Below are 144,179 nucleotides of genomic sequence, written 5' to 3' on the forward strand. Positions count from 1 at the left end.
GCTCCGTTTTCCTTCTGAGATGTGTTGTGTTTTCCTTCTGAGATGTGTTGTGTTTTCCTTCTGAGATGTGCTCTGTTTTCCTTCTGAGATGTGCTCTGTTTTCCTTCTGAGATGTGTTGTGTTTTCCTTCTGAGATGTGCTGTGTTTTCCTTCTGAGATGTGTTGTGTTTTCCTTCTGAGATGTGTTGTGTTTTCCTTCTGAGATGTGTTGTGTTTTCCTTCTGAGATGTGTTGTGTTTTCCTTCTGAGATGTGTTGTGTTTTCCTTCTTAGATGTGTTGTGTTTTCCTTCTGAGATGTGTTGTGTTTTCCTTCTGAGATGTGTTGTGTTTTCCTTCTGAGATGTGCTCTGTTTTCCTTCTGAGATGTGTTGTGTTTTCCTTCTGAGATGTGCTCTGTTTTCCTTCTGAGATGTGTTGTGTTTTCCTTCTGAGATGTGTTGTGTTTTCCTTCTGAGATGTGCTCTGTTTTCCTTCTGAGATGTGCTCTGTTTTCCTTCTGAGATGTGCTCTGTTTTCCTTCTGAGATGTGCTCTGTTTTCCTTCTGAGATGTGTTGTGTTTTCCTTCTGAGATGTGCTCCGTTTTCCTTCTGAGATGTGTTGTGTTTTCCTTCTGAGATGTGTTGTGTTTTCCTTCTGAGATGTGTTGTGTTTTCCTTCTGAGATGTGTTGTGTTTTCCTTCTGAGATGTGTTGTGTTTTCCTTCTGAGATGTGCTCTGTTTTCCTTCTGAGATGTGCTCTGTTTTCCTTCTGAGATGTGTTGTGTTTTCCTTCTGAGATGTGCTCTGTTTTCCTTCTGAGATGTGCTCTGTTTTCCTTCTGAGATGTGTTGTGTTTTCCTTCTGAGATGTGTTGTGTTTTCCTTCTGAGATGTGCTCTGTTTTCCTTCTGAGATGTGCTCTGTTTTCCTTCTGAGATGTGCTCTGTTTTCCTTCTGAGATGTGTTGTGTTTTCCTTCTGAGATGTGCTCTGTTTTCCTTCTGAGATGTGCTGTGTTTTCCTTCTTAGATGTGTTGTGTTTTCCTTCTGAGATGTGTTGTGTTTTCCTTCTGAGATGTGCTCTGTTTTCCTTCTGAGATGTGTTGTGTTTTCCTTCTGAGATGTGTTGTGTTTTCCTTCTGAGATGTGTTGTGTTTTCCTTCTGAGATGTGTTGTGTTTTCCTTCTGAGATGTGTTGTGTTTTCCTTCTGAGATGTGCTCTGTTTTCCTTCTGAGATGTGTTGTGTTTTCCTTCTGAGATGTGCTCTGTTTTCCTTCTGAGATGTGTTGTGTTTTCCTTCTGAGATGTGTTGTGTTTTCCTTCTGAGATGTGCTCTGTTTTCCTTCTGAGATGTGTTGTGTTTTCCTTCTGAGATGTGCTCTGTTTTCCTCCTTAGATGTGTTGTGTTTTCCTTCTGAGATGTGCTCTGTTTTCCTTCTGAGATGTGTTGTGTTTTCCTTCTGAGATGTGCTGTGTTTTCCTTCTGAGATGTGCTCTGTTTTCCTTCTGAGATGTGTTCTGTTTTCCTTCTGAGATGTGTTGTGTTTTCCTTCTGAGATGTGTTGTGTTTTCCTTCTGAGATGTGCTCTGTTTTCCTTCTGAGATGTGTTGTGTTTTCCTTCTGAGATGTGTTGTGTTTTCCTTCTGAGATGTGTTGTGTTTTCCTTCTGAGATGTGCTCTGTTTTCCTTCTGAGATGTGCTCTGTTTTCCTTCTGAGATGTGCTCTGTTTTCCTTCTGAGATGTGCTCTGTTTTCCTTCTGAGATGTGTTGTGCTTTCCTTCTGAGATGTGTTGTGTTTTCCTTCTGAGATGTGTTGTGTTTTCCTTCTGAGATGTGTTGTGTTTTCCTTCTGAGATGTGCTCTGTTTTCCTTCTGAGATGTGTTGTGTTTTCCTTCTGAGATGTGCTCTGTTTTCCTCCTTAGATGTGTTGTGTTTTCCTTCTGAGATGTGCTCTGTTTTCCTTCTGAGATGTGTTGTGTTTTCCTTCTGAGATGTGTTGTGTTTTCCTTCTGAGATGTGCTCTGTTTTCCTTCTGAGATGTGTTCTGTTTTCCTTCTGAGATGTGCTCTGTTTTCCTTCTGAGATGTGTTGTGTTTTCCTTCTGAGATGTGCTCTGTTTTCCTTCTGAGATGTGCTCTGTTTTCCTTCTGAGATGTGTTCTGTTTTCCTTCTGAGATGTGTTCTGTTTTCCTTCTGAGATGTGCTCTGTTTTCCTTCTGAGATGTGCTCTGTTTTCCTTCTGAGATGTGTTCTGTTTTCCTTCTGAGATGTGCTCTGTTTTCCTTCTGAGATGTGTTGTGTTTTCCTTCTGAGATGTGCTCTGTTTTCCTTCTGAGATGTGTTGTGTTTTCCTTCTGAGATGTGTTGTGTTTTCCTTCTGAGATGTGCTCTGTTTTCCTTCTGAGATGTGCTCTGTTTTCCTTCTGAGATGTGTTGTGTTTTTCTTTTGTCTGTTGAGGTTTTCCTGTTTTCCCTGATTAAGCCAGAGGGTTTGAAAGGACCTGGCAGTGGGAACATTATACGGAAGGAATGGGACTAAAGGCTGGTGGGCGGAACGGTTTCATTGCCCAGCTGGCACGTGTCTTTCCTGTTTGTTGGCTCGTCTGTGTTGCGTTGATGTGACGCCCCTTGTGGGCGCGCGCCGTCCAGCGTGACGCAGTATCTGTGCGACCTGGCGCGACGCAGATGAAAGGCGGCTTAAGTGTGGTTTCAAACACGCTTGCGGTCAACCAGTAACAGGTGCGGAGCTTGGCGCAGAGGAGCTGCTGCTGCTGGTCGTCGCTGCTGCTGGTCGTCGCTGCTGCTGCTGGTCGTCGCTGCTGCTGCTGGTCGTCGCTGCTGCTGGTCGCCGCTGCTGGTCGCTGCTGCTGCTGCTGGTCGTCGCTGCTGCTGGTCGCCGCTGGTCGCTGCTGCTGGTCGTCGCTGCTGGTCGCTTGGCTCTAAACATAAAGCCCCTGGGTCAGACGGCCGCACGGCTGACTGCTACACACATCTCTGGCAAGATGTTAGGGAAATACGACATCACGTTTTCATGGAAATATTTGAAACCTGCACATTTCCACCTACAATGAACCAAGGCATTATCATGTCAACTCCAAAACCTGGAAAAGACCCCAGATTTGTAGACGACAGAAGGGCCGTCACTCTTAGGAACTCAGACTACAAACTGCTGACCTACGTTTTCACTGCTTGTCTTCAAACAGGGGGTTTCTAATCTTATTGCAGAAACACAATCAGGTTTTCTAAAAGGAAGATCAATCCACAACAGTATAAGGCTGGTAATGGACATTATTGAAGATGATGGGTTTCTCCTCTTTTTAGATTTTTATAAAGCGTTTGACTCTGTGGAGCATCCATTTATCATCTTGGTACTTGAACATTTTGGATTTGGAGTTAATTTTAGGAATTTTGTCAGTGGACTGTATCAGAATATTACCAGCTGTGTCACATACTACCTGCTGGCACCACCCCCAGTTTTAAGGTTAATGTAGGGATTCCTCAGGGTTGTCCGGTTTCTCCATATTTATTCATACTAGTTACAGAAATGTTAGCAATTTACCTCAAAAATTGTGATGACATTAACCAACTAAATGTATTAGGTACAGATATTATCATCAGCCAACTGGCAGATGACACGACTATTTTCTTAAAAGAAAGACACCAAATTCCAACAACTATTGAAAAAGTTGAAAAATTCTCTAAAGCTTCAGGATTAACACTAAATTTAAAAAAAATGTGAACTATTGGCTGTACATGACACCCCACTAAAAGAAATCTGTAATATTCCTATTAAATCAGAAATCAAATACCTGGGAATTTTCCTCTCAAAAGACCAAAAACGAAGTCAGTCTTTGAATGTAGAAAATAAGTTAAAGGAATGTAAATCAAAGCTAAACATCTGGCTCCAAAGAGACCTGTCAGTTCTTGGCAGAATGTATTTAACTAAGATGGAATGCTTATCAAGGTGTATTTACCCAGCCTATTCTCACGCCATTCCAAAAAAATCAATCAAATCAATCAATCAGATTAATCTAAATTTCATTTGGCGAAACAGACCACACTATATAAAGAAAAGCCATATGGTTAAAGAAGTAAAGGATGGAGGACTAAAAGTTATTGATTTTGATTGCATTCATGGAACTTTAAAAATAAATTGGCTAAAATCTTGGATCAAACATAGTAACTCCCTCTGGTACTTTATTCCAAATCACTTATTCAGTAAAACTGGAGGATTGAAATGTCTACTCAGAACTGACTATAATATTGATAAACTTCCTGTTTCATTATCAGAGTTCCATAAACAGATACTGTTGTATTGGAGAATGTTATATGTACATAACTTTTCACCCCACACCACTGGACTTTGGAATAATAGATATATATTATATCGGAACAAGTCTTTATTCTTTAAGGATTGGTATGAGGAAAATATATGGTCGATAGTTGATCTAATGGATCCTAGTGGTAATTTATTAAATTATGAACAATTCCAGACTAAACATACTTTCAGGCCTTCCAAATCAGACTTTACTAAATTACATAAAGCACTCCCCAAAGAATTTGTATCTCTGATAACAAATATAATGACTCACCAACCTATACAGCCACGATTGGCCCCACTGTCAATTCAAGGGTTTTTAATCTTGGACAAAAAATGTGATAATCATTTTATTAGAAACTGTCCCACTGAAAACTTATTCCCTGAAAGACAAAACAAAAATGACATTTTACACAAATTTGATAAAAATTCAGTTATTAAATTGAGAACAATGTATCTAACATTTCCAACCCCCCCCCCCAAAGCGAAGGAAACACCCTTCAAACTGATGAATAACATCTATCCCTCCAAAGAACTGCTTAGATCATGGTTTGGTTTAGACGATAATATATAAGTTCATTTTGTGAGAGTGACATAGAAACTAGGGACCATGTATTTCTCCCATGTGGTGTGGTGCTTGTGTTCTGGCTTGACGTTCACACATGGATCAAGCAAAGGATGTTGGCCTTCCCAACTTGGCTTGCTAGACACAATATAACATCTGGTAGGATTTTGCAAAACAAAAACGATGAACTGTGTTGTAATGTAATCCTCTGCTCAGCGAAATTCCTTATTCATAAAGAGAGATACTTTAAGTCGTCCCCCAAATGTGTTGTTTTTTAGATGAATGTAGATCATACTTGAAATCTTTAGAACTAATGAGCGATACAACAGCTCTGCAGGTTTATGAGGTGTTAAGACATTTCCCCCTGAATCAGAAGACTGGTATCCTTATTACTTCCCCCGTGTATGATGGACTATGTTGTATTATTTCCACTTAGTGTGTGTGTGTGTCATTTGTTTAATGTGTTATTGTGTGCACACCCTTGTTTTCACAATACATTACCGTGTGTTGGTCACGTGACGTCCACCCTCCACGCACTTCCTGGTGTGCTGCGTAGAGATGTTTACATACTGTCCCCTTTGGCACTCTGCATATATCTACGTGTTTTGGGTTGGAATGTATATTTGCCATGTTTGCTTTGTAATGAACTTTTCTTAAGAATCTGTACATGAATATGAACAATGTTCAATAAAAATATTAAAAACAAAATGAAAAAAAGAAAGGCGGCTTAACTGAACACCAGCAACATAAACCCTAACACGCATTCCGGCGCTCATCCCGCGCAGCGCCTTTTGGAGTTGCGGCGTCATCAGCCTGCGACGGGGGCGGAGCCGCGGCTCCGGCAGCGGATTGGCGGACGGTCGGTGGAGGACCGCTGAGGAACAAGCTGTCGGTGGTTCCCGGGAAGTGACCCTTCCGAGGACAGGTCTTTTGGAGATCTGCGGAAAGGCGTCGCACGGAGGCGGTGGGAGCGTCCCCTCGCCGCCACATTGACTTTCCCGGAGGAAGAAGACGGACGAGGTGGTCCTGCTTCTTCGGTAATGTCGACTGGTCTGTCTCCTCACCTACAAACCGATTTATTTCATATGTGATTGATTTCTGTCCGTCCGTAACACACGTGTGTTATTTCCAGTCAGACTTAACCAGACTGTCCGTAATAAAGCTCCCAGACCTGGTCTAGATTCAACTGGTGTCTGTTAAACTGAACCAGTCGTGCTGAACTTGACATTCCCAGCAGACGCATTTACACACAGTGACGTACCAAGCGGCCACGTCACGTGGGGGTAGCGAACACAGCGCTATCACAGACGTCACGTGGGTGTAGCCAACACAGAGCTATCACAGACGTCACGTATGTGTCGGTGCTGCAGCAGGGAGCTCTGCAGCAGCAGCAGGGAGCTCTGTAGCAGGGAGCTCTGCAGCAGGGAGCTCTGTAGCAGGGAGCTCTGCAGCAGGGAGCTCTGTAGCAGGGAGCTCTGTAGCAGGGAGCTCTGCAGCAGCAGCAGGGAGCTCTGTAGCAGCAGCAGGGAGCTCTGTAGCAGGGAGCTCTGTAGCAGGGAGCTCTGCAGCAGGGAGCTCTGTAGCAGGGAGCTCTGCAGCAGCAGCAGGGAGCTCTGTAGCAGGGAGCTCTGCAGCAGGGAGCTCTGTAGCAGGGAGCTCTGCAGCAGGGAGCTCTGTAGCAGGGAGCTCTGCAGCAGCAGCAGGGAGCTCTGTAGCAGGGAGCTCTGCAGCAGGGAGCTCTGTAGCAGGGAGCTCTGCAGCAGGGAGCTCTGTAGCAGGGAGCTCTGTAGCAGGGAGCTCTGCAGCAGCAGCAGGGAGCTCTGTAGCAGCAGCAGGGAGCTCTGTAGCAGGGAGCTCTGTAGCAGGGAGCTCTGCAGCAGGGAGCTCTGTAGCAGGGAGCTCTGCAGCAGGGAGCTCTGTAGCAGGGAGCTCTGCAGCAGCAGCAGGGAGCTCTGTAGCAGGGAGCTCTGTAGCAGGGAGCTCTGCAGCAGGGAGCTCTGTAGCAGGGAGCTCTGCAGCAGCAGCAGGGAGCTCTGTAGCAGGGAGCTCTGCAGCAGGGAGCTCTGTAGCAGGGAGCTCTGCAGCAGCAGCAGGGAGCTCTGTAGCAGGGAGCTCTGTAGCAGGGAGCTCTGCAGCAGGGAGCTCTGTAGCAGGGAGCTCTGTAGCAGGGAGCTCTGCAGCAGCAGCAGGGAGCTCTGTAGCAGGGAGTTCTGCAGCAGGGAGCTCTGCAGCAGGGAGCTCTGTAGCAGCAGCAGGGAGCTCTGCAGCAGCAGCAGGGAGCTCTGTAGCAGGGAGCTCTGCAGCAGGGAGCTCTGTAGCAGGGAGCTCTGTAGCAGGAAGCTCTGTAGCAGGAAGCTCTGTAGCAGGGAGCTCTGCAGCAGGGAGCTCTGTAGCAGGGAGCTCTGTAGCAGGAAGCTCTGCAGCAGCAGCAGGGAGCTCTGTAGCAGGGAGCTCTGCAGCAGGGAGCTCTGTAGCAGGGAGTTCTGCAGCAGGGAGCTCTGCAGCAGGGAGCTCTGCAGCAGCAGCAGCAGGGAGCTCTGTAGCAGGGAGCTCTGTAGCAGCAGCAGGGAGCTCTGTAGCAGGGAGCTCTGCAGCAGCAGCAGGGAACTCTGCAGCAGGGAGCTCTGTAGCAGCAGCAGGGAGCTCTGCAGCAGCAGCAGGGAGCTCTGTAGCAGGGAGCTCTGTAGCAGGGAGTTCTGCAGCAGGGAGCTCTGCAGCAGGGAGCTATGTAGCAGCAGCAGGGAGCTCTGCAGCAGGGAGCTCTGTAGCAGGGAGCTCTGCAGCAGCAGCAGGGAGCTCTGTAGCAGGGAGCTCTGCAGCAGCAGCAGGGAGCTCTGCAGCAGCAGCAGGGAGCTCTGTAGCAGCAGCAGGGAGCTCTGCAGCAGGGAGCTCTGTAGCAGCAGCAGGGAGCTCTGTAGCAGGGAGCTCTGTAGCAGGGAGCTCTGCAGCAGGGAGCTCTGCAGCAGCAGCAGGGAGCTCTGTAGCAGCAGCAGGGAGCTCTGCAGCAGCAGCAGGGAGCTCTGCAGCAGCAGGGAGCTCTGTAGCAGCAGCAGGGAGCTCTGCAGCAGGGAGCTCTGCAGCAGCAGCAGGGAGCTCTGCAGCAGGAAGCTCTGCAGCAGCAGCAGGGAGCTCTGCAGCAGCAGCAGGGAGCTCTGTAGCAGGGAGCTCTGTAGCAGGGAGCTCTGCAGCAGGGAGCTCTTTAGCAGCAGCAGGGAGCTCTGCAGCAGGAAGCTCTGCAGCAGCAGCAGGGAGCTCTGCAGCAGGGAGCTCTGTAGCAGGGAGCTCTGCAGCAGGGAGCTCTGCAGCAGGGAGCTCTGTAGCAGCAGCAGGGAGCTCTGTAGCAGGGAGTTCTGCAGCAGGGAGCTCTGCAGCAGCAGCAGGGAGCTCTGTAGCAGCAGCAGGGAGCTCTGTAGCAGGGAGCTCTGCAGCAGGGAGCTCTGCAGCAGCAGCAGGGAGCTCTGCAGCAGGGAGCTCTGTAGCAGGGAGCTCTGCAGCAGCAGCAGGGAGCTCTGCAGCAGGGAGCTCTGCAGCAGCAGCAGGGAGCTCTGCAGCAGCAGGGAGCTCTGCAGCAGCAGCAAGTAGCTCTGCAGCAGGGAGCTCTGCAGCAGGGAGCTCTGCAGCAGCAGCAGGGAGCTCTGTAGCAGGGAGCTCTGCAGCAGGGAGCTCTGCAGCAGCAGCAGGGAGCTCTGTAGCAGGGAGCTCTGCAGCAGCAGGGAGCTCTGCAGCAGCAGCAAGTAGCTCTGCAGCAGGGAGCTCTGTAGCAGGGAGCTCTGCAGCAGCAGCAGGGAGCTCTGCAGCAGCAGCGGCATTAATACACATGAACTAGCCGGGGACACAAACCAGTCTAACGGTCGTTGTGACACTGGCAGACAGAGGAGACCACCATGTGTTGTCCTGATGGAGTGACAGGAGTGTGCAGGTGCTCCTCCCCACCAGCCATTAATCCAGCTGTTTTGCCGATTTAGCGCCTCCAGCGAAACACAATAGACTAACAGAAGCAGCCGGCTCAGTAAATAGTACACCCTGCCTGTCTGGTCCATGGACTCAGATACACCTGGAAGAGGAAGGCTTTTAGGTTTTTCCTGAATGAAGTGAGTGTGTCTGATGGAAGACAAGTGTTCATTCTTTCATTTTCTGGGTTTTTTTTGGGTGGGGGGGTCCAGGTGAGGGAAAGTTTGGGCCTTTAAACACACATTAACAGCAGAATCATGCAAGCTGTCCTCTGTGCAGCACCTGTTTTCTGTGCAGCTCCCTCTCTCAGCAAATAGAAACCCGTCACATGACCCCCCCCCCCCCGTCCATCACTCATCGACTGTGTGGGTGAATATTGTGTATGGGCCATGTGTTGCTAACAGACTGGATTACTGTTTTATCTCCAGCAGGGAGGTAAAATCATGTTCAGACTTCTAACTCAGCAGACCAGGAGAACACGGCGCTGCGTTGCCGACCAGAGGCGCTATGAGCACCACAGGAGCATCTTGGCGATCCGTCGTGAGGATGTCAACCCATGGGAGAGACGGGCGCCGCTGGCCCCACGACACGTCAAGGAGCTGACCAACGTCGGACACAAGGTCCTCATCCAGCCATCCAACAGGAGAGCCATCCATGAGAAGGTTAGGCAGAACCCAACAGAAATCCTGTTGGTGGTCTGGAGAATAAGATATAAGTATATACAGAGGAGTAAAGACCAGGTCCAGAGAGTCAAAGTCCTAGCTGTGTATTTTCTCAAGCCATGTACTAAACCAGCAGGCTTCATTAACAAGTTTCCTGCACCAAGCTGAGCAGCAGTCTGGATAAGAATCAGATGGTTTAGTCTGGTGGTTTTCAAACTGGGGTTTGCAGCAGGGGACCAGGTGGCTCATGGGACGTCTGTAATACAAACTCTTTGGCTGGAGGTGGAATTTAATTCAAAAAGAAAGAAAAGACATTACTTATTTTCATTCTCTTTTAGTCACTGCAGACGATGCAGTGATTTACCTGTATTCCGAAATATAACTTGGGTGTTTAGTGTTGACATGGCTTGTCTGTTTCATTCGGTCATTAGCAGGACATGACGGAAGATGGGAAATGGTAAGACTGCATGAGAGAACAATATGGAGCGGATTGTTGATTATCTCAGTTGATGATGGATGATGACAATTTGTTGCTTAATTTACTGCAACAAATATTTTGTGGGTCCCGTCACTGAAGGTTTCTCCATAGATGTGGCTCATGACATCAAAAGGTTTGGTAAGCACTGGTTTATAGAATGAGTGGAGCAAATATACAGTCAGTACTTTTACTTTCTGGACTTGGTTTTTACACCTCTGCATATTAAACGTATATACAGTAGACAGTGATGATAATGAAGATACTTTCCCCAATGCTGATGATCTTCATCAGCATTAGTTTGTCTCTGGCCTTCTCTCATAAAACATTTCAGCAGTAAGCCCAAAACTTTCTGAAGCGGGCGGTATAAGTTTCTAGAAGATCCACTCAGGTCACTCTTCATACAGGAAGAATGATTATGACAAATAATAGGGATTATTATTATTATTATTATTACTACTAATTGGGATTGGGTTGGGTAGCACGGTGGCGCAGTGGTTAGCGCAGTCGCCTCACAGCAAGAAGGTCCTGGGTTCGAGCCCTGGGGTAGTCCAACCTTGGGGGTGGTCCCGAGTTGTCCTCTGTGTGTAGTTTGCATGTTCTCCTCGTGTCAGCGTGGGTTTCCTCCAGGGGCTCCGGTTTCCTCCCACAGTCCAAACACATGTAGGTCAGGTGACTCAGCTGTACTACATTGTCCCTAGGTGTGAATATGTGTGTGTGTGTGTGGGGGGGGGGGGGGGGGGACGTGATGGACTGGCAGCCTGTCCAGGGTGTCTCCCCACCTGCTGCCCAATGATTGCTGGGATAGGCTCCAGTGTCCTGCAACCCTATGTAGGGTAGAGACTGTCCACCAAAAAAGAGCCCATAGGTGGTTTGCACAAGCAGCTTATCACCTGTAGTGAGGTTTTAAGCTGCTTCCTCACGGTCCTCCGTAATTATAACACGTTACTTCCCCTGTAACAGTAAGCATCTCCTTCCATAAGTTGTCGTGAGAAGGAATATTAATAAAAGCAAAGTGTAATGTCACATAGCGGTTATAATGTCCACGCTAGCTGACTTGCTAACTGCTGGCTAACGTTAAGTTAGCTCTTATAACGTTATTCATTGTAAACATGCTGCCAATAGCAGTCTTACTGACTATACTAGACGGAGAAACTACACAGAAACACACCGCCTACATATTCTATTGTTCTCACACTGTTTTAATAACCCACAATGCACAGAGGCGAGAAGTATCTGGGGCATATCTCCTGCCGCCGCTAGGGGCGCTAATGTAGGAAACGCTCCTGTGGGTCGTATTAGAGGACACACGACCTGTGGGTCGTATGGGTTGGAGGACTTGTTGGTAGGATAAGCGGTTTGGATGGGTGGATGGATGGGATTGGGTTGTAAACTTCCAGTCCTAGTCTAGAACAATGGTTCTCAGTCAGGTCCTCAGATAGTAGCAGTACTGCTTGCAGTTCATTACACTTACCTGCTCCAGTTATTCAGTCCTCAATCAGGGAGGGTTCACACCTGAACAGCAGGTGAATGTAATGAACTATCTGCTAGACAGAAAACCAGCAGTACTGCTGGAATCTTAGGACCTGATTGAGAACCACTGGTCCAAGTCCACCCTGGGGTTCTGTAACCGATTCACTGATGTATGACATATGCTTTGTTTTCAGTACTATGAGAAAGCAGGGGCCATCGTTCAGGAAGATATTTCCGAGGCCTCACTTATCATCGGTGTTAAAAGACCGCCGGAGGAAAAGATCTATCCAGGGAAGACGTATGCGTTCTTCTCCCACACCATCAAGGCTCAGGAGGCCAACATGGGCCTTCTGGATGACCTGCTGAAGAAGGTAAACTCTCTTCAACCACTTTAGTCAAAGCAGTTGGAGAAAAAGTCAAGTAGCCCAATATCACAAGTTACAAATTTGCCTCAAGGGGCTTTACAGCAACACAACATCCTGTCCTTAGAAAAGAGGTGCAGCTGTTTTCAACAAGACTGGAGCAAGTAGATGATGGAGGTGAAGGAGAGATGAGCTTTCACTTCTTCCCCAGCAGGATTTGTATTGTTTTAAGATGGAAATAATCCCAAAGCAGAGACTTCAGACCATTTTGGCAGCACATACAGAGAAGAAGAGGTCACTTTGGTGATGATGAAATGTATCTGTCAATAAACGTTGTGTCCAGATGAACTGATTCAACCTTCTATGATTTAAACCAGAAGGTCCCAAGAAGTGCACAGCTAGACATGCATGTGAAATCTGAAAGGGAAAGTAGGTAAGAAACATTCTCCCCCAACTACTGCTGAGATCCTCTTCAGCAAGGCACTCAAGTGAGCAACTGTTAAACACTGGTTATACTGGTCAGCTCCCAGTAACCTACACAAGAAGAATGTGGTTGTACTGGTCATCTCCCAGTAACCTACTGCTACTACTACTTTCAGCTGCTCCCGTTAGGGGGCGCCACAACAGATCATCCGTTTCCATCTCTTCCTGTCCTCAGCATCTTCCTCTGTCACACCAGCCACCTGCATGTCCTCCCCCACAACATCCATAAACCTCCTCTTTGGCCTTCCTCCTTTCCTCTTCCCTGGCAGCTCCATATTCAGCATCCTTCTCCCAGTATACCCAGCATCTCTCCTCCACACATGTCCAAACCATCTCAATCTTGTCTCTCTTGCTTTGTCTCCAAACCGTCCAACCTGAGCGGTCCCTCTAATATACTCCTTCCTAATCCTGTCCTTCTTCATCACTCCCAATGAAAATCTTATCATCTTCATCTCTGCCACCTCCAGCTCCTCCTCCTGTCTTTTCATCAGTGCCACTGTCTCCAAACCATACGACATAGCTGGTCTCACAACCATCTTGTAAACCTTCCCTTTAACTCTTGCTGGTACCCTTCTGTCACACATCACTCCTGACACTCTTCTCCACCCACTCCACCCAGCCTGCACTCTCTTCTTCACCTCTCTCCTGCACTCCCCGTTACTTTGAACGGTTGAACCCAAGTATTTAAACTCATACACCTTCATCACCTCCACTCCCTGCATCCTGACCATTCCACTGTCCTCCCTCTCATTCATGCATAGGTATTCCGTCTTGCTCCTACTGACTTTCATTCCTCTTCTCTCCAGTGCATACCTCCACCTCTCCAGGCTCTCCTCCACCTGCACCCTACTCTCACTACACATCACAATGTCATCAGCAAACATCATCGTCCATGGAGACTCCTGCTTGATCTCGTCCGTCAACCTGTCCATCACCATTGTAAACAAGAAAGGGCTCAGAGCCGATCCTTGATGTAATCCCACCTCCACCTTGAACCCATCTGTCATTCCAACCACACACCTCACCACTGTCACACCTCCCTCATACATATCCTGCACCACTCCTACATACTTCTCTGTCACTCCCGACTTCCTCATACAATACCACACCTCCTCTCTCAGCACCCTGTCGTATGCTTTCTCTAAATCTACAAAGACACAATGTAACTCCTTCTGGCCTTCTCTATACTTCTCCATCAACATTCTCAAAGCAAACATCACATCTGTGGTGCTCTTTCCAGGCATGAAACCATACTGCTGCTGCTGATCATCACCTCTCCTCTTAACCTAGCTTCTATTACTCTTTCCCATATCTCCATGCTGTGTCTGATCACCACCTCTCCTCTTAACCTAGCTTCTATTACTCTTTCCCATATCTTCATGCTGCTGCTGATCATCACCTCTCCTCTTAACCTAGCTTCTATTACTCTTTCCCATATCTCCATGCTGTGTCTGATCATCACCTCTCCTCTTAACCTAGCTTCTATTACTCTTTCCCATATCTTCATGCTGTGGCTGATCATCACCTCTCCTCTTAACCTAGCTTCTATTACTCTTTCCCATATCTTCATGCTGTGGCTGATCAACTTTATACCTCTGTAGTTGTTACAGTTCTGCACATCACCCTTGTTCTTGAAAATCGGTACCAGTATGCTTCTTCTCCACTCCTCAGGCATCCTCTCACTTTCCAAGATTGTGTTAAACAATCTAGTAAAAACTCCACTGCCATCTCTCCTAAATATCTCCATACCTCCACAGGTATGTCATCAGGACCAACTGCCTTTCCACTCTTCATCCTCTTCATAGCTGCCCTCACTTCCTCCTTGCTAATTCACTGCACTTCCTGATTCACTATCCCTACATCATCCAACCTTCTCTCTCTCTCTCAGCTCCCAGTAACCTACAGAAGAAGAATGTGGTTGTACTGGTCAGCTCCCAGTAACCTACAGAAGAAGAATGTGGTTGTACTGGTCAGCTCCCAGTATCCTACAGAAGAAGAATGTGGTTGTACTGGTCAGCTGTCAGGCTGGAATGTGAACTGGATGTTTGTAGGAGAACATAGGAACTAAACAGGAAATGTAAACCAGCACAGATGAATTTTATTTCTGTTCATTTGCTTCATGTGAAGTTTTGTGTTGCTGTGTGTTGAATCTTCCTTATCTGACCAGGTGATGATGAGATGAAGGTCTTCTGTAAGCTAACAGTCTTACTTCTGTAGCCCTTTATTTGCCTAATGTGTGTGTGTGTGTGTGTGTATGTGTGTATGTGTGTGTTTGTGTGTATATGTGTGTGTGTGTGTATGTATGTATGTATGTATGTATGTATGTGTGTATGTATGTATGTGTGTATATGTGTGTATGTATGTATGTGTGTGTGTGTGTGTATGTATCTGTATGTATGTATGTATGTATGTGTGTATGTATGTATGTGTGTATGTATGTATGTGTGTATATGTGTGTATGTATGTATGTGTGTGTGTGTGTGTATGTATGGGTGTGTGTGTGTGTGTGTGTGTGTGTGTGTGTACATGTGTTATGTGTGGGTTAGTACTGATCATCTAGGTGTCCTGTTGAAATCACAGTGGTTCTGGTATCTGGTTTTGTCTTCATAGGAAGTCCGTCTGATAGATTACGAGAAGATGGTTGATGCTAACGGCTACCGGATTGTGGCTTTTGGCCAATGGGCTGGTGTTGCAGGTATCATGTGACTCTTGAAATAAGAGAATAAGAAAAAATGTCTGTAATGTAATTGTGTTGTAGCTGGTTAGTTGAAACCCATATTAAACCATGTTGCAGCAGCTGTTTAATGTAGAAAACTGAAACTGACTTAGTCACTTATTTGTACATCCATGAAAACAACCCAGAAGAACCCATTTAAAATATAAATGGCCAAAAAGATCATTCATTCATTCATTCATTCATTCATTCATTCATTCATTCATTCATTCATCAGCCACTTGTCCGGGGTCGGGTCGTAGTGGCAGCAAGCTAAGTAAGGCACTCCAGACGTCCCTCTCCCCAACAATGCCCTCCAGCTCCTCCTGGGGGATCCTAAGGCCAGATTGGACATGTAGTCCCTCCAGTGAGTTCTGGGTCTACCCTGGGGTCTCCTCCCATTTGGTAAACCTCCAAAGGAAGGTGCCGAGGAGGCATCCTAATCAGATCCCCGAACCATCTCAACTGGCTCCTTTTGATGCGAAGGAGCAGCAGCTCTACTCTGAGCTCCCTGTGGATGTGTGAGCTCCTCACCCTATCTCTAAGGCTGAGCCCAGACACCCGACGGAGGAAACTCATTTCAGCCGCTTATATTCGCGATCTCACCCTTTCGGTCACTACCCAAAGCTCATGACCATAGGTGAGGGTTAGAACGAAGATTGACTGGTAATTTGAGAGCTTTGCCTTCTGGCTCAGCTCCCTCTTTACCACAACGGTCCGGTACAACATCCCCATTACTGCTGATGCTGCACCAATCCACCTGTCAATCTCCCGCTCCGTCCTACCCTCACTCGTGAACAAGACCTCTGAGATACTTGAACTCCTTCACTTGAGGCAACAACTCATCCCCAACCTGGAGGGAGCTATCCACCATTTTCCAGTAGAGAACCATGGCCTCAGACATGGAGGTGCTGACTCTCATCCCGGCCATTTCACACTCAGCTAGAAACTGCCCCAGTGCAGAGCTGGAGGTCTGACGAAACCAACAAAACCACATCATCTGCGAAGAGCAGAGATGCAATTCTGAGGTTCCCAAAATGGACACACTCCTCACCTTGGCTGCACCTTGAGATCCTGTCCATGAATATCACAAACAGAATCGGAGACAAGGGACAACCTTGGCGGAGTCCGACACCCACTGAAAACATGAAAACCAAAAAGATTATGGCATTGTCTTGTCTCTACACAGTCAGCTTGACCCAAAGCTTTTGTCATAGAAGGTCAAAATTGTGTCATGGCAGTAGAATGGGAATGGCTTATTAACTCACTCTTATTTCATGTAGTATTTTACATTTCTGCTAAATCTCAATTAATCATGATGCTGTTGTGTTTTGTGTTGTGTAGGAATGATTAATATTCTACATGGGTTAGGACTGCGCTTCCTGGCTCTTGGTCACCACACGCCCTTCATGGTAAGAAGCTATTTTCCTTCAGGCTGTGATGCCAGAACTCAACATTTATTTTCCATTTCACAAAGTACTTGTTTTTAATAAATGTGAGTGCTCATCTGGAAACATGAGCCACACATCCTCAGCAGCAACATGGGTCCTTTGATAACTTCCTGAATAACACCTGATCAGGTGGGATGATCAGAGGTGGTTTTAAATCTCACTCCTAAATGAACAAACCTGACTCACAGGAAACCTTCTGTCTAGTCTTATAGATGTTGAGACAAGCACATATTTATTTAAATAGAAAAGAGCTGGTTTCACATGATGTTGCCTCAGTTCATCTCACTGTAAAACCAATCCCTCCTCCTCATCTGAGTGGATCCCGTCATTTTCCGTCCCTGTCATCTCCAGCATATTGGCATGGCTCACAACTACAGAAATGTCAGCCAAGCCATCCAGGCAGTAAGGGATTGTGGGTATGAGATTTCCATGGGACTAATGCCCAAATCCATCGGCCCTGTGACGTTTTGCTTCACGGGAACTGGCAACGTCTCAAAGGTAGGATGACCTCTGAACCCAAGAATGTCCACATCCATAGAAAACCCTCTGACATCATGAGTAATGGAAGAATAAAACCACTGAGGTAGACTTCTTCACCTTCCTCTCTTTTTCCTGAATACAGGGAGCTCAGGACATCATCAATGAACTTCCTGTCGAATATGTTGAACCTCATGAGCTGAAAGATGTCTCAGAAACTGGAGGTAGCCATCTTTTTTTTTCTTTTTTTTTTTTTAGTTCATGTGGGTGCATCATGTAGAATATATTAAAAATATAAATATAACTGTGTTTAGATTTGTAGTATCTGTGGTGTTGAGTTGCTGTCTGATGGCTGATTGTAAGGATCTGATTCAGGAATCAGGAACAATTTATTGTCATGTCAACTGACTGACACTGATTCCCTGTTCCGTTCACATCACCACTAACGTTAGCACTGACTGATGATGTTAATGGTGATGCGAGTGGCTGATTTGTATAGCCATAAATCAGTTCAAGTCTCAAGTCAAGTCAATTTTATTTGTATAGCCCAACACCACAAATTACAAATTTGCCTCAGGGGGCTTTACAGCAACACAACATCCTGTCCTCCAACCCTTGGACCGGATAAGGAACAACTCCCTTGAAAAAAAACCTTTAACAGAGAAAAACTAGGAAGAAACCTAGGGGGGAAACGGCATTTCATTTCATTTCATGTACACAAGTGCATGAAGTGAAATGACAAAGTGCTCCTGTTCCTGTTCCTGTTATATGGTGGGATATGAGCTGCAGAATAGCAAGGCTGGTACAGTCCGACCCGTCTGTCAGAGCTTCAATGATTAGCCAGTCTAAGGCTGGTATTGAGCTATTGAATATACTATATCAAACCATTGAATGCTATAAACATTTAGATGTGATACTTCAGTATCAAATCAGTATTCAGTATAATGACCATTGTTACATGAAGTGGTACAAAGAGAATCTTTGGTCTTTAACCTGGGCTTTGGTCCAGCTGAAGACACGAGGCTGTACTCAGGCCAATAACTATGGAATGTTCCTCCGTCCTACCAGACCTAACCAAAGTTTACGCCACGGTGCTGAGTCGACATCACCACCTGATGAGGAAGAGCGACGGCATCTACGACCCCATGGAATATGAGAACCACCCTGAACTTTACACCTCCAATTTCAGGACCAGCGTAAGTCTGACTTCTTCTGCCCGCCTCAAGCCCCGCCTTCGTCAATCCCTGCTTTCTCAAGCCCCACCTTCCATAACCAAATACACGTGTTCCTGCTTCCCTTTGGTTTATACAAATAAAAGCTGAGAAAGTAAAAAAAACTTATTGAACTCAGTTTTAGGGTTTGTTTCACACACATCAGACGCATTTACATCAACTAACCGGAGGAAGTCTCCTCCTGATAACAGGTATTTGTACAGCGCAGTAAACTACTTAGTGAAGAATTCAAGCTAAGTTTGTTGCTGATTTGCAATGATAATAAGGGATAATAAGATAAATGATAATAAGACCCTGATCATAAGGGAATTTGTTCATTTTTTAACACAGGATAGTTGTTAAATTTAACTGATTTTGACAGAGGGAGTTTAAATGCAGCTGCTCAGCTCCAGGCCGTAGCCACACCCACCAGTAAAGGTCTTCTACCATCTTGTTCTGTCATATCTGCTTGCTAGGCACAGTAACTTCACTACTTCTTCTAACTCAACACTACCTGCCTTCTTCTCCCTCATTTGGCTGCTATGGTGAAGATGGAAAACACTAAGTACCCTGTAATTTTTCCTGGCAAAGTCCCACCAGACACCAACCATTCACATAAAATACAGCTAAAGTCTCTGGATATTCATGGATTAGCTACTGTCATATCCAGTATCAGAATATCAGAAAGACTTGTCTGCATGCAAATCTTCAGGATTGTAGCTTTAAAGGATCAGTGTTATGTAGTGAGGACAGTACATCAATAATTGACCATACTGATGTGACAGCTCGAAGCTGAAATGACCCGATTTCTCTACAACCACATCAGTTGTATAACCAGAAGTAACCTTTTGTTCCAGTTGTGGGACAAACTGCATTCCTAGACCAGCTCTTCAGTGTGACAGGCTGTGAACAAAGGCCTCAAAGTTACCAATGTTTAAAAAGTGCCGTTATGCAATTTTACCTACAGGTGGCACCTTACACGACGTGTCTGGTCAATGGCATATACTGGGACCCCCACACCCCCCGCCTCCTCCGGCGTCTTGATGCCCAGAAGCTGATGAGGCCCACCAAACCCTCGTCTTCAACCACTGAAGGATCACCACATCTTCCACACAAGTAAGAGCAGACATCAGTGTGGCTAAACAGCAGTCTCATGTGACTACTTCCTCAATTCATGGTTTTAAAGGTAGAGTTAAAGAAAGTTGTGTTTTTTAAAGTGGTTTATAACGTCCAAAACTTTTAACTAATCCTTCATACTTAGTTTGAAATTCAAACTTTAAATCTAGCTTCCTTAGGAGATGTGCAGGTACACTTTAAGTTCTTTATATTTTTATAATATTTGACCTGTACTTCTCTATTTTCTGCCACAGAAATAAACGATGCATTCTTACATCTTGTAAGGCCATTGTTGCATTGTAGGCTGCTTAAAATTGGCAGCTTTCTGGTTGCCATCTCGTGTTTCAGTTTCAGCACAGTTTTCTTCAGGCAAAAAGATTTGGCTAAATCAGAATCAGAATCAGAATACTTTATTCATCCCCGAGGGGAAATTAAAATGAGCCAATAAACTTTTAACAAAACACGACCAAACACAAAACTGGCCACAACTCATCAATCATTTATCTGATCAAACCAAATCCTGAAACCATGTTGATTCTTCCCAGAAAGTTTAATCAGTTCATGTGGACACAGCATTTATTGACAGATATGTTTCATCATCAGGCTCAACCTACTGCAGGGATCCCCAAACCTTATAAACAGCACAGCTGCATAATGACTGAAGCCAACGATTGGTTTCATATGCAATTGCTGTGACTTTCAAATACAGTTACAATGTCCATGTGTACTGTTCACAGAGGATCGTAAAATTCCCATTTTGCTGTGATTACAACTATTCCCCAATCCTCTGTGAAAAGCAGCTGATGAGCTGAGGATCCACAGTGTGGGCTTTGCCATCAAAAACAGCTGCATTTGCCACATTGCTGAACTTCTGGGCATCAATGAAAGAAAAGAGAAGAAAAGAAGAAGAAAGGCACTTTATCTTTGTCATGGTATTGTTACAAGAAATTGTTTTCTTACAATGAATGTGTTCTCTGCATTTAACCCATCCTATTGTATAAGAGCAGTGGGCAGCTGCAGCACCAGGACCAGCTCCAGTTCTTCTTTCCACTGCCTTGCTCAGGGGCACAGACAGGAGTATTAAGTCTAACATGCATGTCTTTTGATGGTTGGAGGAAACCGGAGCACCCGGAGGAAACCCACGCAGACACGGGGAGAACATGCAAACTCCACACAGAAAGAACCTGAGACGGCCTGGGGATCGAACCCAGGACCTTCTTCTGTGAGGCAACAGTGCCAACCACTGGGCCATCGGGCTACCACCCCATGCCAATGAATGCCTGATGACAATATGAGTAACGCTTGTAAATAACCAAAGCATACGCTCCAACACTTGACTCACAAGATGAAGTAAAGGAGACTTTCTATGCCGACTAGGGCAATTTCTCATCAAAGTCCACAAGGAGGATAAGATAATCCTACTTGGAGATTTCACTGCCAGAGTGGGATGAAATTACATCTTGTGGAGAGGCATAATTGGCAAGGAAGGAGTTGGAAACGCAAACTCCAGTGGCATCCTGCTGTTAACATGCTCAGAACACAGCCTAACCATCACCAACACGCTCTTCCGCCAGAAGAAAAAATTTAAAACAATGCTGAGGCACCCTCGTTCTAACATTTGGCACCTCGTTGACTACATTATCGTCCATCAAAGAGACTGAAGAGAGGTACTTAACACCAGAGTGGTGATCAGTGCAGATGACTGCTGGACTGACCACCGCCTTATCAGCTCCACCCTGTTCATCCATCTTCACCTGAAAAGAAGGGTGCAGAAAAAGCAGAGCCAAGATACCACCTCTTATCAACAGTTCCAGGCCATGCTCAGTACATCAATCCCCAAGAAGTATCCAGATGATATTGAAAGCCACTGGGATATGCTCAGGACTGCAATCACTGGCACCTGTAAAACCACTCTGGGACATATGATAAGGAAACACCAAGATTGGTTTGATCAGAAGGAACTGGAAATCCAATGGTTAATCAACATCAAAAGGCAAACCTTTACCATCTGGCAGAATGACATCAGCTGCCAAAACAGACAAGCTCCCTATGCAAGAGCAAAGTCAGCCATCCAAAGCCAGGTCAGGGAATTGAAGAACCAGTGGTGGACAAAGAAGGCCTTTGAGTTCCAACACCTTGCAGAGTCTGGGGATACCAGAGACTTCTTCAACGCTACTAAAGCAATATAAGGTCCCAGCCGACCCCGTCTAACCCCCCTTTGTTCCAAAGATGGGCACACACTGCTAACAGACAATGAGTCAATCAAAGAGAGGTGGAAAGAGCACTGCCAGGACCTTTTAAACTGAAACTCTAGCCCTGAGATGGATGCCCTCCAACAACTCCCTCAACAACCCAAAGAGGACGACATGGCAGCACCACCTAGTCTAAGAGAAGTCCAGGATGCCATCAGAAAGATGAAAATCAACAAGGCTGTTGGTCCTGATGGAATACCGGCAGAAGTACTGAGGGCAGGTGGACCTACATTCCTCAGACATATCCATGCCCTGCTACTTAAAATATAGAAAAAAGAAGAAATCCCTGCACAACTTGGGGACACACTCATTGTCTCAAGAGGGGACAAAGCTGAGTGCGCAAACTACTGTGGCATTTCCCTGGTTTCAACCACAGGGAAAGCTCTTGCTAGGGTCTTGGCCAACAGACTCCTCCCAATATCAGAGGAAATTCTGCCAGGATCCCAGAGCGGTTTTTGTCCTAATAGAGGCACCGTGGACATGATTTTTACTGCTCGCAACTCCAAGAAAAGCCCAGGAGAAGAATCAACCATTGTACATGGCCTTTATAGACTTTTTTTTTACCCCCCCCCTTTTCTCCCCAATTGTATCCGGCCAATTACCCCACTCTTTTGAGCCGCCCTGGTTGCTGGTCCACCTCCTCTGCTGATCTGGGGAGGGCTGCAGACTACCACATGCCTCCTCCTATAAATGTGGAGTCACCACCCACTTATTTTCACCTGACAGTGAGGAGTTTCGCGAGGGGGATTAAGTGCGTGGGAGGATCACGCTATTCCCCCCAGTTCCCCCTCCCTCCTGAACAGGCACCCCAACCGACCCAAGGAAGCGCTAGTGCAGCGACCAGGGCACATACCCACATCCAGCTGCCCACCCGCAGACATGGCCAATTGTGTTTCTAGGGACGCCTGACCAAGCCAGAGGTAACACTGGGATTCAAACTGCTGATCCCCATGTTGGTAGGTAATGGAATACACCGCTACGCTGCCCAGACACCCGCCTTCATAGATTTAACCAAAGCTTTTGATTTCATAAACAGCCAGGCCCTCTGGCTAGTTCTTTCAAAAATAGGCTGTCCTGACAAATATATCAGAGTACTACGACTACTACATGACATTATGTCAGCTAGAGTACTCAGCAGTTATGGAGACAAGACAGTTCTTCAAGGTCCACACAAGAATTAAACAAGGCTTTGTCATTGCCTCAACTCAGTTCTCTGTCTTCATTGCCACCATCCTCAACCTAACGGGTCCCATTCTGCCTCAGGGAGTCAAAATCCTGTACAGGACTGATGGGAATCTTCTGAACATTAACAGATTCAGGGCTAAAGGTAAAACCACCACCACATCCATCATAGAGCTGCAGTACACTGATGACAACGCTTGAGTTTCCATCGTAGAAGAGGAACTACAGAGCATACTGGATGCCTTGGCAAAGGTATACAAATAGCTTGGCCTGGCCATTAACATAAAAATATCCATATCCTCTACCGACCCCCACCTAACAAATATGCCCGCTCTCCCCCCATCCATCTCTGTAGACAACACTACCAGACTTGAAAACGTGGAACAGTTCCCATGTCTTGGCAGCCTTCTCTCCTCCAAAGCCAACATTGACATTGAAATACACCATTGTCTCAATTGTGCCAGCCGCGCCTTCTCAAGATTGAGTTAAAGGGTTTTTGAAAACCATGACCTTCAGGCCAGAACAAAAATTTGGGTGTACAAAGTGGCAGTGCTGCCCACCCTACTGTATGGGTCAGAAACCTGGACAGCACATATAGCAGGCACCTGAAGGCACTCGAAGCATACCAACAGTGATGCCTCAGGGAGATGCTTAAGATCAGCTGGGGGAATAAGCACACCAACTTCAGCGTCCTTTAGGAGGCCAACATACTTAAGATAACTGACACCATCGCAAAACTTCAGCTGAGATGGACTGGTCATATCCTCCACATGTCTGACTCTTGCCTCCCGAAACAAGTCCTTTAACTGTCAGCTCGTGACAGGACGCTGTGCTGCAGGAGGACAAAAGAAGTGATATAAAGATAACATCAAGGCCCACATCAAAAGCTTTGGCTTCGACCTTAACACCTGAGAACAAGCCTCAAAACACAGAGGAGCCTGGAGACTGGCTGTCTGTGAGGGTGCTGGGCGCTACAACCATGACTGTGCTGCTGAAAACAAGCACAGACTCAGAAAGGAGCGAGTTACGAGAAAGCAGTGTTATAATCAACTCACTTAACCTCGAGTCCGAGTCGAGTCTCGAGTCCCCAGTGTTCGAGTCCAAGTCAGAGTCCCCAAAGAAGAGTCCGAGTTGAGTCCAAGTCAAGTCCCCATTACCTGAGTCCGAGTTCGAGTCATCAAGGTTGAGTCTGAGTCGAACAAGATGGGCTCATACCCTCCAACATGAGGGTATGCACGTGAATCCGCATGTAGGTGGAACACACGTGCCTGCTCTTGCACGAAATTAAATAATGTTACGGTATTAATATAGCTATCAATATCTTATGCCAAATTGTTAGGGCCTATTACAAAAAAAACTAACAAAAAACAAAAAAACAGTCTTTATCAATTAACAAGTCCGAGTCCTCATCTCAAACTTCTGAGTCCGAATGCAGTCGGTGCTTGAGTCCAAGTCCGAGTCATCAGTGCTCAAGTTCAAGTCGGGTCACGAATCCTGAAAATCAGAACTCAAGTTGGACTCGAGTACTACAACACTGCCAGAAAGGCCCAAACCACATCCTCAACCACTTCTGTACACCCATGTCCACATTACCCCAAAATATGCAGCTCCAGTATTGTCCTCTACGTCCACCTGAAGACCCAAAAGGACCTAGAAGGACAGTCATACTTAACCCCAAGTGACCGATGATGATGATGTATGTATGTATGTGTAGGATAGGCGGTTTGGATAATGGATATATATATATATATATATATATATATATATATATATATATATATATATATATATATAGCCAAGTTGGCTTTGGATAATGGATGGATGGATGGATATATTTATATATATATACACACATCATATGTATGTGTGTGTGTGTGTGTGTGTGTGTGTGTGTGTGTGTGTGTGTGTGTGTGTGTGTGTGTGTGTGTGTATACAGTGCATCCGGAAAGTATTCACATCCCTTCACTTTCCCCACATTTTGAGCGTTTTTTTTTTTGAAACCATCAATGGTGTTGATAAAAGTGCTCAACAAATGAGGAGTGGAATATTAACATAGATGTAGGAAAAAAAACTTTTAATACATAGCAGTACAAGCCTGTTTAGTGCATCACACACTCATCAGCTGCCAACTGGGCTATATATATATATATATATATATATATACACACACACACACACACACACACACACACACACACACACACACACACACACACACACACACACACAGTGCATCCGGAAAGTATTCACACCCCTTCACTTTCCCCACATTTTGTTATGTTCCAGCCTTATTCCAAAATGGATTAAATTCCCTTTTTTTCTCATCAATCTACACACAATACCCCATAATGACAAAGTGAAAAAGGTTTTGTAGAGATTTTTTGCAAATTTACTAAAAATAAAAAACTAAAATATCGCATGTACTTAAGTATTCACACCCTTTACTTAGTACTTGGCTGAGGTACCCTTGGCAGCGATTACAGCCTCAAGTCTTCTTCAATTCAATTCAATTCAATTTATTGTCATTAAAAATAATGTGCAGGCACATGTTAAAAATGAAATGAGGGCTGTGGCTTCACCAAACAGTGCAAGACAGACACAGACAAACACAGCAAACACAATATAAGATACACACATGAAGACCAAAAGCTAAAAATAAGTTAAAAAAGAGCTGGACTACAAAATATTTAAAATATCTACAGACATTCAGTGGGTGGCCAGGTTCAGGTGGGCAACAGCTTGGGGAAAGAAGCTGTTTTTGAGCCTGGTAGTGCGGGCTCTGAGGCTCCTGTAGCGCCTCCCAGAGCACAGGGGGGAGAACAGTCCATGGTTGGGGTGGGGGGATCTCTGCTGATGCTCAGACCCCTTCCAAGGCAGCGTTTGTGATAAATGTCTTTTATGGCTGGGAGCTGGGTACCGGTGATATGCTGGGCCGCCTTGACGACCCGCTTGGGTATGAAGCTACAAGCTTGGCACACCTATATTTGGGGTATTTCTCCCATTCTTCTCTGCAGATCCTCTCCAGCTCTGTAAGGTTAGATGGGGAGCGTCGCTGCACAGCTATTTTCAGGTCTTTCCAGAGATGTTCAATGGGGTTCAAGTCTGGGCTCTGGCTGGGCCACTCAAGGACATTCACAGACTTGTCCTGAAGCCACTCCTTCGTTGTCTTGGCTGTGTGTTTAGGGTCGTTGTCGTGTTGAAAGGTAAACCTTCGCCCCAGTCTGAGGTCCTGAGCGCTCTGGAGAAGGTTTTCATCAAGGATCTCTCTGTACTTTGCTCCATTCATCTTTCCCTCGATCCTGACTAGTCTCCCAGTTCCTGCCGCTGAAGAACATCCCCACAGCATGATGCTGCCACCACCATGCTTCACTGTAGGGATGGTATTAGCCAGGTGATGAGAGGTGCCTGGTTTCCTCCAGACGTGACGTTTGGCATTCAGGCCAAAGAGTTCAATCTTGGTTTCATCAGACCAGAGAATCTTGTTTCTCATGGTCTGAGAGTCCTTTAGGTGCTTTCTGGCAAACCCCAAGCGGGCTGTCATGTGCCTTTTACTGAGCAGAGGCTTCCGTCTGGCCACTCAACCATAAAGGCCTGATTGGTGGAGTGCTGCAGAGATGGTTGTCCTTCTGGAAGGTTCTCCCATCTCCACAGAGGAACGCTGGAGCTCTGTCAGAGTGACCATCGGGTTCTTGGTCACCTCCCTGACCAAGGCCCTTCTCCCCCGATTGCTCAGTTTGGCTGGGCGGCCAGCTCTAGGAAGAGTTCTGGTGGATCCAAACTTCTTCCATTTAAGAATGACGGAGACCACTGTGCTCTTCGGGACCTTCAAAGCTGTAGAAATGTTTTTGTACCCTTCCCCAGATCTGTGCCTCGATACAATCCTGTCTTGGAGGTCCACAGACAATTCCTTTGACTTCATGGCTTGGTTTCTTCTCTGACATGCACTGTCAACAGTGGGACCTTATATAGACAGGGGTGTGCCTTTCCAAATCATGTCCGATCAATTGAATTTACCACAGGTGGACTCCAATCAAGATGTAGAAACATCTCAAGGATGATCAGTGGAAACAGGATGAACCTGAGCTCAATTTTGAGTGTCATAGCAAAGGGTGTGAATACTTATGTACATGCAATATTTCAGTTTTTTATTTTTAATAAATATGCAAAAATTTCTTCAAAACCTTTTTCACTTTGTCATTATGGGGTATTGTGTGTAGATTGATGAGAAAAAAAGGAAATTTAATCCATTTTGGAATAAGGGCTGTAACAACAAAATGTGGGGAAATTGAAGGGGTGTGAATACTTTCTGGATGCACTGTGTGTGTGTGTGTGTGTGTGTGTGTGTGTGTGTGTGTGTGTGTGTGTGTGTCTGTATATATATATATATATATATATAGTCAAGTTGGCAGCTGATGAGTGTGTGATGCACTAAACAGGCTTGTACTGCTATGTATTAAAAGTTTTTTTCCCTACATCTATCTTAATATTCCGCTCCTCATTTGTTGAGCACTTTTATCAACACCATTGATGGTTTCAAAAAAACAAAAAACACTCAAAATGTGTGTGTGTGTGTGTGTGTGTGTGTGTATGTATGTATGTATGTATGTATATATATATATATATATATATATATATCCAGTCAGTCAAGTAAATTCTTTATGATACAGTACAGGCCTGTTTCATGCCATAATATAAGCAATCATCAGCTGTCAATAAAGCTACTCGGGAAAGAACATCTTTTGTTCTTTCCCGAGTAGCTTTATTTTCTGACATTCATTTTATGTCTGTCTGTCTGTCTGTCTGTCTGTCTGTCTGTGTGTGTGTGTGTGTGTCTCTCTCTCCGTCTGTCTGTCTGTGTATGTCTCTGTTTGTCTGTCTGTCTCTCTCTCTGTCTGTGTCTCTCTCAGGCTGTGTTCCTGCTGCTTTCAAACATGCTGCCCCTCATCAAAAAGAGCAATCTTGATCCCTCTGTTCTTTCTAATTTTAGGCCAATTTCTAAGCTGCCTTTTCTTTCAAAAGTCTTAGAGAAAGCAGTTTATGTACAATTACAAACACACCTAGAAATTAATGGCATTTGTGAAAAGTTCCAGTCAGGTTTTGAATCACGTCACAGCACTGAAACAGCCCTTTTAAGAGTTTTTAATGATCTCCTTTTAACTATGGACTCTGGGAACTCTGCTGTTCTGGTGCTTTTGGACCTGACTGCTGCCTTCAACACGGTAGACCATAATATTCTTTTATCACGTCTTGAGCTATGTGTAGGCATTAAAGGTACTGTCCTAGAATGGTTCAAGTCTTACCTGTCAAATAGAAGCTTTTCTGTCCATATAGACCAATTCTCTTCAGCTGCAGCTCCACTTAACTGTGGGGTCCCCCAAGGCTCCATTTTGGGCCCCATTCTCTTCTCAGTGTATATGCTGCCCTTGGGGTCCATTTTTAAAAACACAATATGTCTTTTCATTGTTTTGCTGATGATTTGCAAATCTATCTGCCTATAAAAACAAAGAGCAGAGATTCTATACAGGCTTTGCTGAGTTGTTTAAAGGATGTCAAAACATGGATGGAGTTAAACTTCCTGAAATTAAATCAAAATAAGACTGAAATTATGGTATATGGACAGCCTGATCTGCTGGATGGTTATGATAGTGCTGTTGGCCCTTTAGCTTCCTACAGTCACTCTTCTGTTAGGAATCTTGGTGTGATGTTTGACAGCTCTTTTAATTTTGACAAACAAATAAGCTCAGTAGTCAAAACAAGTTTTTTTCAGTTACGACTTCTGGGAAAAGTAAAGGCCTGTCTCCCTCCAAACGATCTTGAAAGGGTAATTCATGCATTTATTACCTCTCGTTTGGATTATTGTAACTTGCTGTATGTTGGTGTAGCTCAGTCGTCGCTTCGTCGCCTGCGGCTTGTACAAAATGCAGCTGCTCGCCTGCTGACAGGAAAGAAGCGACGTGATCACATAACGCCTGTACTGGCCTCCCTTCATTGGTTTCCTGTCTGTTTTAGGAGCCAGTTTAAGATTTTATGACTTGTTTTCAAGTCTTTAAATGGGCTGGCACCATCTTATTTATTTGAGCTAATACATCATCATACACCAGTCAGAGCACTCAGGTCAACAAGCCAGATGCTCCCACATGTTCCCAGATCCAGGCTTAAGAATAGGGGTGAGAGAGCCTCTGCAGTGGAACAACTTACCAGTACACATCAGATCTGCTCAGACCCCAGAGACATTTACATCTTGGTTAAAGACCTACCTCTTCTCACTGGCATTCAATTCAAGTTGAGCTTGACACCGTAATTTTATTGTGCAAATATACTTTTACTCTTATTTTGTTGTTTATATTTTATATTCTTTATTTTATTATGTTTTCTTTACATATATTTTTTATTCATATGTGTCACTTATTTTATATTGTATTTTAAGCTTGTGCAGCACTTTGGTTCAACTGTTGTTTTAAATGTGTTATATGAAAAAACTTGATGACTTGACTCTGTCGCTGTCTGTCTGCCTGCCTGTCTGTCTGTCTGGCTATCTGTCTCTATCTGTCTGTCTGTCTGTCTCTCTCTCTTTGTCTCTGTCTGTGTCTGTCTGTCTGTCTGTCTGTCTGTCTGTCTGTCTGTCTGTCTGTCTGTCTGTCTGTCTGTCTCTCTCTAGACTGTTAGCCATTTGTGACATCTCTGCAGACACTGGGGGCTCTATTGAGTTTATGAATGAGTGCACCACCATCGATAAGCCTTTCTGTATGTACGATGCAGACCAGCACATCGACCACGACAGGTACAACCAAGTGACACACAGCTTCAGGTCTGTCTGCCTGTCTTACACACAGCTTCAGTTGTTTGTTTTTGTCCCCAGTTAGGCTTGGAGCTATTATTTCTGTCTGCCAACTTTTAGATATTCATCCTTTGTGCGAGCATTGGGTTTGTGTTATATGAAGAAAAACTCCTTGTTATGAGTATTTCTTCTTTTTGGTACGAAACCAGATGTTTTATTGCAACCACTTTAAATACTTACGTGACTGGTTTAAATCAAGTTACATGTACACTCTGTAAATGAATGTAGGGAGCAGTTCATTAATCGTTCTCTTGACCTTCACTGTCCTTTACCGAGGCTGCTTCACCATCAGTTGCAGATGCTGCTCCCCACACCTCCTCTGTTTGACTTGTCTTTCTGTACCGTTGCCTCATGGTCTCCTCTGCTCCCGGCAGTGTGGAAGGGAACGGCATCCTCATGTGCTCCATTGATAACTTACCTGCCCAGCTTCCCATCGAGGCCACCGAGTACTTTGGCGACCGCCTCTACCCGTACATCTGGGAGATGGTAAGACCAGGGGCCTCATCGCCGGCCCTGCTCTCTGCTGCAAAACACTGGTGAAAGTGACGGAATGCCCCACCTGGAGTTAATTTCTGTTTCCAGAGGGCAGGCATGACAGACATGTAACAGACATTTCAGATGAATTTCATGAGCATGTTGGCAGATGAGGACTCTGTTTGTTCAGTAAGGGGAACTGTTTGTGTGTCGTCTTCCTGACTCGTGGTTTTAGTTTGCTGAGAGAGCACTGCAGCAGCTTGGCGTGACTGTCTAAAGAAGTGGAAGTAATGAAAAGCTGAGCAGGAGAGACGGGCTGGGCTTCTAACCATTCAGATGTTGTGGTTGATGTGTGGCCACTTTTTTTTCTTATTTCTCAGCTTCCCTCTGACGCCACCAGGCTGCTGGAGGAGGAGGACTTCAGCCCACAAGTCAGAGACGTATGTAGAGAACTCAAAGATTCTGCCGTTGTCCATAAATTCCTTTTTAAAGTCCTGTTCAGAGTCTTCATGTATGTAGACTATTCAGCCCCGTGTTGAACATTTTCATATTTTGATTGTGTTACACCTCCATTTTTTAAGGTATTGAAGTTTCTCTCCCTCCACTGCCTCAGTAGACCCAACACGTGCATGAAGTAATGGTATAGTTTATTCAAGAAAAGAGTTTTTCACAAATGAAAGACTCACATTTGTCATGTCTGGAAGTGTAAATGATGACGTCTATAAAAGTGGGCTGAGTTACATAGTGGATATTTGTGTGTTTAACTTGAAGTTGTGCATATCTCATCCAGAACCATCTGTTTGACTTTAATGTTTTTGTTTGTTTCTGCTTCCCTAAAAGGCCGTCATCACTTCCAACGGGAAACTCACCCCCAAGTTTGAATACATTGAGAAGCTTCGGGAAAGAAGGTAGGGGTTTATCCAGGATGCGGCATGTACCCAGAGACTAGGACCCTGTTCCTAAGTAACTTTCCTTTTACTTGTTAAACATTTAACACACATATGTGTGTGTTTACTGTGATGCTGTTAGGTATGTAGTGTTTTCTTTGTTACGCTGAACGTGCCGTGACATATTATAACCATTATTTAAGAGTTGTGAGACAAAATGTTTGACGGTAAAATAAATTAATATACGTGTCATAAAATTACTTTGGTGCACATGGCTCTCCCATCAACGAGGTAAAAGCCACCAATCTAAGGATGAACTCTCTAAAGATTACTTACCAGGTAACAGTACTCTCTCGCAGCATACCGTAGGCTAGTGGGCACTGTGTTTTTGTAGGATAGTACTGTTTAATGCGCAGGCTCAGCTAACGCTGTTAGCAGCACCTGTACTTCTGTAGTTTCCTTGTTTGGCTTGTGTCTTCTCCCCCCTCCCCCCGTCCCGTTACTGGGATAATCTGGTTTCCCGGGTTTTTCCATGAGTCCAGCTGACATGGAGTAAGACAAACTAGTGGATTCCTTTTTTTAGGTCTGTGTGCGGTTTGAAGTCATGTTGAATGTGGACTTAGCGTAGCTTAGGTCAACGGTGCTGGATGTCTCCCAGCATCATCAGCAGCTCCTCACACAAGAAGGAAACTAACACTTCTGACTCCACCAGACATGGATGGTCGGTCCAACAAAACTAAGTGTTGTAATTTATGTGATTATAAAGTTGCTAGTGTCACTATGAGTAAAGAAACGAGATATCAGACTTTAAGTCATTCCCTCATGCTGGGTGAGATACTTGACATTCAGCTTCTAGAGCCTCCTACACACTGTGAGATGTCAGCAGCCCTCTAAATTCACTGCGAGCCACACTGTGTGATACGGGTCAAATAAACCGGGGTACGACATCAAGTGTGATGTGTGTAGACTGTACAATGACAACACTACTGAATCACAGGCTACGACACAAGTCCATAAAAACAACATCAGCGTGCATTCCGCATCGGCGCGTCATCAACCTACACCACTGGTAAAGCAACATGACACCAAGCAGGAATCAAGTCCTTTCAGTAGTCGCCGCAGCTCGTTTTGTTGAATCCGTCCCATTTGGGTCACAGATGCTACCAGTGCGTTTGTTTGTGTTTAGCAGCAGCAAAGATTGTGCGTGGCGTTGATCAGTGCATCATTTCGTGCTGCATTTCTGTTGGTGGGTTAGTAGACGTAGGTCGTAGCAGCAGTCACATTGTGAGTGGTCATCCTACATTTCTGCACCCTGTCATACTGTTGTCCCAGGTTATCTTCTGTCGCGAGACCATAATAACAGCCGTCTTGGAACCTGTCTCACAGTGTGATGTAGGACCACCGTTTTGGAGCCACAACCAAAGATATCGCCACGTTTAGTCATCTTTCATCTGAGACGGCCCACATCACACAGTGTTATTCCCATGTCTCAGTCTCATTCCCGTGAGTCTCCAGGCCAGTATACCGGCCTGGAGAGTCATGGGAATGAGACTGAGAGCAAACCATCATTTCTAGGATTTTTCATGTTCTTGTGAAAATGTTGGTGTAATAAAGTTCGTTTTGGGGCACCACTGTCATGCGCGCACACACACACACACACACACACACACACACACACACACACACACAGGGTTGAGGGTTTATGAAGTAACAGTAAAGGCATGTTCTATCAAACTGAAAGGCCACCAGTGTAAACGTTGTCCAACATCAGCGTAGGGAACCGGTGCATGCATGGCTCAGGGGGTTTACGGTTCCCGCCTCACTGCAGCTGCGACCCACTACCACCAGAGCCACTGCTTGCCCTCCCTCCCTGGACAGACACAAAACATCCCCCAAACCCCACAGTTGGTTAAGAAAACGTTTAATACTAGGCTAACGATCAGCTTTGGAGAAGATGTATTTCCCTTCTTTTGAGAGGAGCTGCTAAAGATCCGAGGACCAGGAGACATCCAGCAGTTTAGCTAAGCTAGGCTAAACACACCGTTCAGTTTACCTTCAAACTGCACACACTGACATAAAAAAGATATCCACAAGTTTGTCTGACTCTGTGCAAGTAGGACACAGTAAAAACCCTGCAAACCAAACTATTCCTTTAAGGGGTGTAATGTTTAGTGTCCTCCAACCACCAGGGGGAGCACCTTTTTGCTCCAGACTAGAGACAGTTTGAAGGAGCTTCCCGGATACCAGATGCTGGAGTGTGAACTAACGCTGGCTTGTCGTTCGTCCTGCTTGGTGTGCTGCTGTGTCGACTCTCCTCTGCCTTAACAGCTTGCATGGCTCGCGTGGCGCCGCCTATGCCAGCCCACCAGACTGGAGTTAACCCTTAGTACCACTGGGTAGAAACACTTGTTCCTCTCATGTTGTAATGCAGCTCATCACCTTTCTGTCATCTTCTGTCTGTTGGCCTCCATCACTTCAGCATGCATGTTTAAATTAACATCCATCCTAATAACTTCATCACAGTCCTGAACTTTTCTGTCCAGCTTCCTTCCCCCAATTATTATCTAGCCACTGTCCATATTTCCTGGTGATTGGTAAAAACAGGTTGGATGACATCATTTTTTTTTTTTTACAGTTTTCTTCATTTAAACAGACTTTGTCTCAGTCAGTCTTGTATGAAAGCTCAGGCTGTGTCTCCTGGTCTACCCACCCAGAGCCTCCATAAGTTCCACATAAACAAAGCTGAGAGCCTGTCCGGAGAATCTCCTTTATCGTCAGTTAATCCTCACTTGTCTGACTCTAGCACTCCCACCGGCCACTCTCTTAAGGATGTGTTTTAAATGGAGTCTACAGCCGAGCTGGTTGTACACTTGACGGTAGGAGACGCGGCAGGCGCGCTCCTTCATATTTAGGACACTTTTCGTTCTACACTGATCTGAAGTATCGTTTTTCCAGACAAGCTATGTGTCTGAATCTTAATCCCTTGGATTGAGTTTGGCTCCTTAAAATGTGTAAATTCCCAGCCCCCTTTCTGTTTTTTTCTTTTTTCTTTTTTTAATTAAGGAAGTGCGACGCCACGGTGGCTGACTGTCAGCCGGACCTCAGGCGGGTCTTGCTGCAGCTTCTGCACATGTGCAGTGTCTCATCCAATTAGGCCAACGACTGCACTCCTCTGACTCCTTGGGGATTTGTAGAGGGGTAAAAGATGGGGAAAGGGGGGTGTATTAAATATCACTGAGCAAACTGCTCGATATTTGGGGTCAGAGGGATGGGAGGCCTCTATTGTCTGTGGTGTTGGGATAATCTAAAGGGAACTCCTCAGCTGCATCAGCAGGCTTCTGTCAGAACCATTTGAAACGTTGTATCTCATCTCAACTCATATGCACGGTGTTCTTCACCGAGTAGATTGTGTAAGATACTTTGATTTTCTAATCCATCACTTGAGCAGTTTAATGTTCCAGATGATAAAGCATGTTTTATACCTTTGATTTCCCTTCTGCCTGCTGCTTCTGCTGTGAAAGAGAAGCTGTCTTGTTTAGTCTTTGTTTAAACCTCCTTGACCTTTGCACATCTTATTGAGCTACGGAATGGATGGATGATAGACGAGTAGATGTATGACATGTTGTCATCTAATTTAATATTTCCAGCCTCTTGACTTTTGATACTGACAGTAGCTGATGTTTGGTATTGATGTTTATGTGGGTTATTTTTGCCACCTTACCTAATATTAATTTTGATATTCAGAAAAAAAAAAACTGAAAATGAAACTGATATCCAAAACCATTGCTTACTGTTACACTCCTGAAGATTTATGCCCAAATGTCCCATTTATTACTTTCTATCACTGGTGTACTTAAGGCAATAACTTAACAAACTAAACAAAAAAAACAAAACTTTTTATTTCTTCAACTGTCAGTCGTCCACATCCTCCTATGCACTACCTTTGTTTGCTTGTGATGTTGAAAATGTAGGACTTTAAAGTTATAATCATAATGATTTACTTGCAAACAAATGTTCTTTTTCATACTTTCTATCCCTGATGTATTTAAGATGTTATTTAATCAATTTATGTCCACACCCTGCAGACCGCAGCGGTGTGTGATAAGGATGGTTGTTGTCTGCTAGGACTTTACAAGGAAAAATGACAGGGTGCATAGTGTTTCCATCTTCTTCATAGCAGCCAGATGAGGAAGAAGAAGGTAGGTAGTGTTGAGTTAGAAGAAGAAGAAGAAGTGAAGATGTTGCATCTAACCAGCAGATATGACAGAACAAGCTGGCAGAAGACCTTTACCAACACATAGCACTACATCAATAAGTACAACTCAGGTTCTACCAGGTTTTATGTTTGTTTCTGACACAACAGCCCTGCTGACTCTCATTCATTTGGAATGGAGCTAAGACACCCACCTCACCACCACCTACATAGAGACTAACAGAGACAGTATTTCCCCTCTTACAGGCAGCAGGCTCAGATCCTGGAGAAAGGCGGAATGAAGCGAGTCCTCCTGCTGGGCTCTGGTTATGTGTCAGGACCTGTCATTGAATACCTGACCCGTGATGAGGGGACACAAGTGACCGTCGGTGAGTTCTGGAATCTAAAAACCTCTTTTCTAGGCTTTGCGAAGTCCTGGAAGATGCTGATTCTCCAGAGAGTTTGTGATGAGAGGTCATGGAAGTGTTGTGGTAAACTGGCATGGGGCTTGCTGTAGGGATCTTGAAATGGTGGTGGATTTTGGTTCTACCTTCACCATTTTATATTTTTCAGCCTCGGTGTTGCTGACCCAGGCGGAGGAGTTAGCAGCCAAATATCCGAACACCATTCCCATCATGTTGGATGTCAGCAGCCAGGAAAACCACCTGGATTCTCTGCTGAAAGAACACCAGCTTGTCATCAGGTAGCAAACGAATTCATCAATGACCAAAATGAGACAAGAACCACATGGGTGAATGAGGACATGTTATGATGTCCACATTTTATCTAAGGTTTTGTCCCTGAAGGTGAATTTAGATTAGGCTATCGTCTGGTTTTCATCATAGCTAATGCAGCGCCTTCAGGAAATTATGACAAACATTACCAGTATATTAGCTGGGGAAAGGTGAATCAATCCATTGAAACTCTCAGATGTTTTTAAGGCATTTATTCTTTTTCTCAGGACTTTGTTTTGTGGTTTATGTCTTAATGCATGCTCAATAACCCAGGTAAGGAAATCCCAGAAGGTTAAATCAATTTATATGGGCACAAAGTTTAGTGGGAGAAACATACATGGAATGTGACCCGGTTTCGTGGCTCTCTCAGTGTACTTAACATAGAATAACAACACTACAACACAACAACCTTCACATATATACACAAGGACAACCTTATACAGGTGAAATAAGAAGGGATAAAGTGCAGTGGTGCAGAGAATATATCAGAGATGCTGAAATACATGTTAGCAGCTTACTGACATACATGCCTGAGGTAGATGTACATGACAGAGAGTACCAGCATACGTACAATGTACAGTACAGTATATACAACATGTACAGTACAGTATATACATGTACAGTAAAGTATGTACAACATGGTGAATTTATTGACAGTGTTAAGTGTTCATTTGAATGACAGCCTGCAGAAAGAAACTGTTTATATATCTGGTTATTTTGGGGGAAATTGCTCTGTAGCGCCTATCAGAGGGGAGGAGTGGGAACAGGTTGTGACCAGGTGTGATGGGTCTGCAGTGATGCTGCCTGCCCGTTTCCTGAGTCTGGAGGTGTGTAAGTCCTGAATGGAGGGCAGGTTGGCACCAGTGATTTTCTCTGCAGACTTAACTGTCCGTTGTAGTCTGTCCCTGTCCTGTTTGGTGGCCGATCCAAACCAGACAGTGATGGATGTGCAGAGGAAAGACTGGATTATTGTAGTGTAGAACTGAATCAACAGTTCCTGAGGCAGGTTGAACCTCCTGAGCTGGTGGAGAAAGTACATCCTCTGCTGGGCCTTTTTAATGATTGTGTCTATGTTAGGTCCCAGGAGATTGTGGAACCCAGAAATCTGTAGGTTTTCACCGTAGACACCATGCTATTGAGTATGGTGGGGGGGGGGGTGAGCTGGGTGAGTTTGAGGTGGAGGATATCTGGGACAATGGTGTTGAACACTGAGCTGAAGTCCACAAATAGGACCCTTGCATGTGTCCCAGGGGAGTCGAGGTGTTGGAAGATGTAGTGCAATCTCGTGTTGACTGCATCCTCCACTGACCTGTTTGCTCAGTAGGCAAACTGCAGGGGGTCGAGCAGGGGGGCTGTGATTTCCTTCAGGTGGGTCAACACCAGTCTCTTGAAGGATTTCATGACCACAGACATTAGGGCAACAGGCCTGTAGTCATTTAATCCTGTGATACGGGGTTTCTAGGGGACTGGGATGATAGTGGAGCTCTTGAAGCAGGAGGGGTCTTCACACAGCTCCAGTGATCTGTTGAAAATCAGTGTGAAAATGGGGGCCAGCTGGTCAGCATAGACTTTAAGACAGGAGGGTGACACGCCATCCGGGCCTGGTGTCTTTCTGGTCTTCTGTCTCTGGGAGAGCTGGCGCACATCCTCAACGCAGATCCTGAGTGCAGGTGGGGGTTCGGTTGGGTGGGGGGAGTGACTGGCAGGGAGTGCAGTTGGTTGTGTATTGTGGCCAGAGAGGGTGAGGGGTGTGAAAGTTTGCTTTTCAAACCTGCAGTAAAACCCAATTAGGTTGTCAGCCAGATGTCAGTCATCACTCACCTAAGTGACTTTGTCAGTCTCAACTGACTGCACGTATTCCCAACCTTATAAACAGCACAGTTTCATAATGACCGAAACCAGCACAGCTGCATAGCAACCGAATCTGGGGATCGGTTTCATATGCAAATTGCTGTGACCATTAATTAGAGCCACAAAGGCCATGTGTACTAGTCACAGAGGATTGGGGAATAGCTGCAATCACAGTATTGTAAGGTTGCAAAAGATGTACTCTTAGCCCCCCTCCTTAGTTCAGGGATGGTCGTTTCCTCTTTACATAGATGGCCTCTTTGACTCCCCGTTCAAACCAGCGTTCCTCCCTATCAAGGATGTGCACATCCTCATCCCTGAAAGAGTGGCCAGTGGTCTGTAGATGGTGTAGACTGTGGAGTCCTGGTCTATAGATGGTGTAGACTGTGGAGCCCTGGTCTGTAGATGGTGTAGACTGTGGAGTCCTGGTCTGTAGATGGTGTAGACTGTGGAGTCCTGGTCTGTAGATGGTGTAGACTGTGGAGTCCTGGTCTGTAGATGGTGTAGACTGTGGAGTCCTGGTCTGTAGATGGTGTAGACTGTGGAGTCCTGGGCTGTAGATGGTGTAGACTGTGGAGTCCTGGTCTGTAGATGGTGTAGACTGTGGAGTCCTGGTCTGTAGATGGTGTAGACTGTGGAGTCCCGGTCTGACGTGTTAGCTCTCCTGTGTTGTGTCATCCTCTTGGCCAGCGTCTGTTTGGTTTCCCCAATGTACAAGTCACGGCGATCCTCCTGGCACTTAACAGCTACACTATATTACTCTGATTGTGCTGGGGGACCTGATCCTTGTGATGGATTAATTTCTTGTGCAGTGTGTTTTTGGTTTTGAAAGCAACCAAGACACGGTGTTTGAAAAATATGCATCTCAGCTGTTCCGACACTCCTGCCACATACGGAATCACTACCGGTTTACGCTTAGACAGCTGTTGTCCTTCTCCTCTCTTTGATTGCATGGTACACTGTTTGGGCATCTTCCCATCTTTGACAAACACCCAGTTAGGATAGCCACACTTACCCAGGGCCTGCTTAATTTGGGATTTCATCCCTTCCTCGGCTGATGTGCCGTAATGTCTCGGCAAGTGGATCAACAGTTGTCGGTTCCTCCTCTGGTGACATGACCAAACCTCCTTTCCTCCAGCAATTTCTTATTGTGGAGGCTCCAACATCAACCCAGGCATCCCGCAGCATGATAATAGCATCCAGGAGGCTGATCTTTTTTAGCAATTTCCACAAAAGTTGCTCTGCTCCCCTCATCAATTTGGTGCAATACAGTGCGGGCCATCTCCTTGAGAAAGTAAACTTCAGCTGATCCGACGATCCCCTGGTCACAGGGCTGGAGAATGGAGGTTGTGTTTTTTGACAGGAACTCAACTCAGATATTTCTCAGTGTTGTGTTTTTCACATCATGGGCTGTACAGTTGTCCACAAGCAGCAGACTATTCTTTCTCTTTTGGCCCAATTTGCGATCCCACTTCTTCAACCACTCCACACAGAGATTCCCAGTTATCCATGTAGAAGCATTGGCTGTGTAACGGACAGTGTGCAGCGGGGGGTTCTGACTTTTGCCAGTGACAAAAAGTTATTTCATTGATCGGTGATCCTTTCCTTAGATTTCTCTCCCTCCACCCTTTCATTGCCAGATTTAAAGATTGGGGTGCCACTAGGTAGTGCTCGAAGATAAATTCCGCTGTCATCAGCATTCCAAATGTTTTCCTCCATGTATTCTTGTCTCATCTGTTCCCACTGCTCCTCAAACCATTCATGACATGACACCTTGTCAGCCTCAGCAGCCTCCCCATGCAGTTTCTTAAACACAATGTTCTATTTTATTTTATTTTTTTTAAATCGCTCAAACCAGTCTATGGAAACTTTGAAATTGTCCTCTCCCTGGCTCACTGCCAATTTTTCTGCCTCTTCCCTCACCAAGGGCCTGCTCAAGGAGGCATTAATGGGCATTGTCAATCCACTTGAGGAGGGCCACTTCAGCCACAGGTGCTTTCCATGTGGGCAGTGGGTTTTTTGTCTCCGTCACTAGCAGCCATGACTGTTTCTCGTTGTTTGAGTAGACTACACAAGGTAGCCTGAGGAACACCAGGTTTGCCTGCTGCATCTTGTTGGCTCGTTTTTGGCAGTTTGTCATAAGCTTCAAGGGGACTAAATTTTTCAACGAGCGAAAATGTCTTTCTTTATTCCGTCATGTTGTCAACGTGCATGCAGCACCCGTCTCAGGTAGCCAGCTGGAAGCAGATGGGTTACCGCAAGGTAATAATTGTGCCGCAGTCGACAAGTATCATGGGAGTCAAGTGAAAAAAAAAAATAGAATTACCATAGTTTTACATTTTTTCATGTATTAAAAGACGCAAAATGAACACTGTAAGTGGACTAAAATTCCTTCCCTTAGCAAGATGTCTTTCTCTGCTTGGCAGAGCTGTCTGTTGGACAGATTTTTCACCCACTTGTCCACATCGCTGGCATGTGTCTGGTGTCTGTCTCTCCCTGCCGTTGAGGGCAGGGAGAGACGAGCCTTCTCCATGAACTCAGTCACTTGTTGGAAAGTGGTCTCATCTAGACACGACATGAGTCTCTGGCGAATCTGCCCCTCTTTGACTTGCAAAGCGTGCACTCCAGCATTGCATTCACACGCTGATTAGCAGCTCGATTTCCAAAAGCTCTTGATCCAGCAGAGTATGAAGAGAAGGTTTATCCTTTTTTCACCATGTTGGTGTTGAGTCGTGGTGCGTGAGACATTAGCGGCAGAGGTGGAGGAGGGTATTACATCACCACCGACATCATCTGCTGCGGGAGAACCAACATGACTTATAGTCCTCAGATGATTAAATAGTTTTATTTCTGTAGGTGCCTCTGATAGGGTTCCCAGTCTTTTTAGGGAAATAATTTTCAATCAATTTTTTATGATCTCAATAATATTTCTTGGACCTCAGATCAATTTAATAATTTTCCAGTTGTTTTCCGTGACTGGAAAACTAGTCTATGAATTTCCAGATTTTCCAGGATGCGTGGGAACCCTGTTTCCAGTTTTTCCTACACACACACAAACACACCCACACAGTGGAAGCAGGCGTGTTTCCTCTGCATGGGAGCATGAAAGGCTATCCTCCAGGCTCTTCTCCATGTTGTTCTCTTGCCTGGTGGTGTTGTGAGCACTGTGGTGGAGACAGCTGGGATCTGACCTGAATGGTCAAACTGAGCCGCGTCGTCAGAAATGTGATGGAGTCAGAAATCAAATCACGGAGCTCCTCTTTGACCTGGAGTCATGCAGGTCCTGGAGAGTGGGTTTCTTCTCTGGATGCATCATTTTAGCTCAAATTCTTCACTGAATGCACATCCAAGGCTGCCGGATCGAGTTTTTGACATACTGAAGTCGGCCACATTGTCCGCCATTAAGAGAATTAGCCTTCATAAATTCTAACAACCACGATGGAGAAATAGCTCAGTCTTTAACATAGGACATGGATTCTATTCAGAAGCAGGCTAAACGGGTCAGCAAGTAGGGACTTCATAAATACGGCCATTATTAAACCTTAGATTATTTTAACGTGAACAGTGTGTTTCAGTAACACCCCGCTCTTACCACTGGATGTCCACAGTCCTCTGCTCAGCAGCCAGGGGTGAAGTGCCTTGCTGAAGGACACTCCAGCAGTAATCGGTGGGAGAGCTGTGAGAGTGTTTCTCTGCCTTTAGTCCTGACTTCCCTCTGTTGATTTTGACACCAGCATGCTGCCGTACAGCTTCCATCCAATGGTTGCCAAACACTGCATCAAGAACAAGGTGAACCTGGTGACCGCCAGCTACCAGAGTCCAGCCATGAAAGAACTTCAGCAGAGGTACTTTTAACACCGAGACCCTGTACAACCCGCCATCAAATACAAGATCTCAAAAAGTACTGCAATAACCTTTATTAGACTAACATAGTACCATAGTACATTAATGCACATGGTACACAGACCACAGTACCTCTGACAGACTAACATAGTACAGTGTCGACTGTAGGTCATCACAGATGTGACTTGCAGTTTCGTTTAAACACCTCTTGGAATGTGATTGTTAATAAGGAGGTTTAGGTTCTCTCTGTAGGTAAATGTTTTATATTCTTCTACAATGCTGCATTCCAGTGCAGAGGAAGCGGGTATAACCATTGTGAACGAGATGGGTTTGGATCCCGGCATCGACCACATGTTGGCCATGGAGTGTATCGACCAGGCCAAGACTGATGGGTGCACCGTAAGTTTGATCTGATGAGATGTGGTGTGTGTGAATATGAATGGAAAAACACCTTTAAACACGTGTGTGGAGGTACCTGCTGTTGTTCATGCATTTGTTTGTGTATGTGCGTGACTCCCTGTTTTGTGTGTGTGTGTGTGTGTGTGTGTGTATTTCAGGTCGAGTCCTACAGTTCATTCTGCGGTGGACTTCCTGCTCCTGAGTGTTCAGACAATCCTCTGCGCTACAAGTTCAGTTGGAGTCCATATGGAGTTCTGCTCAACACCATCAGCCCTGCTGTGTTCCTCAAAGACAACCAGGTATGATGGCCTGCAAGGACTAACAAGTTCTGAGGGCTTTCTTTAGATTTAGTAACCGCCCCAAAGGAATTGTGTTTATCTGTGTGTTGTTTTTATATATAATACATTCGATTAGATTATTGTCACTGCAGAGCCCAAGTACTAAGACAAAGAAATGCAGTTTGGCATCTAACCGGAAAGTTCAAAATAGTACAGTAAAGGGCCAGGGATAATGAATACCAGTATACAAAGGTCAGTAGATATGAATATACAGTATGTAATGAGTAATGTACAGTATGTCTACAGTATTTAAATCTATACAGCATAGTGTTTCCTGTGGAACAAGAGGTTTGCCTTGGGGGGCAATGTGAACGGGGGGGAGGGGTACTCTGAAAAAAAAAATGCAGACATCGTTGTTTCACATGTTTTTTATATTATTGTTTAGTGACAAAGCAGGATTTGTTGGAGCATTTTATTCTTCGGGGCTTCTCGTAGCACACTTCCATGGCTCTTTGATATGGGAAGTCCTTGAGAGGAGGCCCATTAACAGATAGCTGCATGCAGGCTGCTAGGTGCTCTACTCGCCGTCTGTTCCTTAGGTCTGTCTTCACCTGCAAGCAGAGAAAGAATAATGAGAGAAGGTGGAGGGACAAAGAGTATTATAAATTACATATTCAATTGCTCTTGCTCTATTCATGGTGGAAAAGTACCTCTCACAGGTTTGTTGTGGGAAGTCAGTCTCTCCCGGTGTGTGAGAGAAGTACCAGTACATTGTTGCAGCCACAGAAAAGTGTATGCCATTAGTCACGTCGCTTTAGTCAGCCATAAAGTGTGTAGAAAAGCTCAGGTTGCAGTGTAATAGTTACTGAAAGGCTGTGATTTCAGTAACTTTTACTATAACCAGCTACGACACAGGTTAAAAGTCAATTGAAATAGCCTAAAACCAGAGGTCTCCCAACGACAGTTTGGAGCCCCTGATCTGGAAAGATAACATACGCAAACACTTTAATTTAGGCTAAAAAGGAAGTGCAGATATTGGATTAAGTACAGAGGACCCGGAGACGATCACTGCCCACAGCATCTTGCAACCACCCAACCAGACCAGTCAGACCAAACACCACCACAAGTGGTGTGACTGCCCCAGGAAGAGAGGCAAAAGAGCCAGGATAAGAGCTAAACTAACCCAGCTTGGATTTAAGAGCGTGAGCGAGAGATGCGTCGTCACACCTCCCACCCTAACAAAGTGCCTGCTGTGTTTACCTACCTCGTCTGTTTTTCTTTTCCTTGGAAAATAGCTAAGTAAGTTAATTTTCTTAGGTTAGTGCCAACAGCCAACTGAACTCTGTGATGTGTGCACAGAGGGCTTCCTGGGCGAGGCACCAAGGTGTCACATTAGATGATTGATTGCGGAATGCTTTGTTTTCTGTTGTGTTTTTTTTTAACCAGTGAATGAATACACTGCAGTAGTATATAAAAATAAGATAAAGCTATGCGAGTGGGAATGAGTGGGAGGGGGTGTTGGTCGGTGTGGTCCTTGTTGGAGTGGGGGTGGGGGGTAACACAGTGGACCAGAGTTCAGCAGGGTAACAGCAATGGAAAAAGCTGCTTCGGAGCCTGCTGGTGCGGGAGTGGAGGCTGCTGTAGTGCCTTCCGGATGGGAGGAGGGTAAACAGACTGGGGTTTGGATGAGAGCTGTCCTTGATGATGTCTCGTGCCCTCCACCAACAACATGTGTGTTGGAGGTCCTCAACAGAGGGGAGCTGGGTGCCGATGATGTGCTGGGCAGTTTTCACTAATGCTAATGGCAGCATGTAGTTCTTTCAATGCTACTTTAGAATTAGCATCCAGGGGTATGTAGGCTGTGGCTATAATCATAGATGTGAATTCCCTCGCCAGGCAAAAAGGTCTACACTTGACTATCAGGTACTCAAGATCAGCAGAGCAGGAACTCTCAGTAACAGAGGAGTTTGCACACCCAGATTTGTTGACATAGAGGCATAGTCCTCAACTTCTGGTTTTACCAGAGTCCTCGGCTGTTCTGTTGGCCCTGAAGGTGTAGCATCCCCCTAGCTCGGTCTCGCTGTTGGGGATGCTGTTGTTAAGCCATGTTTCTGTAAAGATCATGACGTTTTACTGTAAAAGTCTTCTCCGTCAGGTGAGTTGAAGCCTTAGCTCGTCCATTTTGTTCCCCAAACATTGGTGAGGAAGATGCTGGGTAGTGATAGCCGATGGGGATTTAGCTTTAGCTTGGTCCATAGACCTCCCCACATCCCTTGCCTTTGTGTACGATCCCTGCACCAGCGCTGAACACCTCCTGCCGGGGTAGCTGATTCACTCGGCTGTGGGGATTTAGTGATCTTCGGAGGTGAAGGTTCTGGTCAGAACTGACGTTCAAAGCAATGTTATTGTAAAGTAATCCTATGTCCGGGAGTGCTGTACGCTACAGTTGCCCGACTGTACGGAGTAACAAGAGTCAGCAGTAGTAGCAAAATAGTGACTAAATTACAGAATAGTCAGATGCTGATCCTCGTGTTGTGCACACGCTGCCATCTTGGTCAAATATGTGTGTGTGTTTCATGTTTGTATTTGTATATATCTGTGTGTGTGTGTGTGTGTGCGTGCGTGCGTGTGTGTGTTTGTGTGTGTGTGGGGGGGCAGGTGGTGAGTATCCCACCCGGAGGTTCTCTCATGGACTCTACGGTGCCGATGGACTTCCTGCCAGGTTTCAGTCTGGAGGGTTTCCCAAACCGAGATAGCACCAAGTACGCTGAACCCTATGGCATCCAGTCCACACACACTCTGGTCAGAGGGACGCTCCGATTCAGGGTACAAACGCACCCTGCAGCCGTTCTGATCCAATCCATCTTTTGTGTTTTTACTGGAGGAAAATGAGTGAAAACTGATAGAATTGTGAATTGAACCTGTGGTCTGTGCTCTTGCAGGGCTTCACCAATGCCATGAGTGGATTTGTTAAGTTGGGTCTGATCAACTCTGAGCCCGCCCCCATTCTACAGCACACCTCAGCACCAGTCTCCTGGGTAAGCTTCACAAATCGATCAATTGATTGATCGATCAGTTTTTATTGCATATTTTACACATAGAAATGTGATCTGCTTTTACCTGAAGGCCACATCCAATAAGAAAAACTCCTTGGCATCATATGTGACATCACACAGATCTGTGAAGGCATGAAACCCTCAATATTCTATTTCATTGAGAAGTTTAAACGAATATTTTGTAAATAATCTTATAATGTTTATCAGGAAGAAAACAGTAGGTGATTGTTTTAAACTCCACAGTATCTCCTAAAAAGACAGAAAAGGAGACAGTCGAGCAGAAAGAGAGAGAGACAGTACGAGACAGAAGGAGACAGTAGGGGAAAGGAGGAGACAGAAGGAAACAGTATGAGACAGTATGCGACAGGAGACAGAAGGCAACAGAAAGAGACATAAGGGGACAGATGGAGACAGTACGAGACAGAAGGATACAGGAGGAGACAGAAGGAGACAGTGCGAGACAGAAGGAGACAGAATGAGGCAGAAGGAGACAGTAGGAGACAGAAGGATACAGGAGGAGACAGGAGGAGACAGTGCGAGACAGGAGGAGACGAGGAGGCAGAAGGAGACAGTAGGAGACAGTGTAGGAGGCAGAAGGAGACAGTGTAGGAGACAGTAGCAGACAGTAGGAGGCAGAAGGAGACAGTAGGAGACAGAAGGATACAGGAGGAGACAGTGCGAGACAGGAGGAGACAGAAGGAGACAGAAAGAGACAGTAGGAGACAGTGTAGGAGGCAGAAGGAGACAGTAGGAGACAGTGTAGGAGACAGGAGGAGGCAGAAGGAGACAGTAGGAGACAGAAGGATACAGGAGGAGACAGTGCGAGACAGGAGGAGACAGAAGGAGACAGAAAGACAGTGCGAGACAGGAGGAGACAGAAGGAGGCAGAAGGAGACAGTAGGAGACAGTGTAGGAGGCAGAAGGAGACAGTAGGAGACAGAAGGAGGCAGAAGGAGACAGTAGGAGACAGTGTAGGAGACAGAAGTAGACAGTAGGGGACAGTGTAGGAGACAGTAGCCGACAGTGGGAGACAGTAGGAGACAGAAGGAGACAGTAGGAGACAGTGTAGGAGACAGAAGGAGACAGTAGGGGACAGTGTGGGAGACAGTAGCCGACAGTGGGAGACAGTAGGAGACAGTAGGAGGCAGAAGGAGACAGTAGGAGACAGAAGGAGACAGTAGGAGACAGTAGGAGACAGAAGGAGACAGTAGGAGACAGTGTAGGAGACAGTAGGGGACAGTGTAGGAGACAGTAGCCGACAGTGGGAGACAGTAGGAGACAGTAGGAGACAGAAGGAGACAGTAGGAGGTGGGCTGTGGTAAATAAAGACCACTGTTGCAGCAGCTGTTGCATGTTGTTGTCCAATACACTCTCAGTGTGTATTGGACAGTCAGTGGTATGGTATCTGTACTCTGTCCAAGTAGCACTTGTACAAGTAGAACTGTGTATTTATACTGACATGTAGTGTATCTGCTGCAGAAAGAGCTGCTGTGTAAACAGATGGATGTGTCTCCGTCCATCTCCCATGAGGCCTTTGAGGCAGCAGTGTATGACCGCGTTGGACAGGATGATTTCAGGATGGACACGCTGAGATGGTGAGACTGCTGCACATGCGCGTGTTGTTTGATATAACACTGTAAGACATGTGAGACATGTAAGACATGTGAGACATCTAAGACGTGAGACATGTGAGCCATGTGAGAGATGTAAGATGTGAGACATGGAAGACGTGAGACATGGAAGACATGTGAGCCACGTAAGACATGTAAGATGTGAGACGTGTAAGACATGTGAGACATGTAAGACGTGAGACATCTAAGACGTGAGACATGTGAGCCATGTGAGACATGTATGATGTGAGACATGGAAGACGTGAGACATGGAAGACATGTGAGCCATGTAAGACATGTAAGATGTGAGACGTGTAAGACATGTGAGACATGTGAGACACGGAAGACGTGAGACATCTAAGACGTGAGACATGTGAGCCATGTGAGACATGGAAGATGTGAGACATGGAAGATGTGAGACATGTGAGCCATGTAAGACATGTAAGATGTGAGACGTGTAAGACATGTGAGACATATAAGACGTGAGACATGTGAGACATGGAAGACGTGAGACATGGAAGACGTGTAAGACATGTGAGACATGTAAGACGTAAGACATGTGAGACATGTAAGACATGAGACATGTGAGACATGTAAGATGTGAGATGTGTAAGACGTGAGACATGCAAGACATGAGACATGTGAGACATGTTGAGACGTGTTCCACAATCAGCCAATAAGAGCACTTTTAGTTTATCAGCAGGAAGTTGTGACTCAGAAAATGGAAACTGTATTATTCCTGACCTTCATCACTGTCCCACTGGGCCGGTGGGAAGTAGGAAGCTGGTAACCATGGTAACCAGCTCAGCAGTCCATGCCAACACAATGCACTCAGTGGAGCTCCGCCCTAAACCACTGCACATGGAGCAAGGAATGTGTATTTGTGGAAAGGCAAATAGAAAAACGTTTTTTTTTATTTTCCCTCTTTTTCTCCCCAATTGTATCCGTCCAATTACCCAATTACCCCGCTCCTCTGAGCCGTCCCGGTCTCTGCCCCACCCCCTCTGCTGATGCGGGGAGGGCTGCAGACTACCACATGTCTCCTCCCATACATGTGGAGTCACCAGCTGCTTCTTTTCACCTGACAGTGGGGAGTTTCACCAGGGGGACGTAGTGTGTGGGATGATAGCGCTACTCCCCCCAAAAAGGCACCCTGACTGACCAGAGGAGGCGCTAGTGCAGCAACCAGGACACATACCCACATCGGGCTTCCCACCCGCAGACACGGCCAATTTTGTCTGTAGGGACGCCCGACCAAGCCGGAGGTAACACGGGGATTCGAACCACCGATCCCCGTGTTGGGTAGGCAACAGAATACACCGCTACACCACCCGGACGCCCACTAGTGAAGTGTTTGTGTGTGATTGTAAGTGTGTCTTAATGATATGGTAATGAAGCATGTGGTAACAGAACTCTAACCTATTCTGTAATGAGTCCTCTGTACCGCCTGGTCACATGACAGTTCTGGACACACACGCTGCAGCTTCACGCTGGTCACATGACAGTTCTGGACACACGCTGCAGCTTCACGCTGGTCACATGACAGTTCTGGACACACACGCTGCAGCTTCATGCTGGTCACATGACAGTTCTGGACACACACGCTGCAGCTTCACGCTGGTCACATGACTCCTGGACACACACGCTGCAGCTTCACGCTGGTCACATGACAGTTCTGGACACACACGCTGCAGCTTCACGCTGGTCACATGACTCCTGGACACACACGCTGCAGCTTCACGCTGATCACATGACTCCTGGACACACACACTGCAGCTTCACGCTGGTCACATGACTCCTGGACACACACACTGCAGCTTCACGCTGGTCACATGACAGTTCTGGACACACACACTGCAGCTTCACGCTGGTCACATGACTCCTGGACACACACACTGCAGCTTCACGCTGGTCACATGACTCCTGGACACACACGCTGCAGCTTCACGCTGGTCACATGACTCCTGGACACACACACTGCAGCTTCACGCTGGTCACATGACTCCTGGACACACACACTGCAGCTTCACGCTGGTCACATGACTCCTGGACACACACGCTGCAGCTTCACGCTGGTCACATGACAGTTCTGGACACACGCTGCAGCTTCACGCTGGTCACATGACTCCTGGACACACACACTGCAGCTTCACGCTGGTCACATGACTCCTGGACACACACGCTGCAGCTTCACGCTGGTCACATGACAGTTCTGGACACACACACTGCAGCTTCACGCTGGTCACATGACTCCTGGACACACACGCTGCAGCTTCACGCTGGTCACATGACAGTTCTGGACACACACGCTGCAGCTTCACGCTGGTCACATGACAGTTCTGGACACACACGCTGCAGCTTCACGCTGGTCACATGACTCCTGGACACACACGCTGCAGCTTCACGCTGGTCACATGACAGTTCTGGACACACACACTGCAGCTTCACGCTGGTCACATGACAGTTCTGGACACACGCTGCAGCTTCACGCTGGTCACATGACAGTTCTGGACACACACACTGCAGCTTCACGCTGGTCACATGACAGTTCTGGACACACACGCTGCAGCTTCACGCTGGTCACATGACAGTTCTGGACACACACACTGCAGCTTCACGCTGGTCACATGACAGTTCTGGACACACACGCTGCAGCTTCACGCTGGTCACATGACAGTTCTGGACACACACTGCAGCTTCACGCTGGTCACATGACAGTTCTGGACACACGCTGCAGCTTCACGCTGGTCACATGACTCCTGGACACACACACTGCAGCTTCACGCTGGTCACATGACTCCTGGACACACACACTGCAGCTTCACGCTGGTCACATGACAGTTCTGGACACACACGCTGCAGCTTCACGCTGGTCACATGACTCCTGGACACACACGCTGCAGCTTCACGCTGGTCACATGACAGTTCTGGACACACACGCTGCAGCTTCACGCTGGTCACATGACTCCTGGACACACACGCTGCAGCTTCACGCTGGTCACATGACTCCTGGACACGCTGCAGCTTCACGCTGGTCACATGACAGTTCTGGACACACACGCTGCAGCTTCACGCTGGTCACATGACAGTTCTGGACACACACGCTGCAGCTTCACGCTGGTCACATGACAGTTCTGGACACACACGCTGCAGCTTCACGCTGGTCACATGACAGTCCTGGACACACACACTGCAGCTTCACGCTGGTCACATGACAGTTCTGGACACACACGCTGCAGCTTCACGCTGGTCACATGACAGTTCTGGACACACACGCTGCAGCTTCACGCTGGTCACATGACTTCTGGACACACACACTGCAGCTTCACGCTGGTCACATGACAGTTCTGGACACACACGCTGCAGCTTCACGCTGGTCACATGACTTCTGGACACACACGCTGCAGCTTCACGCTGGTCACATGACAGTTCTGGACACACACGCTGCAGCTTCACGCTGGTCACATGACTCCTGGACACACACTGCAGCTTCACGCTGGTCACATGACTCCTGGACACACACACTGCAGCTTCACGCTGGTCACATGACAGTTCTGGACACACACGCTGCAGCTTCACGCTGGTCACATGACTCCTGGACACACACACTGCAGCTTCACGCTGGTCACATGACTTCTGGACACACACACTGCAGCTTCACGCTGGTCACATGACAGTTCTGGACACACACACTGCAGCTTCACGCTGGTCACATGACTCCTGGACACACACGCTGCAGCTTCACGCTGGTCACATGACAGTTCTGGACACACACACTGCAGCTTCACGCTGGTCACATGACAGTTCTGGACACACACACTGCAGCTTCACGCTGGTCACGTGACAGTTTTGGACACACACACTGCAGCTTCACGCTGGTCACATGACAGTTCTGGACACACGCTGCAGCTTCACGCTGGTCACATGACAGTTCTGGACACACACGCTGCAGCTTCACGCTGGTCACATGACAGTTCTGGACACACACGCTGCAGCTTCACGCTGGTCACATGACAGTTCTGGACACACACGCTGCAGCTTCACGCTGGTCACATGACAGTTCTGGACACACGCTGCAGCTTCACGCTGGTCACATGACAGTTCTGGACACACACGCTGCAGCTTCACGCTGGTCACATGACTCCTGGACACACACGCTGCAGCTTCACGCTGGTCACATGACAGTTCTGGACACACACGCTGCAGCTTCACGCTGGTCACATGACTTCTGGACACACACACTGCAGCTTCACGCTGGTCACATGACAGTTCTGGACACACACACTGCAGCTTCACGCTGGTCACATGACTCCTGGACACACACACTGCAGCTTCACGCTGGTCACATGACTCCTGGACACACACGCTGCAGCTTCACGCTGGTCACATGACTCCTGGACACACACGCTGCAGCTTCACGCTGGTCACATGACAGTTCTGGACACACACGCTGCAGCTTCACGCTGGTCACATGACTCCTGGACACACACGCTGCAGCTTCACGCTGGTCACATGACTCCTGGACACACACTGCAGCTTCACGCTGGTCACATGACTCCTGGACACACACACTGCAGCTTCACGCTGGTCACATGACAGTTCTGGACACACACGCTGCAGCTTCACGCTGGTCACATGACAGTTCTGGACACACACGCTGCAGCTTCACGCTGGTCACATGACAGTTCTGGACACACACGCTGCAGCTTCACGCTGGTCACATGACTCCTGGACACACACACTGCAGCTTCACGCTGGTCACATGACAGTTCTGGACACACACGCTGCAGCTTCACGCTGGTCACATGACTCCTGGACACACACGCTGCAGCTTCACGCTGGTCACATGACAGTTCTGGACACACACACTGCAGCTTCACGCTGGTCACATGACAGTTCTGGACACACGCTGCAGCTTCACGCTGGTCACATGACAGTTCTGGACACACACGCTGCAGCTTCACGCTGGTCACATGACAGTTCTGGACACACACGCTGCAGCTTCACGCTGGTCACATGACTTCTGGACACACACACTGCAGCTTCACGCTGGTCACATGACAGTTCTGGACACACACACTGCAGCTTCACGCTGGTCACATGACTCCTGGACACACACGCTGCAGCTTCACGCTGGTCACATGACAGTTCTGGACACACGCTGCAGCTTCACGCTGGTCACATGACTCCTGGACACACACGCTGCAGCTTCACGCTGGTCACATGACAGTTCTGGACACACACACTGCAGCTTCACGCTGGTCACATGACTCCTGGACACACACACTGCAGCTTTACGCTGGTCACATGACAGTTCTGGACACACACACTGCAGCTTCACGCTGGTCACATGACAGTTCTGGACACACACGCTGCAGCTTCACGCTGGTCACATGACTCCTGGACACACACGCTGCAGCTTCACGCTGGTCACATGACAGTTCTGGACACACACACTGCAGCTTCACGCTGGTCACATGACAGTTCTGGACACACACGCTGCAGCTTCACGCTGGTCACATGACTCCTGGACACACACGCTGCAGCTTCACGCTGGTCACATGACAGTTCTGGACACACACACTGCAGCTTCACGCTGGTCACATGACAGTTCTGGACACACACACTGCAGCTTCACGCTGGTCACAGGACAGTTCTGGACACACACGCTGCAGCTTCACGCTGGTCACATGACAGTTCTGGACACACGCTGCAGCTTCACGCTGGTCACATGACTCCTGGACACACACGCTGCAGCTTCACGCTGGTCACATGACTCCTGGACACACACGCTGCAGCTTCACGCTGGTCACATGACAGTTCTGGACACACACGCTGCAGCTTCACGCTGGTCACATGACTCCTGGACACACACACTGCAGCTTCACGCTGGTCACATGACAGTTCTGGACACACACGCTGCAGCTTCACGCTGGTCACATGACTCCTGGACACACACACTGCAGCTTCACGCTGGTCACATGACAGTTCTGGACACACACGCTGCAGCTTCACGCTGGTCACATGACTCCTGGACACACACACTGCAGCTTCACGCTGGTCACATGACAGTTCTGGACACACGCTGCAGCTTCACGCTGGTCACATGACAGTTCTGGACACACGCTGCAGCTTCACGCTGGTCACATGACAGTTCTGGACACACGCTGCAGCTTCACGCTGGTCACATGACAGTTCTGGACACACGCTGCAGCTTCACGCTGGTCACATGACTCCTGGACACACACGCTGCAGCTTCACGCTGGTCACATGACAGTTCTGGACACACACACTGCAGCTTCACACTGGTCACATGACTCCTGGACACACACACTGCAGCTTCACGCTGGTCACATGACAGTTCTGGACACACACGCTGCAGCTTCACGCTGGTCACATGACAGTTCTGGACACACGCTGCAGCTTCACGCTGGTCACATGACAGTTCTGGACACACGCTGCAGCTTCACGCTGGTCACATGACTCCTGGACACACACGCTGCAGCTTCACGCTGGTCACATGACAGTTCTGGACACACACGCTGCAGCTTCACGCTGGTCACATGACAGTTCTGGACACACACACTGCAGCTTCACACTGGTCACATGACTCCTGGACACACACGCTGCAGCTTCACGCTGGTCACATGACAGTTCTGGACACACGCTGCAGCTTCACGCTGGTCACATGACAGTTCTGGACACACACGCTGCAGCTTCACGCTGGTCACATGACAGTTCTGGACACACACGCTGCAGCTTCACGCTGGTCACATGACTCCTGGACACACACACTGCAGCTTCACGCTGGTCACATGACAGTTCTGGACACACACACTGCAGCTTCACGCTGGTCACATGACAGTTCTGGACACACACGCTGCAGCTTCACGCTGGTCACATGACAGTTCTGGACACACGCTGCAGCTTCACGCTGGTCACATGACAGTTCTGGACACACACACTGCAGCTTCACGCTGGTCACATGACTCCTGGACACACACACTGCAGCTTCACGCTGGTCACATGACAGTTCTGGACACACACACTGCAGCTTCACGCTGGTCACATGACTTCTGGACACACACACTGCAGCTTCACGCTGGTCACATGACAGTTCTGGACACACACGCTGCAGCTTCACGCTGGTCACATGACAGTTCTGGACACACACGCTGCAGCTTCACGCTGGTCACATGACTTCTGGACACACACACTGCAGCTTCACGCTGGTCACATGACAGTTCTGGACACACACGCTGCAGCTTCACGCTGGTCACATGACAGTTCTGGACACACACGCTGCAGCTTCACGCTGGTCACATGACTTCTGGACACACACGCTGCAGCTTCACGCTGGTCACATGACTTCTGGACACACACACTGCAGCTTCACGCTGGTCACATGACAGTTCTGGACACACACACTGCAGCTTCACGCTGGTCACATGACTTCTGGACACACACACTGCAGCTTCACGCTGGTCACATGACAGTTCTGGACACACACACTGCAGCTTCACGCTGGTCACATGACTCCTGGACACACACGCTGCAGCTTCACGCTGGTCACATGACAGTTCTGGACACACACACTGCAGCTTCACGCTGGTCACATGACTCCTGGACACACACACTGCAGCTTCACGCTGGTCACATGACTTCTGGACACACACACTGCAGCTTCACGCTGGTCACATGACAGTTCTGGACACACACGCTGCAGCTTCACGCTGGTCACATGACTCCTGGACACACACACTGCAGCTTCACGCTGGTCACATGACTTCTGGACACACACACTGCAGCTTCACGCTGGTCACATGACAGTTCTGGACACACACACTGCAGCTTCACGCTGGTCACATGACTCCTGGACACACACGCTGCAGCTTCACGCTGGTCACATGACAGTTCTGGACACACACACTGCAGCTTCACGCTGGTCACATGACAGTTTTGGACACACACACTGCAGCTTCACGCTGGTCACATGACAGTTCTGGACACACACTGCAGCTTCACGCTGGTCACATGACAGTTCTGGACACACACGCTGCAGCTTCACGCTGGTCACATGACAGTTCTGGACACACACGCTGCAGCTTCACGCTGGTCACATGACAGTTCTGGACACACACGCTGCAGCTTCACGCTGGTCACATGACTTCTGGACACACACACTGCAGCTTCACGCTGGTCACATGACAGTTCTGGACACACACGCTGCAGCTTCACGCTGGTCACATGACAGTTCTGGACACACACGCTGCAGCTTCACGCTGGTCACATGACTTCTGGACACACACGCTGCAGCTTCACGCTGGTCACATGACTTCTGGACACACACACTGCAGCTTCACGCTGGTCACATGACAGTTCTGGACACACACACTGCAGCTTCACGCTGGTCACATGACTTCTGGACACACACACTGCAGCTTCACGCTGGTCACATGACAGTTCTGGACACACGCTGCAGCTTCACGCTGGTCACATGACAGTTCTGGACACACACGCTGCAGCTTCACGCTGGTCACATGACAGTTCTGGACACACACACTGCAGCTTCACGCTGGTCACATGACTCCTGGACACACACGCTGCAGCTTCACGCTGGTCACATGACAGTTACACATCAGTGTTTCCATGAAATTTTGTGTGCCCTTTGTTCACGCACCACACCACACCACACCACACCACAGCACACCACAGCACACCACACCACACCACACCACACCACACCACACCACAGCACACCACACCACACCACAGCACACCACACCACACCACACCACACCAAAGCACACCACACCACACCACACCAAAGCACACCACACCACACCACACCAAAGCACACCACACCACACCACACCAAAGCACACCACACCACACCACACCACACCACACCACAGCACACCACACCACACCACAGCACACCACACCACACCACACCAAAGCACACCACACCACACCACACCACAGCACACCACACCACACCACACCAAAGCACACCACACCACACCACACCACAGCACACCAAAGCACACCACACCACACCAAAGCACACCACACCACACCACAGCACACCACAGCACACCACACCACAGCACACCACACCACAGCACACCACAGCACACCAAAGCACACCACACCACACCACACCACACCACACCACAGCACACCACAGCACACCAAAGCACACCACACCACACCACACCACACCACACCACACCAAAGCACACCAAACCACACCACACCACACCACACCACACCACAGCACACCAAAGCACACCACACCACACCACACCACAGCACACCACACCACAGCACACCACAGCACACCACACCACACCACACCACACCACAGCACACCAAAGCACACCACACCACACCACACCACAGCACACCACACCACAGCACACCAAAGCACACCACACCACACCACACCACACCACACCACACCACAGCACAGCACACCACAGCACACCAAAGCACACCACACCACACCACACCACACCACACCACACCACACCACACCACACCACACCACAGCACACCACACCACACCACACCACAGCACAGCACACCACAGCACACCAAAGCACAGCACACCACACCACACCACACCACACCACAGCACAGCACACCACACCACACCACACCACAGCACAGCACACCACACCACACCACACCACACCACAGCACACCACACCACACCACACCACACCACAGCACACCACACCACAGCACACCAAAGCACACCACACCACACCACACCACACCACACCACAGCACACCACACCACACCACACCACAGCACACCACACCACACCACACCACACCACACCACACCACAGCACACCACACCACAGCACACCACACCACACCACACCATAGCACACCACACCACACCACACCACAGCACACCACACCACAGCACACCACACCACACCACACCACAGCACACCACACCACACCACACCACAGCACAGCACACCACAGCACACCAAAGCACACCACACCACACCACACCACAGCACACCACACCACACCACACCACACCACACCACAGCACACCACACCACAGCACAGCACACCACACCACAGCACACCACACCATAGCACACCACACCACACCACACCACAGCACACCACACCATAGCACACCACACCACACCACAGCACACCACACCATAGCACACCACACCACACCACACCACACCACACCACACCATAGCACACCACACCACACTACACCACACCACAGCACACCACACCACACCACACCACAGCACACCACAGCACACCACACCACACCACACCACAGCACACCAAAGCACACCACACCACACCACAGCACACCACACCACAGCACACCACACCACACCACACCACAGCACACCACACCACACCACACCACACCACAGCACACCACACCACAGCACACCACACCACACCACACCATAGCACACCACACCACACCACACCACAGCACACCACACCACAGCACACCACACCACACCACAGCACACCACACCACAGCACACCACAGCACACCACACCACAGCACACCACACCATAGCACACCACACCACACCACACCACACCACAGCACACCACACCATAGCACACCACACCACACCACACCACACCACACCACACCACAGCACACCACACCACACCACAGCACACCACACCACACCACACCACACCACAGCACACCACACCATAGCACACCACACCACACCACACCACACCACACCACACCACACCACAACACACCACACCACACCACAGCACACCACACCACACCACACCACACCAAAGCACACCACACCACACCACAGCACACCACAGCACACCACACCACAGCACACCACACCACACCACACCACACCACACCACACCACACCACAGCACACCACACCACAGCACACCACAGCACACCACACCACAGCACACCACACCACACCACACCACACCAAAGCACACCACACCACACCACAGCACACCAAAGCACACCACACCACAGCACAGCACACCACACCACACCACACCACAGCACACCACAGCACACCACACCACAGCACACCACACCACACCACAGCACAGCACAGCACAGCATGGCAGCATGTCCACCTCCCTCCACCCTTAACGACGTGTTTGAAAAGCTGTTTTCCGTGTTTGAAACTCCAGGTCGGTGTGATGGAATCCCAACGCTGCTGCGAGAAAAAGACATGTTTGTGACTGTCGACGGTAGTGTGGACGCACTCGTAGTTGTTTAAAAAAGCCTTTTAACCTTCAGAAAGGTGTGAAATCAGTTTGCAGCGGCATTTCTTTGGGTGTAGGCTTCCCACACGAGGCACGCGGAGACACGTGCGGCTGTAAAACAATGCTGCCGCCGCCGCTCTGAATGTCGGTGCTGAGAGCAAGGACAGAGCTGCTGTCAATAGCAACACTTTTCTGTTCCTGCCGGTTACGAGGTGTGAAGTGGTGTAGCGTGCCCGTCTCTTCATTTTAAATCAGCTTTCTAAGGGTCTCTCCACACCAAGGCTCCGCTGGCTCATTGTTTCCGCCGGCAGCGCTGCAGGGTGCAGACCCACGCCGGCATTGAAACATGAATTCCTGCAGCGGGAAAAGTGAACCGCTGGAAACATTCCATTTAAAAACTCGGCGCTCCCGGCTGCCATTCACTGACTTGTTGGTCATTTATTCAATTCACCTGCAAAGCCTCTACAAAAGATGGCTGCTCATCTCTTCAGGCTTGGCCAAGGATACGTGGGCCGCTGCCACCACTGAGGTGTAAAAGCCCCGTTGTTTCTTTTGAAGCGTTTTGTGCTGCTTACTGAAGGTTATCGATTGTTTGGCCGAGTTTTGATGTGTGCATTGCTTCGTTGGGGTCTTCAGGTTTGGTATGCTGAGTGAGGAGACAGTCCCCCATGCTCCCAGCATCCTCGCTGCTCTGGCCAAGCACCTGGAGGCCCGGCTCTCCTTCGGTAAGACGCCGCCGGCCCACCTCTGACCCACTCCCACCACGCTGACATCAAACGTGTTGTGTTGTACATCCGTCATGAACTGCAGACCCATCCTTCCACCCAGTCATGTGGCTGGTCCTGCCGCAGTACCCATCTGTGTGTGTGTGTCTGTGTTGTGTGTCTGTGATGTGTGTGTGCGTGCTGCTGTAATGTACATCAGTGATTGTTGAAGTATGAATTACTGTCGTTCATACCTAATTACAAATTACTCTCATATGACCCGGCTTCACCTCATCACCCTTCACATTAAACCAAGCCTTAATTAGTTCTCAATCAGATCCTCAGATGCCAGCAGTACTGCTGGTTTTCTGTTCTACCAGGTGGTTGTAATGAACTACCTGGCTGAACAAAAAACCAGTAGTACTGAAGGGACCTGAGGACCTGATTGAGAACCACTGATTTCAGCACCATATGCCTGTCTGTCTCTCTGTTTAAACCCGTCTGTCAGATAAGGGTGAGCGAGACATGATCATCATGCGGAATGACGTTGGTCTGCGTCATCCCACTGGAGAGCTGGAGACCAAACACATCAGCCTGGTGGTCTACGGAGAGCCGCAGGGTTTCTCTGCCATGGCAAAGACTGTTGGTTACCCAGCAGCCATCGCTGCACGCATGCTGCTCCACGGTCAGTTCATTTTCTCACTTTAAGCTGGTTTTCATATCACCTCATGTCCTCCACTGTAACTTTACTACTGTAACTTTACTACCACCGTACAGACACAGACACCAACACAGCACCTAATGTAGGAAAACCATCCTATCCACAACATCCAGCACAGTCACACTGTGCAGATATTACACGTGCAGCTGATAGCTAGCCTCCTAATCAAAAATGAGTGAAATAGGGGCGTCCGGGTAGTGTAGCGGTTTATTCCGTTGCCTACCAGCACAGGGATCGTTAGTTCGAATCCCTGTGTTACCTCCGGCTTGGTCGGGCGTCCCTACAGGCACAGTTGGCTGTGTCTGCGGGTGGGAAGCCAGATGTGGGTATGTGTCCTTGCCACTGCACTAGCACCTCCTCTGGTTGGTTGGGGTGCCTGTTCGGGAGGGAGGGGGAACAGCATGATCTCCCACACGCTACATCCCCCTGGTGAAACTCCTCACTGTCAGGTGAAAACAAGCGGCTGGTGACTCCACATGTATCAGAAGAGATGTGGTAGTCTGCAGCCCTCCCCGGATCAGCAGAGGGGGTGGAGCAGAGACCGGGACAGCTCGGAAGAGTGGGGTATTGGCCAGATACAATTGGGAAGAAAAAGGGAGAAAAAAATGAGTGAAATGGTTAAATAGTAGGACTCTCCAGTGTTCACATGTTTGATGTTGTGCTTTAGGACACACATGGCTTCTATAAGAAAATATGAACACTCATTGGATGACTGATCAACCAGCTAGCCAACCAACCAACCAACCAACCAACCAACCAACCAACCAACCAATCTATCAATCAATCTATCAATCAATCAATCAATCAATCAATCAAATTACTGAATCACATAAGCGATAAAAACAAACAAACAAACTCATCGGCAACACATAAGCAACAAATAAGCAACTCAAATAACAGTGATCATTTTCAGAAGGGGCAAGAAGAAGCTGAGAACTTTGCTGGTCCTACCCCCCCTCATACTGTTCTTGCATGGATCATAGAACATGAAAGTTCACTTTACAGCCACCAGTGTGCGTGATATGTTGCTCAGTCCACTTAAACTAATCAGTCCATGTGGACAAAAAACAAAACTGGTCAATTGTCCATCTCATAACTGTCCAATGTGTTGTTTCTGAAGAGACTTCTAGATCAGATGACGTACCACAGGTTTTCAGATGAAGTACCACATGTTTTCAGATGAAGTACCACATGTTTTCAGATTAAGTACCACGTGTTTTCAGATGAAGTACCGCATGTTTTCAGATGAAGTACCACATGTTTTCAGATGAAGTACCACATGTTTTCAGATGAAGTACCGCATGTTTTCAGATGAAGTACCACATGTTTTCAGATGAGGTACCACATGTTTTCAGATGAAGTACCACATGTTTTCAGGTGAAGTACTACGTGTTTTCAGATGAAGTACCGCATGTTTTCAGATGAAGTACCACATGTTTTCAGATGAAGTACCGCATGTTTTCAGATGAAGTACCACATGTTTTCAGGTGAAGTACCACAGGTTTTCAGCTCATCACTGCAGTTATTCCACAAACACACTGCCTTGCTTGCACCACAGGGATGTTGTGCATCTGTCCTTACTGGTGATGTTGTGAATATACAAGTTCCTCTCATTGTGTTGACTTTCCCTCAGTTGGAACAACCCCTGAATACTAATAATTAATTGTTGATTTATTACTCTGTACTCAATTTGAATAGTTTGAAAATCAACCAGATCTTTAGATTTTAGTGCTTTTAGTTTGATACAAAGTAGATGTGTTGGTTCTCTGTAAGTGGTTTTCTTTACAGTTTGTATAGCTCTTTTTTGGAGGTTAAAGATTGGGTCTGTGTTTGTTTTGTATGTGTTGCCCCACACTTGCACACAGCAGGTGATGTATGGGAGAATGAAGGAACAGTACTATGTATGTAGACAAGCTTGATTTAGTAGATCTTTGACTTTGTTCAGTATTGCAATAGAATTGGCTGTTTTAGCTTTAATGTAATTTATGTGCGGCTTCCAACTTACATTGCTGTCTATTAAGAAATTTATTTTCAGATACTTTTTCAATTTCTACGTCATCTATCATGAGTTTCTTGTCTGAGTTGGTAAATCGAGTCCCAAAGATTAAACATTTTGTTTTGCTTAAACTGAGTGTTAGTTTATTTATATCAAGCCAACTCTTCATCCTGCTCAGTTCCTTTTCCACGTGTCCAAATTGCCTCCCCAGCAGAGTACGTTTGTGTCGTCTGTGAATAGAATGGTGTTCAGGGTTTTTGACACTTCACATATATTGTTTATGTACAATATGAACAACAATGGTCCCAACACTGAGCCCTGGGGCACCCCACTCCTAAATTTAAGTAATTTTGATCTGAAGTTTTGTATTTTGACGTATTGGTACCTATTCTGTAGATAACCGGATAACCAGGATAGTACTGTCCCTTTGATACCATATCTTTGTAATATTTTTATTAATAACTCATGATCTACAGTGTCAAATCCTTTTTTTAAGTCCAGAAATACCCCTACTGCATATTCTTTGTTTTCTCATAGCTTTGTAATTCTTCTACAAATTCTGTCAGTGCAAATGAGGTTGAGCCGTTAGTTGATCTTCCTGTTTTCATACTGTGACCTTGTTGTGATTGCTGTCCCAGCTTTCGTACATCAAACGTGTCCCGTTCATTTATGTCCCGTATGATAAGCACTTTAGCTGCCTCTGGTCTCGAGCCCTTCAGCTTAATGAATGTTTTGAAGCCTGCTGTTCATGTTGCCTGAATCTTGCTATGTCTCTTTAGTATGCTTGCTCTCCTTGCAGTGTCCACATTTTTTCTTGGTGAGGTGTTCATTTATGTACATGTCAGACCCCTTTAATTTCCGTCCTTGTTTGAGAAGCTTCTGCTTTTTCTTCCTGTTGTTGAAGCGGATAATTATACCTGGCGTTGCACTTTTGCTTTAGCTTGGCAGGGTGTGACAGGCCTCGATGTCCCTGCTGTCGACAGAAAAGCCCTTGCTATCCAGGAAACCAACTATCTGATATTCCAGCGATTCTCTCTCGGCCTGGGAAGCATCAGCCCCGTTCTGAGTGCCATTGTCCTCAGAGGCCGCCGTTGCGTAGGTCCAGTGTCTGGTCTTTAGGCTGGTGATAATCAGATCATTTATCCGAGAGTACTGTTTGAGGTTGGCCACTCGGTTCACCAGAGGTGTGATCTTTCTATCTTTTTCCGCGTTTTGGTTTCTTGAGTGACTGGACTTCATCCATCAGCTCCAATATCCCATTTTGTTGAGCGCGACTGTTGCCATCTCGGTCGACAAGAAGTTGAGAAATGTCTTATTCTCCTCAAGCTCATCTGTAAGGCTAGTGCTTTTCTTTTGGCCCATTTTGCTCTGAAAATTGACTCGGAAATAAACTCTCTTTTTTTTTAATTCTTTATTTTTCACAGCAGTGTATATTACAAAATGTATATCAAAACAATAACAGTTTAATTTTCTTCTGCCATTCAGGTTTTTTTTTTAAACTTACAAGAGAAAGTAAAAAAACAAACAAAAAACTATATATATATATATATATATATATCTACACACACACACATACATATATATCATACATATATACATACACACATACATACACATACACATAAAAAAAGGCAAACTTTAAGAACTTTATATAATTTGGGAGAGGTAACGTGTGTACATAAGACTATACAGGAGAGAGGTGATCTGAGGATTCCCAGTTTGTGGTAGGGAGAGTGTGAAGGTTCCCAATGTGTGGTAGGGAAAAGGAGTGTGAGGGTAGAGAGAGAGGGTGTATTAAAATCTAATTAATTCAATATCTCCACAAAATTTGGCCTTAAGGGCCTCACATATTTGACCCACTTGGTCCAGAATTTAACAAACTTCTTTTTCTGAAGAAGGAGGGAAAAAGTAATCTTTTCCATAACATAAATGTCCTTTACTATATCTATCCACTCCTGTATTGTGGGGGGTTTGGGAAGTAACCAATGTCTTGTGAGTGCTTTTTACCAGCACATGTCAAAATACCAAATAAATATTCATCCGGCTGTCCTGCCTGGAAATCGGCATTTCCTAAGAATATTGTGGAAAATTGCAAGGGCAGATCATTATTAAGTATGCTTTTCAATGCTTTTTGAAGCTCTGTCTAGAAAGCTCTTATCATTGGGCACTCCCAGAATATGTGCCAGTGGTTGGCTTCCTGAAGTCCACACTGTCTCCAACATGTGTTGTCCCCCCCCCCCATCAATATGTGCTTTCTGTTTTGGTGTAATAAAAAATCGACTAAAACACTTCCACCCAAACTCCCGCCATATGTGGGAGTTGGTGCATTTCCAATGGAATTTACATACATCAAGCCAACTGTCATTTGATATTGTAAAGTTACCTTCTTTTTCCCATTTTTCTTTGATGTATTCTGTAGAGTGAGATTTTTTTGTCATAAGGCCTTTATAAAATCTCGAGACAACACCCCTATTTGAGTCTTTTTGATAGGCACCAATAAATATCCTCAGTACAGGATCATTAAAGTCTGTTTTACCTTTAATGTTATGTTCAAAATGATTACGTATCTGGAGATACCTATAAAAATCAGATTTTTCAAGATCATATTCTTTCCTCAACTTTTCAAAGTGTTTTAATTGTCCCTTTTCTGTTAGGGAATAGAATCTTGTTATTCCTTTTGAAATCCAGGACTTAAATCTATAATCAATTTTATTAGGCTTGAACTCAGGATCATAGGCACACCATTGAATTATTTGTAATGTATGGCCCAGTTTATATTCTTCTCTCATCATATTCCAGATTTTTAGTTGGGCGTTAGCCCATGGATTTTGCACCTTATCTATAAACCTTCCTAAATTTTTGTGAGCCAATACTGCATGAATTGGAGAATCATTCATAATGGAGAGTTCAATGTCTTTCCACCTGGCATGAAATGTTGGGTTACATATGTTGATTAAGGGTTTAGTCTGAGCTGCATAAAAATAATCCTTGAAACAGGGTAATGACATTCCTCCTTTCTCCCATGGTAGTTGTAGAGTTTTGAGTTTAACCCTGGGTTTCTTTCCCTGCCAAATAAATCTGGACATGATCTTATTCAATTCGGAGAATTCTTTTGAAGAAATTTCTACAGGGAGTGCTTGAAATAAATAGAGATATTGTGGAAGGATGTTCATCTTTACACAATCAATTCGATGACTGAGACCAAGGAAAGACAGCATTCCATCTATGTATGTCGTCTTTATTTTTTGTTAAGAGGGGACCGTAATTTATCTCTGCCAGTGTTGAGATTTTTTTCGGTAAGTATATTCCTAAATATTTCAATGAGTTCTGATTCCAATTAGTTTGCATCCTGCATATCTACCAAATGTTTCTTGGAGTTTCATTAATTCAGAAAATTAGTTCGGGGGTTTACTTAAATAAATCAAAATATCATCAGCGTACAATGCCAGTTTGTGGTCTTCTCCATTTATGCAGATACCTTTGATGCTTTCAGTGTGCCTTATCCACTGTGCAAGAGGCTCAATATAAAGCGCTAAGAGTAACGGTGAGATTGGGCACCCTTGTCTCGAACCACGCTCTAATATAATAGTGTCTGAAAGGTACCCATTTATTTTAATTCGGGCTAATGGTTTATTATATAATGTACGGATGCCCTTTACAAAGTTTTTGTGTTGGCCAAATTTTTCAAGAATGTTGTATAAGAACGGCCAACTCACTGAATCAAAAGCCTTCTCAGCATCAAGACTAACTAAGAGGGCTTCTACTTTATAATGTTGGATATGGTTTAATATGTGCAATGACCGTCTAATATTATCATGAGCTTGTCTTTGTGGGATAAACCAAGTCTGGTCATTATGTATAAGCTGGGGAAGGATCTTTTCCAGACTTTTGGTAAGGATGGCTGTATATAATTTGTAATCAATATTCAGCACTGAAATTGGTCTGTATGATCCACATTCTAATCTGTCCTTTCCCTCCTTTGGGATAACCGAGATAACTGCCTCACTCCATGATGGAGGCATTTTAGCATCCATTAAACATGTATTGCAAGCCCGAAGAAGGTTTGGTATTAACTCGAGTCGAAAAGCCTTATACCAATCTGACGGGAAGCCATCCGGACCAGGTGACTTATTCGCTTTGAGCATGGAGATTGCACTGTTTAGCTGTCTCAGTTACTGCAGCTGTTAATGTTTGATTTTGTTCCTCTGATAGAACAGCTAAATTGAGAGAATCAAGGAACTTCCCAATTTGTTGCTCGTCCTCTAAGCGGGGTTGTGTGTACAAGGACTTGTAGTATTTTTTAAACGTTTTTTGTATTTCATCTTGTTTATATTGTATGGTCTTAGAGACCGGGTCCCTTATTTTGTATACTGTGTTATCCGCTTGTTGTTTTTGTAGCTTCCTTGCTAAAAGTTTACTTGATTTTGGGCCTGACTCATAGTATTTCTGTTCCGTAAATATCATCTTTTTTTCAGTTTCCTGTGAACAATTTTTTTTATTTCATTTCTGATTTTCTTTATTTTTGTCATCAGATTCGGTTTTTGTTCCCTTTTATGTTGTGTCTCAAGATCTTTTAATTCTTTATTAAGGTTTATTAGTCTTAATTGTTTTTCTTTCTTTCCATGGGCACAGAAAGATATAATTTCCCCCCTAACAACTGCTTTTAAGGTATCCCATACTATAGCCGAACCAACCTCTCGCTTATCATTCTCTTCTAGAAACATTTTTATTTCCTCTCTCATTTGAGTCTTAAATTGTGGGTTGTTTAGGACACTTGTATTTAGCCTCCACAATGTTCCCCCCGGGTTATCCCTGATATGTATAGTACAAGAGAGAGGTGCATGATCAGATAAGTCAATACTTCCAATATCGCAACTATGCATTCTATGGCGGTCTCTCTTTAACACAAAAAAATAATCTATCCTTGAGTATACATCATGGGGGCATGAATAAAAAGTATAATCACGGCCTGATGGATAAAAATCTCTCCAAACATCTAATATGCCCAGTTCTGCCATTAGAACATTAATTTTCCTATGTAATAATGTAGCGGATGAGTTTTTTGATGAATCTAGTTTTGGGTTGAGACGTATGTTCCAGTCTCCACCGCATATGACAATTCCTGTGGCCCCTATCATCAAATCAAATATTTTTCTGTAAAAAGCAAAATCACTTCCAAGGGGGACATAAATGCTACCCAGTGTTATGATAGTGTCATCTATTTTTCCTGAGACTAATATATACCTCCCTTCCTTGTCCGAAACCTCTGAAAGTTGTTCAAATGGTACTTTTTGTGATATTAAAATTACTACACCTCTTCTATGACCTGATTTATAGGATGAATAATACACCCTTGAAAACCCCATTCTTTTTAGTTTTTCATGTTCTGATGAAGTGAGATGCGTCTCTTGCAGGAGCACTATCTGTGCATTTTCCCTTTTCATTTTTGACAGTATTTGACTTCTCTTAGCTGGGTTTAAAACCCCATTCACATTAAATGAAATAACTTTAAGGACTTGCTTATTCATAGTCTCCTACATTGGTTACCACAAATAAACCTCTCCTGATGTCTCTACTGGCATTAGATTTGTACAACAAAAATATCTCTCCCAGGGAACAAACATAAAACAAGAACCAAGTCAAAACAATTTTTAACAAAACGCCACCGAAACGGTTATGAACAGTTGTTTCCGATGTTGAGGCTCGTTTCAAAAGAGCCTTTCGGGGCTTTGTAAAGTCAAAGCCCCCATCAGGGAATGTCCCACGTTGCAACAGAGGTGGGGCCCTAAGGTGTGGCCGCATGCTAGCCAATGTCCAAATAGAGTTGTAAATAATAGTGAGATTATAGAGAGAAGAAGCAACAAAACAAAATAAATTGTGAACAGTTCGCCAATTAACAAGTCCCGACTCTTTTAATTAGTTAGACAGTAGAACTGTAGGATTTATATGTAGCTATGTAAATAACCATGGTGAGGCACAGCACTCAGAAATCAGATCAGACTTATCTGCATTTGGAACAAAACTAGACCATCAGTCTCCTGTTGCGGGGGATCGCCTTCTGAATTTCTGGAGGTTTTCTTTATATTGAGAGCGGAGGTTTTTCTTGGGCTGTGTGCTGCCTTCCGCTGAGCTGAGTTCTTGATCTACACCCCGGTCACGCCGTCTCCCCGCCGCCTGCCAGGTAGACAGGAGCCCCATCTTGATGCGGAGAGGCGGAGGACTTCACCACAGACACTGGGAATCCTCGTGAAGCCATAGCCCTCGTTGCCTCCGTAGCATCCTTGTATAGCTGGGTGCCGTCATCATAGAAGACCCGCATCTTTGCAGTATCTGAAACTTTGTTTTTTTCTCCAAAACTTTCTTGGCTTCGGCATATTCACTATGGTTCCTAAGCACTTCCGGGGGGAAGTCACTGTCGACGTAAAAGCGGGCATTGTTGCAGAACACCTCTTTTTCCTGCCAGGCTCTCCGGAGCGCCTCCTCTTTCGTCCGATAACTCCCGAACTTGACCACTACAGACCGGGGCTTGGCCTGCGGGCTGCTGGGCTTCGGTGCTAATGCCCGGTGTGCCCGCTCAGTTCCCAGGTCTCTGTCATGGGGAAGGTCCAGCGCACTTGTAAATAAGTTGTCAGTAAAGCCTAGCATATCGGTGCCCTCTTCATCTTCTAGTACTCCGTAAACCCTTAAATGATCCCTCCACGCTCGGCTCGGCCCTCCTGGTCTACCAGCCTGGCTTCCAGGCTAGCCTGCCGCTGTATTAGCCGCTTGAAGCACGGACTCCATTTGGTTAATTCTGCCCTCTGCCTCGTCCAGTCTGTCGTGTGTCCTCTTTAGTGCTTGTTTACTGTCGGAGAGCTGTGCCTTACTGTCTCTTGTGAACTCCCGGAGTTGGCTGAGAACACATCGCAGGCTAACTTCGGGGCCGTCTTCGCCATGTGGCGGAGATGAGTTTGGGGAGCTTCTTCGGCTGCCTCGTCTCACTTCGGGATCGTTTTCCATCACGTTCATCATTGTCCTACGTCTAGTATTACCCCTTTTCTTGATTGTTCTGTGTGAGTTGCAGGAGCACATATTTTCAGCAGCCATCTTGATCTGCCTCCTGGTTATGGGGCCTCCTCATGGAAAGAAAGTGAAAGACTGGTTTAAAATCGCTTCATATTTTTTTGTAGATATAGACACCAGTTTACCTCCAGAGTCACTTTAGCTAGTTGCTTTTCATCAGCTGTCCTGTCTGTCTGTCTTTCAATCTGTCTATGTTTCTCTCTCTTTCTGTCTCAATGTCTCTCTCTGTCTGTCTGTCTCTATCTGTCTCTCTCTCTCTGACTCTCTCTGACTCTCTCTCTATCTGACTCTATCTGTCTCTCTCTCTCTGACTCTCTATCTGTCTCTATCTGACTCTATCTGTCTCTCTCTCTCTCTGACTCTCTCTCTCTGACTCTCTATCTGTCTCTATCTGACTCTCTCTCTATCTGACTCAATTCAATTCAATTCACTATGTGCTTTATTGGCATGACACGTTTGTGTACATATTGCCAAAGCATGTAAAACAACAACACACCAATGATTATAATATCAGCAACAACAACGATTATGATATTAAACAACAATAGTAGCAACAGGTGCCGTCCCCCACCGTCTCTCGGGTTGTGACAGGAAAATATGAATCTTGCTGCAATGCTTGCCACTGGCCCCCCTCCCAGGACCCCCCGCAGCTTACCTGCGTCCTCCATGTCCTGCTACTCTGGAGTCACATGTTCCAGCTCCTGGACAAAAGCCCGTCGCTGTTTTTCAAATGTGTCACATTTAAGGAGGAAGTGCCCCTCTGTCTCCACCTCATCTGTCATGCACTGACCACATGTTCGATGCTCTTTTGGCAACCACGTCTTTTTGTGTCTCCCCTTTTCAATGGCTAGACTGTGGTCACTGAGCCTGTATTTGGTGAGGGTCTGTCGCTGCTTCCTGTCTCTGACAGTGAAGAGGTGTTCTTCCAGATCATAGTTTGTTTTTAGGGCCCGATAGACTTCTAGTTTGTTTTTGAGTTTTGATTTCAGCGTTCCAATGTTTCAGATAATTGTTCTTGCTTTGTTTTACAGACTGATTTATACTCATGTTTGTTTTTTTTATAGTCTGATTTATCCTCATGTTGTTTTGTTTTATAGTCTGATTTAGCCTAATCTTTGTTTGGAATGCAGTGCTGGCCTGAGGTTGGTTGGTCGTAGTATTTGTTAAAGGGTTAGTGAGTCTCAGAACCAGCTGCTTCAGGGGACTCTTTTCGGGGTTCAGTTCTTGGGTTTTCAGAGCTTTAAAGTGCAATGTATTTGTTGGGCTTGTATTTAAGTGCATCCAGAAATTTCGAGATCTTTTTTGTACATTTATCAACAATGGAAACCGGCCTAATTCTGCCCTACATGCGTTGTTTGGTGTTTTCCTTTGTGTTTTCAGAATCATTCTACAGAATTCAGCATGGATGCTTGTCCCATCTAGTGTAGCTGGAAAGACTGAGTGGACCCCATACCTCACTTTCATATAGCGCAATGGGCAGAATTACACTATCAAACAGTTTGCACCAGATGGAGATTGGTATATCAATGTTAAAGAATTTATTTTTAATTGCATATAGAGCTCTGCCAGCTTTTTGTTTTAGGTTATTCACTGCCCTACTGAAACTCCCTGATGCTGTAATAATTAGACCCAGGTAAGTATACTGCATCGTATGCTCTAAGGTGATGCTACCTAGAGTCAACTGGTTTCTATTTTCCTGACATCTGGGCTTCTTCTGGAAGATCATTCTTTTTGTCTTTTTTGGATGTATTGCCAGGGCCCAGTGCTGGCAATAGTCCTCAAGCAGGACTAGTAGTTGTTGCAGCCCATCTGCGGTTGGTGACAACAAAACTAGATCATCTGCATAAAGCAAAAAGTTTACTTCCATGTCATACAGGGGGAGACCTGGGGCTGCAGACTGTTCCAGCTGCACCGCCAGTTCATTAATATATATATATTAAACAGTGTTGGGCTAAGTCTACAGCCCTGTCTCCCCCCTCTATTCTGAGTGAAGAACTCAGTGTGTTTGTCTCCAATCTTAACTGCACATTTGTTGTCCGAATACATTGACTTTATTATGTCATACACTTTACCCCCTACACCACTTTGTAAAAGTTTATAGTATAGTCCTTCTTGCCAAATAGAGTTGAAAGCTTTTTTGAAGTCAATAAAACAAGCAAATATTTTTCCATTTTTGCATTGATTCACATTTTCATTTATGAGGGTGTGTAGGGTGTAAATATGGTCCGTAGTCCGGTGATTTGGAAGGAAGCCAGTTTGACCTTTGCTCAGGACATTGTGTTCGTTAAGGAGGGTTAGAATTCGATTGTTCAAAATGCTATTGAACACCTTCCCCAGACTACTGCTCACACAAATGCCTCTGAAATTATTAGGATCCAATTTGTCTCCATTTTTATGAATAGGAGTTATAAGCCCTTTGCTCCAGATGTCAGGAAAATATCCCGAACTTAGAAGGATGGTGAATAATTTGAGTACTGCCCTTTGCAGCTCAGGTGTGCTGTTTTTAAACATCTCGCTTCTGATGCTGTCAAGGCCACAAGCTTTATTGGGTTTTAAGGATTTGAGCTTCTGTGCCAATTCTTCTTGTGTTATTGGGAAATCCAGTGGGTTTTGGTTGTCTTTTATAGTGCATTCGAGCAGCTGTAATTTTTGTTTGATCGGATTGTAATTGGAATTTGAGTGTTCTTGTTGGATTTCCGAATAGATATGTTCAAAAGGATTTTTCCAAATCCTCCATTTTGGATAGGCAGGTCTTGTGGTTTCGTAGCGCTCAAATTATTCCACATTTCCCAGAATTGGTTTTGATTCAGGGAATTTTCTATTTCCTGTAGGGTTCTACCTACATGGCTTTGTTTGTTCATTCTTAATGTGTGTTTATATAGTTTTAATTTTTCGCTATATTTCTTTCTTATATCCATATCTGGAGGTTGGTAGTGTTTCAGGTTTGACAGTTTACGCAGTTCTTTTCTTATATTTTTACAATCGTTGTCAAACCATTTTTCATTTTCAGATTGTTTCTTTTTTATGTTGTGGGTCCTTGGTAGGACCATGTTTGCTGCCGTCTGAAAGATACAATTGATGTCACTGACAGCTTGGTTGGTATTGTCCCTTATTAGTTTCAAACGGTTTGTTAATGAAGTTAGTAATCATATTAAGTAATTTGGATGAATTCAGGATATTGATAAATTTTTCTGCACTGTCTGGAGCCCATCTGTAGGTCTTATTAATTTTGAACAGCTTGCTGGGCTCCTCTATAGGCATTTGAGTCAGGTTAATAGTTTTGAAGAAAATCATAATTTGGTTATGGTCAGAAAGAGGAGTGTGTTGTCTGACAGTGAATGCGTTGAAGGAGGTGGGGTCCATGTCAGTTATTGCATAGTCAACTACACTAGCTCCAAGACCTGAACAACATGTGAACCTTCCCAAAGAGTCTCCTCTGATCCTCCCGTTAAGCGTGTACAGGCCAGAGGTGCGACAGAGGTGCACTAGCTCCTTACCAGCCTTGTTCACAGTACAGTCGAGGGAGCTCCTTTTAATGAGGGTTGGTGAGAGGTACAGGGAATGTTGACCAAGCACATGTCTGTTACCCTGAGGGTCGATGGTATCACTCATTGAACCTGTTCTTGCGTTAAAATCTCCGCACAGCAGCACATTTCCCTGGGCCTGGAAAAGGCTTACCTCTTCATGGAGGTTACTCAGGAGATCCTCATCACAATATGGAGATTCAGTTGGGGGAGAATATAGAGCACAGAGATAGATATCTTTGTTTGATATGCCAATTTTATTGCTGAGTTTTAGCCAGCAGTGGGATGTTCCAATTTTAATTTTTGAAATGTGGTTGGTTAAACATCCTCTGCACCAAATCAAAATACCTCCAGAGTCTCGTCCACGATGTACTGAGTTAAGTTTATTTGATGGAATAATTATTTCTTTGTAACCTGAGGGACAGTGGGTGGTTATGTCTTCATGACACCAGGTTTCAGTTAATATGACTATGTCGACATTATCGATGTTTTTTAAGAAGTCAGGGTCTCTACTCTTCATCCCAGAGGAAGATGAGAAGAGACCCTGGATGTTCCAACAAGAGACAGAAAAAGAACACATGAAATGAAAACATACAATGAGGTCTCTTTTGTGAGACAGAGAATTATCAAGTTACCGTTACAAGTTACAGTGGAAGAAGACATATCTATCTGTCTCTCTACCAGTTATTTGAATAACAGAGATTGTTTGTCTGAGGCTTTCTGCACTGCCTTTTCAAGGTAGGATTGTTGCACCGTTAAGCCGCCTCGCTGTTCTGTGTAAAAGGTACAGAGACAATAGGTACAATGTAAATAGGTAAAATACATAAATAGATAAACAAACAAATGAATAATAACAGGATAATAATAGGTAATGGAGGCTCAATGTTCCGGCATGAAGCTGGCAGCGGAGGTTGTCACAAAGCCGAATCAACGTCTGTGTAAAAGGGACAGCCGGCAGGACGGGACAGCGGACGCGGTTGTGTTACACCTTGTGACCTCTCTGCTGTCGGAACGCCGGCGTGCTTTGTCAAATCACACACCGGGGCGCAATTATGCTGCCTTTGTTTGGTGTGAAAAAACAAAGCTGGCATAAAGACGAGTCTTCATCACGCCGTTGTTGTGGCATCTGTGTGTAAAAAGGCCTCTGATGTGCTGCTGCTGCTCTGCAGACAGCCATGTTGGTGAGAGACAGTTTGTGGTTTCTTCTTCTGTCTGCCTGTCAGTCTGTCTGTCTGTCTGTCTGTCGCTCAGACTAGCTCTCTCCCCGTCTGTCTATCTCACTCTGTCCATCTCTGGGGGTTACGTGAGACCCTTCTTCTGTCAGGGTTGAGGTTTCCATCCCCACGGAGGTCTCTCGTGTCTGTTCGCAGTTTGGATTGTGTTGAACTTTAACAGACGGACAGTAGTGAAGTTGTGTATTGGGTTGTTTGTTTGGTTGCCTTTGATTTTGTGTTTGATTGTGGGTTTGGTTGTGTATTGGGTTTTGTGTTTGGTTGTCTTTCATTTTGTGTTTGGTTGTGTGTTTGTTTGTGTATTGGGTTGTGTGTTTGGTTGTGTGTTTGTTTGTGTATTGGGTTGTGTGTTTGTTTGTGTATTGGGTTGTGTGTTTGGTTGTGTGATTGGCAGCCAAAAATCTTGGTGTTACGTTTGATCCCAGCTTTTCCTGTGATAAACACATTAAAGAAATCACCAAGACTGCCTTTTTTAACTTACGTAACATAGCTAACATTGGGTCTTTTCTCTCCATGGCTGACACAGAGACTCTAATACATGCATTTGTTTCATCCAGACTTGATTACTGTAATGTTCTGTTGTCAGCTCTGCCACATTCTGGTACTAACAGTCCTCAGATGATTCAGAATGCTGCTGCTAGAATCCTGACTAAAACTAGGAAATTTGACCATATTACACCAATTCTTGCCTCCCTTCATTGGCTTCCTATCCATGTTAGGTCAGAATACAAGGTGCTTCTGCCGACTTATAAAATCCTAAATGGTCTTGCTCCATCCTACCTGTCTGATCTCCTTAAACCTCACATGCCATCTCGAGCTCTTCACTCCCAAAACCCAGGGCTCCTGTGTGTACCCAAAGTTAAGAAGAAGTCAGCTGGTGGCAGCAGGGCCTTTTCCTATCAGGCCCCGTTCTTGTGGGATAACCTGCCTGCTGCCATCAGACCATCAGAGTCTGTTGAGCCTTTAAATCTAAACTTAAAACTCATCTTTCTACCTTAACCTACAATGAGTTGTCTTTAAGTTGAGTGCTTCACAACCTGTACTGCATGGTGGGTCGGTTTCTGTCTCAATGAATTTACCAACCACTCTTCTGCTGACCAGATAATAGTGTATATAGAGTATAGATTATAGTGTATATCGTCACCTTCTTAAAATGATGGCCTAGGTTATATTTTCAAGTTTTTCAAGAAACAGAATAAACTGACAAATTTTGTTTCAGTTTCAGTTTCTTCTGTTTTTTGAAAAACTTGAAAATATGATTTAGGCCATTATTTTAAGAAAGTGATGATATAGAGTATAGATTATAGAGTTTTATTTTAGTGTATATAGAGTATAGATTATAGAATATAGTTTATAGAGCATAGCGCATAGATTATAGTGTATATACAGTATAGATTATAGAGTATAGAGCATAGATTATGGTGTATATACAGTATAGATTATAGAGTATAGTTTATAGAGTATGTAGCATAGATTATGGTGTATATACAGTATAGATTATAGAGTATAGTTTATAGAGTATGGAGCATAGATTATGGTGTATATACAGTATAGTTTGTAGAGTATAGATTATAGAGTATAGTTTATAGAGTATGGCGCATAGATTATGGTGTATAGACAGTATAGTTTATAGAGTATAGTTTATAGAGTATGGAGCATAGATTATGGTGTATATACAGTATAGTTTATAGAGTATAGATTATAGAGTATAGTTTATAGAGTATGGAGCATAGATTATGGTGTATATACAGTATAGATTATAGAGTATAGTTTATAGAGTATGGAGCATAGATTATGGTGTATATACAGTATAGTTTATAGAGTATAGAGTATAGGGTATAGTTCACAGAGTATAGAGCATAGTTTATAGTGTATATACAGTATAGATTATAGAGTATAGTTTATAGAGTATGGTGCATAGATTATGGTGTATATACAGTATAATTTATTGAGTATAGTTTATAGAGTATGGAGCATAGATTATGGTGTATATACAGTATAGTTTATAGAGTATAGATTATAGAGTATAGTTTATAGAGTATGGAGCATAGATTATGGTGTATATACAGTATAGTTTATAGATAGAGTATAGTGTATATAGAGTATATAGATTATAGTGTATATAGAGCATAGATTACAGAGTAGAGATGATAGAGTATAGAATATAGTGTATAGATTATGGTGTATAGATTATAGAGTATAGATAATTGGCTATTGCAAGCTGTTCTCTTCTCTCACGTCTTCTCCTTTTTCTTCTTCTGTGTGTGTGAATGGTGTGCTGTGAGTCTCCCTTGTGGACATGTGCATTTTGTCCTCCTCCCAGGTCTCCATGGTGATGATGGTAGCCACTTAGACATTGATTGGCATCCTCCTCATCACATTTTCTTTGTATATATCTAATAAATCCATGCAATTTTGTTTTCTTCTTTCAGTGGTATATCTTTCTCTCACTAAGATGTGACAAATTTTTGTTTTTTTGTTTGTTTTTATTTTATCTTTTACATGGTGATGCTGGTCATGTGACTCGGGTCCTGGGCTGTTTCGGTGACGTCTGGACACTGCTTGGCATCCTCCTCATCACATTCTTTATATATTTTATAATGCCATTATAATTGTGTTATCCTCTTTCAATGGTGTATTGTGTAAATTGTGTAAACACAACATCATTGTACGTTGTATGTCTTGGGGGAGAGATCCTCCTCTGCTGCTCTCCCTGAGGTTTCTCTTTTTCTCCCTGTTAAAGGTTTTAGGGAGTTGTTCCCTATCCGATGTGAGGGTCTAAGGACAGGATGTTGTGTTGCTGTAAAGCCCCTGAGGCAGATTTGTGATATTGGGCTGTACAAATAAAATTGACTTGACTTGTGTGTTGGGTTGTGGATTTGGTTGTGTGTTTGGTTGTGGGTTTGGTGTGTAATTGGTTGTGTGTTGAGTTGTGGATTTGGTTGTGTGTTGGGTTGTGGGTTTGGTTGTGTAACTGGTTGTGTGTTTGGTTGTGCAGGAGAAATCACCACGAAGGGTTTGGTTGTCCCCATGACGAAGGAAGTGTACGGTCCGGTTCTCCAGCGGCTGAAGGAAGAAGGGCTTCACTTCACCGCAAAGAGCAGCCTGCAGGAGTAGAAAAGGTCCTGCCGACAACAACACAACAAAACAACACATAACAACACATAGCACTACACAACATCATGATGCCACACAACACAGTATAACAGCAGCTAACAAGCTGACACGATGCCACACAACACTACACGGAGCTGGTGTGTTGTGGACGTGAGGAAGAGACCTTCACGCGGTAGATTAGTGAATCTGCTGCAGGTTCTTCTTCTTCTAAACGTGTCATGTTGAAGGAAGTGCTCAGCTGAACACACATGTAAATAACAGTGGTAACACTGCTGCTCATATTTCACAGATATCAACCAGACTGTTTATTGGCACACGTCAGAACGAGAACAGCCGGCGTGTTTTCTGAGCGGACGATAACGTTCTTTCTGAAGAGAGGAAATACATCACCCACAAGAACGAGTTTCCTTCCTGTGTCCATGAAGAGTCTCAGAGTACAGCTGCTCTCTGTTTAAGAAACAACTTGAACAAGTTCTACACAACTCTGTTAAGAATTCCACTACAAATATATTAGAAACGGGGTTTCAAACACCCGTATGAATAACCGGGGCGTGCCTGAGACGTTAGACAGCAACAAGCCCACCAGTCACTACACCTTTCCCCAGATGATACTGTGTTTGACTGTTACGACATACAAAAGAATAAGTGAGAGTTGAGCATCCAGACGGGAACAGACCATAAACGACTGACAGTTCTCAGAACATGTAAGGTGGGATGATGAAGAAAGTTGTGCTGTGATCTTTTATGAAGAGGCCAGAATAATTAATTAGTATTTATTGTCGTTTGAGTGATCTTTATCCTTCTAGCCAGGCATGCAGGGTGGTGTTCTCAAGTTTTTAACAGGTTTTAAATCAGGGTTGACCGTGGAAAAACCTGCAGACGTGTTGTTTCACACAGAAAACTAGTTTTTGTGTTCTACTGAATCATCACACTTGTCCACTGTGCACTTTTAGTTGTTTTGGCTTCACAGTGTGTGAACTTTGGACGTCAAAAACACAATGACTCATACAAATGAATAGTTGTTGGAAAACGGGACTGTAATGACTGTAATGCGTGTGTGATGCGTGGTTCACACGCCGCTGCACGCTTCACGGGCTCGTCGCAGATTACGGCACATATGACGTCACAGTAACGGCTCCGCCATGTTGGAGGGCGACGCTCCCCTGCGAGGTGCTGAACGTTGCCTGAACAGCCAGTGGCAGGAAGCGGCCAAGGTCCGAGTCTTGCAGACCAGCTGTGGCGCTTCCGTGTTTTTCAGCCGTCAGTTTCTGCGCTCTTTCCGTGGTTCGGATCTGAGCCTTTGCGCCGTTAGGCCAGAACTTTGTAAACTGTATTTTGCAAACTGCGTTTCGAAGAGTGGCTCATAACTGCCATGTTTTATTTCCGTACGTTAGTGCGGTTTGGCTGAACACGTCGTTCTTGTAAACGCAGCTCGACCGTGAGAACGGCAGTGTGAACGGTGGTTCCGGACGTCCAGCCGCCCTCCAACATGGCGGAGCTGCTCCTTGGCAATGAGGAAGTCACGTGATTGAGAATAACCCGTCGAGTCCAAAATGGGCAGTGAATCCCAAATCTACGGATTACAACTGCTAAACCCAGCCACGAGGATCAAATCCCAAATCTACACAAGTCCAGACTCTTCGTCTTTTCTCACGAAGTTTCCGCCCAGAAGCCGCAAAGCGAAGCGACGCGCTGTTAAATGGCCCCACCAGTCCTTCTCATGTCTACTGAATGACGTCAGAAGAGCACGGTGGCCGCCAGCACCGTCGACTTCTTCTTTATTCATTTACATCGCCGACAAAATCCAAATAAGCGACTGGAATCTAGTAGCGTACATACACGTCAGATGAACGCCGGGAAAAGGAATAGCGTAAAAACGTCACTTCCTGTGCGCCCGTAAAAGGTTTTGCGGAGAAGCGCGGGACGTCCACATAAATCAACAGATTGCAAATCCAAGTAAGAAAGATGAACAAAGGCTAATTGTCATCAGGGCTTGGGAGATATTTTAAAAACCAAAATATTAAAACGGCATATTCTGCCATGAACACATTCCCTCGTGCAGCTTTCAGCTTCCCGTTCTTTCTCTTCCCGTTCTCTTTCTTCTTCCCGTTCTCTTTCTTCCTGTTCTTTCTTCTTCCCGTTCTCTTTCTTCTCCCCGTTCTCTTTCTTCTTCCCGTTCTCTTCCTTCCCGTTCTTTCTTCCCGTTCTCTTTCTTCCCGGTCTCTTTCTTCCCGTTCTCTTTCTTCCTGGTCTCTTTCTTCCCGTTCTCTTTCTTCCCGGTCTCTTTCTTCCTGTTCTCTTTCTTCCCGTTCTCTTTCTTCCTGGTCTCTTTCTTCCCGTTCTCTTTCTTCCCGGTCTCTTTCTTCCTGTTCTTTCTTCTTCCCGATCTCTTTCTCCCCGTTCTTTCTCTTCCCGTTCTCTTTCTTCTTCCCGTTCTCTTTCTTCCTGTTCTTTCTTCTTCCCGTTCTCTTTCTTCTCCCCGTTCTCTTTCTTCTTCCCGTTCTCTTCCTTCCCGTTCTTTCTTCCCGTTCTCTTTCTTCCCGGTCTCTTTCTTCCCGTTCTCTTTCTTCCTGGTCTCTTTCTTCCCGTTCTCTTTCTTCCCGGTCTCTTTCTTCCTGTTCTCTTTCTTCCCGTTCTCTTTCTCCCCGTTCTTTTTCTTCCCGGTCTGTTTCTTCTTCCCGTTCTCTTTCTTCCTGTTCTTTCTTCTTCCCGTTCTCTTTCTTCTCCCCGTTCTCTTTCTTCTTCCCGTTCTCTTCCTTCCCGTTCTTTCTTCCCGTTCTCTTTCTTCCCGGTCTCTTTCTTCCCGTTCTCTTTCTTCCCGGTCTCTTTCTTCCTGTTCTCTTTCTTCCCGGTCTCTTTCTTCCTGTTCTCTTTCTTCCCGGTCTCTTTCTTCCTGTTCTCTTTCTTCTCGTTCTCTTTCTTCCCGTTCTCTTTCTTCCCGGTGTCTTTCTTCCTGTTCTCTTTCTTCCTGTTCTCTTTCTTCCCGGTCTCTTTCTTCCCGTTCTCTTTCTTCCCGGTCTCTTTCTTCCCGGTCTCTTTCTTCCTGTTCTCTTTCTTCCCGTTCTCTTTCTTCCTGTTCTCTTTCTTCCTGTTCTCTTTCTTCCCGTTCTCTTTCTTCCCGTTCTCTTTCTTCCCGGTCTCTTTCTTCCTGTTCTCTTTCTTCCTGTTCTCTTTCTTCCCGGTCTCTTTCTTCCTGTTCTCTTTCTTCCTGTTCTCTTTCTTCCCGTTCTCTTTCTCCCCGTTCTTTTTCTTCCCGTTCTCTTTCTTCCCGTTCTCTTTCTTCCTGTTCTTTTTCTCCCCGTTCTCTTTCTTCCCGTTCTCGTTCCGTCAGGATAACTTGCACGTGAAGATAACAATCCCGCGTGGCTTCTTCAGAGATTTGCACGTGAGCACAGTAAGTGGTCAGAAGGGTGGAAGCTGCATGCTGTTAGACACACCTGGCAGGAAGGTTCAGTGAGCCGCTTGACATCCAGAGTGAAAACACCTGAAGCCAAAATAATTACAACACTGTTCAAATGCATGACGTTTGTAATTTCACTAAATTGTTAGAAGATTTGGAGTTTTGTGTTTCAGTTTGAGGTTTGAATTTACACGCAGTCCTGAAATCTAAATTTACATAGTGCTGTGTCTGTTTTTGTTTGGTTGATATTTAACTTTCTCAGTTCTGAGGGTTGAAGACATTTTGTAATACAGACTTAAAATCAAGTCATTTTCTTAACTTTTGTGCAGCTGAAAGGCATTTTTAAATAAAGATGTGACTTCAGCAAGTCTGAGCCCCTTTTTTTACGAGGCAGCAGTGTCGTCTTAAAGGAAGTCTTTGTTTTTAAATCCTGTTGTCCTGATGAGTCGACTCTCTTTCTAAAAAAAGACAATCAGTCTTCTGCTTACACATCCAATTCAGAACCAGCCATGCAAACTAGGCCACCAAGCAGAGGATAATTGGGCATGTAATTATGAAAAGTCAAAAATGCAAATGAAGGTATAGATCGAGCGGCTGGTCAAGGCCTCGTCTGGACACTTGACCTATTTTCCAGCATTTCTTACCAAGTCTCAGCCTGGATTAGCAAACAGAAATCAAATGAAAACACAAATTCCCCAAAGAGATTAAAACATGACTCCATAGAGTCGCATCATCTTCCCGTGAAACATAATCCAAGACGACACAGACGATAACAACCGCCAACCTTTTCCCTCACTTATCAGCCATCATCATTTTGTCACTTGTTATCATCCACCATCATTCTATCTGTCACTTGTTACCATCCACCAACATTCTATCTGTCACTTGTTACCATCCATCATCATTCTGTCTGTCACTTATCATCCACAATCATTCTATCTGTCACTTGTTACCATCCACCATCATTCTATCTGTCACTTGTTATCATCCACCATCATTCTATCTGTCACTTGTTACCATCCATCATCATTCTGTCTGTCACGTGTTACCATCCATCATCATTCTATCTGTCACTTGTTATCATCCACAATCATTCTATCTGTCACTTATTATCATCCACCATCATTCTATCTGTCACTTGTTATCATCCACCATCATTCTATCTGTCACTTGTTACCATCCATCATCATTCTGTCTGTCACTTGTTACCATCCATCATCATTCTATCTGTCACTTGTTATCATCCACAATTATTCTATCTGTCACTTATTATCATCCACCATCATTCTGTCTGTCACTTGTTATCATCCACCATCATTTTATCCGTCACTTGTTATTATCCACCATCATTCTATCTGTCACTTGTTATCATCCATCATCATTCTATCCGTCACTTGTTATCATCCACCATCATTCTGTCTGTCACTTGTTATCATCCATCATCATTCTATCCGTCACTTGTTATTATCCACCATCATTCTGTCTGTCACTTGTTATCATCCACCATCATTCTATCTGTCACTTGTTACCATCCATCATCGTTCTGTCTGTCACTTGTTATCATCCACAATCATTCTATCTGTCACTTGTTATCATCCATCATCATTCTGTCTGTCACTTGTTACCATCCATCATCATTCTGTCTGTGACAGAGGCGGCACTAGGGTGTGGCTTGGGTAGGCTATAGCCCTAACACAAATTGCGTTAGCCCCACCTTAGCCCTACCACTGATCTGAGTTCAGTCGTGTTCAGTATCCCCATAGTGGTATTCAACGTGGCTGTCAGCCTGTCACTGTCCCAAGATCGGTGAAGAGGCTTTACTTTGACACGTCACTACGCAGTCACGTGAGCCCGCCAGATGCGTAGCTACATTAAAAAAACATGGGTGGCAACTGCGAGAGCTTGCAGTGTTAGCCTGTAAAATTAGTAGCTGCTAGCCGGTAAGGCGAAATGCCAAATAAATATAGAGGCTAAGTTAATAAATCAAGAACGTTAGGCTAATGGATAGATTTGTCTTTAAACGTCCTCGAACGAAAGAGGAGCCGGGCCCGAGCACAACAAGTGAGATTGAAGAGGAGGAGGAGCTGCAGCAGGAGCCAGCTTCCTCCACCTGCCACCCTGAAGATAAATAAGATGGGCAAAGAGAAGAGGAGATGGAAGAGGAGAAAGAAGATCAGCAAGAGGAAGAGGAGATGGAGAGGGGGTTGCACCACCAGGCCACCGCCAGCGACTGAGGTCACTAGCCATGCTAATCCAAGTGCTAGTAGAGCTAACGTTAGTGATATTAGCTAACGACCTGGGGATGGACCCCGGTGCCCAATCAGGAAAAATTACCCTTCATGGCTAATGGGTCGCCAGCAAGATCTTTTAATGCTGCCTGGTTTGACATATACAGCTGGATGGAATATTCGATCGAGCTTGATTTAGCTTGTCTGGCAGGGAGGCATCATGGACAGTGACACCGCAATTAGAGCTTTTGTAGTCTGTGATAGACTGAATGCCTTGCAACATTCGCCGAGGATCAGAGTTATTGTGAAAGTGGTCCTCTATTCGTAGGGAATATTTATGTTTGGCTGTTCTGATGCCCTTTTTGAGGTTGGATCTGGCTGTGCTGTAGGCCTCACAGTTACCCGACTTGAACGCTGTATCCCGGACTTTCAGCAGCTGCCGGACCTCACTGGTCATCCAGGGTTTCGGGTTTGGAAAGGTGCGGACTGATTTTTTTGTTGTGACACTCTCAGTGCAAAAGTTAATGTAGGCTAGTATGGTAGTTGTCTGTTCATTCATGTCTGTATGGGAGCCATGGGTAGCTGAATGTGCAAAAATACTCAGTCTGTGTTTTCAAAACAGTCCTGGAGTTCGGAGACTGCTCCTTCTGGCCAGACAGTGATTGTCTTTACTTCTGGCTTGACCCATTTTATTAGGGGTTTATAGGCTGGGACCAGGAAGAGGCAGAGGTGGTCAGAATGCCCCAGATGAGGGCAGGGAGTAGCTTTGTATGAGTCCTTGATGTTTGTATAGAGATGGTCCAGGGTGTTTTGTCCCCTGGTGGGGCAGGAGACATGCTGATGGAATTTGGGCAATACAGCCCTGAGGTTAGCCTGATTAAAGTCACCCCCTATGATAAAGGCATTGTCCGGGTGTTGGGTCTGCTGTCTGCTGATGGCACATTGTAGCTGCTTAAGTGCTTCCTTAGCATTAGCATGTGGGGGGATGTATACAGCGGCGATGGTAATGGCCGTTAGCTCCCTGGGCAGGTAAAAAGGCCTGCACTGAATCATAAGGAGCTCGAGATCATCAGAGCAATGCCTTTCAACGATCTTTATATTGTTACACCAAGAGTTATTGACATAAATACTCAAACCTCCTCCGCGGATCTTGCCGGAGTCCGCTGTCCTGTCGGCACGGAAGGCTGTGCGGCCTTCCGGCAGTGCGGACTGCCGAGTCGCCATGTTGCTGTTGAGCCAAGTCTCCGTAAACATCAGCAGACAGCAGTTCTGCAGCCTTTTCTGAGAGAACAGCCTGAGTCTTATCTCGTCCATTTTGTTAGCTAACGATCGGCATTAGCTATGAAGATGCTGGGGAGAGAAACTTTGAAGGGAACGCTATTTAGCTTAGCATGTAGCCCGCCACGTTTCCCCCTCTTTTGTTTAAGTTGCCGACGGGGGCAGCGTTTCCACTGCGAGACCGGTGAGCGGATAATATCGATGGGGAAATTGTCCGTGATGGTGCAGGGAAGTGAGTAATCTGTTCTGAGGTTTAAAAGTTCCTGACGGTTGTAGGAGAGCGCATGACCAACACTTGTAAATCAACTTAAAACCAACGTATAAATAACAAAGAAAACACGACACTGAACAGGGAACCACAGCTGGGTGTCATCAGCATAACAATGGTAAGAGAAGTCATGCGAGCGAATAACAGAACCCAGGGATGTTGTGTACAAGGAGAAGAGGACCCAGAACCGAACCCTGTGGAACGCCTGTAGTCAGTCTGCGAGGCTCCGACACAGATCCCCTCCATGTCACCTGGTAGGAGCGACCCGTCAGGTAGGTTGCAAACATTGAGAGCGCAGAGCCTGTGACACCCAGCCCCTCGAGGGTAGAGAGGAAGAACTGGTGGTTCACTGTGTCAAACGCAGCTGACAGGTCCAGGAGTATCAGGACAGAGGAGAGAGAGTTTGCTCTCGCAGAGTACAGCGATTCTGTCACTGCATGGAGGGCCGTCTCTGTCGAGTGATCCACCCTGAACCCAGACTGCTTGGGGTCCAGGAGGTTGTTCTGGTGGAGGTACAAAGAAAGTTGGTTAAAGACAGCACGTTCGAAAGTTTTGGATAGAAAGGGTAGAAGGGAAACTGGTCTGTAGTTTTTGACATCAGAGGGGTTAAGTGATGGTCTCTTGAGAAGGGGGGTGACTCTAGCAGTCTTGAAGGCAGATGGAAAGCATCCTGCCTGGAGGGAGGTGTTGATGAGGTGGATTAGATAGGGAAGGAGTTCAGGTGCTATAGACTGAAGAAGAGGGGAGGGGACTGGGTCAAGGGAGCATGTGGTGGGGCGACTGAATGTGATGAGGTTTAGAACCTCGTTGAGGGAGAGGGGAGCGAGGTGGGATAAAGTGGGACATGGAGAGGTGAGGGAGGGTGCAGAGGGTGGGATAATGCAAGCAGCACTAACCGGGTGGTGAGAAACGGAGGATCTGATGTCATTTACCTTCTTGACAAAGAAGTTAGCGAAGTCATCAGGGAGAAGGGAGGAAGTAGGAGGAGGAGGTTGAAGAAGTGTAGAGAAGGTTTCAAAGAGTTTCTTAGGATTGGAGGCAGAGGATAGGATTTTAGAGCGATAGAAGGCGGCCTTAGCAGCAGAAAGGGAGGAGGAGAAAGTGGAAAGAAGAGACTGGAAGTTGAGAAGGTCCTCTGGGAGTTTGCCACTCTCAGGCTCCGTCTGTCAGTAAGTACTGAGTCGGTCAGCCAAGGGGCAGGTGGAGTTGGGCGTGCAGGCCTGGAGGTGAGGTGACAGAGATTGTCCAGAGAAGAGGAGAGGGTAGAGAGAAGATCAGTAGCAGTGTCAGGGGGTAGGAGAGAGAAAGATTCAGGTGTAGGGAGGATAGAGTAACAGAGGAAGAAAGATCAGTGGTGGAGAGAGAGCGGAGGTGTCTACGGGTGGAAACCATGTGGGTAGGAGAAGGGGCTGAGGGGGGTGAAGAGAGGGAGAGAGAGTAGGACAGGAAATAGTGGTCAGAGAGCTGGAGGGGAGTAACAGAGAGATTGGAAATAGGACAGTGTCTAGTAAAGATAAGGTCCAGCTGGTTGCTGGCCTTGTGGGTAGGAGGAGAGGGTGAGAGGTGAAGGTCAAAGGAGGAGAGGAAAGAGAGAAGAGGATCTAGCTTGTTAGTGTGGATGTTGAAGTCACCGAGAAGGATAAGTGCCGAGTCATCAACAGGGAAGTGCGAGACAAGTGTGTCAAGCTCCTCCAGAAATTCAACAAGGGGTCTGGTGGGCGGTACACAACCACGATGATGAGTTTGACTGGATAAGAGACAGTAACAGCATGAAATTCAAAAGAGGGTGGAGAAAATTGTGGAATAGAAACAAGAGTATTTCCATTTCAGGGAGATCAGCAGGCCAGTACTACCACCCCGCCTCCCAGCTCTGGGAGTGTGAGAAAAAGAGTACACATCAGACAGAGCTGCGGGTGTGGTAGTGTTTTCTGGCATGATCCAGGTTTCAGTTAGAGCAAGAAAGTTGAGGGAGAGCAAGGATGCGTAGCCTGAGATAAACTCAGCTTTCGGCACCGCAGACTGGCAATTTCAGAGCCCTCCCATCACCACTTGCTCAACGTGAGTGGAGAGAGTGGGATAGATGAGATTGGTAGGGTCACAGCACCTAGGAGTGACCCAACGTCTATGCCAGCCCCGGGAAGAGGAAAGGACAGGAATGCGAAGGAAACACATAGTCTATACTAGGTACACAAAATACAGATGACTGACTGGATCTAAAAAGAGCAGTCTGTGCTTGACAAAGTCTTGGCTTGAAAAAGTCGCGCCTGCATTTGTTTACTCTAGCCTTCGTTCAGTCTAGGCTTGTTTGCCTTAGGCTTGGATGTAGCAGCAGTGATTTAAAGAACACTGATTGCCAATTGTCTGCCATGAGTGCAGGCATGAGACCTCAGCACCATACTCACCACACCAGAATGGTACAGCTGAGTGAAACTGGCAAACCCTGTTTGACATGGCAAGGTGTGTGCTAATAGAGAGCGAGTTGCCAAAAGTGTTATGGACCTATGCAGTGCAGACAGCAGCTGTAGTGAGCAACAGATGCTTTTGCAATCGCACAAAACATACGCCTTACTTAATGTTGACAGGAAAACGGCCTAACATTTCTAGGATGCAAAAGTTTGGGTCAGTGTGTTATGCCTATAAGCATGACAAGAGAAAACTAGACTCGAGGTGTGAGAAAGGAATCTTTGTCGGGTACGACAAGAATAGCCCAGCCTACATGGTCTATTATCCTGACAATGGGAAAGTGCAGAAGCATAGACGGGTTAAGTTTGTGACAAAAACGATTGCAGAGCAGCAGACACAGACTGGCATGACGCCTGACGACGATGACTTCGAGGTGCAGAATAGGGCTAGCAAGACCAGGCAAAATACTGTTGTGAATCCAGGATGTACTCAGAGCCAGGTCCCAGTAACTAGGCCTGAGGTGAACAGCCAAACACAGACGGGCGAGCCCAGCCACGAGCCTACACGATACCCTTCTAGAGTGAGGAAGAAACCAGGTTATTTAAATGAATAGGTATCTGATGAGGAGAGTGATGATCAGGTACTGACTAGCATAGATTACTGTTACAGACTGATGTGTAATGTACCCCTAACTTTTAGGGAAGCGGTAACTTCAACTAACTCAAAGGAATGGATTAATGCAATGGATGACGAAATGCAATCGCTCAGAGAAAATGACACATTTACCCTGACCAACTTACCTGAGGGTAAGAATGCAGTGGGTGGTAGATGGGTATATGCGATTAAGAACGATGTTGACGGATCTGAAAAATCCAAGGCACGGTATGTAGCTAAGGGATACAGTCAAAAGATGGGTGTAGACTATGAGGAGACATTTTCTTCTACTGCTAACTTGATTAGTATCAGAGTGCTGATGCAAAAAGCAGCGCAGGAAAACCTGATTTTACATCAGATGGACAAAACTGCTTACCCATACATGTACCAATAGACTGCGAGATTTTCGTGGAACAACCAGAGGGTTACGAGGTGAAATCCAGTACAAATGAAAAGTTGGTGTATAAGCTAGAAAAGTCGTTATATGGGTTATAACGGTCAGGCAGGAACTGGAACAAAATGTTGCATGAGTGTCTGAGTGAAAATGAGTTTTTGCAAAATCCAGCTGATCATTGTGTTTACACAAGGGAAACAGAAAATGAGAAAGTGATCATTATAATATGGGTTGATGACTTGATTATTGCTGCCAGTGATGAAAATGCACTGAAGGTTGTAAAAGAGATGCTCACAGCAAAATTCAAGATGAAAGACTTGGGTAAATTGAAACATTTTCTTGGTATTGATTTTGACCAGTGTGATAAATGTGTGAGAATGTCACAGAAGAGGTATGTGGAGAAAATGCTAGAAAGGTTTGACATGCAAGTTTGTAAACCTAGAGCAACACCCTGTGAACAAAAATTGAACTAGACTAATGTTGCAGAAATGTTGAGTGATGCCAGAAAATACAGAGAGGTAGTAGGTAGCCTAATCTATCTGACTACATGTACGAGACCCGGTCTAAGTTTTGCGGTAAGTAAACTGTCACAGTACTTTACTGAGCCAACAAAAGAGCAGTGGATTACTGTAAAACATGTACTGAGATATCTGAAAGGCACAACTGACAAAGAGTTGTGTTACAGGAAATGTGACGATGAGAAACTGTGGCTACAAGCGTACAGTGATGCAGACTGGGCGGCTGACGTAACTGATAGACGCAGCACAACTGGTTATTGTATAAGCCTAAATGAAAATGGTCCTTTGGTTTCTTGGAAAACCAAAAAGCAGCCCACTGTTGCACTGTCCACTTGTGAGGCAGAGTATATGGCGTTACCCGCAACTACACAAGAGTGTATCTACCTAGTACAACTAGTAGAAGGTATTGACAGACGTCAGTACACACCACCTAAGGTCCATGAGGATAACCGAGGTGCAGTAGCGTTGGCAAAGAATCCTGTCAGCAGACAGAGATGTAAGCACGTTGACATAAAGTACCACTTTGTAAGGTCAACTGTGAATGGTGGAAAAAATAAGTCTGGAGTACTGCCCAACAGACCAGATGGTAGCAGATGTGATGACGAAACCCGCAACAAAAATTAAGTTGGTTAAGTTTGCAAAGTTTATGTTTGGAGAGTAACCATGTAAGGGAAAGGCTCCATGATGCGGGGTAGAAAACCTTATGATGTTTTGAGTTAAGAAGATGAACAACATGAGAGCAAGTGGGGGTGCTGACGTATATGAACTGTGTGCTGTCAATTGTAGAAGTAAATCTTTATTTTTGTATTAACGCAGGCAAACTCATGAGTACATACGGGTACTGTGTGACGGACACTAACAGCCAATGAAATGCGCTGAGATTGACACGTGGTCTGTGCGTATATAATAGTGCATCGGTCAATCAAACGTATCTTCCTACGTTGATTCCGGTAAGAGCGGAAGTGACGCGCCGCTGTGTGTTTGTTGCTCCGTAAAGTCAGCCGTTATTTGGGTCTAGCTCTAGGTCGACACGCAGAGTCGCTGAACAATTCAAGTCGGACAACAAATGTTGTACAAATGTTGTACAACTTTTTCTCCAACTCGGTCGCTCATGAAAAATTTACAAAGAAACGAAAAGAGAAATGGAAACCGCACAGCCAGTCGAACTTAAGGGCCTATCCGGCACACGCGGGGCCTGTCAGTACTTAGCGGCGGCGGGACCCCCCCCGCCCCCCCGGAAAGGCGACAGGCACCGCGCCCTCGGCGGCTGCGGGAGTGTGTTGTCGAGGCCCTCACACCTGTCGCTCATATGCGCCGCGCTGCGCGCGGTTTCTGCCCGCTGATGGACAGACAGACTTGTGGTTTCTCAGCCGAGGCTGGAGGTGTGCTCCCCGGAGTCTCACCCCAAACACGCGTCTTCCCTAGACGAGACGTCTGTGCAGCCCGCGGCCCGGTTCTGCGGAGTGACGGAAGAGAACCTCACCGCAGAGCTGCACCAGGTGGAGCGCCTGCTGGCAAGAGAGAAGAGCAAGCGACATGCTGTGGATGACATGGCGGACTTTCTTGCGTTAATGCGGCCCTGCCAGCACGCTTTACACCAACTCTTCCGCACCGCCCGGACTCTGCCTGTCACCTCTGCAACGTGCGGACGCAGCTTCTCTTGCCTCCATCCAGAACTCTGTACGGAACCGCAGCCCGGCCCGAGACGGCAGCCCGGCCCGGGACGGCAGCCCGGCCCTGTTGGCCACCAACAAACAAAGGACGGAGGCCTCGGAGGTCCAGACATCACTGACGTGTTTGCCAACAACCACAAGAAGCGCCGGACTGTGCTGCTCTCAAGCCGTCAACGGTGAGTCTGACTACACTGTAAATGAGCTGACATGGTTGATTCGGAAACTCTGCTGACACCATGGTCTTTCTCTGAGACGCATTGTTTACTGTTGCCATGGTGTTGCAGCCTCCTTGTTAGCCTAGCCTAGCCTGGTTCAGCAGAGCTTAACTTCCGGTGTTAGCTTTGCGCTGCGCGTGTGGTTATTTGGCTTCTCCTGCCGGGGATGGTAGTTTTTAACTTGCACGTGTTTGTAGTTCATTGTGCTTTGGCTCAGTTTAATGCTGCCGCCGTGCAGAGTAGAAGCTGTGTGTTTATTCTGGTTCTATTTCTTAATGCTGCCGCCGTGCAGAGTAGAAGCTGTGTGTTTATTCTGGTTCTATTTCTTAATGCTGCCGCCGTGCAGAGTAGAAGCTGTGTGTTTATTCTGGTTCTATTTCTTAATGCTGCCGCGTGCAGAGTAGAAGCTGTGTGTTTATTCTGGTTCTATTTCTTAATGCTGCCGCCGTGCAGAGTAGAAGCTGTGTGTTTATTCTGGTTCTATTTCTTAATGCTGCCGCGTGCAGAGTAGAAGCTGTGTCTGTCACTTGTTACCATCCACCATCATTCTGTTTGTCACTTGTTATCATCCGCCATCATTCTGTCTGTCACTTGTTATCATCCGCCAACATTCTGTCTGTCACTTGTTATCATCCGCCATCATTCTGTCTGTCACTTGTTATCATCCCCCATCATTCTGTCTGTCACTTGTTATCATCCACCATCATTCTGTCTGTCACTTGTTATCATCCGCCATCATTCTGTCTGTCACTTGTTATCATCCCCCATCATTCTGTCTGTCACTTGTTATCATCCCCCATCATTCTGTCTGTCACTTGTTATCATCCACCATCATTCTGTCTGTCACTTGTTACCATCCACCATCATTCTGTCTGTCACTTGTTACCATCCACCATCATTCTGTCTGTCACTTGTTATCATCCACCATCATTCTGTCTGTCACTTGTTATCATCCCCCATCATTCTGTCTGTCACTTGTTACCATCCACCATCATTCTGTCTGTCACTTGTTATCATCTACCATCATTCTGTCTGTCACTTGTTATCATCTACCATCATTCTGTCTGTCACTTGTTATCATCCACCATCATTCTGTCTGTCACTTGTTATCATCTACCATCATTCTGTCTGTCACTTGTTACCATCCACCATCATTCTGTCTGTCACTTGTTATCATCCGCCATCATTCTGTCTGTCACTTGTTACCATCCGCCATCATTCTGTCTGTCACTTGTTACCATCCGCCATCATTCTGTCTGTCACTTGTTACCATCCGCCATCATTCTGTCTGTCACTTGTTACCATCCGCCATCATTCTGTCTGTCACTTGTTACCATCCGCCATCATTCTGTCTGTCACTTGTTACCATCCGCCATCATTCTGTCTGCCACTTGTTACCATCCGCCATCATTCTGTCTGTCACTTGTTACCATCCGCCATCATTCTGTCTGTCACTTGTTACCATCCGCCATCATTCTGTCTGTCACTTGTTACCATCCGCCATCATTCTGTCTGCCACTTGTTACCATCCGCCATCATTCTGTCTGCCACTTGTTATCATCCGCCATCATTCTGTCTGTCACTTGTTATCATCCACCATCATTCTGTCTGTCACTTGCTACCATCCACCATCATTTGATGGTGGATGGTAACAAGTGGTGGATGGTAGCATCGTTTGATGCTGTCACAATAGTGGGTTCATCAGACCGTTGTACATCAGCAGCGGCAGCCATCCTGGTTGTTTACAAAACGCTTCACGGCTGCTCTGTAGTCGTCCTATCAACATGCCTTACATTAGATAAACGGTTGTGATTGGCCCGACCTGGACCAGGTCGGGCGGAAATCTGTATGAAGGGAGGGGGACCAGACGCTGGTGCCAGGGAGAATAAAACATGAGCTCGCACATTGGTCTGGTCTCCCAGCTATTGTTTCACCATCCACGTGTCCTATCTAGAGTAGTAAAACCACAAGCTGCTGGTTACCACGGTCCTACTAGAGGGATGGAGATCACGTCATGTCACACTAGTCCAACGCCTCTGCCCCAACAGGAAGTGGAAAAAACAACAACAGGATGTTAGTGGCGTCACGTGATGGCTACGTTTCAGCCTCTTTTGTAAGCCAAAGCAGAGGAAATCACAGCAACCTGAAGAAACCATGTCCCCTATGTCTGACCTCAGTAAACACAACACGGTGGTTAAGAAAAGCACATTCCTACAGCACTGCGCTCGTAAGCAGTTTTCAAAGGCCTGCGGCTGAATTTAAACAAACGCCAGTTTTGACCTTTACATGACCTTCCGTTGTATTCCTTATATAACTTACAGGTTTAGAAGGAGGTTAATTATCGGGGTTGTTATTTTTCAAGGGCTAAAGTAAACATGGATAATGCTAACTTTAAAAACAATGTAGACACATGTGATATGGCGATATGGAATACTTGGAGAGGTTTTGTCATGTAAAGTGGACAGCATGTCTACGCTCATTTCCCTGCAGGCTCGTTACTGGTCTCATCTAAAGTGATGCATTTAAGAAATCAGTCAACTTCAAATTCATGTGGAGGAACAAAAATCAATATGTAAGGACATTTGATCTGTTAAAAAGTTGTGAAGATGGAGGGATTTGACGTGATGTAGTCCTTAAATTGAAATGGCTGAATTAGTTCATAAAACATGGACACAGTTTTTCAAAAGATAGCTGGAACAGACTTTCTACAACGGTGTGATTTTGATCTGAATAAGTTACCCCGTAAATGATCTGATCTGGAAGCTGATCTCCAGACTCTGTTATGGAACAGCAGATATATTGTCAACTGAAAATCCTTGTACCAGGAAGAACGGAGATCCAAAGGGATCTGGTCTGTGAACTGGTCTGTTAAGTATTGATATTGGAAGATAAGCATGTGCCAGACATCTCACCTCGGTCACCTCAGTTAAGGACTAGGATGAAGCACTAAGAGCTCTAAGTGAGTAAGGAAACTGGGATGGGCTGGAACACTGTGGCTGGATGTACAGGCAGACTGGTGGGAGGAACATAGAGATGTTGTTTTCAGCTCCCCCACAGGTGAAAGAAGTTACATGTAAAGCTGAACAATATTTGCCTCAAATGAATTTTTTGGGAGAAAGATTAATTTTGAGGTTATTAACGATATATTTTGTGGAAAACACCGTTCAGGGTGTAAGATGTGCAGCCGGCTACCGTCAAGGGGAATTATAGAGGATAAATTCACTATAGAAGAGATCGAAGCTGGAGTGTTTGAGGAGAAGGCCCCTGAGTTTGCTCTGAATAATTTGTTAGTGGGGAAATATTTTATTCACAAGTCCAGATACTGTAGAAAACAAAACCACATGTTGATGCCTTGAAGAATGATTTACAGCTTTCTATTAAAGCTCTTTAGTAAGTCTCTAATACCTGTGAATGATGAGAAAGCACATAAATTGTCTTCAAGTCAATATATGCTAATCGTTTCTGTGCATAACTGTAGTCCACTGACTTCCGGTTTGTACTGCAGCGGTCATACCAGTTTCCTGTTTGTTAGCGTGTGCTATTGACAATGGCATATTTTTCTTGATGCCTGCAAGATTTACCATGGATAAATGTCAACCACATGCACACAACTGTCCACACACTTTCACCTGCACCTACCAGCAAACGGGTGAGACGTTTCAAGTTGCACATATCAAGTTACGTCCACACTTACGAGGATGAGTCCAGACGGACGGACAGGATGGTGGACGTAACTTGACATGTGCAACTTGAAACGTCTCACCCGTTTGCTGGTGGGTGCAGGTGAACGTTTGTCGACAGTTCTGTGCATGTCGTTGACATTTATCCATGGTAAATCTGCACACGCCAACAAACAGGAAACTGGTATGACTGCTGCAGTAGAAACCGGAAGTCAGTGGACTACAGTTATGTACAGAAACGATTAGCATATATTGACTTTAAGGTAGCCCCTTCTGCTTCATGTTTAGTGTTTTTCTGTTTGCCTGTTCGAATATTTATATGTATAAATTTATAGTTTTGCGTTACTGTTACGTCATTTTTGTTTGCTCAACTTGAGCAAATACATTTTTCTAATTCTGATGTGAGCTGAACCTTATTTGTTTGTCTGAGAAATGTTTAAAACATTGTGATCAGCTCACATGCACAATGGAAGAGACTTGAGTGTTTTTTTAAAGTCGTTTTGCAGTTTTAATGTGGACAGTGAACCTTTCAAAAACGATCTGCCACCCGATGACTGCTGGGATAGGCTGCAGCATCCCTAGTGGGGCAGATAAGCAAACCAATTGTGCATTTTATGACTAAAGCATGAAACTTTCAGCATATAATCTAGATACTCCAAGGTTTTATTTCAGACATGGAAACACTTTCTATCTGACCTCTGGTGACCTTGCGAGGTCATTGACCTCGGCATTGCATTTTTCCAGTTTTTGCCCCACCACTCTCCATTATAATAATGTATATATTTGCTAAAATTGAAGTTTTGTTCTAATAAAGATATTTATTCGCTCAGCCAGCATGATAATGCCATTGCAGACCAGCAGAGGGCAGTGGAGCTAGGCCGCACCGCTTACTGTACTTCATAGGTGTGATTTGGACATGAAGACTGACAGGAGTGCCCATGAGAGAAGAGTGACATTTTGACGTCTGGAAAAGTGAGTAATTTAATCATGTCCTTTCTGATCAAAGACTATACTGAATCAGCGTAATTACCTTTGTGCCGTTATGGCAATATTTTATGAAAAGTTCACATTATTTATAGGCTATGTATTTAAAGTGCAACTTATACTAGCTAGCTGTTGATGAATGAAATTAAATAGCTAGCTAGTAGCTAGCTAGCTATTTCATTTCATTCATGTTCACATTATTTATAGGCTATGTATTTAAAGTGCATCTTGTACTAGCTAGCTGTTGATGAATGAAAGGAAATAGCTAGCTAGCTAGCTGTTGAGTACTGTTAGCAAATCCACCTCTAACCTCTTCACCCTTACTTCCTCCAAAGAGTGTGTTAATGACATTTCACTCTATGAATGAAGTATAAATTTTTAAAATAATATGAATATACACTTACAGTTTGGTATATACACTTACATTGTGGTATGTTCTTGTGCATTACAGGATCCCTCTGTATGTGTCAGCTAGCTACTGGCTAGCTAGCTACTGCACTCTTCAGATCTTTGACACTTCAACACTGTGTCTGCATCATGTCAAAACGCCATATACTGATTGATCCAGCCCAGCCTTCTACATCTAAGCATTCTAAGCTGCATTGCCCCACTAACTGGGAATCTTGTGCTCTCTGCCAAGTAGAAACAGAGGAAGAATTGCAATGCCCTGCCAGGTCAAGCAAGCCACCAGTAGGCAGTGGTTATGTGTCATTGGCCAGGGATCTCTGTGCATTTCAGGAAATTAGACAAATACCAGTTGAGCTGGACAGGCTGGATGATGTAAATGGCATAGAAGCCACACTGATGACCAACAGGGCACAGTGGCACAAGGCCTGTCGAGTAAAATATAATCAAACCATACTGCAACGACGGCGGAAGTCATTAGAAAAGGTGGAGGAGTCTGATGCCCCCAAGGTTTACACATGGTCTGCTCACAGTCATGTCAACACTAAAGACCCTGTGTGCTTCTTCTGCAACAAGCCAGCCGGCTCTGAAGTGCTCCATGAGGTATCAACAAAACAGTTAGATTTCAATGTTAGAAAATCTGCCTTAGAAACAGAAGACACCGAGTTGCTTGCCAAACTTGCACCTGGGGACATGATAGCCCTTGAAACAAAATATCATCGGAACTGCCTCTGGATGCTCTATAACAAAGCAAGACAGGCTGTATCAAAGGATGGGAGTGAGGAAGAGGCTCAGCTGCATGGTATTGTTTTGGCAGAGTTGGTAGCCTTTATGGAGGAAAGCAGAAGTGATGACTGTGCCCCAGTATTCAAACTGGCAGACCTGGGTGACCTGAACCAAGTCAGACTTGAACAGCTAGGTGCCACAGTGGGGCATCGGATCCACACAACCAGACTGAAGAACAGGCTTCTCTCTGAGTTTCCCAATTTAGTGGCACATTCGCAGGGAACAGACATACTTCTGACATTTCAGGACGATATCGGAGATGCTCTCAAGAAGGCCTATGACCACGACAGTGATGCTATGCATTTGGTGAGAGCAGCACAAGTTTTACGCAGAGAGATGTTTGCCACCAAGTTCAACTTTGACTGCTCATGCCATCCTAACTGTCAGGAGTCTGTACCGACATCTCTTTTGGCCTTGGTGAACATGATCCTGGATGGGGCGAACATCAAACACCAGACTCAGCTTCTGGAAACGGGTACTACAACCGCTGCTCTAACAGTCTCACAGCTGTTGTTTTTCAGCAGTGTCAAACATACACGGGCAGCAAAGTCATCAGGTACAGTGCGTCACAGCCGTGACCGGGAAACTCCACTTCCACTGTACGTTGCATTGAAAGTCCATGCTGTCACACGTAAGAGAGTGCTAATTGACACACTCTTCAGTCTGGGGATGTGTGTGTGTCGTATGATCGCCTCCTGCAGGTGTCGATCGACATTGCCAATGAAGTCTGCCAGCGCTTCAAGCTGGAAGATGTTGTGTGCCCACCAAAAATGCGCAATGGTCTCTTCACAACAGCTGCGGTGGACAATATTGACCAAAATCCAAGCTCTGGAACAGCAAAGGACTCATTTCATGGCACTGGTATCTCTTTGATACAGCATCCTACATATGAATGTGCAGGCTCTGACCATGGCGGGCTTGTCATCAACCAGTCCACTAGGTCAGTCATGCCTCTGCCACAAGCATACACCAGTGTGCCACCAGTTGCTCTAAAGACAAAGCAATTCACAGCCACTGCAGTAAAAGGCCCCGTGAGACTCCTTGGTTTTCAGATGGCAACAAAAACAAGAGATGAAGAGTATGAGTGGCTGAGAGCAGTGATGGCAGCCCTGGAGGATCAGGAAACAAACAAGGCAAGCTGGGTATCATGGTCTGATGGACATCGTCAGAGCAGCAGTTCATCACCTGAACCCTGGGCAGGTGCTTGTTCTTGCTGCAGATCAACCTCTCTATGCCTTAGCCAAGGAGATCCAGTGGACATGGCCAGACAGCCACGGAGAGAACCACTTTGTGATCATGTTCGGTGGGCTCCACATCGAAATGGCTGTCTTGAAGATAGGACCCAATATTTCAGTATACTGTAAGGATAATCTGTGATTATTGTCAGATAAATATAAACATGTATACAGTTACTATTTTAGAAGTATCATACATAAAAGGGAAATGATGAAGGTACATGAAAGGGAGTTGAATCTTTGCATTGTAGGTCAGTAAGATTGTAATGTGGACAAAATTCCATCTGTGTGCACTTGCAGGTCCTGGGGGACTGGCTTGAAGACAGTGGATGGACAAATGCTCTGGTACAGGCTGAGATTGTGAGCCCTGGCACTGCAGATTCTTTCATCCATGCCAGGCACGTGACCAAGACTCGCCATGCCCACCAACTTACAGCTGCTAGCCTGCACAACCTACTCCACCAGATCTACAATCAGCACTGCATATGTGAAGCAGTCCCTCCAACATTTGAAGAATGGTGCCTACAGCGAGTCGGTGAAAGCATGCATTTTGACTACTGGTTAAAAACCCTATCACTTGAGGTCCTCATGCTCATGTACATCAGATCACCGCAGGAGGGCAACTTTCAGCTCCATGTGGAAACCCTCACAGCTCCTACCCTGGATGTTTGCTCTGGACCACACTCACTACTCCAGGTGGCTCTCGGTACATGTTCGTGACATGATGGTCCTCTCTGATAAACATCCAGCAATCCTGGAGGAATTCCGTGCCGGGAAGTTTTTTGTGCATAAAACAAGTTTCAAGTTCTCGGCTATGGCAATTGACCACTGCCATGAACAGAACAATGCACTATAGTCAGGGATCCACAGGCTCAAAAGCTCAATAAAATGGGTTGAACCTGACATGGTCTGCCATACTTTTTGTTTGTGTTTTTTCTGTTAACTTGGACACTAAGGTCCAATAATTGAAGGGTCTGCTCTACCGGAAACATCGCGGAAAAAAATCGTGGCCATTTTAGTGTATGTACCCTTCATGTTTTGACAGAAAAATGGGAAAAATTATTTTTTCTCCAAATCCTCAGTGGGTTGGGTAGGCTGTCAATAAATGCATTCCAGATACACAGAACACGTGGTGACAACATCCACTGAAAAAAGAACTCTTAAAATAAATTTCTTCATGATTTGGGATCAATTTAATGCAAAAAAAATTAGGCGTTTTTTCAATATTTTAATCTTTACTTCATTGGAAATCAACTATGGCCCGGAGTTATGACATCAGTCAATATGCCATTCTTTTCACCAAACAGTATACTCCTTCCACAGAAAAAATTATAAAAATGCAACCCAAATCATTGGTTCTGTGATGATGTTACTACTAGTTGCCGATCAACAGGCTCAGAACCTCAATAGCATTTTGGGCTACTCTCAAAATTCCGAAAGACATCAGGGCGCGCACACACACACACACACACACACACACACACACACACACACACACGATCTTAGTGATTTGAATGAGTTTGGAACAAGCAACCAACAGTTACCAACGGACTTCAAAGCTGCTCATCATTTTCTCTGGTAAGTGACTAGTGACAGCGAGTTTTGGGAATAGGTCTGTCCCAGTGTTTGGGGAAGAGAACGGTAATTATGGATATTGTAATGGTAATTAGCTGAAGTGTTTTTCATGTCAGACAGATAGTAGGCTAGTAAGGATAATTATAGGCTGCCCTAAACGTTAGCTACCGTTAGCAATTAGCTACATGGCCAGTTGTTACGTTCAGGTTTAAAAAAATTGTAGCTAGTTAGCTTGTGGCATGAATGGCCACACAAAAAATGAAATGTAGCTATATTGGATATCACAGTACTGAAAAATACAAATGTTCTGTAAGCTGTCAATAAACTATTTAATATGCATAGTTTGTGTTTATACACTACCGTTCAAAAGTTTGGGATCACCCAAACAATTTTGTGTTTTCCATGAAAAGTCACACTTATTCACCACCATATGTTGTGAAATGAATAGAAAATAGAGTCAAGACATTGACAAGGTTAGAAATAATGATTTGTATTTGAAATAAGATTTTTTTTACATCAAACTTTGCTTTCGTCAAAGAATCCTCCATTTGCAGCAATTACAGCATTGCAGACCTTTGGCATTCTAGCTGTTAATTTGTTGAGGTAATCTGGAGAAATTGCACCCCACGCTTCCAGAAGCAGCTCCCACAAGTTGGATTGGTTGGATGGGCACTTCTTTGAGCAGATTGAGTTTCTGGAGCATCACATTTGTGGGGTCAATTAAACGCTCAAAATGGCCAGAAAAAGAGAACTTTCATCTGAAACTCGACAGTCTATTCTTGTTCTTAGAAATGAAGGCTATTCCATGCGAGAAATTGCTAAGAAATTGAAGATTTCCTACACCGGTGTGTACTACTCCCTTCAGAGGACAGCACAAACAGGCTCTAACAGGTACTATTTAATGAAGATGCCAGTTGGGGACCTGTGAGGCGTCTGTTTCTCAAACTAGAGACTCTAATGTACTTATCTTCTTGCTCAGTTGTGCAACGCGGCCTCCCACTTCTTTTTCTACTCTGGTTAGAGCCTGTTTGTGCTGTCCTCTGAAGGGAGTAGTACACACCGGTGTAGGAAATCTTCAATTTCTTAGCAATTTCTCGCATGGAATAGCCTTCATTTCTAAGAACAAGAATAGACTGTCGAGTTTCAGATGAAAGTTCTCTTTTTCTGGCCATTTTGAGCGTTTAATTGACCCCACAAATGTGATGCTCCAGAAACTCAATCTGCTCAAAGAAGTGCCCATCCAACCAATCCAACTTGTGGGAGCTGCTTCTGGAAGCGTGGGGTGCAATTTCTCCAGATTACCTCAACAAATTAACAGCTAGAATGCCAAAGGTCTGCAATGCTGTAATTGCTGCAAATGGAGGATTCTTTGACGAAAGCAAAGTTTGATGTAAAAAAAATCTTATTTCAAATACAAATCATTATTTCTAACCTTGTCAATGTCTTGACTCTATTTTCTATTCATTTCACAACATATGGTGGTGAATAAGTGTGACTTTTCATGGAAAACACAAAATTGTTTGGGTGATCCCAAACTTTTGAACGGTAGTGTATATATATATAGTACTGTACGGTATATAGAGAGAGTGGATTTGTCAACAGCTAGTTACGTAGCTAGTAGTGTCAAACATCTGAATTTCTTTCGCCTGAATGCACAATATTTCCCATTTACAAATTTGGTTCTGATCTTATTGGAGTTGCTGTGGAGGAAAAGATAGCGAGAGGAGAAGTCAGCAGAGGATCGGAGACGAGTAGAGAGGACAGTAAAGAGGAGTGGAGAGGAGAGAAGAGAGGAGTGGATTGAAGAGGAGAGGAGAAGAGTGGAGATGAGAGAAGATTGAAGAGGACGGGTGGATTGAACAAGAGAGGAGAAGAGTGGAGGAAAAAGGAGAGGATTGGATTGAACAGGAGAGAAGAGTGAAGAGGAGAGAAATTGAGAGGAGTTGATTGAGGAGGAGAGAGGAGAGTGAAGAGGAGAAGAGTGGAGAGGAGTGGAGAGGAGTAGATTGAAGAGGAGAAGAGTGGAGAGGATAGGAGAGAACAGTGAAGAGGAGAAGTGTGAAGAGAAGTGGAGTGTATTGGAGAGGAGACTAGAGGAGAGTGAAGAGGACAGGAGTGGATTGAACAGGAGAGGAAAAGTGGAGAGGAGTGGATGGAACAGGAGCGGATAGGAGTGGAGAGGAGAGAAGAGGAAAGGAAAGGAGAGAAGAGGACAGTGAAGAGAACAGGAGTGGATTAAACAAGAGAGGAGATGAGTGGAGAAGAGTGGAGGAGAAAGGAGAAGATGAGAGAGGAGTGAATTGAACAGGAGAGGATAAGAGTGGAGAGGAGGGAACAGGAGAGGAGTGACGTGAATTGGAGAAGAATGAAGGATGGAGCCTGAGTTCTCAACCAAGCAGCTGAAGAGAAAGCGGCCCAGTACCAACTATACTGCTTGCTTAATATGTCAGAAAACAGACAGTAACGCTGGTCCTCTTCAGAAACTGACGGATCAAGGCTATCCTTCCCTCCTATATGCTGTAACCAGCAGAAATGACAATGTCTCATTCAGACTTGAGAATGAGCTGGAACCTCATTGTGACTTTCTGGGGAGGAATCCTATGTGGCACACACAATGCCGTGCGAAGTACACAAATTGTAAAACTGTTCACCAGAGGAAGAAAAAAGTTGAAAAGCAAGAAGGCACTTCATTTGAAGCAGAACTTAACCCTGAGCCAGACAGCAGTAGGCCTACTAACAAAACACGGATGTCAATGCCACAGCCCATCAAACGCAAGGAAGAGTGCTTCATTTGTGGAAGAGCTCGCACAACCAAGGGTGATAGATCCCTCATTTTGATCGCCACTTATGACAGACAGAATGCAGTATGGGAAAAAGCAAACAAACTTGAAGATGAAGATATGCTACACAAGATTCGTGGAAACAAGTGTACTGACATGATTGCTGATGACTTCCAGTACCACAAGGAATGCATGAACATATACCTGACAAAGCGTCTTCGTGCACAAGAAAAGACTAGTACTGCCACCACTCCATATGATGCTGCACTGAACCAACTCATATCTCGGATAGATGAGCCCCTTTTCAGAGAGAGTGCCATATTCTTCGTTACAGCTTTGAGGGATGAATTCCGTAAATACTTGGAAAGCCATGGAGTTCACAATGTTGCCTCATACAGATCTCAGTCCTTGATAACCCGCCTTAAAAGGCACTATGAAGTAGGTGGCAATTGTAAAATAATGGTTGTGCCACAGAAAGGATGTTCTAGCCTGATTTGCTCAGCAGAAATGAATGTTGGTTGCATGCTCTCCAAGTTGAAGGAACTTAAGGAGACAGCTGAAGAGGCAGAGTATGAAGAAGAAAGTGATGATGAGTTGACACCTGATGACACCATAGTCTCTTCCTACAACACTGCAAAGAGAATACGGAAGGAGCTCCAGGATCAACGTAAGGCAGAGAAGCAGGCACTGAAGGTGGCAAGAGAAGCCAGAATGGCTCCAGACAGTGGAAGTCACCAGATACCTGGAAGTATGACTAAAGACCCGTCACTGCAGCTAGAGATATCATACCTGGAGGCATCCCGAAGAGTGAGCTGTAACCTGTATAACCACCTGGCATGGATGATAACAGATGCATCCCCAGAGTTGGGTGAGGACGGCCGGGTGAAAGTCTGTCCTAAGCAGCAAGAACAAGTTCTCAACCTTGCCCAGGATGTCTGCCAAGCAGTTGCCAAGATCCCAACACCAAAACACGTTGGAACAGCTTTGCACATCCTCAAGGAAACCAGAAGCAAGTCAACTGTGTCACTCCTAAATAGATTTGGGAACAGCATCAGCTACCAAGAAGCACAGAGATATATTACAACAATGGCAAAATCAGTTGAAGAGCAGGCAACCAAGGATGGTGCCTTCATACCAACGAACTTCAAGGTTGGATGATTCACACAGTTTGCATTTGATAACCTTGACTTTCAACAGTACATAAAGGATGGACGAACACTGCATGGCACAACACACGTCATATTCCAGTACAAGAATCCAGATGAAGACCCCACACCAATGGTTAGTTTACCTCTGCTGAAAACCCGCCAATCATCCCTGGAATCTTCTCAGCCTTTTCAAACCAAGGAAAGCCACCTCAGTCTAACGATCGTCAAAGGAGTCGCTCCATGGTTGGAGTTGGAAACAGAGCCTAAGCTACCTGTGTGTCTAGCAGAACCTCTTGACCACCTGAGCATCCTGTGGCATTTGGTGCATAGCTGCCCTACTGTACTCTTGGAGGACCTGAAACCAAGCTGCGCTGCTCCAACATGGAGTTCATTCCAGTCATTTCTCATCCCAGATGCCACCCCTGCAACTGTGATCAGCTATGGTCTCTTCTTCCCCAAGTCCCCAACAAACCCAGATGTGGTTGAACAGTCAGTTCAGTACTGCATGGATGTGTCGAGAAAGCATGGCCAAGAGTATGCCATCATCACATGTGACCAAGCAATCTATGAGGTGGTTCTGAGTCTGCAAAAGAAGAACCAAGAGAAGTATGCCAAACTTATCTTGCGCATGGGTGGCTTCCACATTGCTCAGAATTTCCTTGGAGCCATTGGGCATTTGATGCAGTCCACTGGAATCGAAGACCTCATGGTCGAAGCTGATGTCTGTCTCCGTGGAACAGCAAATAAGATCATCAGTGGGAAAGACTACTATGCAATGCTGCATGCCCACACTATGGTGTATGCAGCCATGTTTGCCCTACACTGGGAAGCATTTGCCAGATGGTTGGTCATTGAAGAGAAGGACCTGGAGTACATGTGTGTGCTTGCCAACAATGTCCAGCTACTCCTAGATGCCCTGTCAGAAGAGGATGTAGAGAAGGCATCCTCTGTGTGTGCTGATGCAACTGACCAACTGAAAAAGCTGTCATGTTTGATGGCTGAGTTGATGATGAACCATGTACCTCACCTACCACAAAGCTATGGCTAATGTACATGGATATGGTGATGATTCTGAAACGGTTCATCCATGCTGAGCGTGCAGGTCTGTGGGAGGAACACCTGGCTGAAGTAGAAAATATGTTACCATACCTTGTAGCTGCTGGTCACTACAAGTATGTATCCTGCCTGCCCCGCTACCTAGAAGCAATGAGAAGCCTGCCAACACTGGCTCCAAACATCCATAGGGAATTCAAAGATGGGAAGTTCACTGTACATCAAACAGAAGGATGGTTCAATGGTGTCTGGACAGACTTGGCATTTCAGAAAACCTACAACCGTGATGCCAAGACAAAACTCTTCACTGGCATCAAGTCAGCAGCCAGCGGCCATGGAGAAATACTTGAAAGCTCTTCCAGTTCTGACAGCCGTGTCAGAGCAGACAAAGGCTATGGCACACCTGGATATGGATGACACCAAACACCATGAGGACTTTAACAGCCAAGGTTCAAAGGAGGCAGAAAGTGTAAGGAAAATAACAGATGTCATCAACAACCAGATGATCAATCCATTCACATGCGAAGAACCGGAGCTGATGAACATCTCAACAGGCCACAAAGCTGCATCTGCAGACTTGGCGAGCGCTCGTGAAAAAGGACTGGAGGCACTGGCTGCAGCAAGAAAAACAGACAGTGAGAAAGTAGCCCAAATAAAACTTGCCACCTTTGCAGCAAAGCCAAAAAAGTCACTCTCCATGGCATTCAAAGCCAAGAAGGTCTACGAGGAAGAGAGTGCAGTTGTCCGGAACCTGTACTTTGTGCAGGACTTGGATGAAGACAGGAAGGTGGAAGTCTTTGGTCATGAATGGACAAGTTGTCCAGCCTCCCTGTTTGAGCCAGATCCGTCCCTTGACCAAGGTTATACTATGCGTAAAGGAAACAAGGCAGACTACCTGGCTGCAATCAATACAGTCCTTGGCAGCTCATGGGGGGGGGGGAGTGGACAGACTACCACTGTCCGACAAGCCTGTTGTAATGGTAGTAGATGCCATGGCATTCATTCAACGTTACCAGCATCTTGGGAGCAGCACCTTCCATGAACTGCAAGGAAAGTACCCGAGGCAGCTCCTTGGAATCATCCCAGACAAGTGTGACTGCATCCACTTTATTGGTGATCGATATGATGTCTCCCTGCTGAAAGTCTGAAAGGTGAGGAACGAGAGAAGAGGATGAAGACCTGCCCTAGCAAAATGAAGGAGTACAAGCCACATGATACTCTCCCTATACCTGAAGGGAAAGGCTTCATTCACAATCCACTGAATAAAGCTAATCTGTTGAGCTACATGGGAGAAGCATGGGCAGCTCAGAACAAGTCACTTCCTGCAGGATGCACACTTATTCTTGGTGGAATCTTCTGTGATCCTGGTCGCACTGTCCTGTTGTCAGCGGATTGTCAGGTTGAGCTTCCAGAACTTTCCTGTGAGAAACATGAGGAGGCAGATACCAGGATGTTTGCTCACATTGCATACTCAGTAAAAATTCTGCACCACAAACGGGCTGTAGTGGTTGCGACTGACACAGATGTGATCATGATGTGCATGTACTACATTGCACACATGGATGGCCTGCAGGAGCTGTGGGTGAAGACGATGGATATCTTCCTGCCTGTTCATGCCATCACGAAAGCTCTGGCAGGGAAGTATGATGTTGCAGCTGCAGATCTTACATCCCTTCTCCTCAGCACCTACATACTTGCTATCTGTACAGAAGAGGAAAAAGGTGGGCTTACACAACTGCCATTAAAAACCTGACAGACCTTCTGCCGCTGTGCAGGTACGGTGACCCTGAGGAAAGCCTGGATGTTCAGGAAGAGGTCATAACAGCAGCAAGGCGATACATGGTGTCACTCTATGACAGGAGTGACTTTGGTGGTACTCTGGATGCACTGCGAGCCCATCTCTTTGCGAGCATCAAAGGAGACATGCGTTGCCTTCCACCAACTGAAGATGCCTTCCTGTTACACCTTCGCCGAGCCCTGCATCAGTTGGCTGTGTGTAAGTGGGCACACATGGTTCAGCCAACCTACCCGGCTGCCAGTGATTTTGGGAGACAGCTTGTCAATGGCAAATTGGTGGCAACCATGATGCTGAAGGAGGCAAAACCTTCTGAATTCAAACACAGCAAATACTGTCGCTGCAAGAAAAGCATGTGTGCCCGAGGATGCTCCTGTGCAAGAGCCGGTGTGAAGTGTGGCATTGCATGTCTCTGCACCGGGGACCCCAACACATGTTCAAGGATTGAACTTGCGCTTGAAGACAGTGACGCATAACGTAAGTAGGCCTTGTGTGTGTGTGTGTGTGTGTGTGTGTGTGTGTGTGTGAGAGAGAGGGGGGGGTGCATCTTGTGTTGCGCTGCTGTATAACCCACCCTGCTTGTCTTGTTTGCTGTCTCCTCAGGTGGTGAGGGTGAAGGTCTGTCCCCAGAGCAGTATCTGCAGTGTGACACCCTCCTAACTATCCCACCTCACAGGGACCTGCTGCACCTTGTTAATCAAGTTATGTTAAATTATTTTGTTCAGTTGAAGTTTAATTTCATTTTTTTTTGTAATTAGTTGTCATCTGACACAATAAAGTCATAAAAATCATTTTGCTGTTTTATATTTCTTGTGTTGCACATTTCCATTGGGAGAACAGGGTTATGTTAAATTTAAAAGGATGCCTTGGCCATGATGTTTAATAATGTGGACATGTTAAATATCTAGTATGTCTTTCGGAATTTTGAGAGTAGCCCAAAATGCTATTGAGGTTCGGAGCCTGTTGATCGCCAACTAGTAGTAAAATCATCACAGAACCAATGATTTTGGTTGGATTTTTATGATTTTTTCTGTGGAATGTGTATACTGTTTGGTGAAAAGAATGGCATATTGACTGATGTCATAACTCGGGGCCATAGTTGATTGCCAATGAAGTAAAGATGAAATTATTGAAAAAACGACTACATTTTTTGCATTAAATTGGTCCCAAATCATGTAGAAATTTTAAGAGTTATTTTTTTCAGTGGATATTGTCACCACATGTGTTTTGTGTATCTGGAATGCATTTATTGACAGCCTACCCAACCCACTGAGGATTTGGAGAAAAAAATAATTTTCCCCATTTTTCTGTCAAAAAATGAAGGGTGCATACACTAAAAGGGCCACAATTTTTTTCCCCGATATTTCCGGCAGAGCAGACCCTTCAATTATTGGACCTTCGTGTCAAAGTTAACAGAAAAAACACAAACAAAAAGTACGGCAGACCATGTCAGGTTCAACCCATTTTGAGTCTGTGGATCCTGACTACTAATCAAAGTATCTGGTGGAGCAATTGGCCTGACAGAGAATCTTGGGGCACTGCATCGCTGGATGGTGGCAGGACCAGAAATTGCCAGAATGACTACAGATTTTGAGAATGAAAGCCCCCCAAAAAGTGAAAACCGTCACCGTGAGCAGCAGCCAGCAGTGCATTCGTGAAGCATGTTCGGTCCCTCACAGCAGTGATTGAAGAGGGGAACCCATTTCTTGAAGAGAGTCAGGATCTTCTGGTGCTTGACTCCAGAGATATCATTAATTCATCAGTTGCAGACACAGTGAGGAAGGTGGAGTCCTTGGGTGCACAACGGTACAAGACCTTTACGGAAGAACGGCTGGAGCAGCGAACAAAGCCAGTCACAGATACCCTGCCCAGGAACAAGATGCCTCTCTTCAGCCACCTGCCAGTGAAAACACAGTCAAAGCGGCAGATACAAATTGAAGCACTGAAACGTAATTGCAATCTCTTCTCGCGGCTGTATGTGTCTTGCCAAATAAGTGATGGCAATCTGGATCAATTCTTCAGCCACGAAAACCAGGGAGCACCACCATCTTTGTATCAGGGAGCGAAAATGCAGCTTGGTACAAAACCAGACCTCTTGCACTGACTGATGACACTGACTCACAACCTGCTCCTGTAGTTGATGCTGTGTTCCTTGATGGTGCAGCTGTGGTCCAGATGCTGAATCCTGGTACAGCAAAGACCTTCCAGGACTATGCAGACAGTGTCTCTGTGCCGTATGCAAAATCCCAGCTTGAGAAAACAAGGTGTCTTGATATCATCTGGGATGTCTACATTCCAGACAGTCTGAAAGGAACCACCCGACAGAAGAGAGGGAAGGGAATCAGGAGACGGGTGATGCCAACCACTGCACTGCCAAAGCACTGGAAAGACTTTCTGCGTGTTGATAAGAACAAAACAGAATTGTTTGGATTCCTCTCCCAGCAAGTCACTTGCATCCCAGTAGATGATGGAAAAGAATTTTACACAACTCATGGCAAAATGGTGCTCTGCTCTCCTGCCCTGTGTGACTTGACGAATCTCACTCCATGTTCTCACGAGGAAGCAGACACACGCTTGCTTCTGCATGTGTCAGATGCTGTTCAGAAGGGTTGCAAGAAGGTGATTATTCGTACTGTAGACACTGATGTTGTTGCCGTGGCCATGTTTAGGAAGATCAAGCCAGAGGAAATGTGGATTGCTTTTGGTAGAGGCACCAGCTTCAGATATATTGGGGTTCATGAAGTAGCCAACAAGCTGGATCCAAGTACCTGTGCTGCTTTCCCATTGTTCCAAGCACTCACGGGGTGTGACACAGTCTCAGCATTTGCTGGAAGAAGAAAGAAAACTGCTTGGGAGACTTGGAAGGCTTTCCCTGAAGTGACTAGACTTTCAGTGAGCTCATGCAGATGCAAGGTGATGTGAGTGAGCTGTCCAAGTCACTGTTGGAGCGCTTTGTGGTGCTGATGTACGACAGGACAAGCGAAATCACAGAGGTCAATGAAGCTAGAACACAGCTCTTCACTCAGAAATCCAGAGCTCTGGAGAACATGCCACCCACAAAGGCTGCACTAGAGCAACACATTAAGCAGGCCACCTATCAGGCCAGTGTCTGGTGCAAAGCTTTAGTAGCTGACCCTTAGCTGCCAAGCCCTTCTGATTGGGGCTGGGTGAAGGAAGCAATGGGATGGCAGCCACTATGGACCACCCTTCCAGAAGCCTCACAGAGCTGCTATGAACTTATCCATTGTGGCTGCAAGAAAGGGTGTACTACGCGCTGCAAGTGCAAAAAGGCTGCCCTCAAGTGTACTGCCCTTTGCTTATGCTCAGGAGACTGTTAGGCTTACAAAGGACACACATGACCATACTGAACTAATAAATGTCATCGTAGGGTGGGTTAAGAGATGCCGACTGACCACACTGTTCAGTCAAATTTAACAAAAATTGTGTGAAGTCCACTTTTTTGAGTTTTTGTTTTTGTGTGTGGTGGGTGTTTCCCCCATTTGTTCATGTTTGGAAAATAAAACACAATTGATATAGCCTATACTGCTGTTGAAATGTCCGTCTGCCTTCACCTATTAAAGCAATTTTAAGATGATCATTGTGCTCCAGAACTCTCCTTTTTTTTTCTCGTCTGATCTATACTGCCTTTGTGCCCGCGAAAAATGTGGGGAAAAAAACCCCCAAAAAATTGACAGCCCGAAATGTGTTCACCCTCTGACGAGTTCCAGAGGTCAAATCGGAAGTGTTTCCACGTCTGAAAACAAACTTCATGGTGTATAGAAACACTGGAGACAGTTTCATGCTTTGGTCATAAAATGCACAATACCTTCCGTATACAAGCTTATCTGCCCCACTACCCCGCCACCCTGAGAGCAGGAAAAGCGGTTTGGAGAATGGATAGATGGATCTGAAAACGTTCGTGTGTACCGAAAACTTCCTACCTTCTCCGGCATGAAAATGGTGTTTTCACATTTCTGCGGGTGAACTGAACGTTGTGTTAACACGAAGCCCGTCTGCTCCCTCCGACAGCCACCGGACAAACAGACGAACCACCAGGGGGCGCTGTTGTTAGACTCCTGTCACTTTAATCAGCTAGCTAGTAACACAGCAGTGTTTTCTGTCAGTAACTCAAACATTTAGTCTGTTACAAAATGCAGATCAGTAGATTTAAACATTAACATCTTTCAACTACAGAATTAGAATCAAACCATACATCTGAATGCACTAAAATGGTAAAATATAAAAATCTAGAGGTATAAATAGAAATTTGGTCCATCAAGTTGAGTACTATAATATTATGTACATTAGATTATGTTATCCAGGCCCTCTTTTATTTCACTTGATTTCAATAGCACAGCGCTGCTGCAGAGCACGAGCCCCACACAGGAGACAAGCTAACAAACACCATTCCATGTAAAATACGCTTTTTCCCTTTTTACTTGGCTTCCCGCCAATAAATATAAAATTTTGGAAAGGTTGTAAGTGCAGCAGGAGATTAAAAAAGGTGGTTAGTCTACAGATGTATAAAGTTGTTAGAATTATAGGCTGAAATCTAGAAAAAGGCACGCAGTCAACAGGGTTTCCATGTCCGGCGTTGAAGAAACTCATTCAGCAAACTCGTCCAGGCTCAGACCACAAGACTTCCAAGACCAGCTAGTTTAGAGTCCGAAACTTTCAGGGACTTTCCTTTAAGCAGTGTGCCGTGGAGTCTGGAGAAATGGATTTATAGAAATCATCGAGACAGGCTATCTTGTAGTTTGAGCCTGGCGTAGAGGGCGGGCGAGGCAAAGCGCTGTCACTCATCTCCACCGACGAGCAGGTTGACGGGAGTCCTGGTCCAGATCTTCAGACCAGTGACTCCAGGCTCTCGGCCGTGCCGGCTCTGTCCGTCACCATGCTCTTGTCGTTGTCAGGGGACTGAAGGGTCGTCTGGTCTTCCTGCATCGCCACCAGACTCAGCATGGCTTTGTACAGGAAGTGATAGTGCTCCTGCAGGAGAGAGGGAACACCGAAACACTCTGTGTTCAAGACTCCTTAAAGCAAGTGCACCAGGATGAATTTATAAAGCACAATATAATGCAACATGTCATATACCTTATATTTTACTTTCTCATAATACACACGTTATACTTTTTATTAACATTTGTAAATATATACATATATAATATAAAATGTGTATAAAGAGAGTATGGTATAAAATAATGTATACAAATATATGTGTAGTACAAAATGAGATAATACTTGAGCAAAGACTCTGGACACTTGAGGAGACACACACACACACACACACACACACACACACACACACATAACTGTCTCTGTGTCTTACGAAATACACACTCCACTTTATTCTGCACTGTTCTCTCTCTGCAGCATGCACAGCTTCATGTGACATGTTTATTACACCTACACACCTCTGTAAGTACTGTTACACCTACACACCTCTGTAAGTACTGTTACACCTACACACCTCTGTGAGTACTGTTACACCTACACACCTCTGTAAGTACTGTTACACCGACACACCTCTGTAAGTACTGTTACACCTACACACCTCTGTGAGTACTGTTACACCTCTGTAAGTACTGTTACACCTACACACCTCTGTGAGTACTGTTACACCTACACACCTCTAAGTACTGTTACACCTACACACCTCTGTGAGTACTGTTACACCTACACACCTCTGTGAGTACTGTTACACCTACACACCTCTGTAAGTACTGTTACACCGACACACCTCTGTAAGTACTGTTACACCGACACACCTCCGTATGTACTGTTACACCTCTGTAAGTACTGTTACACCTACACACCTCTGTAAGTACTGTTACACCGACACACCTCTGTAAGTACTGTTACACCGACACACCTCTGTAAGTACTGTTACACCGACACACCTCCGTATGTACTGTTACACCTCTGTGAGTACTGTTACACCTACACACCTCTGTAAATACTGTTACACCGACACACCTCTGTAAGTACTGTTACACCGACACACCTCTGTAAGTACTGTTACACCTCTGTAAGTACTGTTACACCTACACACCTCTGTAAGTACTGTTACACCTACACACCTCTGTGAGTACTGTTACACCTCTGTAAGTACTGTTACACCTACACACCTCTGTGAGTACTGTTACACCGACACACCTCTGTAAGTACTGTTACACCGACACACCTCTGTGAGTACTGTTACACATACACACCTCTGTGAGTACTGTTACTGTCCTCTGTTAATGTTTACATCTCAATGTGTGATTTTAGTTGGATTTTAGCTTTTAATTTTTCCTGGACTCTCAATACTGTGAATTTTACATCTCATGCTGGACTGTAAAAACTGTTATTCTATGATTGTATATCGTTAATTTTTAGATTTTCTGTAGTTTTAACTTTAACTTGGTGATGTCATACTGTTTATCTTTTCTGAGGTTGAACTAAACCCGAGCACTTCATCACCAGTGATGTCTGCACGCTGTGTTGCGCATGTGACAAATAAAAGAAATGGAAGTGGATGAGAGTGTGAGTGAGTGCAGCAGTGTGTGTGAGGGGAACTAGCTCGTACCACGTCACACAACATTCCTGGTCTCATCAGATTTGCCATCTTGGCCACCTGGAAGACGTCCATACAGCTCTCAGCCTCCAGTTGGCAAACCAAAGAGAAGAGAGCGCACAGCGTGCCAGCAGCCACGCCGCCCAGCCTGCAAGTAACACGCACACACAGTAAAGGTTCAGTCCGTAATCCACAAAGTACCGCCACACAGACCACAGCACAGGCAGCTGCTGTCGCTCCCACGTTGATTGACAGGTGTCTTAATACAAGGACTAACAGTAAACAACTAAATGGGTGTTTCTGATGTGTTCTGATGCTGAAGAAGCTGTGTTCACATATCTAATGGCTGTAAGACACACCCACAACTTCTATTACCATCTGATGAGAAAGACATAACATGATTATTTTACACCTACAACTCAACCTCTTTAATTAGGCGTGTCTATAGCCCTCCTTGTGATATGGTCGCACACATCACTGACTGGCCTTTAACGCTTTAGTTTTGGAAAGTGACCGACGTCAGCCATGAAAACGTTCTTTTGACTTTCTCCACCGCCGTGTTTCATGACAGCATTTACCTTCGCTGGCTATAGAAAACAAAACATCGCTCTGGAGGTCAGAGGGCATGCGGGGGAGGGGAAGCGGTGGACAGTTAGGTCAGCAGGTCCATGTTTTGATGCAAACATTAAGCAAAGTGAATCTTCAGTCAGCTGTTTTTAAAGACATGAAGAAGTTGCTGAAGGAGAACAGGCAAGCTGAGGGACTCGACTGCAGAAACACGTGTGTTAATCTTCAGCCACATGTCCACTTTCCCACCTCGTGTAACAATGAGAAGACGTTTTTATAGGGGCATTACTGGTCGTGGATGATAGTGGGGCCCTCCTGAGGGGAGCGCTCCTCTCTCAGCAGATGGATGAGCTGGAAGACGTTGCTGATGGGAGCGTCTGGATTGGGCCAGCGTGGACATCGGTAGTGTCTCACTTCCAGAACGTAGTCGTCCTGTTGGGACACAGAAAGAGGAGACATCCAGACCCAACCACTACATGAACCGCAGCTAGCTAGCTAACTAGCTTAACAAACTGATCCACAACCCAACCCAACCCAACACGCTTCACATGAACAGAACCTGAGCGTTTCCTACTTTACTTACTCACACGTACAAACACATGTATAGATAGAGATGTAGACATACAGAGAGACAGACAGGGAGGTATTTCAGGCTGACGTGTCCATCAAATGGAGAATTAAATCCAGTCATTAACAGTATATTTTATAGATTTACATGTAATAATAGGAATGTATTGTGTTCAACATTTTCTTTGGCCAAAGCCAGTTGTTTAATTTACAGTTTATAACTTCACTTAGCAGACACTTTTCCCCAAAGCTACATACATCTGAGAGTTAACACAACACAGAGAGGATCTAGTCAGGAGGCCACAACACAAGTACATTTCTTTTTTTCTTTTTTTAAATTCTGATTTTTCCCTTTTTCTCCCAGTTTAGTGGCCAATCGATCCCTACTTTTAATTCAAACACCCACCCTTGTACTGCATGCGTTCGCCAACGGCATCTCTCTGGCCGGCAGTCTCGAAGGAGACGCCTCCCCACTTTCGTGACGTGGCGAATCCAGGCCGAACCACTGCTTTTTCCAACACACTCAGAGACGCAGTCATGTGACGAACACAAGCAGACTCCGCCCCCCTCCTGAAGACAGCGTTGCCAATATTGCTGCTTCAAAGAGTCCGGCCATAGTCGGATCTGACAAGACCGGGGCGCAAACCCCAGACCCCAGTGGGCAACTGCATCGACACAAAGCCGATGATTAGAGCGCTACACCACCGCGGACCCCAACACAAGTACATTTATGTGGAAAACCTTTTGTGTGCTCGGGCTTCCAGTTTGTTTCAGTTCCCATGATTAGTCTCCATCTTGTTCTGGGTCTGGTCTCACCTGTTTGGTCTCCAGGATGTAGTCCTGGATCTCCAGCAGCTCCTCACTGGGCAGACACACCTTTGTCTCACTTCGCTGAGTGACAGTAAACGTCTCATAGCTGATTGGTTGCCCTTTGCGTGGCCAGAATATACATGGCTCCGCCCCTTCCTCAGCCTGACCAGAGACATTAGCATTAAGACCTTTGCACACAAAGTCTGATTCTTTTGTAAAATATACAGGTTTTTTTTTTTACTGTTTTAATCCATCCATTTGGTCCAACAACTCCCTAAACTCGCCTGGAGCATACTGACTGATGGAAAAACCGCAGAGAATCTAAACCGCTCTGAAAACATTGCTGACAGATGGTCTTTTCAGAGTTGGTGTGTAAACTTGGTGGACAAAACATGAACTCTTATTTATTTTGTAAGATGCAAAATTTAGGGGCAAAAAACTTTAGACTTAGTGTCACTAAAACTTCAGAAAGAGAATTTCACTCTTGACCTCAAGATAGATGAATGATCAGATTTATGACAAGGTTTCATCACAGGGCCGTGTGGCCCCATGATGGCCTGGCAGCCTGTCCAGGGTGTCTCCCCGCCTGCCGCCCAATGATTGCTGGGATAGGCTCCATTATCCCCGCAACCCTGAGAGCAGGATAAGCAGTTTGGATAATGGATGGATGGATAAGGTTTATATTCTAACTAAAGCTGATCTGCTGAACGCCCCCATCAGCTGTCAGTCAACACAGGTTTCAACAGAGGATTATGAAAACTAATCCACTGCAATTTCAGATCTAGGAGAATGGACGAAGAACTCACTGATGCTGTTCCAGGCAGAGACACGATGACCTGGCTGTTGTGGTCCCAGATCATCCTCCAGAAGTCCTTAATGGTTCCTGGAAGCGGACTTTGGGTCACGATGAACTCTCTGCTGTGTCGGTAACCCTGCAGAGATACAGCCATGAGTTTTATCTCCTTTGTTGTTCTGTGAAGCACAGTGTGTAACTGGCTTCATACGCATCATCACCACTCAGTTCATAATATAAAGTATGGCGTGAGCTGTGTTCTTGAACTGGGAAATTTATTTTCATGTAAAGCAAGACAAAACAGCGTTTCTTCAGACCAACAAATGTTTTGTGCAGTTTGCAAACTTTTCAAAACCTGCAAAGGTTTTCAAATCCCATCTCCATACTTTCCAGACGTGTAAAACAATGGTGCAAAAATGATTTGAAATGGTTAGATCCGGTCTAGAGTGGACCAGATCTGTTCAGATCTGGTCCACTTAACGGACCAGTTAACAGTCTGGTTTGACTTGGCTAAAGATCTGGGGCCTCATGTATCAATCGTTACTATGGGCAAATTTGTGCGTACACACCCATGGCAGTTTTTAGCCCTCAAGATTGTCTGACAGTCAGCAGCAAAGCATGATGGTTATTTGTAATTCCTTCCTCCTGACATCTATTGTCTACCTCTTGCAATGAGCCATCACCCAGGCCTGCAAAGACATCAGTGTTAGCCAGCCGGTGTCTAAATTCAGGTGTTACCCAGGTTTTACACTGGTCTCTGAGACAAACTTCAGGGCTAAAAAATCCCATGAGTGTGTATGCACAAATTTGCCCATAGTAACAATTGATACATGAGGCCCCTGTTGCGGCTGGGTTTCTGGTCTTACTGTAATGTAGGATGCGTTGATGTAGTCAGATGTTTCGCCCGCCACCAGAGAAAGCCGTACTCGTGACCTCTCAACTGCAAACAAAGACATCGCTTGTTTGAAAAACTGAACAAAAGAGAGAGTGTAGCATCTCTCACAGGAAAACTGCTCTCCAAACTAATTTTATCTTGTGACTTCTTTGAGAAGTCCCCAGGTGTTGAAGGAGTGAACAAAACCTTTGATATTAGAGAAGATGACCTGTCAAAAGCACCTCCTCCACTAACAGCCTCCACAGCAGCAGCTCTAGTTGTGTCTCTAGGTTACCTGTATCCTCCTCTTCCTCCTCCTGCACCCATGCAGAAAACCAACATGTCTGGAACTCACCGGGGATCAGAGAAGAACTTCTGTTCTTGTGGTTGGATTCTTGAAGAGCTGTGGTGAAGTCACTCTGCTTGGAGCTGCACTGGGAAATCAACTACAGAACAACAGGAACATATTGTTAGAGGACAGAAGGGACTTTGAGGAGCCAGGATCTGCAGTAGGATGAGCAGAAACCAGGTTTAACTGAAGGAACATCACAGCGCGGTTCATTCCTCTCTTTACTTTCAGCTATGAGCTCCGACCCAACCGGGTTAACTCACACTGAACCAACACATACTTCATTTCTAGTGGAAATCTCAGGCTGGTCCTAAACATCTCACCTGGTCACATCCAAACACGTCATCCATCTCAGCACAGGGAACTAAAGAAACCACCGTCTCAGATGGTTTAAAATAGCCTGCCATTAAAGTTTGGACTTTACTGTAAATGGTTTACAAGAGCTACCTCCTCATATTCTTCTCATTAGTATGCAGTACACAGTATTAGTCACAGTAACATCGATCCCATATTAATACTGTATACAATAGTGGTCATGGTGTCATCTATACTGTATTAGTACAGTACACAGTGGGGGTAGTCATGGTAACATATCCCGTGTGGTCATAATGATAACATCTATGCTGTATTAGTAAAGTGGTCGTCATGGTAATATCTGTCCTGCAGTAGTACTGCATTCTTGCTGAGGCTTCTGTCTGTGTTTCATCCTCCGTTCCTACGTTCTCCCATTTTTTCGTGAATTTATTTTTCTTCTATGGAGTTTTCCTCATCTGAATAAAGGGTTTGAGGACAGAGACGGTCTTTACTGTGGTGTGATGTAACTACCAGTTTCTTACTGTGTGAGTGTAAAGCCATCTGAGACTGGAACAGTGATAAAAAATGAACTAGACTTGTTGGATGTTGAACTACAGCACTAAATCATCAAAACGGTCCCAGACGTGTCAACGTGCTGGGTCCTGGAGTGTCCCATGTACCAACTGCTAAGAAGAAAACGTAACTTTTCCTTTATTTAACCAAGAAGTCACGTTGAGGATTAAAATCTATTGTTCCTCTGACTTCCTGCTCTGCTGTGATTGGCTACTGAACACTTCCAGACTTCCTGTGTCACCATGCCACAGAAACAACTGTAGCAAACACAAAGTAAAAAGACTGTGGCGTTGGCTGTGTGAGCTGGACAACCTGCAGACCTTAAACTGCTTCTCGAGCGGCGTCCTGCCTGACACGCCCGGGGTCAGCAGCTCATCCACGTACTTGTGGAAGAGGCTTGAGGGAACTTCTGTCTCCCGACTCAAGATGGCTTCCACTAAGGCGTCATGGATGAACACGTACTGCTCCTGGAGAGACAGAGGGAATCAAACTGCCATTCTGTTTACAGCTCAACAAGTCCTACACCTATAAGTGCTTCCCTCATTCTGCCTGCACCACCGCTTGCACCACCGCTTGTCCCCGCTGTCAGAAAATAAACCCGAGAAACAAAACACGGATTATTTCCCTTTAGGAAACACATCAACATTAACACGGTGTTAGCATGTTCTTTTTGTTTTGTTTTTTGGATTTTTTTCTTCCCAATTGTACCTGGCCAACTACCCCACTCTCCCAAGCCGTCCTGGTCGCTGCTCCACCCCCTCTACTGATCCGGGGAGAGCTGCAGACTACCACATGCCTCCTCCTATACATGTGGAGTCGCCAGCCGCATCTTTTCACCTGACAGTGAGGAGTTTCACTAGGGGGACGTAGCATGTGGGAGGATCACGCTATGCACCCCGACCGACCAGAGGAGGCGCTAGTGCAATGACCAAGACACATACTCTCATCCCGCTTCCCGTGTCTGTAGGGATGCCCGACCAAGCCGGAGGTAACACGGGGCTTCGACCCGGCGATCCCCGTGTTGGTAGACAACGGAATAGACTGCCACGCTAACCGGATGTGCTACGGTATGTTCATTTTGAGGCCAACAGCAGAAGATTGTGGTTGTGTAGTACATAAAAGGGATGGACGGTGAGGTGTAGAGACGGGTGAAGCTGTAAAAACAACAACTCAAAAGCAGTGAGACTGAAAACCAGTGAAGTGTTGTCAAGGCTCAGTGTTTTCGGTTTTTATTTTTCAAAGCCATCCAGCATGCCGAATTTCGCCACAAGAGGACACTGTTACATAACCTCACACGATCAGGAACAACCTTTCGATCCGTGGAAACATAAAATCCGTGTGAAAATCAGTTTAAACCCACCTGCTCCTTTTAAAAAATCTGGGTTTTTCAGTGAAAATTGGTAAAAACCAAAAACGCTGAGCCTTGAGCATTGTGTAAGCAGGCCGGGATCCTCCCGGATTTCAGTTACACAGAAACCTGTTCCATAGAGGGTTGCAGGTTTTGAGTGGTGACCTCTGACCTCTGTCTGGACCAGGAAGTTCCTCTGTGTGCGGATGTGTTTGAGGAAAGCCGTGACGTTGACGGTTCCCCGCTCTCGCAGCTGCTGCAGCATGTTGTCCAGCACGATGTACGTCCCCGTCCGGCCCACGCCCGCGCTGCAGAGGAACACGACACGGAAGACATGACCCCTGGAACATGTAGGCTGTGCCCACTCAAGGACAGAGACCTTGAGTGGTGAGAACAATGCACTGAATAAGTGAACATAAATAAATCTGGCTTTCAGCAGCAGTGTTTATCATTTCTGTGTGTTCAGCAGCTGCTAAACCTGCATGACAATACGCTGAGGTTCTTCATCACAGGACAACAAGTTGATGGTCTTCATCACATGACAACAAGCTGAGGTTCTTCATCACAGGACAACAAGCTGAGGTTCTTCATCACAGGACAACAAGCTGATGGTCTTCATCACATGAAAACAAGCTGAGGTTCTTCATCACATGACAACAAGCTGAGGTTCTTCATCACATGGCAGTAAGGTGGGACAATGCAAGGAATGCTAGTTCTTCACAGTCAACCTGTTCCCACCCGCATTTTTTCACCCCAATTGTACTTAGCCAATCATCCCACTCTTCCGAGCCGTCCCGGTCTCTGCTCCACCCCCTCTGCTGATCCAGGGAAGGCTGCAGACTACCGCATGCCTCCTCCCATATACAGCGCTGCTTGAAAGTTTGTGAACCCTCCGGACATGGTCACTGTTTTTGTAAAACCATTAAAATAAGCTTATTACACATACATCCAAATCCCAATTTGTAAAGCACACCTTCCAAATAATGGACACACACACAAAAAGAGATATATTTTCATTATTTAATTCAACAAAGGTGGTTTATTTCACAAAAACTGAAAATTTACCATGTGCAAAAGTATGTGAACCCTTGTATTAGTAGCTTGTGGCTCCTCCTTTTGCAGCCATTACTTCAACCAAACGTCAAACGTCTTCTGTAACCACTAACCAGTCTCTCGCATCTGCTTATGGGGCTTTTTGCCCACTCCTCCTTGCAGAACTCAGCCAGTTGAGAGAGGCTGGAGGGACATCTGGTATGTACCAACTTCTTCAGGTCTCGCCACAACATTCCAATTGGATTAAGATCCGGACTTTGACTGGGCCAATCCAGAGTACGAATCCTCTTTCTCTGAAGCCATTCCTTTGTAGTTTTGCTGGAATGCTTTGGGTCATTGTCTTGTTGCATAATCCATTTTCGTCCCAGCTTCAACTCCCTGACTGATGGCAGGAGATTCTGGTCAAGAATTTGTTGATATGCCGGAGAATTCACGGTTCCTTGGATAATATGGAGTCGTCCAGGTCCAGAAGCAGAAAAGCAACCCCAGACCTTCACATTTCCACCACCATGCTTCACTGTTGGGAGGAGGTTCTTTTCTTCATATGCAGTGCTGGCTTTTCTCCAAACATGTTGGTTTTGATTGTGACCAAATAATTCTATTTTGGACTCGTCTGTCCAGAGAATGGACTTCCAGAAGGCCTCTGGTTTGTCCAAGTGCTCTCTGGCAAAGTTGAAATGGGCAGTTTTGTTCTTTTTTGAGAGCAGAGGCTTCCTTCTAGCAACCCTCCCATGAATGTCATGGCTATTCAATTTCCGTCTGATGGTAGACGCATGCACATTTGTCCCAGATGCTACCAGAGAGGTCTGCAACTCTCTAGAGGTGATGTGTGGGTTGGCCTTTACCTGATTTATTATTTTTCTGGTGCTTCTGGGTGATAGTTCTGATGGGCGTCCACTTCTAGGCAGAGTTGCTGTCATGTTGAAGGCCCTCCATTTGTAAATTATTTGTCTTACAGTGGATGGATGGAGCTGGAATCTTTTGGAGATGGTTTTATATCCCTCCCAGACTGATGGGCTGTCACTACCCTCTTCTTCATGTCCTCGGATATCTCCTTTGCTCTCGGCATTGTTGATTTGTATGGGACCACAGTGGTTTGGTCGGTTTCCTCTCTCTTTTAATTAGTGCAGGCCAAACCCTTTCCCAAGGATGTCTCATTTCATTGGTCTGCTCAAATGATTAATTAAGCACCCAAATGTGTTTCACCTGAGTCTGTTACCTGCTTGACTTAACCAATGCAGCTGGGGGTTCACTTACTTTTGCACATACCCTAATTCCATGTTTCATGAATTTTTTGGGCTACTTAAACAAGTCCCACTAAACAAGTACATGCAACTGATAAACATATATCTGACACTTCATACATAAAAACTGGTGATGATAGAATAAGAAAATCATGGTAAAACAACAGAAAACTCTAAACTGCTCAAGGGCTTCACATACTTTCAAGCAGCACTGTATGTGGAGTCACCAGCCGCTTCTTTTCACCTGACAGTGAGGAGTTTCACCAGGGGGATGTAGCACGTGGGAGGATCACGCTATTCCCACCTGTTCCCCCTCCCTCTGGAACAGAGCACCCCGACCGACCAGAGGAGGCGCTAGTGCAGCGACCAGGACACATAACCACATCGGGCTTCCCACCCGCAGACACGGCCAATTGTATCTGTAGGGACGGCCGACGAAGCCGGAGGTAACATGGGGATTCGAACCAGTGATCTCCGTGTTGGTAGGCAGCAGAGTAGACCGCTATGCTACCTGGACGCCCAGGCAAACTGTTTTTTGTGTTGGTTTCAGAACTCTTGAAACACCTCATGTGAGACAGAACAGCACCTGTGCTCAGGGAACACCAACGGATCCTCACAACAAGTTTCAGATGCTGTTCCTTCATGCTGGCTTTACCTTCTCATCCTCAGAGCTCTCTGGTCTTTCAGCTGTGTAAGCTTTATTTTAGGACACGAAGGTAGTGAGTAAATGAGTGTGCACGACAGCATTTCACTGGAGCTTACATCAGTACCACAACACTGCCGATATGAACCACACAGGAAGCCCCAGCACCCCCACAGCCCAGAAGAGCTCATCTGCTCATCGCCTTACAGGGCGAGCATAAAGTTATCCATCCATTATCTGAACCGCTTATCCTGCTCTCAGGGTCGCGGGATGCTGGAGCCTATCCCAGCAGTCATTGGGCGGCAGGTGGGGAGACACCCTGGACAGGCCGCCAGACCATCACAGGGCCGACACACACATTCACACCTAGGGACAATTTAGGACTGTGGGAAGTAACCGGAGCAGCTGGAGGAAACCCACCCAGACATGGGGAGAACATGCAAACTCCACACAGAGGACGACCCCCAAGGTTGGACTACCCCGGGGCTCGAACCGAGAAACTTCTTGCTGTGACGCGACTGCGCTAACCACTGCACCACCGTGCCACCATGTAAAATTATTTCTGAGTTTATTTGATGAGCCAACCAAGCTAAAACACTCTTGACCTCCATTGAGAGACAACATGTGAGTACTGTGTGTGGTCTACTGGCATGTGCGGCACCTGCAGTGTACCACCACCGGCCCCATGTCGTCAGTCCGGGCCTTCGACGACCTGCGGATGAAGGTGAGCAGTGGGAGGGCGTACTCCGGCACACCCATGTCCGGCCACTGGGTGTAATGGTACTGAGTCACGGTCCGCTCGTTGCATCGCCCCTTTTGGTAGCCCTGCCAGTGGGAAGGAGCAAACAGGAAGTAAAAAGACAGAAAGAGGAAGTTGCTCGTGGCAGAGTTCTTTTTTTTTGTAGACAAAATTGAAATAAAGTCACAGGGTTAGACTAGATAATCTTCTGTAATTAATGATTCATATTTTAATCACAGTTTTCAAGAAAGAAATCAAGAAAGGAACTTGCTGTTTTTTTTCTTTCTCCCCAATTGTATCTGGCCAATTACCCCACTCTCCCCAGTCGTCCCGGTCTCTGCCCAACCCCCTCTGCTGATCCGGGGAGGGCTGCAGACTACCACATGCCTCCTCCCATACATGTGGAGTCACCAGCCGCTTCCTTTCACCTGATGGTGAGGAGTTTCACCAGGGGGACGTAGCACGTGGGAGGATCACGCTATTCCCCCCAGTCCCCCCTCCCCCCTGAACAGGTGCCCTGACTGACCAGAGGAGGCGCTAGTGCAGCGACCAGGACACACACCCACATCCGGCTTCCCACCCGCAGACACGGCCAATTGTGTCTGTAGGGACGCCCGACCAAGCCGGAGGTAACACGGGGATTCGAACCGGAGATCCCCATGTTGGAAGACAACTGAAGACCACTACGCCACCCGGATGCCCCGAACCCGCTCATTTATCATGATGATTAAAACGGGTCCCATGAGATCTGTGTGACACCATTTATTCTGAATCCCGATTAGACCCAAAGTTGAGTTCTGATTCAGTTACCAGCTGCTCTCCCTAAAACGAGGCGATGGACCCTGTTCATACCAGAAGCTCTCATTTTGTTGTGGTGCTGTTCTTACTCTTATTCCATGGTCATTTACTCTAGCAGCTTCTTTCTATGCTCCACTTGTAATTTTTTGTCCGTTAAGCTCTTTATTATTACCATTACTATGTTATTACTGACAAACATCCATCCCTCCATCATCCAAGCCGCTTATCCTGCTCTCAGGGTGGCGGGGATGCTGGAGCCTACCCCAGCAGTCATTGGGCGGCAGGTGGGGAGACACCCTGGACAGGCCACCAGACCATCATACAGGGCTGACACACACACACACACACACACACACACACACACACACACACACACACACACCTAGGGACAATGTAGTACGGTGATCCACCTGACCTACATGTCTTTGGACTGTGGGAGGAAACCGGAGCTCCCGGAGGAAACCCACACAGACACGGGGAGAACATGCAAACTCCACACAGGATGACCTGGGACGACCCAGCAAGGTTGGACTACCCCGGGGTTCAAACCCAGGACCTTCTTGCTGTGAGGTGACTGCACTAACCACTGCACCACCGTGCCGCTAACAAATAATGTTAGCATTATTTGCGTCAACCAAATGAACACAGGTTGCTTTCTGAACAGACGACACTACGTATGATTTTACAGAATAATCATTCATACCACTGGAATGCTGTCTGGGAAACTACACAGGTGTGAAAAATAATTTTGCTAGTTTAGAGTTCCTCAAAGAGTAGAAATAATTTGTGACGTTTGGGAGTTGTCTGAAATTTGCCCGCCATGTTGCAGCATGCTGTGGGTACATACATCATTTGCTCATTTTCTGGAGAAGTGAAATCATCACTGATGAATCTGCTTTGCCTAAAAGGAACATGGAGACTTAAAATACAGACTGGTCCAAGCTGGCTGTGGCTCTGAGGTTCAGTATGGACTCTGACCGTTTTGAGGCTGGTGTTTCGAAGGGTGAAAGTCCTCTGAGTGTAGTACGCCAACACTTTGCTGCTCCTGACAGTCACCAGGAAGTGACCATACTCCTCCTGCGTCTCGACTGGCCAGTACTGGTCGCACTTCCTCTGTGGGGACACCAGGTTTAACATGACGTTAAATGAACTGTCATTACTAAACTTTAACAAACACCTAAACATACAGAAGCTAGCAAGTAGGAGCTAGCATACAGGAGCTGTATGAGCTAGCTAGCATGTGGATGCAGCTAGCATGCCCCCCCTTTTTTTCTCCTCCCCAATTGTACTTGGCCAATTACCCCGTTCTTCCAAGCCATCCTGGTCGCTGCTCCACCCCCTCTGCTGATCCGGGGAGGGCTGCAGACTACCACATGCCTCCTCCCATACATGTGGAGTAACCAGCCGCTTCTTTTCCCCTGACAGTGAGGAGTTTCACCAGGGGGACGTAGCGTGTGGGAGGATCACGCTATTCCCCCCTAGTTTCCCCTCCCCCCTGAACAGGCGCCCCAACCGACCAGAGGGAGGTGCTAGTGCAGCGACCAGGACACATACCCACATCCGGCTTCCCACCCGCAGACACGGCCAATTGTGTCTGTAGGGACGCCCGACTAAGCCGGAGGTAACGCGGGGATTCGAACCGGAGATCCTCATGTTGGTAGGCAACGGAATAGACCGCCACGCCACCCGGGCGTTACCATGGCCTTTTTAATGGCATCTGACACTTTGAGATTTGTTTTTACTGAAAATTGTACGAGAAACAAAATGAATTATTAGTGGGTACTTATAAATGTGTGATTAATAAAGACACCAATCCCACAATGCAACTCCCTTGTGTGGTCTGTTAGCATTATTGAAGGCTAATGAAACTGGTTTAGGCTGAATGTGGGCTCTCACTCTGCCGTTCTCCATCAGGTTGGTTATCATGACGATCACGCCCACTTTCTGCTGCCACACCATCCTCCAGAAGTCCTCAGTGCTGCACCTCAGTGGCCCCTGAGCCGCGATGTAGGCCCTCGGCCTGGTCAAGCCCTGAAGAACAAAACCAACAGCGTCTCCTTCAGACCTCTAAAACGACCCAATGGGACGACAGAACGCGTCACTTTGAAAACAGAGACATCCTGTCATCCACTCGACACGGCCGAGACATCAAACCTCAGCAACACAAAGCAGAATCAGGTGAACAAAAAGACACAAGTTTGTTCCACCCATCCATGATCCAAACCGTTTACCCTGCTCTCAGGTCGCAGGATACTGGAGCCTATCCCAGCAGTCATTGGGTGGCAGGAAACCCACGCAGATAGAGGGAGAACATGCAAACTCCAAACAGACGACGACCCGGGACGACCCCCAAGGTTGGACTACCTTGGGGTTCGAACCCAGGACCTTCTTGCTATGAGGCGACCGCGCTAACCACTGCGCCACCCACAAGTTATTTTTAGATGTTTCTCTGATACAGGACATGATATAATTTACTGCCCTGTGCAAGTGGGTTTGTCAGGCCAGGAGAGAAAACATACACACAAGTGGACAAAACCCAGCAGCCTGACTGGTTTCCAGCAGGCAGCCAGTTTACTTTACCAGTCCCTTCAGAAGGTAGAGAGAGAAAGTACTCGGCAGTGGGCAGTGGGATAACCTTCACGGCATTCACACAACGAGTCTGTCAGACGCAGACAAAAATGAGATCCTCGCCGCTGGAGGAAACCAACCCACTCCCTTTCAGCCCCTGTCAGCAGCAGAGCCGCAGACAAAGCCTTGTGCCTTGCACGGGAGGGAGCGAGGAGGAGGAGGAGGAGGAGGAGGAGGAGCTGGCTAGCAGTCTGACACATGGCACAACAGCACCTGAACATGACGATGGCTGGATAGAGAATGGCTCCGGAAAGAACAGGAGGCACTGACTTTCATTTGAGAACGTTCGGTGATGAGAGTCCTCTTTGTAGACCATTATAAGACCGTTATAAGCCTGGACTAGCGCGAGGGACACACACTCCTTTCAAGGACGTTTCAAAACTAGCTGAAAAGGAAAAAGGAAAGTGATTTAAAGTGAGTTCCTTACATCCACGAAGTTTGCATTAATGTAGTCTGCTGCGTTCCCGCCTTTGTCGTTCTGCGGGGACAGTCGCACTCGGCTGTGGTCATCTGTGGTTGAAGCAGAGCAGAGAACATGAGACGTGTGTGTGTGTGTGTGTGTGTGTGTGTCTGAACCCCACTAAGCCTGCAAGATCAGCAGTGTGTTTATTTAGATATGAGGACAACAACTACCATGCTGCAGGGAACACAACACCATGTGCACCACACTGCTGCAGAGACACACCACCACACACAACACCATGTGCAGCACACTGCTGCAGAGAACACAACACCACACACAACACCATGTGCAGCACACTGCTGCAGAGAACACAACACCACACACAACACCATGTGCAGCACACTGCTGCAGAGACACAACACCACACACAACACCATGTGCAGCACACTGCAGCAGAGACACAACACCACACACAACAACATGTGCAGCACACTGCAGCAGAGACACAACACCACACACAACACCATGTGCAGCACACTGCTGCAGAGAACACAACACCACACACAACACCATGTGCAGCACACTGCTGCAGAGACACAACACCACACACAACACCATGTGCAGCACACTGCAGCAGAGACACAACACCACACACAACACCATGTGCAGCACACTGCTGCAGAGAACACAACACCACACCCAACACCATGTGCAGCACACTGCTGCAGAGAACACAACACCACACACAACACCATGTGCAGCACACTGCTGCAGAGACACAACACCACACACAACACCATGTGCAGCACACTGCTGCAGAGACACACCACCACACACAACACCATGTGCAGCACACTGCAGCAGAGACACAACACCACACACAACACCATGTGCCGCACACTGCAGCAGAGACACAACACCACACACAACACCATGTGCAGCACACTGCTGCAGAGAACACAACACCACACACAACACCATGTGCAGCACACTGCAGCAGAGACACAACACCACACACAACACCATGTGCAGCACACTGCAGCAGAGAACACAACACCACACACAACACCATGTGCAGCACACTGCAGCAGAGACACAACACCACACACAACACCATGTGCAGCACACTGCTGCAGAGACACAACACCACACACAACACCATGTGCAGCACACTGCAGCAGAGACACAACACCACACACAACACCATGTGCAGCACACTGCAGCAGAGACACAACACCACACACAACACCATGTGCAGCACACTGCTGCAGAGAACACAACACCACACACACCATGTGCAGCACACTGCAGCAGAGACACAACACCACACACAACACCATGTGCAGCACACTGCAGCAGAGACACAACACCACACACAACACCATGTGCAGCACACTGCAGCAGAGACACAACACCACACACAACACCATGTGCAGCACACTGCTGCAGAGACACAACACCACACACAACACCATGTGCAGCACACTGCTGCAGAGAACACAACACCACACACAACACCATGTGCAGCACACTGCAGCAGAGGACACAACACCACACAAAACACCATGTGCAGCACACTGCTGCAGAGACACAACACCACACACAACACCATGTGCAGCACACTGCAGCAGAGACACAACACCACACACAACACCATGTGCAGCACACTGCTGCAGAGACACAACACCACACACAACACCATGTGCAGCACACTGCTGCAGAGACACAACACCACACACATGACCATGTGCAGCACACTGCTGCAGAGACACAACACCACACAAAACACCATGTGCAGCACACTGCTGCAGAGACACAACACCACACAAAACACCATGTGCAGCACACTGCTGCAGAGACACAACACCACACAAAACACCATGTGCAGCACACTGCTGCAGAGACACAACACCACACAAAACACCATGTGCAGCACACTGCTGCAGAGGACACAACACCACACAAAACACCATGTGCAGCACACTGCTGCAGAGACACAACACCACACAAAACACCATGTGCAGCACACTGCTGCAGAGACACAACACCATGTGCAGCACACTGCTGCAGAGACACAACACCACACACAACACCATGTGCAGCACACTGCTGCAGAGACACAACACCACACACAACACCATGTGCAGCACACTGCTGCAGAGACACAACACCACACACATGACCATGTGCAGCACACTGCTGCAGAGACACAACACCACACAAAACACGATGTGCAGCACACTGCTGCAGAGACACAACACCACACAAAACACCATGTGCAGCACACTGCTGCAGAGACACAACACCACACAAAACACCATGTGCAGCACACTGCTGCAGAGACACAACACCACACAAAACACCATGTGCAGCACACTGCTGCAGAGACACAACACCACACAAAACACCATGTGCAGCACACTGCTGCAGAGGACACAACACCACACAAAACACCATGTGCAGCACACTGCTGCAGAGACACAACACCACACAAAACACCATGTGCAGCACACTGCTGCAGAGACACAACACCATGTGCAGCACACTGCTGCAGAGACACAACACCACACACAACACCATGTGCAGCACACTGCTGCAGAGACACAACACCACACACAACACCATGTGCAGCACACTGCTGCAGAGACACAACACCACACACATGACCATGTGCAGCACACTGCTGCAGAGACACAACACCACACAAAACACGATGTGCAGCACACTGCTGCAGAGACACAACACCACACAAAACACCATGTGCAGCACACTGCTGCAGAGACACAACACCACACAAAACACCATGTGCAGCACACTGCTGCAGAGACACAACACCATGTGCAGCACACTGCTGCAGAGACACAACACCACACAAAACACCATGTGCAGCACACTGCTGCAGAGTAACATCTCGAACCAGTAAGGACAAGCAGGGGGGCTGCAGAGTATCCACAGACTGTGTGTGTGTCTGTGTGTGTGTGTGTGTGTGTGTGTGTGAGAGTGTGTGAGTGTGTCTGTGTGTGAGTGCGAGTGTGTGTGTGTGTGTGTCTGTGTCTGTGTGAGTGTGTGTGGTCTTACAGGCCAGTATATTGAGGTATCTGTTCTTAGTCTTGTTGTCGGGGTGGTTGGAGGTGTCCGTGGTCATTGCCATGTCCACCGTGCATGTCTGCACCTCCTGACACACAACACAACAGACAACACACTGTGAAACACCTGCACTAAACCAGCAGTCACACTTACATCACACACACTCACTCACACACTCACACACACACACACACACACACACACACACACGTTAACAGACTGGTAAAACGGGCGTCGGTAGACAAGCAGCAGCTTGTGTTAAAGGTGGAAGGTGGGTATTCTGCTTCCTGCAGCACAGTGTGACTGGTAAATATGATGATATTAATATTATTAATAATAACAATAACCTTATTTATACAGCACGTTTCAAAACAATATGACTGGTAAATATGATGATATTGATATTAATAATAATAACAATAACCTTATCTATACAGCATGTTTCAAAACAATATGACTGGTAAATATGATAATATTAATATTAATAATAATAATAATAATCTTATTTATACAGCATGTTTCAAAACAATATGACTGGTAAATATGATGATATTAATATTAATAATAATAATAATCTTATTTATACAGCACGTTTCAAAACAATATGACTGGTAAATATGATGAATAATAATAACAATAACCTTATTTATACAGCGTGTTTCAAAACAATATGACTGGTAAATATGATGATATTAATATTAATAATAATAACCTTATTTATACAGCGTGTTTCAAAACAATATGACTGGTAAATATGATGATATTAATATTAATAATAACAATAACCTTATTTATACAGCGTGTTTCAAAACAATTTGACTGGTAAATATGATATTAATATTAATAATCTTATTTATACAGCATGTTTAAAAACAATATGACTGGTAAATATGATGATATTGATATTAATATTAATAATAATAATCTTATTTATACAGCACGTTACAAAACTATGACTGGTAAATATGATAATAATAATAATAATAACCTTATTTATACAGCACGTTTCAAAACAATATGACTGGTAAATATGATGATATTGATATTAATAATAATAACAATAACCTTATTTATACAGCATGTTTCAAAACAATATGACTGGTAAATATGATGATATTAATATTAATAATAACAACCTTATTTATACAGCACGTGTCAAAACAAAGTTACTAATGTGGCAGGATGAGGAAAAACACAGGCGACGAAGGCGAGTTTGAACTTTATTCCTCAACTCCAAAACCAACTGCAGCAGGAACAACCCTGCACCAGAGAGCCCGGGAACGTAAACCACGCCCCCAGCTCACAGCTCACAGCCCTGCTGGGTGAGAGGCACAGGCCCCAGTGTCCGCCACACAGCCCCCCCCCCCCCCCCCCCGAACACCCAGAAGGGACTCCTGGAAAGAAAACAGTATCTCACTGGAGGCTTAAGCAGCCTGCCATAACGGCTGCGCCGTCCCTCAGCCGAAACAGTAGGTGAAACACAGTCCAGAGTAGGGGCCCTAACAGAACAGAGTGGGGCCATAACAGAACAGAGTAGGGGCCCTAAAAGAACAGTGTAGGAACCCTAACAGAACAGAGTGGGGCCCTAACAGAACAGAGTAGGGGCCCTAAAAGAACAGTGTAGGGACCCTAACAGAACAGAGTGGGGCCCTAACAGAACAGAGTAGGGGCCCTAAAAGAACAGTGTAGGGACCCTAACAGAACAGAGTGGGGCCCTAACAGAACAGAGTAGGGGCCCTAAAAGAACAGTGTAGGGACCCTAACAGAACAGAGTGGGGCCATAACAGAACAGAGTAGGGGCCCTAAAAGAACAGTGTAGGGACCCTAACAGAACAGAGTGGGGCCCTAACAGAACAGAGTAGGGGCCCTAAAAGAACAGTGTAGGGACCCTAACAGAACAGAGTGGGGCCATAACAGAACAGAGTAGGGGCCCTAAAAGAACAGTGTAGGGACCCTAACAGAACAGAGTGGGGCCCTAACAGAACAGAGTAGGGGCCCTAAAAGAACAGTGTAGGGACCCTAACAGAACAGAGTGGGACCCTAACAGAACAGAGTAGGGGCCCTAAAAGAACAGTGTAGGGACCCTAACAGAACAGAGTGGGGCCCTAACAGAACAGAGTAGGGGCCCTAAAAGAACAGTGTAGGGACCCTAACAGAACAGAGTGGGGCCATAACAGAACAGAGTAGGGGCCCTAAAAGAACAGTGTAGGGACCCTAACAGAACAGAGTGGGGCCATAACAGAACAGAGTAGGGGCCCTAAAAGAACAGTGTAGGGACCCTAACAGAACAGAGTGGGGCCCTAACAGAACAGAGTAGGGGCCCTAAAAGAACAGTGTAGGGACCCTAACAGAACAGAGTGGGGCCCTAACAGAACAGAGTAGGGGCCCTAAAAGAACAGTGTAGGGACCCTAACAGAACAGAGTGGGCCCATAACAGAACAGAGTAGGGGCCCTAAAAGAACAGTGTAGGGACCCTAACAGAACAGAGTAGGGACCCTAACAGAACAGGGTGGGCCCTAACAGAACAGATTGGGGGCCGTAACAGAACAGTGTAGGGGGCCAAACAGAACAGAATCCCTAACAGAACATTGGAGGGTCTCTAATAAACAGAACAGTGTACGGGCCCTAACAGAAGAGTGTAGGGACCCTAACAGAACAGTGTAGGAGCCCTAACAGAACAGTGTATGGGCCCTAACATAAAAAGCCCGGTCACCCTTAGTCCTCAGCCTAGATTGTTGAATGGCTAGCAGAGCCATATGCTGTAACATGACTAGTAAATATCATAACACAAACAATAAATATAACAATATTGAGCTCCGTAGTCAGAGTAGGGAGCAGGTTGAGGATTGAATCCTTCACTTCCTGGGCACCATTATCGCCCAAGACCTCAAGTGGGAGCTGATCATCAGCTCGCTCACCAAGAAAGCATGACAGAGGTTGTACTTTCTCTGGAAGCTGAAGAAGTTTAGCATGCCAAAGCCAGTGATGGTGCACTTCTACACCGCCATCATTGAGTCCACCCTCACCTCATCCATCACTATCTGGTACGCTGCTGCCACTGCCAAGGACAAGGGCAGACTGCAGTGTATCATTCCTTCTGCAGAGAGCGTGATTGGCTGCAACCTGCAATTCCTCCAGGACCTGTATGACTCAAGGAAACCGAGGCGAGCAGGAAGGATCATGGTGGACCCTTTCCACACAGGCCATGGTCTCTTCAAAAGATGTCTTGATGCATGCTCCATAATCCAGATGGACTGATTCAACCTTCTTGGAATCTCTTCAAGACTCCCCTCTTGCAAGAGGCTAAGGTCTACAAAAAACAGAACCTCACACCACAAGAACAGCTTCTTCCCCACAGCAGTAGGGCTCTCCAACAAGCCCCCAGACACCCACAGATACTAACACTGCCCCCCAGCCACCATCCAACCCCTCTGACCCTCCCTCCACACCACGACATGACATACACTACATACATGCACACACACTCGAATGCACAACCACAGTGCAATATAGCTATCTGCCCCACTGTGCCCTCTGTACATGGACACCAGCCTGTAAATAACTCTGACTCTACCACCTCTCATTCTGTCAATAACTTATTTAAAGAGTCTCCTCATTTAACGTGTTGTACATACAGTACTTGCCACGTTCCCAGTGTTTCCACATTATTGCACCTTATTTCACCTATTCTGATTTATCTTTATTTTGTCTCGTATTTATTATATTTTATTTTAACTTTTACCTTACTGTTGCTGTTAATTTATTCCTCATGCACCAACATACCAAGTCAAATTCTTTGTATGTTCTCAAACTACTTGGCAATAAATATGATTCTGGTCTTCTGATATTTACTAGTCACATCATGATATTTACTACATACTTACTAGTCTAGTCACAGCATGATATTTACTAGTCATTATATTTACTAGTCACACATGATATGTACTACATATTTACTAGTCATTATATTTACTGGTCACATATTTACTAGTCACATCATGATATTTACTAGTCACATCATGATATTTACTAGTCATGATATTTACTACATATTTACTAGTCACATCATGATTACTACATATTTACTAGTCATCGTGATATTTACTAGTCACATCATGATATTTATTAGTCATATATTTACGAGTCATATTTACTAGTCACATCATGATATTTACTGCATATTTACTAGTCGTTATATTTACTGGGCACATCATGCTATTTACAAGTCATATTTACTAGTCACATCATGATATTTACTAGTCATTATATTTACTAGTCACATCATGATATTTACTACGTATTTACTAGTCATCATTATATTTACTGGTCACATGTTTACTAGTCACATCATGATATTTACTACTCACATGATATTTACTACATATTTACTAGTCGTGATATTTACTGGTCACATGATATTTACTAGTCACATCATGATATTTATTAGTCATATCATATTTATGAGTCATATGTACTAGTCACATCATGATATTTACTACATATTTACTAGCCGTTATATTTACTGGTCACATCATGATATTTACGAGTCATATTTACTAGTCACATGATATTTACTAGTCACATCATGATATTTACTAGTCATCATTATCTTTACTGGTCACATGATATTTACGAGTCATATATTTACTAGTCACATCATGATAGTCAAACTAGTCATACTGTGATAGTTGCTAGTCATATTATGATATTTACTAGTAATGTTATAACAGTTACTAGTAGATATTGTATTTACTAAATATTTTATGAGATTTACTCTTTGTATTATATTTACTAGTCCTATTGTGATATGTACTAGTCATGTTGTGATAGTAACATGTTTTCAGACTAGTTGAAAATGAGAAGGGGAGAGTCGTCATCATATTGAAACAGTTGTATGAGTTGTGTTACGCCTCAGGAAAGCAGAAGTAAGACATGTTGCACCTTTAGGTAGACGGCAGTAAGGATGGTGGCTCACCTGGTAACTGTCTCTCAGTATCTAGCGGTGGGGTGAGGATGCAGGAAGCACAGCCAAGACGTTTCCACCACAAACAGTAGACAAATGTGCAAAAATTAAAAATAACATGACAGGACTGACACATATCCTTCCAGGACTTCAGGACTTCAGCAAACAGTCCATGCTACCAGCAGGACACAAAGGAACACATGAATCTGCTTTATCTGCAGAATATTAACTTGTTGCCAGAAAAGTATTTAGTAAAACTACAGATAAAATACTTTATGTTCAATATCTTTGCCAAATTAATCTGCTCCTCCATGGACATAATTTTCCAGGATGCACCCAGATGCTCCTGTTAGGAGCAAAGAGGAGGTGATTTGATGCACGGCTTCCTCTTTCCTCATGGACTCCCATCAGAACGTTAGCTTTAGACTATAGTCAAGGTCAAGGTCTAAGTCGATTCTAGAAACATGCAGGTCATGACTTGACTCACATATTTTGCCAGTTCTACAATGAACAAATGGCAAAATAATAAGAATCTTCATCATTCTACTGGCATTAAGAGTCTGATTTCAGGTTGAATTTTCCTTTCAGAATGAAAGAGACCGGAGCTTCATCCTGTTCCTTCATCACATCCATTTCATGTCTCTGTTGTGTGGCATTTAGAGGCAGAAAAGATTCTTGAAATCATCAAAACCAAAAATCTTCACAAATAAATTGTGAGAACAATTTCCAGCAAAACAGTCGTGACTTTCATTTAAGTCACAATCCTGGGTCTACTTGTTTTACTGGGGCTTGCATGTAAAGCTCACGTTTCTTTTCTTTTCTGGATTATTCCTACTTTTTCTCCCCAATTGTACCTGTCCTCTTCCGAGCCGTCCCGATCTCTGCTCCACCCCCTCTGCTGATTCGGGTAGGGCTGCAGACTACCACATGCCTCCTCCCATACATGCGGAGTCACCAGCCGCTTCTTTTCACCTGACAGTGAGGAGTTTCACCAGGGGGAGGTAGCGCATGGGAGGATCACGCTATTCCCCCCAGTACCCCCCTCCCGAACAGGTGCCCTGACTGACCAGAAGAGGCGCTAGTGCAGTGACCAGGACACATCCCACATCCGGCTTCCCACCCGCAGACACGGCCAGTTGTGTCTGTAGGGACACCTGACCAAGCCGAAGGTAACATGGGGATTCGAACCACCGATCCCCGTGTTGGTAAGCAATGGAAATGGACCACCACGCCACCCAGACGCCTCTTAAAGCTCACTTTTAATTGAAATTGTGCACTCGCAGCATTTTGTCTCTTTGTCTTCTACCATAAGAACTAACCAAAGCTGTCTGGTGAGCATTTCCTGTCATATTAACTGATGTGTCCCGTCTCTGTCGAATAAGCCATGAGGAAATAAATACACGAAGACATGTGTGTCATGCAGCTCAGTGATGTTAGCATGCAGCATTCACAGCACAGCAACACATCACCTTCACAACACAACTCACATTATGAGTGTATATGTCTGCCGTAAAAGGTTGTGTGTCTGTTAACTGTACTTGTCAGAGGAAGTGACTCTTTGGTCAGTTAAAGAACAGGGAGATTATAAACTCCTGTTAGATATTCTATTTCTACTTATTAGAATTTACCAGGATGTTATTTCATTTAAACTGTCATTCATCAGAATAAGTTTGCAATCCATGTTCATTAAGGCACCCACAAATCTCTCTGGTGTTGTTTTAATGTGATATATTTTAATTTGTATCAAATGTTTCCTAGAAACAAAACAAGCTGATGTTTCTTATCTATCAAAGCAGAAAGCAGTGCTTTCATATATCTGCCAGGTTCAATGGAGCTTCACAGTGGAGAGTGGAGGTGTACCCATAATAGACATGAAACACTGAGTTGACACCCACGGGCCGGGTGTCAGGCTGCCAAACCGTCAGCTGGATGGACAGGTGAGGGATCGATGCCTTGCTAAAGAACATTGTGAGTTTTAAACAGGGTCCTTGAGGATTACAGGTCTCTAACATCCAGGTCTGGACTATGAAAATTCAGGTTTTAAGCACCTCAAACTCCTGCGAGAAGCTGAGGTTGTCGTGTAAGTCAGCCACATGTTGAACAAACTCCTTCACTGTGAAGGTCCGGTCATCTGAACAAAACAAGACAGAGAAGAAAAACCCGAGACAAATAACTTCAACAGATCAAACAGGATTTACGATGGGAAGACATTCCTTTCATAACACCAGAAGACTTCTTAATATGCTCGATACAAACCACCTCACACATGCCAGAGGTTGTGGTATCCCTGGACGCTGAGAAGGCCTTTTATAGGGTGGAATGGAGGTACCTTTTTGACGTTTTAGATACATTTGGTTTCAGTGCTAATTTTATTTCATGGATTAGGCTACTTTATACTGCCCCTATGGCTTCAGTGCAGTCAAACAATATACATTCTTCCCCTTTCCCCCTGAATCGTGGCACTAGACAAGGCTGCCCGCTTTTGCCACTTTGCCGTTGCGATCGAGCCTCTAGCCATCTGGCTCCTCAAGAAGGAGTTTGAAGGTATTTCCCAGCTAGGCCTGACCCACAAATTTTCGCTATATGCAGACGATCTACTGCTGTACATCGCAAAGCCGATGTCTTCTCTCCCAGCCATGTTGCACATCCTGGATCAATTTGGCAAACTCTCAGGATACAAAGTGAACCTCAATAAAAGTGAGTTGCAACCAGTGAATTCTCTGGGTGAGAAACTCCCACTCTCATCCTTCCCCCTCAGAAGGGCAGATGTTGGGTTTAAATACTTTGGGATTTTTATTACGAAATCCTTAAAGAACATCTTCACCCAAAAGTTTGCCCACCTACTAAAAAAATGTGGAACGGATATGCAGCGTTGCTCTAGTTTGCCCCTATCCCTAGCAGGCCACGTAGGTATGGTCAAGATTGTCATCTTACCTACGTTGTGTCTCTTCCAGTACATTCCAGTTCTCCTTAAGAAAACATTTTCTGCTGACCTGGATAAACTCATTTCTTCTTTCATTTGGAGTAGCGGGCCCGCCCGTATTAGGAAGGCTGTATTACAGCTTCCAGAGAATATGGGGGGTGGGGGGGGACTTTTGCACTCCCCAAATTCACACTGTACTACTGGGCTTGTAATTTTCAGAAGATGCTATACTGGCTGTAAAATCCAGATGATGACTCACCTATTTGGACCCGTATGGAACAGTTATCTGCCCCATTTTCATTGTGCTGTTATTTGCTCTCAGCTGCCACTACCCATTACCTTCAGTACCAATTTAGTAGTTACACAATCAGTAAAAATATCTGGGCCCAGTTCAGAAAACATTTTGGTTTGCATAGGCCCTCTACTCATGCTCCAGTTTTGAATAATTTTACATTTGGACCGTCACTGACATGAAGTCCATTTAACACCTGCTTCTACTGTGTGTTCCTGCTGGAGGAAGCAGGTAGTGAGGACATGTGTGTGTGTGGGTGAGTGAGATGTTACCAGCTGTTAGTGTGGGGGTGGAGTGTGTGGAGATGACCCGTGGTGAGCTGCCGTCCTCGATGTAGAAGTGAGCCGTTTGGAAACAGTTCCTACAGAAACAAAGCAGAGCATCACATCACTGTGTGAACACTGCAGGATCAACATAAACCACATCGCTGTGTGAACACTGCAGGATCAGCATAAACCACATCACTGTGTGAACACTGCAGGATCAACATAAACCACATCACTGTGTGAACACTGCAGGATCAGCATAAACCACATCACTGTGTGAACACTGCAGGATCAGCATAAACCACATCACTGTGTGAACACTGCAGGATCAGCATAAACCACACCACTGTGTGAACACTGCAGGATCAACATAAACCACATCACTGTGTGAACACTGCAGGATCAACATAAACCACATCACCGTGTGAACACTGCAGGATCAACATAAACCACATCACCGTGTGAACACTGCAGGATCAACATAAACCACATCACTGTGTGAACACTGCAGGATCAACATAAACCACATCACTGTGTGAACACTGCAGGATCAGCATAAACCACATCACCATGTGAACACTGCAGGATCAGCATAAACCACATCACTGTGTGAACACTGCAGGATCAACATAAACCACATCACTGTGTGAACACTGCAGGATCAGCATAAACCACATCACCATGTGAACACTGCAGGATCAACATAAACCACATCACTGTGTGAACACTGCAGGATCAGCATAAACCACATCAACATGTGAACACTGCAGGATCAGCATAAACCACATCACTGTGTGAACACTGCAGGATCAGCATAAACCACATCACTGTGTGAACACTGCAGGATCAGCATAAACCACATCACCATGTGAACACTGCAGGATCAACATAAACCACATCACTGTGTGAACACTGCAGGATCAGCATAAACCACATCACTGGTGAACACTGCAGGATCAGCATAAACCACATCGTTGTGTGAACACTGCAGGATCCACATAACCCACATCGCTGTGTGAACACTGCAGGACCAGTATAAACCACATCACTTTCAGGTCTGCAGGCTGTTTAAAATGGACCAAGAAGAATGTGGAAGTACAGATGAATGTTACTGCAGTGTTGCAGCTATAAACACAACGATGACCCACTACGCTACACTACGCTACGCTACACTACACTACGCTACGCTACGCTACGCTACACTACGCTACACTACACTACGCTACACTACGCTACGCTACACTACGCACTATATACACTGTGACAGGATGTTGTGTTACAGTTGTGTTACGCCACACACCACATGGTAAAACAACCCAGCCTTTAAGCGGCCCTGCAGTACAGACAGTGTCCTGACGTGGGTGTGGGCTGTGAAGACTGGGTTTAAGATGAGTGTGTATGTTATGGTTAAAATGTGGTCCAGTTGGGGAAGCATGACGTCATGAATCCTCCACCCTGGTGTCGCTCCTGACGGGGCTGACATGCCTTTGTGGTTTGCAGGCTGGCTGTGAGGGGCGTGCAGGCTCTGAGAACACACACTAATCCTCCCGCTACACCACAAAGAAGATGTTGCGTTTAATCCTGGACACGTTTTTAACCGGATCAGGGGGCTGTGGTGGAGCCGGGCTGTCAGACCAGACGGGCTTCAGCAGGGCTGTTTGTCCACATGGTGAAGAGGAAGAAGGGCTGTGAGGGGAACGCACACGCCTTCCTCTTCACCCTGCAACACAACATCTCTGCTGACGACCCCAGATGCCTTCACATCCTGCTGTGGTCCCGACAGGTGTCAAGAAATAATATATAATCAAATATAACATAATATAATATGTATATATGTATGTTATATATAATATAACATAATACATAATATATCACATAATATATAATAAATGTAATATATATAACATGATATATAATGAATATAATATATCATATAATATAACAATATATAATATATAATTTATAATACAACGACATATGCTATAATAGAAAATATGATATATAATATAAATAAATAACAGCCTGCAGAAATGGAGGAGAAACTAAGATGGAAAGGTTTTGATTTAAGATGTTGAATTAAAAGAAAATGTCTGCTCGAGGCATAACAACTCTATTGATGAATGATTAAGACACAAATATGGTTACAGACACATAACAGTACACACGTAACAATATCATATAAATAAGTAAAGACATAAATATGTCTACAGACACATAACAATATGATGTAAATAAGTAAATATATAAATATGTCTACAGACACATAACAATATGATGTAAATAAGTAAATATATAAATATGGCTACAGACAGAACAATATGATGTAAATAAGTAAATATATAAATATGGCTACAGACACAGAACAATATGATGTAAATAAGTAAATATATAAATATGGCTACAGACACAAAACAATATGATGTAAATAAGTAAATATATAAATATGGCTACAGACACATAACAATATGATGTAAATAAGTAAATATATAAATATGTCTACAGACACAAAACAATATGATGTAAATAAGTAAATATATAAATATGGCTACAGACACAGAACAATATGATGTAAATAAGTAAATATATAAATATGGCTACAGACACATAACAATATGATGTAAATAAGTAAATATATAAATATGGCTACAGACACAGAACAATATGATGTAAATAAGTAAATATATAAATATGGCTACAGACACAGAACAATATGATGTAAATAAGTAAATATATAAATATGGCTACAGACACATAACAATATGATGTAAATCATTACAGACCGAGTTATAGATTGAAAAGAAGCATTTTGTGTCTTTCTCTGCTGATGGTGAAATTAGTTGTGTACTGTCAGTCTTTGTATTAAGCGACCTGTCAATCAGCCTGGGAGTGACAGCGGCTTCCTGTGCGGTGGTGTGTTGTCTGGCAGCGGGGCGACTGGTTTACATGTGGATTACAGGTTGTTCCTTTAGATTCCAACATGTTGCTGTCAGAAGGGGTGTGAGCCAGCGGGGCCTGGACATGCTGCTCCTACACCACGCCGACACACTCCCTCGTGTCCCACCAGCCCCGGCGGCGGGGCTGTCCTTTTCCAGTACAGCGTCTGCAGATTAATCCCGCAGATGCTCAGATTAGGACGTGTTTAGCAGAACCAATCTGCAAACACAACAAGCAGCGCAGCAGAGAACAAGAGCGCGCGGCGTCTCCATCTGGGCAGATGAGGAGGGTGCGGTGTCTGAAAGACGACTCGCGGTGTTTACACTGCGGCCGACAGCGTGGCCTTGATTGGATTCTGAAGTTGGTTATTTCACGGTCTGCCTGGATCACGTTTTATCTGCCGACTGTGAAAGGCGTGTTTTTCTACCAGAGGGGAACTTTTGCGGGGGATGATGCCCTGAAAAGGCACAGCAATGTTTACAGTCTCCCCACACGGGCTTTTGTTTGGGCTGAATCTCGTAGGCCAGCAGGACACACTTCTGCTAATCAGTGGAGAAAACAACATCTCAGAGCCTTTTGTGTGGACTCAGAAAGACCCCCAACAAAAGCAGACTGAAAACACAATCATCCCATCCAACACACCAACAACAGAGACCACACACACACACACACACACACACACACACACACACACCCCAGTGTAAAACCAGAACAGGCCTTGTGTCTTCAGAAGTCCGCCAACCTGGACAAACTAACGGACACTGTGACATCTTACGTCAGCTTTTGTGCGGACGTGTGGTCCTTCCAAGTCCTCCTGCACACACAACAATAACAAGCCATGATTCACAGCCACACGAAGACAACTTGGGCAGGCCGAGCAGGAGGCCTACAGCGGTGGAGCTAGAGCCCTGTACAAGCAGGCCAGAAACTCACTGACAAAGGAGACCAGAGTGAGTAAAAGAAGCTACACTGAAAAGCTGAAAAACAGGTTCTGAGCCAGTGACCCTGTGTCAGTGTGGAGGAGCCTGCAAGACGTCACAAACTGCTGACGACCATCTCCCCACGCCGAGGCAAACAAAGACCTGGCTGAAGACAAGAACATTTTCTACTGTAGGTTTGAGAGACAAATTCACAAGCCTCACCCACTCCAACCCAATGACAACAGCCCCCATCCCCCCTCTGGAAAGTCCCCTTCTACCCCCCCCCCCCCCGATACTCAGGATGTACTCAAGATACGTGTAGAGGATGTGAGCCGGCTTTTCCAGAGACAGAAGACCAGGAAAGCACTGGGTTCAGACAATGTCTCCCCCTCCTGTCTTGAAGCCTGTGCTGGCCAACTGGCTCCAATCTTCACGCAGATCTTCACAAGATCCCTGGAGCTGTGTGAAGTCCCCTCCTTCTTCAAACACTCCACCATCACCCGGTCCAAGAAACCCTCCATCACTGGACTGATCGACTACAGCCCCATCGCCCTGACGTCTGTGGTCATGAAGTCCTTCAAGAGACTGGTGTTGACCCACCTGGGGGACATCATGGCCCCCTGCTGGACCCCTGCAGGTTGCCTACTGGGCAAAAAGGTCAGTGGATAATGCAGTCAACATGGGACTGCACTACATCCTGCAACACCTCGACTCTCCAGGGACATAGGCAAGGATCCTGTTTGTGGACTTCTGCTCACCACTCAACACCATCATCCCAGAAGTCCTATTCACCAAACTCGCCCAGCTCACCGTACCACCCCCCAACTGCCAGTGGATAACAAACTTCCTGACAGACAGGAGGCAGCAGGTGAGGTTGGGGAAAATCAAATCCCGCACCCAAACAATCAGCATAGTGCCCCCCCAGGGATGTGTGCTCTCCCCTCTACTCTTCTCCCTCGACACAAATGACTGCACCTCAGGTGACCCATCTATTAAACTCCTGAAGTTTGCCAAACGCAGTGATTCCATTAGTGACAGGAGTGCAGTCTCGGTAGAGTGACCCGCTTAAAGCCAGACTGACGCGGATCATACAGGGTGTTCTCAGAAAGGAATTCAGAGACTTGGTTAAAGTCCGTGCGCTCAAGTATTTTTGAAAGAAAGGGTAGGAGTGAAACGGGTCTGTAGTGTTCAACCTGGGCTTGGTTGAGTGTAGGGTTCTTGAGCAGTGGGGTGACTCGAGCTTGTTTAAATGCAGTGGGGAACACACCCGTTGTAAGTGAGGAGTTGATGATGTGTGTGTGACTGCGGGGTTAACTGCGGGGGAAATGGTCTGTAGGAGGCTGGATGGTTTCGGGTCCAGCGGATAGGTAGTGGGACGAGAGTCCACTTCCTCCCCGGTCAGGGGGGAGAATGAGGTGAGTGAGGCGCTGTTAGCTGGCGGCAGCAGACAGGGTTGGTCAGGCTCAGAGAACTGGCTACTGGTGGCAGAAACCTTATCAGTACAGTATGAGGCGAACATGTCAGGAGTGAGCAGAGTGGAGGTCGGAGGAGGAGGCAGATTGAGGAGTAAGTTAAAAGCAAAAAACATTTCCCTCAAGCATCAGTGGCGCCACAGATCTTGTTCTGATAGTAAGTGGTCTTGGCTGTTTTTAAGCTGGAGGAGAATGAAGCCAGGAGACACTGATAGTCACTGAGGTCAGTGGACTCTCTGCTTTTACGCCATTTTATGTTGACTGTACTGTCTATATGTAGTAATGTGTATAGTGTACTGTCTATATGTAGTAATGTGTATTGTGTACTGTCTATATGTAGTAATGTGTATAGTGTACTGTCTATATGTAGTAATATGTATACTGTACTATCACTACATATAGACAGTACACTATACACATTACTACATATAGACGGTGTACTGTACAGTGTGCTGCACATATTACTACATATAGACGGTGTACTGTGCAGTGTACTATACATATTACTGCATATAGACGGTGTACTGTACATATAACTACATATAGACAGTATACTGTAGATATTACTGCATATAGACGGTGTACTGTACATATTACTGCATATAGACGGTGTACTGTACAGTGTACTGTACATATTACTGCATATAGACGGTGTACTGTACATATTACTCCATATAGACGGTGTACTGTACAGTGTACTGTACATATTACTGCATATAAACGGTGTACTGTACATATTACTGCATATAGACGGTGTACTGTACAGTGTACTGTACATATTACTGCATATAGACGGTGTACTGTACATATTACTGCATATAGACGGTGTACTGTACAGTGTACTGTACATATTACTGCATATAGACGGTGTACTGTACATATTACTGCATATAGACGGTGTACTGTACAGTGTACTGTACATATTACTGCATATAGATGGTGTACTGTACATATTACTGCATATAGACGGTGTACTGTACAGTGTACTGTACATATTACTGCATATAGACGGTGTACTGTACATATTACTGCATATAGATGGTGTACTGTACAGTGTACTGTACATATTACTGCATATAGATGGTGTACTGTACATATTACTGCATATAGACGGTGTACTGTACAGTGTACTGTACATACTACTCCATATAGACGGTGTACTGTACAGTGTACTGTACATATTACTGCATATAGACGGTGTACTGTACAGTGTACTGTACATATTACTGCATATAGATGGTGTACTGTACATATTACTGCATATAGACGGTGTACTGTACATATTACTCCATATAGACGGTGTACTGTACAGTGTACTGTACATATTACTGCATATAGACGGTGTACTGTACATATTACTCCATATAGACGGTGTACTGTACAGTGTACTGTACATATTACTGCATATAGACGGTGTACTGTACATATTACTGCATATAGACGGTGTACTGTACAGTGTACTGTACATATTACTGCATATAGACGGTAGTCTTTCTAACTGGGACTGTGCTCACATCAGGAGCCAGAAGGCAGAAAGACCTCCTGCCTTCTGGCTCGAGTCCGTGATGCAGACACACTCGTGTCGTTCTCCGGAGGTGTTGGGGTCTACATGAGTCCAGGAGGATGGAGGGTGACATGACATGATGGGACTGGGATTGAGATGCCAGCAGGTCTACACAGGACAGGACCTGCTAGCGGTCCAGTGTTGTGAGGCTGTCCGGGTGAGGGTGTGTGTGAACAGGACATGTGACGTGAGAGGGGCGTGGCCAGCACGTGGACACATACCTCCAGTAGATGAGGATGCCCACCAGAACCAGCAGACCGAGGAAGGTGAGGGTGGAGACCACGGCCAGTGGCACCACAGCCCTCCTCTGCTGCTCCCGGACCTGCCCCACCCGGGACTCATGGCTGCTGTTACTGGCGTCTGGACAGAGAGGGAGGTCAGAAGAAAAAGGGACAGACGAAATATGAAGAAAGGTAAAGAGAGAGAGAGAGAGAGGGGGGGGGGGGAGAGAGACGGGGGGGAGAGAGAGAGGAGGGGGGGAGAGAGGGGGGGGAGAGGGGGGGGAGAGAGGGGGGGGAGAGAGAGAAAGGGGGGGGAGAGAGGGGGAGGGAGAGAGAGAGAGGGGGGGGAGAGAGGGGGGGGAG

General features: G+C 45.8%; 3 protein-coding genes across 3 annotated transcripts in view; 1 reads left to right on the forward strand and 2 right to left on the reverse strand.

Moving 5' to 3' along the window:
- Window positions 1-5,884: 5,884 nt before the first annotated feature.
- aass (aminoadipate-semialdehyde synthase) lies at window positions 5,885-76,883 on the forward strand. The gene is made up of 25 exons (XM_056281704.1): window positions 5,885-5,903; window positions 9,246-9,479; window positions 11,622-11,798; window positions 14,883-14,967; window positions 16,330-16,397; window positions 16,788-16,934; window positions 17,059-17,137; window positions 17,982-18,109; window positions 19,092-19,240; window positions 29,333-29,455; window positions 29,887-29,998; window positions 30,367-30,426; window positions 30,827-30,894; window positions 35,333-35,454; window positions 35,639-35,768; window positions 41,382-41,492; window positions 41,781-41,889; window positions 42,048-42,188; window positions 44,826-44,993; window positions 45,110-45,205; window positions 46,703-46,818; window positions 58,744-58,832; window positions 59,320-59,496; window positions 76,345-76,468; window positions 76,753-76,883. The coding sequence occupies exons 2-24, from the start codon at window positions 9,261-9,263 to the stop codon at window positions 76,461-76,463; spliced, it is 2,793 nt and encodes a 930-aa protein (XP_056137679.1). The 5' UTR covers window positions 5,885-5,903; window positions 9,246-9,260; the 3' UTR covers window positions 76,464-76,468; window positions 76,753-76,883.
- A 1,523-nt stretch (window positions 76,884-78,406) lies between these two features.
- Window positions 78,407-80,676, reverse strand: LOC130113909 (zinc finger CCCH domain-containing protein 13-like). Its single transcript, XM_056281609.1, has 2 exons — window positions 80,660-80,676; window positions 78,407-79,832 (listed from the first exon to the last, which is right to left on the reverse strand). The coding sequence occupies exons 1-2, from the start codon at window positions 80,674-80,676 to the stop codon at window positions 78,440-78,442; spliced, it is 1,410 nt and encodes a 469-aa protein (XP_056137584.1). The 3' UTR covers window positions 78,407-78,439.
- A 28,327-nt stretch (window positions 80,677-109,003) lies between these two features.
- The window catches only part of LOC130113910 (receptor-type tyrosine-protein phosphatase zeta-like), a 132,377-nt gene continuing 97,201 nt past the window's right edge, over window positions 109,004-144,179 (reverse strand). The window contains exons 17-34 of the mRNA XM_056281610.1: window positions 143,817-143,955; window positions 136,712-136,800; window positions 135,273-135,355; window positions 133,237-133,257; window positions 128,253-128,349; window positions 125,199-125,281; window positions 124,040-124,174; window positions 123,122-123,256; window positions 121,268-121,431; window positions 117,839-117,974; window positions 116,639-116,785; window positions 115,458-115,548; window positions 115,095-115,168; window positions 114,242-114,367; window positions 113,442-113,597; window positions 112,348-112,490; window positions 111,504-111,639; window positions 109,004-109,924 (exon numbers count right to left, since the gene is read on the reverse strand). Of these exons, the coding sequence (XP_056137585.1) occupies window positions 109,781-109,924; window positions 111,504-111,639; window positions 112,348-112,490; window positions 113,442-113,597; window positions 114,242-114,367; window positions 115,095-115,168; window positions 115,458-115,548; window positions 116,639-116,785; window positions 117,839-117,974; window positions 121,268-121,431; window positions 123,122-123,256; window positions 124,040-124,174; window positions 125,199-125,281; window positions 128,253-128,349; window positions 133,237-133,257; window positions 135,273-135,355; window positions 136,712-136,800; window positions 143,817-143,955 (2,099 nt within the window). The 3' untranslated portion in view covers window positions 109,004-109,780. The remainder of the gene's footprint in view (window positions 109,925-111,503; window positions 111,640-112,347; window positions 112,491-113,441; window positions 113,598-114,241; window positions 114,368-115,094; window positions 115,169-115,457; window positions 115,549-116,638; window positions 116,786-117,838; window positions 117,975-121,267; window positions 121,432-123,121; window positions 123,257-124,039; window positions 124,175-125,198; window positions 125,282-128,252; window positions 128,350-133,236; window positions 133,258-135,272; window positions 135,356-136,711; window positions 136,801-143,816; window positions 143,956-144,179) is intronic.

This window comes from Lampris incognitus, chromosome 6 (assembly GCF_029633865.1).
Source record: "Lampris incognitus isolate fLamInc1 chromosome 6, fLamInc1.hap2, whole genome shotgun sequence".
NCBI lineage: Eukaryota > Metazoa > Chordata > Actinopteri > Lampriformes > Lampridae > Lampris > Lampris incognitus.

Bases quoted from the DNA above. Each gene is read 5' to 3' on its own strand.
- aass (XM_056281704.1), top strand. From the start codon at position 9,261: ATGTTCAGACTTCTAACTCAGCAGACCAGGAGAACACGGCGCTGCGTT. The intron at 30,427-30,826 runs GTATGTAGAGAA...CTTCCCTAAAAG, and splicing joins TCAGCCCACAAGTCAGAGAC to GCCGTCATCACTTCCAACGG. The intron at 59,497-76,344 runs GTCAGTTCATTT...TTGGTTGTGCAG, and splicing joins TGCACGCATGCTGCTCCACG to GAGAAATCACCACGAAGGGT.